At 38.4% G+C, this 144,179-nt stretch overlaps 1 protein-coding gene across 1 annotated transcript; it reads left to right on the top strand.

Annotated features, from left to right (window-relative positions):
* Window positions 1-28,946: 28,946 nt before the first annotated feature.
* On the top strand, window positions 28,947-114,760 carry BBOX1 (gamma-butyrobetaine hydroxylase 1). Its single transcript, XM_043971506.1, has 8 exons — window positions 28,947-29,365; window positions 44,542-44,796; window positions 46,489-46,603; window positions 76,060-76,258; window positions 91,949-92,054; window positions 102,230-102,426; window positions 112,082-112,248; window positions 114,148-114,760. Exons 2-8 carry the CDS (start codon window positions 44,575-44,577, stop codon window positions 114,306-114,308), a joined length of 1,167 nt encoding a protein of 388 aa, XP_043827441.1. The 5' UTR covers window positions 28,947-29,365; window positions 44,542-44,574; the 3' UTR covers window positions 114,309-114,760.
* The last annotated feature ends 29,419 nt before the right edge of the window (window positions 114,761-144,179 follow it).

Genomic DNA, 144,179 nt, shown 5'->3' with positions numbered 1-144,179 from the left:
GACAACATTGAATAGACATTATCTAGCTAAGGCATTCCACAAATTCTTTTCAAATGGAATCAAGCTGAATTCTTCAACATTTGACTCAGTAACAATGGTGAGAATAAACAGTTTTCTCACCATTCAGAAACTTGTGAATCCAAGGTCGCGTTCCCAAACCCAAGGGCAGCTAAGATTTCAGTAACTCTTTCTTTAAACGTCTTATGGACAAAGTGTGGATAACAACCGTGTTATTAGAAATCCTGGCAAGTAGCTACTAGTAGCACTGTATGTCAGAGAAGCAAATTGGGTTATCGAGGTGCACACATCACCAAGAGGGGATGCCATTGAAAACAAATATAAACTCGGGCATCTCCTGGAGAACCAGGGACTAAGAAGTCCCATCAGGATTTGGGCTTCATTAGCTAGTGATGGGTCTCATTGAAGCGACAGGCTTCTCCAGGCTACTCTCCTGATTGTCTGGACCTTTCTTTACCAAACCACAGGAACATTTCCACCCTGGGAGTCCTCTCCACCCTTAGGGCCACTTTCTCTGGTCCGGGCCAGGCACTGACTCCACTGATCTCACAGCTCTACTCCTGAGTCTCTAGACTTCTTTCTCCACCATGCACCCATGGTAAGTTCCCTCCTCTCCCTCCCTTTTTTCAGCTTCTATTTATGTGTTATCTTCCCCTATTAGAATATAAGTTCCTTGAGGTTCAGAACTATAATGTTTTTGCTTGTATTTCAAGCACTTTAAAGAATGCCTAGTATAGGCTGCTTTGTTGTCCAGTCATTTTTTCAGTGATATCAGATTCTTTGTGACCCCATTTGGGGTTTCCTTGGCAAAGATACAGGAGTGGTTTGCTGTTTCTTTCTCCAGCTCATTTTTTTTTTTTAGTGAGACAATTGGGGTTAAGTGACTTGCCCAGGGTCACACAGCCAGTAAGTGTTAAGTGTCTGAGGCCAGATTTGAACTCAGGTACTCCTGACTCCAGGTCCGGTGCTCTATCCACTGCGCCACCTAGCTGCTCTTCTCCAGCTCATTTTACAGATGGTGAAACAGAGGCAAACAGGATTAAATGACTTGCCCAGGGTCACGCAGCTAGTAAGTGTCTGAAGCCAGATTTGAGCTCACAAAGACGATTCTTCGTGACTCAAAGCCCAGCACTCTGTGCCACCTATCTGCCTTGCAAGTATTTAATAAATGCTTGTTGACTTGAAAACAAAGAATGTTATGGATTGCCTCACCCCTGCCCCTAAACCTGTACTCTCTTGTCCAAGACTAAGAAAATCTGTTTTCCAATAACATTGTACATCCTTTATCTTGACTTAAGGATGATAGGGTAACAGACGTGGAAATAAAAGGGACCTAACAAGGATAGCTAGGTGTCACAGGGAATAGAACACTGAACGTGGAGACAAGAAGATCTGAGTGCAAATCCTATCGTAGTCATTTGGTAACCGTGTGACCCTGGCCAAATCACATCACCACTTTTAGACTCCCCTCTAAAATGGGGCTAATAGCACCTAACTCCAAAGACCGTCATGAGTAACAAATGAGACAGCATATGTATTTTGCAAACCATAAAACACTTGAAAAATAATAATGATGATGGTAAATAACATTTATATAGAACTTAATGTGTACCAGAACCTGTGCTAAGCACTTTACAATGATTTTGTTTGATCTTCACAACAGCCCTTGGAAGTACATCCTATTTTATAGATGGGGGAACTGAGGCAGAGAGAGGTTAATTCATTTGTCTGGGTTCACTCTGCTAGTAATCATCTAAGACTGGATTTTAACTCAGGTCTTCCTACTCCAGGTCTGGCATTCTATAGACAATGTTAGCTATTATTATCTTGTTGGGGTTTTTTCGTTTGTTTTTTGTGGGGCAATGGGGGTTAAGTGACTTGCCCAGGGTCACACACCTAATAAGTGTCAAGTGTCTGAGGCTGGATTTGAACTCAGGTCCCCCTGAATCCAGGGCCGGTGCTTTATCCACTGCACCCCCTAGCTGCCCCTAGCTATTATTATCTCAAAAGCACCTCCAAAGTAGGATCTTCAGTTATCTTCCTGGCCATCTCTGGTCTACTTTGGGGCTTCTTAAACTTTTTCCACTCGTGATCTCTTTTCTCCAAAGAAATTTTTACATGACCCTAGGTACATAGGTATATAAAATAGATATGCATAAACTTTTACTGTTCCGATATTTTTCATGACCCCCACAATCAGTATAAGAAGCTTTGCTTTAGACAATTCAATATATTTGTTGCATTTGTGATTTCCAAGGCCCAAATGCTCACACTAAAAATTTAACAAATGACTCTCACAAGCTGGTCCAAGCTGGTTCCAGCACACCCCGATCTGCATTCCATCATCTCCACAATAGCCAATTTGGGGGAGGGGAAGTTGTCTCCAACACAACTGTATCTATCATTCACCTATTATCTGTGACTGCTGCCTTCCCCTCTTGTCTGCATAAGCTCCCAATATCCTCCCTTCTGCTCCTGGGACAGTGTCTCAAGGTACCACAACTTAGACCCCCAAGTGCCAGCTGCTCAGCTGTCACTGACAAAGTTCCTTTGTCCACAGCATGTCCACCCTTGTGGCAGAGAGCAGCCCATGTGCCCCAGGGGGCAGTGACAGTTGAGTAAAAGAGCTCTGCCCAATCCCTTTTGTTTTGGGTGGGACAGAATGAAAGGCATAGGATGGGCCCTAATCTAGATCACAGATCTCATTATACCTGTGACTTTCCTGCAAACCTCATCCCTCTTCTGAACTTCCCTCATTCTATATGCATTTACATATGGCAAATTTTGTTTTTCAGTAGTTTCAGTTGTGTCCAACTTTTCGCGATCTGTTCTGGCTTTTCTTGGCAAAGATAATAGAGTGGTTTGCTATTTCCTTCTTCAGCTCATTTTACAGGCAAGGAAACTGAAGCAAATAGGATTAAGTGACTTGACCAGGGCCACACAGCTAGTAATCTGTCTGAGGCCAGAATTTGAACTCAGGAGGATGAGTCTTCCTGAGTCCAGGCCCGGTGCTCTTATCCACTGTGCTACTTGACGGTCCTGCATATGGTAAATATTTACACAAAGATGACAGCAACTGAAAAGCAATCATGCTTATTCACTGTTTTAACCTAGTATTAGACATGTGTATATACTTCCATAAAAAGTACGAAGCTCAGTCTGCTGATCAAATTGACTGAAGTAATTAATAATTATGCTTTTTGTATCCTCCCTATCCCCCAGGACCAAAACAGGGATTTCTCTTCAAAAATAATGAAACATATTTAATCACAATGCTTCCAACTAACATATTACTAATGATATGTGAGAGGAAAAAATTCATCTTTTGTAACAGTAAGAAATGAGATTTTAAAACATTTGAATCTTATTTATCTCTTCCTTATACTTTTTAAAAATCCCATTTTTGTTTACATTTTATATTATATGTAATATATGTATTAAGGCTTTCTCCCACATACAGCGTGGGGGTACCATTGCGTGGCCTGAAGGCTGGTAGAACAAACATCTCTAGCCTCTTCTACCCCACCCTTCTCCAAGGGAGACTTTATTACCTGACAGGAAGGGGAGCAGAGATTGGGACTAGAAGTTAGCCACTCTGCTTTCCTAAGAGAGAGGGTGTAGCAGGCTAGAATGATATCTATCCAATCCCTTAAATATGATTAATCTAAGGGATATGGATTTTGGTTCAAGTTTAAACTTCTGATTGCTAGCAATTTATGGGGAAAAAAGAAGACCCTCAAGCTAGATTCTTTTCCCACCAAATACCAAGTCTACAAATGAACAAACAAAATAGCAAAGAAATTCATTTATCCAATTTGTAGCAAAACATAGAAAGTATATATAGGAGATTATATGCCTGGCAATACAGAGTGAAGAACCTCTCCAGTTGGGAGTGAGGTAACTCTGCTCTACCAAGAGAGAATCGCAGATCTGATCCAAAGAGAAATTCCCCCAAATCTCTAATTTAACACACTGGAGAAAGAGATATTTTGGAGGCTGCCAACTCCTTACATGTCAGCTTCTTCCCAGTCCTGATTTTCCCTGCAGCAATCTGTAGCGAGATGGGCATTGTCCATTTTCTCTCTGGAAGCTGGAAGCCAGAAGGGCCCAAAGTGACTGCCAAGCTTGAAGAGATTCCAGATCCAAAGAGACTTGAAGAAACTCAATTGGAGTTCTCTACTTTCCTGCTATCACCAGCTCTGCCCCACCCCTCACTCAGGAATAGGGCACTGATCTCCATCAATGAGGAGAGAGTCCCATACCAACATGCTTTGGGATTTAGTTACATTCAGTACATGCATGCAATTTATAAATGCATATGTGTATTATATTTGTACACATATATTTCTTTATGTAATACATCTACACATATGGGTGTGCTCAAAATTTTTTACTGCTACGTATGTATCAAAAAATTTGGAGACCACTGATCTAATCCAACTTCCTCATTTTGCATTTGAGAAACAGGCCAGCCACATTTGGCTGTTAAGCAGGATTCTATTCAGAATTCAGTTTGCTTACATGGAAACAATTCCTCTTAACCAGCTTATTATTATTAAGATACTTTCTTATTTACCATGTATTTTTGAGGAGAGAAACCAAAAAAAAATAAACCTCAAATTGCAAGGGCAAAAAATGTTGCCAAAAATGTCTATATATGCGTTGTGGCACAGTAGATAGTCTTGGAGTCAGGATCCTAATGAAGTGGTTTTAAGACCTGGGCAGATGAGAAAATGTCTCAGAGAGGGAAGGATGCTCAAGGTCACACATCTTAGAGACAGATGAGCTGGACCTAAAACAGAAGTCTTCTGACTCCTAGTCCAGAGAAGATGCTGACTTTTAAGAAGTCATCAGTTCCTGTACTTAATTCCCCCAGCCATGTATAGCACAAAGTGCCTTCTCCACCGAGTCAGAAGGCCTGCATTCAAGTCCTACCTTTGATTCTAAGTTTCTTCATTCATAAAATGGGTGGGGGGGACCTTGATGGATTTTGAGGTCCCTTTGAGCTCAAAATCAATGATCCTATGGTATTCTGAGTTTTACATTTTTCTGTCTTCATACATTTGTATGACTCTTCTCTCACTTTTTAATTAATAAATAAGCAACAAGCATTTAATAGGTGCCTATTATGTGCCAAGCATGGGTGGAGAAAAGAGGAGAGAAAGGGAAGAATAGAGGGAGAGAGGAAAAGACCCAAGCCGAAGGGCTTATTTTGAAGTGCAGAAAATCAAGAACATGGCTAGGGGCTATAAAAACAGCTATTAAAGGAAGGCAGCAATCATCCTCCCAGACTTTATTCTCAGGGAAGTATGCATGCCTCCTTCTTGCACTGTCTTCAACCCTCATGCTTTATTAATTTGCTACCTCCAATCTGCTGTATCTCTGGTAGAACTTGGATTTGGAGTCAAGAAGACCTGAGTTCAAATCCAATTTCAGACACTTACTAGCTGTGTCATCCTGGGTAAGTCATTTAACCTCTGTCTACCTCAATGTCCTCATCTGTAAAACGGGGATAATAATAGAACCTACCCGTGAACATTGTTATAAGACTGAAATGAGATATTTATAATGAGCTTTGAAAAGCTTAAAGCAGGAGCAGCTAGGTGGCACAGTGGAGAAAGCACTGGCGCTAGATTCAGGAAGACCTGAGTTCAAATCTAGCCTCAGACACTTGACACTTACTAGGTGTGTGACCCTGAGCAAGTCACTTAGCCCTCATTGACACACACACACACACACACAAACAAAGCTTAAAGCAAAATAGTGCTACGGTGATAATTATCATTATTTTTTTTTTAGAACTATGTATAACATAAAACTAAAAAGACTTCCTAGAGTAATTGGATGAATTTTAGTACAGATTCCACTTTGGCTGCTCAGAGGCCTATCCTTTCTTTTCTGATTTTTAGCCTTGTTCTGTATAGGTGGAGTTGCTGCATAAGTTACATCTGGATAAACGAGGCAATGCATTCATAAAATTTTAGAACTTTCTCTGAATCCTATCTCTCTTAAATACAGAAAAATTTTGGACTACCTTTTATTGCCCAGGAACTTAGGGAAAAAAAATGATGAAGTGGAAATTTAATCAGAAGGACATTTTCTTTCATAACAACTTCCATGGAAATAATGATGATAATTTGGAGTTATACTGCTCCTGTATAAAAGACAAGATTTTGCTAAAAATAAAAGTCTCAAAGTTTTTGTGAGTTTGGGTTAATTTTATTTCTTTTAGCTATCACCCATGTCAGTCACTTATTCCTCACCATATCAAGAGACTTGACATGTTTGTAAAAATCTGATTTGGAAATAAGGAAGTATAGGTGGACATTAGGGAGAAACAGCCTATTGGGTCTTTCTTAGAACATCAGGTCTCCCACTTATACCCTGGGCATCATATAGTTACCAAGAGTAGGAGAATTACAACTAGGCAATCTTTTTTTTTTTTTTTTTGGCAAACCTACGTGTCTGACTCATTTCCAAATCGCATTGAATGACCAGAAAAGTGAGATGGTTGATTTCTCCAACTGAAGTTATGGATTTCTTTTTCTTTCCTTCTTTTTTTTTTTTTTTTTTGGTGGGGCAATGAGGGTTAAGTAACTTGCCCAGGGTTACACAGCTAATGTCAAGTATCTGAGGTCAAATTTGAACTCAGGTCCTCTTGAATTCAGGGCTGTTGCTCTATCCTACTGCACCATGTAGCTGCCCCCTGAAGGTATGGATTTCTAGCCTAATATCTTCACAGCCAAGTAAAGGCAAGCTAAACACCTAATTTCAAGGTAAAAGAACCCAGGTACAAGATGGTAAATCTGTCTCTATCAACAAGTTGACATACATTGACATACATTTTCCAGCCCACCTGCAAATAGCCACTTTACTAAATCGCTACTCCGCATCAAAACATCTAAGTCAAATTATTAAACGTTTTCACCCCACAAGGTAAAGAACTCCTTAAGGACAGAAACCATGTTTTATTTAATTGTCTTATCTCACCCTGTGTTTCAAGTAGCATTCTGAAGCTTTTCACAAATATTTATTGAAGTTGAAATTTTCAATAATCTAAATCTTCAGGGTTAGGATTGTTTGTTTACTCTAATCTTCAAAGCATGCTCTTTGAAAGTCTCCCCTCTCCACCCATTCTCCCACACACATATATATATTTTTTTACAACTACCACCATGCAAAAAAATCAAAATAGGCTTTCTTGAAGAATAAGATTTCGAGGGGGAAAATAAAAAGGGTAGGAGTAACTAGCCAGGGACATACTCCATGCTTTGATGTCTCTGTCATCATGTCAATTTTATAATGAATTTTCTTTGGGATATACTGGGTTTCAGATGCCTGGAAGAGATGTACTTGAAAGTATCTAATAGTAGGCTGTTGGTGATGTAGGATCAAACTCAGAAGAGAGACTAGGAATGGATATATAGATCTAAGAGTTATCAGTTTAGAGATGATCATTAAACTCATGAGAACTGGGAAGATGACTGAAAGACACAGCCTTGGGGTATACCCCCATATAACTGATAGGAAATAGATGATCATCTAGCAAAGTGGAACCAAAAAGAGTGTCCAGATAACAAAGAATAGAGAAACAGCAGCTAGATGGGGTAGTGGATAGAGAGCATGGGCCTGGACTCATTTTTATGAGTTCAAATCTGGCCTCAGATACTTCCTAGCTGTATGACCCTAAGCAAGTCACTTCACCCCATTTGTCTCAGTTTCATCATCTGGAAAATGACCTGGAGAAGGAAATGGCAAACTTCTCTAGTATCTTTGCCAAGAAAACCCCCAATGGGGCCATGACGAATCAGACATGACTGAAAAACAGCTAAACGACAAAAAAATCAGAGCTATTCAAAAAGAGATTGGAATAATAGCAAGAACTAAAAGGCAAAAATCAGTGATGAAAAAGCAGGAAACAGAGTAATCAGAAGTAAAATGTAATCAACAAGGGGGCGGCTAGATGGTGCAGTGGATATAGCACTGGCCCTGGATTGAGGAGGACCTGAGTTCAAATGTGGCCTCAGACACTTGACACTTACTAGCTGTGTGACCCTGGGCAAGTCACTATAAAAAAAAAAACATTAACTATATCTAATCTTAAAAATTAATAACTGTGGGCTATATGAAAAATTATATCTATGTGAAAAAATATAAGTTTAGAAAAATTATAATTGGGCCCTAAGTCCTGCCACAGTTGCCATTCAAATGTAAAAAATATTTTATTAACTACTTGCCTAATTTGGGGGGACTAATTTGACAGGGGGGGGGGGGGGGGGGGGCTAATTTTATTGGAGGATTAATCTGGGGACTTTTGACTGGCTGGCTATCTGATTGCTATTAATATAATATGGACTGTTTAAAAATTTTCTCTACACTGCTCCCAAATTGATAAGCAAATAATTAAGAAGCCTCTTAATTAAATAATCAAGGCAGAATTTATTTTAAAAAATCAATGTAAAAGGGTAAAGAAATGCAAATTATACAACTTGTCTGCTTTTAATATAATAAGGGCTGCCTCTTGCCTTAGGGTATGCTCCAGCTTTCTCCAACTTTCACTTTTTCTCCTTCACTCCAATTCCCCTGCTTTGTTTTTACTGCTCTGCTCCTTTTTTCTAAGTCCAAGCCCTTTCACTTTGTCGACCCCCCTGAAAAGCCTCTTTCACTTTGTAACCCCCCCCCCCCGAAAAGCCCCTTAGTGTCCTCACCTCTGTTGCCAACCCCCTGGCATCTCTAGTGTCTCTGTATCATAGTGCTTTCTCCAACCATCGTACTGTCTCCTGTTCTCTTAATTTTCTGGCCTCTATGCAAACTCCTAGTCCTCTGGCATCCTCACCCCCACCTTTCTGTCTGTTCCTCCCTGTCGTCTTAATCTTCTGGCCTCTCCCAACCTCCTCTGCCTCCTTCACTGTCTCGCTAGCTCTGTATATCTGTCCTTCTCTCCCCTCAAACCTCGGGCTCTCTGCGCCCCAGCGCACACTAAACTAATCCGCCAGTTGCACTAGGCTGTGCCCCTTGCTGCGCACCTGGGACCTCCACACGGGCTATGCTAGGACCTGCTAGGACAAGACTGGGATCTCCCGGGGAGCTCCCCTCAGGGTATAGGGAGCTGGGGCTTTTTTTTTTTTTTTTTTTTGCCTCAGCTGAGGTGGAGGTGGAAGGACACCAGCCCCTCATACAGAAAAAAACCTGAGGACCTAAGGCTTTTTAATCTCAGTCCAAAGGCAGGGTCCCCAAATCAAAATAAATTCCCACATCATTTAACCCTTATTGCCCCGAGGAAGGAAGGAAGGAAGGAAGGAAGGAAGGAAGGAAGGAAGGAAGGAAGGAAGGAAGGAAGGAAGGAAGGAAGGAAGGAAGGAAGGAAGGAAGGAAGGAAGGAAGGAAGGAAGGAAGGAAGGAAGGAAGGAAGAGAAAGAAAGAGCAATAGTGTAAAGGGCATTTTAAAATATAAAATGGGAAAGACTCAAATTCAGGAAAGAAACTAGGATTGGATCCATAGATATGGGAATCCTCTGTACAGAAATGAAATTTTAACTTGTGAAAACTGGTGAATTCACCAAGTAAGAGAGAGAATAGGGAAAGAAGAGAAGAGGAAACAGGAACCCCCCCTTGGGGGGGATACCCACAGTTTATGGTCCTGAAGATACAGCAAAGGAGAGTCAAAGAGGTAGGAGAAAAACTGAGAGAACAGAAGGGAGTCAGTAATGTCAAATGCTGAAGAGGTTCAAAAGGATGAATTTTTTTTAATTTAATTTATTTTATTTTTTATGGAATAAAACAAGCATTTCCATAACATAGTATAATAAAGATGATTGCACATAAAACTGCAAGTCTCTTATGTCCAACTTGCTGTTATTTTCAAATATATAATAGTTATCATGTAAATATATATTTACCCTTACATATTGTGTTATATAATACTTAAATATATAATAAAGTTATCATATAAACATAGAGGCTTTAAAAGATAATGAGGAAAGAAAGGAACCCTCTGTATATTTACTAATAGCTGGCTTTCTCAAGAAGTTGAATTAAAAGGAGAGGACGTAGGACATTATTGCTATTATTCAGTCATTTTAGCCATGTCTAATTCTTCATGACCCTATTTGGAGTCTTCTTGGCAAAGGTACTAGAGTGGTTTGCCATTTCCTTCTCCAACTCATTTTACAGATGAGGAAACTGAGGCAAATGGGACCAAGTGTTTTGGGTAAGGTCATATGACTAGCAAGTGTCTGAGGCCAGATTTGAACTCAGGCAAATGGCATTCTATCTATCCAGGCCTGACACTCTACCAACTGCACCACCTAGCTGCCAAGGCAAGGTAGGTACTGGTGGCTTTGCTTTTTTAAGGATGGGGATACAGATATGTTTATAGACAACCTGGACAGAGCCAATAGACAGGGAGAGACTGATGATTAGAGAGTTGGTAAGATAAAGGGGGCAGTGTGCTCAAGGAAATGGGAGGAGGTAGGATACATGCAGAGAGGTTGGCTTTCCTGCTCAGGTCACCTCTTTATCAGAGGAAATGAGGAGGAAGTGATCGTGTCAAGGACTATGAAGAGGTAAAGAAGCAGAAAAAAGGGAGCTCAAGGTGAATGGCCTCTAGTTTTGCTGTAAATTATGAAGTGAGGTCTTCTGGTAAAAGGGAACTTGGAAGAGATAATAAAGGGAGGCTTGAGAAAAGAAAAGGGTTGGAATGGTTGAAATGAGGAGTACAAATAGAGTAAGTCAATTAGGGGAGATTAAAAGGATTCCTTTGCTGCAGGGAGGGCCCTGTTGAGATTAGACAATATAAATTTGTAATGGGCCCAGTCAGCACCATTGTGTGTTGATAAATGAATCCCTCCATGTTTGATCATAAAATATCTATCCTGGTTGTGGCCCTATTAACTCTGAAGTCCCTTTCAGCTTGAAATCTAATACTCCTTGTTAAGTCACTTGGCAGTTCAAGGGAAAATGTTACATGGTGAAAACACTAAGAAAACCTTTGTGGGGAGAGGTCTGAACCTGAAGTCAGGAAGATGTGGGTTCAAATCACGACTGGCAGTACTTTGAAAATGATTGCTTTGGCTGACCAAACATTATAGTTTCCCCCAGACAAAATCTCTGAAAGCGTTTTGCTTCTGGCCAATGGTTTCTTAACATCATGTGAGCAAGTTCATTTCACAAACCATCTTGTCCTCAGCCCTTCCTCCAGTACCATGAAGATTAATGACCTAGAGAAAGAACAAGGCAACTTGGGACAAACTGGGAAAGAAAAATGACATGAAGTCCCTAAATCAATCAGTCAAGTACTTAAAAGTATTAAGGCACTATGCTAGGCATTGGTGATCCCTGTACAAAGATTGAAACAGCTCCTTCTCTGTAGGAATTTATGTTAATATATGTCTATGAGAAGGAAGAAAGCACCAAACAAGAAGCACTTACTACTACTTCCCCAGGGTTCTAAGGATAACCCTGGGGATTGGTGGTTTATGAGTCACCACTTCTGTGCTCACCACTGAGTATCAATCAGATTTCATTTGCTTTTTCAAAAGCTAAGGTATACTAAGCAAGTATGTTAAAGATAGTTCTTACTAAATTAAAACACCCTCCTTAAACAGGAGGGGAGAGACTTTCTTTGCATACTCTCCCTTTGTCCTGAGGACAAAAGGTTTCAATTTCAGAGGGTAAATATGGGTAAGGAATAAGTTCACAGCTCCTAGTTATCAAAAGTCTTTTCTCCCTTTCCTAGAGCCTTTATGAAGTTCTCCTTAGGTGCAGTTCTATTTGGGGCTCCAGGAGTTCAAGAGTCAGAGTCATTATCGAATTTTGATGCCTTTCCTTGGTGTCACTCGCTTGTCCTGCCTATGACTCTCAGCTCTCAATGTAGACAATACCTGCAGCCACTGATGCCCTGAGGACACTGTTATCAATGCTGATTGGGACTCTAGATCTCCTGACTTCCCAAGGTCACAGGTAAGAAGAAGAAAAAGAAAGAAAACTGAACTCACTTTCCTCCCATCCCACCAAAAGTAATTCCTCCAGGAGTCTTTGGTCACTGGATTTGACAATCACTAGTGGCCTACCACTCAAATGTGAAAGTATATACCTAGTTTACTTTTGATTGATTAATTCAATTGAGATGTTTGGGCTGTCTGTGATTACAACAATTTGGGGTGGAGGTAGAAATCTCCCATCCTTCCAGAAGACAAGAATTTTTTTTAAAAAATAATAATAGGGGCAGCTAGATGGTACAGTGGTTAAAGCACTGGCCCTGGATTCAGGAGTACCTGAATTCAAATCCGGCCTCAGATACTTGTCACTTATTAGCTGTGTGACCCTGGGCAAGTCACTTAACCCCCATTGCCTGAAAAATAATAATAATAATAATAATAAACATTTTTATTTAAAGTTTGAATTCCAAATTCTATCCCTCCTTCCCTCCCTCCCCTCCTTAAGGTGGTAAGCAATCAGATATAGGTTATACATGTGCAATTATATAAACTATTACCACATTAGTAATTTTGTATAAGAAAACTTGAATAAAAGAAAAAATGAAAGAAAGAAAAATAGCATGCTTCAGTCTATTTTCAGTATCAGTTCTTTATTTGGAGATGCATAGTATGCTTCATCATAAATCCTTTGGGATTATCTTGATCATTGTATTGATGAGAATAGTCAAGTCATTCACAGTTCTTCAAACAATATTGCTGTCATTATGCACAACGTTTTCCTGGTTCTGTTCACTTTATTATACATGAGTTCATATAAGTCTTTCCAGATCTTTCTGAAATCATCCTGCTTGTCATTTCTTATAGCACAATAATATTCCATTAGACTCATATACCACAGCTTCTTTAGCCATTACCCAACTGATGGGCATCTCTTTGATTTCCAGTTCTTAGCCACCACAAAAGGAACTGCTTTAAATATTTTTGTACAAATAGGATTTTTCTCTATTTGGGGATGTCTTTGGGATATAAACCTAGCAGTGGTATTGCTGGATCAAAGGCTATGCACAGTTTTATAGCTCTTTAGGTATAATTCCAAATCGCTCTCTAGAATGGTTGGATCCATTCACAACTGCACCAACAGAAGATTGGCAATCCAGTTTTCCCACATCCTCTCCAAAATCCAATATTTTCCTTTTTTGTTATATTTGCCACTCTGATAAGTATGCAGTAATACCTCAGAGTTGTTTAAATTTACATTTCTCTGATCACTAGTGATTTAGAGCATTTTTTCATATTATTACAGATAGCTTTAATATCTTTAATATGAACCCATATTAAAGAGGAATGTTTTTCTTTTTCTTTTCTAAACTGGTTTATAATATGGAATTGAACTATATTTTTGCAATGTGTTATATTTACTGAATAGTTTTATATGCTGTATTCTTAATTTTTTAATTTTTGAAATGTCTATGCTACCCTCTGAAACATAAAGGAAAAAACTATTAAAATTAAGTTGCTTTATACTTCTAAATGACCCTTGATTTTTTTTTTCTGGATTAGTGGTGCTGGATGGAAAAGGGTCAATCCCATTAAGTATTTACTTGGAACCTTAAGAAAAATGTTTGTGATGCTTTTCAAGTGGCAATCACAATTCTCATTAGTGATCATCTTTTTTCTCCCAACTTCACTAAGTTCAGTTTGTAAACCTGTGAATGTTTGTTGAATTTAGCACTTCACACCCACAGTAAATAGAGAATTACTTTGCTGAAATCATATCAACAACAGGGTACCCAATAAAAGAGAACCATGTTTTCGTAGTATTGGTTGGTTAAGTATCAGCAAAAATATATTATCTCCTGACTAATTACAGGGGGATTCAGAGAAAATAACTTTCTGTTACAAGGACCTCTAAGTGAGGTTGTAAAAGTTACCATGTTATGTTAATGCACTATAAAAGAAATCAGTTCCAGATTTCTTGTCTGTAACTTGGCAGAGTTTTCATCCCCGAGTTCTATGTTTATCGAGATTTTTTTAAAAAGCATTAATGGGTCATACTAAAACCTTTCAAGTAATTTATTGGGAGAGGAACAAAACTTTTCCATTTGGATATTTTTATGTTTCCAACTTATCTAGCTAAAAGCTTCTCAAAATTAAAGATGCCTCATGCACTCAAAAATAAAGCCTATATGTCAACATGAAACTTTCTTGGAGTTGGTTGGAAACCCTCAAGTTTCTGCAGTGTTTTCTATGTTGCTTTTTAAAGTGATAATATATAAGGTAATTGAAATTTGATTTGATTACCCAAGGATTCAAACTTCTAAGATATTTGTCTATAGGAAAGAACACCTAATACACAGAGAGAGCACTGGATTTGTAACCAGACAAGCTAACGCATGTACTCTGCTTTTCTCCTACAATTTGTATGACCACAGGCAGTCATTTCTTAACTTCACTGAGTTTCAGTCTCTTCATGTCTAAAGTGAGAATAAAGGTGTTCACACAATGTGAGCCAAGTATAAGAGGGGACAAGGAAAGGTCAATGGTAAGGTGAGCCACCCAGCACGTTCCTATGATATGGGGATAGTTTCTGTACTACTTCCCTAACAGGTGGTTATGACCAAAGCATTTCAGGTCAACATGAACTATTGTGTTATGATTTGCATTAGGTGAATACTGGCTTCTTAGCTGTCTTCTTCCTTTGTTCAGAGTTTGTTTATGTATATATGTGTTTTAAGAAATTCACTATAACAAGATCATAAGTTCAATATCACAGAATCATAGATTTGGAAGGGACTTATGAAGCCATTTAGAAAAATCAGGCTTAAATAAGAGTACCTTCTACAACTTCTCAATGGTCAAGAGAACCTTCTGTAAGACCCAGAAAGCTATAAAACTGTGCATACTCTTTGACCCAGAGATACCACTACTAGTTCTGTATCCCAAAGAGATCATAAAAAAGGGGAAAGGACCCACATATATAAAAGTATTTATAGCAGCTCTTTTTGTGGTGGCAAAGAATTGGAAATTAAAGAGATGCCCATCAATTGGGGAATGGCTGAACAAGTTGTGGTATTTTAATCTAATGGAATGCTACTGTGGTATAAGAAATGATGAGCAGGCAGATTTCAGAAAAACCTGGAAAGACTTACATGAACTGATGCTGATTGAAGTGAGCAGAACCTGGATAATATTGTACACAGTGATGACAACATAAAATGTCCATTAAAGCTTTAAAATGTCCATTATAAAATATGAAACCCAGAATGCTACACAATATTGCAAACGTGCTCTGAAAAGGCAGACCACAGAAGGACTATGATCTACCTAATCTTAAACATTATTTCTCTTAATTACAGTATCAGCCTTTGGACACATATTAAGCTTGCAGGCCACCAAAACCTCCATATCATTTTCAGACAAACTACTATCTAGCCACACTTCTCCCCACTTCTACCTTTGATGTTTTTTAAAGTCCAAGTTCATGAATTTGCATTTTGTTCATTCTATTAAAATGTATCTTCTTAGATTCACTGTCGAGATTATATTAGATTATTTTATAAAATGTGTCATCTATCCCTTCAGTCCTGCAATTGTTTTGTCACATGAAAATTTATTAAACATTCTTCCCTCCAAGTCATTGACAAAAATGTTGACTAGCCCAAAGACAAAAATTAATCCTGAGTCATTACACCTAGAGACATCCCTCCAGGTCCATTATCACAATGCTTTAATTTGAGTCATTTTAAACCAACTCAATGTAATCCAATTTGTCCTCAGTAAGAATTTGTGAAGTACTGAGCACTAGGGATGCAAAGACAAAATGAAAACATTTGCCCTCTATGAGTTTATCTTCCAATGGCAGGAAAAAACAAGTAAACAAATAAGTAAAAAACATGACATGTCATAAATGTTATGTATGTGTATAATGTGTCCATATATTCACAGATATATAAACAAAATAATTTCAATGGAGATAACACCAACAACCAGGAAGATCAGGAAAGATCTCCTATAGAAACTACTGTTTGATATGGCATTTGAGTAAAGCAAGGCCTTTTAAGAGGAGAAAAAGAGAAGATATTGCAGAAATGGGGATAGTCTATGGAGGTGGGAGAAATAATGTGTTGAAATTACGAAGTAGTCCAGTTTGAAATATAGTATGCATTATAGGAAGCAGTGTACAATCAGTTTGCAAAGTCAGAATGGATCCATTTTGTTAAATGTCAAATGAAGGCATTTCTATTTTATCTTAGAGGTACTATGGGACCACTGAAGGTTCTAAGTGAGAGATATAACAAGGTATAAAATGCGTTTTGGGAATATTGGATTGGTAGCTGTGTTAAGAATACATTGGAGAAGGAAGAGACAAACTAAGAACAATTAAGAGGTCATTTTAGTAACATAGGAAAGGAGTGATAAAGGCCAAAATTAGGGTGATAGTCAAATGAGCCCTTGAAAGGAGTATTCAGAGCTCATTTGTGAGCTAGTAATAACCTGAAGGTTCTTTCAGTAGTTTTGTGAGTCAGACCCTCTGTCAAACTAAACAAACAGTTGCTCAGGCCAACTTTGTCTTTTTAACGTTTACTTTCCCCTTGGCAGGAAGTCCTCCAGGTCTGTTTAATAGTTGGGTTTGTAGTGAGTAAATCTCTTTCAACTGCCATCATGCTTTTGGTTTTTTTTTTTTTTTAGCTAGTATTAGAACCATGCAGATTACCCTGGAGATTTACCCAGCAATAAATACTGAGCAGACCACTTTAATTCTGCATTCCCAGCTGCTCTCCTTATGGAAGCTAATTAGGATAAACAATTTTTAGCTAAGGATCTCAGGTAAAACCAGGAAGCTTATATTTGTCTCTTGGTCACATGCCATGAGCCCAAGAACTTAATGATTGTTAGGGTCTTTTCCCTATAAAACTGTATTATCTTTTCTGAGAATAAGTATCACATTATAAAGAACACTTCCTTATAGCTCACCTAATCCCTTGAAGTCGTTATGTCATTATAAGCCAAAGGACTGGTTTAATTTCATGACTCATTCAAGCCTTTGCCTTGAGACAATGATGACACTAATTAATTCCAACATGGAAATATGGGAATAAGATACAACATCCACTTAAGGTACCACTTAACTATCATGAGAAGCCAATATTTAATGACTCTCAACTCCATGCCAAGGTATAATTGGCCCTCTCTCATCTCCAGTTTCTCAATATAGAATTTTCAACAAGCATAACTTTTGGTAAACACTTTATTCTTTAAAGTAAACAGCAAGACTTTAAGTGTTCCAAGGATGAGAGAAGAAGTGGAATAGAACAGCTGTCTATAATTAGTGCAAGCCTTAAGTGACTTGAGTCTGAGGACTCAAGATTCCCTTAAAATGCTGATGCCTTGTGTTCAGTTGCCTAAAGAAATAATGCTTTCTATAACCAGGAACAACTTGACACAAATCCTGTGACATGGAGGGGAGGTGAAGGAAGGAGAGAGGATTAAGAGGAAGTGAAAAGAGGGCATATCTCCAAGAAGGACATAGCTATGAAATATATGTATAGAATTAATTGTTATTTGAGTTTTATATGACCCCATCTTTTGGCTAGAACTAAAAAAACCCCTGTGCATGCACTGGCCTGGGGCTCAGGCCAGTGCCTCCACAAAGGGCACTGTGTTCCACCCACTGGTTGTAGCTGTTGCCATGGCACTGACACCTGGATTCATCACCACTTGCCGACAACTACATGGGCCTGGCAAAATTATAATGACTGGAAGCCCAGTGAGGGCAGGCACTTCATCACCACATGCCAGGCCCATGTATATATGTATATGTATGTGCATGTTTATATGTGTGTATATATACATACAAATATATAGAGAGAGCTATATATAAAAGCATAATGGAGATACTGAGGCAATATCTTTGCTTCACTTAGAAAATATGTTCAAAGAATCCAAGGAAGAAAATAGAAAATAAATCACAGAATTACAGATGTAGAGAAAGTACCTTAGAAGCCAACTGATCAATAAATATTTATTAAACACCCACTGTGTGCCAGACACTGTGTCAAGCACTGAGAAGAACAGAATTTAAAGAAGGAAAAGACAGTCACTTCCCTCAAGGAATTTACAATCTAATGAAATCTATCTAGTCCAATCTCCATGTGTTAAAGATGAAGATAAGAAGGTGAGAGAGGTTAAGTGCTTTGCTCTTGTTGATATATTGATCAACATCTTGAAAGGCAGCTTGCTATATTGAAAAACATACAAAATATTAAATTAGAAGACTATAGTGTTGAGTCTAAAATCCAGCATTAACTAAAATGCATCATTTTAACTTCTTCATTGTACAAATGGAGAAAATGAGGCCTGGAGTGCCAAGATGATGTGCCCAAAGTCACCAAGTAGTTGGCATAGCCAAGATTCAAACCCTAATTTTCTGAGGTAAAATCCAATAAACTTCCCACTAATAGTTATAACTCATCTGAAATAGCAATTTAAGAGCCACAAAGAGGGGTAGCTAAGTAACTCAGTGGATAAAGCACCATCCCTGGATTCAGGAGGACCTGAGTTCAAATCTGGCTTCAGACATTTGACACTTACTAGCTGTGTGACTCTGGGCAAGTCACTTAACCCTCATTGCCCCACAAAAAAACAGTCACAAAGTACTTTCCTTATAACTCTATGAGATAGTATAAATATTACCATATAGTCCATTTTACATCTGATGTAAATGACAGTGAGGCATTATGAATTTTCTCAACATATAGCTAACAAGAATCAGAACTAAATTTGAACTCAACTATTTGTAATTGTAAGTCAAGTATGCATTATATCATGACTATGGTGAGGGAATTTAAGAAACTAGGTATGTATCTTAGTAAAGTACTGACATCAACAATGGACTTGATTGAAGAGTTGAATAAGATTGGAGGAGGTTGAATGAGCATGGGGTAAGTCACTTAGGCTGTCTGATTCTCTGTCTTGTCTTCTAGGTATGAGGAGCTTCTTTGACATATTACTACTACCTGAAAATACCATAACATTTATACCACTTTGACGCTCCAGCACTTATCAGAGTCTGACACATAGTATGCTTCAAAGCTTGTTGACTTGATCTCTGTTGATTATGTAAAGTCTTTGCTTAGGTTCCTCAATCCTTGGTTAGTCACGAAGTATAAATATGTAAGACAGATACAGAAATAGTGAGATCATTTGTGTATTCACTCTCCACACAGAAAATGTTCTTCACTTAAAAGATGTCACCAACAAAGTATTGTCAAGAACAACCTATATAAAATGTGGCAGGCAGTGTAAGCTCTCTGTGGTTTTGCCTAGCCTTAAATATATTAGCATCACTTCTGAATAGAACTGAGTATAGCTTTCAAGTTAAAAGGAGAATCATAACTAGAGTTATATTAATAATTTGATGTACACAGATGATGACAATGAGTTATAGGGATTAAACAAAAGAAACATTAAGCAGGTGATTCATCTTGGGAAAGTTTCTCCAACAATACCAAAATGTCGTTTGGAAAAGATAAGTGTAATATTCTTAATGTGTGTCTAGGAAGAATCCAGACTGAAAGTTTTGATATTGAACCAATACCTTGGGGTTTTTTTAGGCAAAATATATTGGGCAAAAGGAAAAGGATGAAGCTGTGTATATTAAAGAGACTTAAAGGTGTCAAAGCCTAAGGGAAAGAAGACAAAGCAATTAACACCTACACAAAATCAGTCTTAATGTATACTTTGGCAAAGTAAAAGAAATGCACTGGACCTAGGTGTTCAAACCAAACCAAACAAACAAAAAAAACCTCATGATGTTGATTAAATAGAGGGCATATCGTTCCAAGGAAACTATAGAAAGATGTACACTTCCTTGTAAAAGAGAATGAAAAAGATCCAAATGTGTAAACTTTTTGAAATTATAGAAATGCTTTAAAATCAAACATACCTCACTTTACAACAGTAAACTACTGACAGCTAGTCAGTAATACACGATTCAGCAATCATGGATTTTTTCTAGAAGGGGTTGGGGGTTATGATAGTTATTCATAATCAGATCATTGCCACCAGAAATTACCTACAACTGTGGTTTAGGAACCCAAATTTACTGATAAATGCAGATTATGCAATGAAATGATAGAAACTGTGGCAATATAATATCATGTTTAAAAATTAGTATCTTCCTAATACTAAGGTGCCTTTCTGGTACCTAAAAAAGATATTATCTAAGTATCCACCAAACTAACAACACCAAATAATGATCTAAACAATTAAATCACATAAAAGGAAATAGGACTATCTGTAAAGAAATTACCAAAAGAAAAAGAAAATCTCCTGGTCCTTATGTATTTATAGGAGGATTCAATTAATTTTTTAATATTTAATGCCTATAACTACATACATTATTTACAAATCCTGGAAAGAAAACATCCTATTAAATTTCTCATATTAGATGAATATACTTCTATACCTAAACAATGGAAGGATGATGCAAAGAATTATAGAACAATATAAGAATGAATAAAAATTTAAACATTTTAAATAAGATCCTGTCAGATTATAGCAATTTTTCCCAAAAATACTAATTATGATCAAGTTGCAAGAGTAGTTCATAATTAGGAAAATAATCAAAATAATTCATCATATTGAAAACAAAAACATCAAAAACACATCTCAATAGATGCAGAAAAATCATTTGACAAAGTATCATATTCATTTATGCTAGAAAAAAATCTTCAAAGTATAGACATAATGGGATCTTTTTATATAAAAACTATATAAAACAAAAAAACATTATATGGGAATACACTAGAAATTCCCAAAATATGGGAGAATAAGATAACAATTCCAATTTTCCCTACTATTATTTCATATTATTCTAGAAGGGTCAGCAGTAAAACAAGAGAAATAAACTAAAGTTTTAAAGCTGGGAAAAGAAGAGCTAAGAACCATTCATATTGGTTGATAACATGATGGTTTGCTTAGAAAATCCTAGGGAACAAGTAAAGAAACTAATTGAAAAAAATATGAATTTAGCAATGTTTCAGGCTACAAATAAACCCACAAAACAAAATTTTAATATAATAATCACTAAATCCAAGAAGCAATAATAGAGAGTAAAATAACATCCAAAATAATTACAAATTTCCTAAAATAGTTGGGAAGTAGTCTAGTAAAATACATTCAATACTTTTATAGATTCAATTACATCATCTTCCTTAGAAAAATAAATAAAATATAGCTGGTAAAAAATTCAGTGTTCATGGCTAGGTTGTGCTAATAATAATATATTAGAACAATAATACCATAATAAAACTGGCAATACTATAAAAGTTAATTTGGAGATTTAATCCTACACTAATTAGAGAGATACTTTACAAAGCAAATTAAATAATTTTAAAATTTATGTAGAGAAACAAAGATCTAGAATATCAGGGATTAGTTTTATTGTAGGGATAAAGGGAGACTAATACTTCCAGATCAAAACCATATTATAACACAACCATCTGTGAAACCACTTGATACTGGTTAGAAATAGAAAAGTAGATCCATTGAATAGACTAGATTGGTGAGAATCAGAAATAAAGGAACTCAATAACTCAGTATTTGATCAATCCAAAAACATATATTACCTAGGAAAAAGTCAAAATATGATAAGAACTGCTAAAAAAATTTGCAAAGCAAACTAACAATAATTAGGTTATGTTCTACAATCAAATCAAAGTGGATGCATGACCTGAATATCAAAGATGACAACAGCTATGGGTAGAAAATGAATTCTTAATGAAGAAAGGGGATGAAAACAATTACAAAAGATTTAAAAAAGTTATTTTGCTTCCACAAAATTAAAGATTTTGGCATGCAAAAAACAAATGGGCATGGGATTAGCGAAGTGGGACTAGGGAAGTGATCAACTAGAGGAAAAAAATCTATAAAGTATCTCTGATATAGATTTGCTAAACAAAATATACAGATAGACAACAGAAAAAAAGTCTTACTTTAATAGAGAAGGTCAAAGGATAAGAACAAACCCTTTTCAGATGAAACATTGCCAATTATTCACAACCACGTGAAAGAATACTCAGAATCATTAACAGTAAGAGAAATGCTAATCAAAGCAACCCTAAGATTTCACCTCATACGAAGCACATTGGCAGAGATCTCAAAAATCAAAGTGTCAAGTGTTGGAGGGACTGCGAAAAGATACAATGATTAATAGTTGATGGAACTACAAATTAGTTCCATTTTGGAAAACAATGTAGAATTATGCAAATAAAATGGCACAAAATCCACATTCTCTAAGAGATTATTCTGTTATGTACTTATCACCAAGGAGTTCACTGACAAAAAGAAAGCCTTCAAATACACCTAAATATTTATAGCAGCATTTTTTTTTCTGGTAGCAAAGATCTAAAATAAAAGAGGTACCTATCAATTTGGTGAATTACTAAACAAATCATGGTATATTAATATAATAGAATAGTATAGAGCTGTGAGAAACAATGAATATAATCATGTGTGTTGAGATAATGAGATGTGTATCAAACACTTTGCAAACCTTTAAATGCTACATAAATACTTATTCTTATTCTACAGTAACTAGGGCTCCAAAATGGTAATAACCTCATTCCCTAAGACTCTTATTGCACTCCTGTCTAGCTCATGTAAAGTTTATAGAATATAGAGGTCCAGTGATAAATGTTTAACAAAAAGAGAAAAATATAAGCACTTAAAAATTTAATCTTCATTATTAACACTTTTAAAAGTTTAGGCAATTAACAAAACAATCAATCTCTGGTCTGTAAATTACAAATACTCATACTAAAAATTTAACAATTGATTAAGTTAGTTAGAGTTGGCTCCAACATACCCCTGCATCTAATGAATACAGAAAAGCATGGAAAGGCTTACATAAAATTATGTATACTGAAGTAGGCAGAGCCAGAAAAAATATATACAATGGATAAAACAATGAAAAGGACTACAAGCACAAAACAATAAAAACCAAATGTTGTAAAGTTACAAAGAACAAGCTTGACCCCGATTCCTTTGTAGGGGTGGGAAGCACCCAAGTGTGGAATATTTTATACATTAGATTTGTTATGTATTGATCACTTTTGCTAATTCTTTTCTATTCTTTTTGTAAGAAATTACTCTCTAAGGGGCCAAAGAAAAGCATTCAGGGAAAATCTAGTAAACATAAAAACCAAAGATATTGGCAAAACATACTAAAGTACAAAAGGAAAGTAAAGAAAGAAAATTCAATGAATAAAATGTACCAGAATTGAGACATCTTTAAGTATTCCCCACAACCATTCACCTATAACTCTAATCCTTAAAAATGTAAAAAAAAAATATTTAACAGATGTCACTATACCAAATACTCATCATTTCCGAACCTCAAGAAATTAAAAGCCTTCAAAATATAGAGACCTAGCAGAAGAAATTAAAAATAAGTGGGAGGAGGAGTTATATTATCATCCTGTTATTAAAGTAATACGAAGAATGCATTCAGTGAGTCCAGAGTAGATGAGCTTATATCATGATATTTATACTCAACTACAAAAAAATGGTTATTTTATTTACCTGTCCAAAGAACACTAAATATAAAAGACTAATGGTTAGGTGGTGACTTGTTCCAAAACCATTCCTATCTGAATTCCATTAAACAAATTGAAAAGAATAAGATAATATTAGTGACCTCATTATCATCCAGAAGATAATGACAATGTTGCTTTGGAGGAAGCACAAAATATGGAAATTTTTCACAACCACTTTGAAGATAGCAATTCCTCTTGACAGAAGCAGAATTCTTATTCCTGGGAATCATTACAAAAGCAGTGTTCAACCCTAAGTGCATATAAGACGTCACATGGAAAAGTTTCTGCTTGCTAGCTTGGATTCTTGGTCCCGGAATTCTTGGTTCACTTGCCCCATCCCCCAACTTGAGTTTTACCTAGATTGGCCACTGGGGGACTCCCAGGATCAACTGGTGATCATTTTCTTATTTCTCTGCTGCTCAGTTTGAAATCCTTAATCTTTTTTTTTTTTTTTTTTTTTTTTTTTTTTTTTTTTTTTTTGCTGAGAGTAGCATAAGGAATAAGCTAAATTTAAAGCATTTAAAAAAAATCCATTTTCTCTCATGTATTCCAATACACAGAATACTGGGGGGAGGGGGGGGGTGGGCGGAGAAACTGCCTGGAAAACAACTCTTCCTCCCTCAGGCTCAGATAACTGACAGTCAGCCAAGTGGAACTGGACCAAGCTCTCTAAAAGGAGTAAGCTGTGTGAGCTTGGTTCCCTTGGGAACCTCTTGAAAGAAAATAAGATGTCTATCGCACAGATTCTCCCACAGAGCAATGAAAGAAACAAGAGTTTGCTTTGGGATTAGGGGATTTTTCAGGAACACCTAAGACTGGTCTTTCTTTTCTTCAGCAAAGAAGATGAGCCAATCCTGAGTCCAGCTCTGAATCATCACAGCAACAGCCCTTCCATATGCTCCCATCACCAGCAAAACAATACACAATTCTTTCCTCCCATCCTCTCCCACTTGTTCCCAGAGGGACAGAGCAAAGTTCAGGTCCTCTCTAAGTGGAGATGTGATGCAAGAGAAAGAACCCAGGACCTGTGGTCAGAAGACCCAGGTTTGAGCTGACAAACTGTTGTAAGCATGGAATGAGATCACATAAGGAAGGCATTTGGGAATCTTTAGATACTTGATATAAGGGGATTTCTTTGATATAACCATATGCCAAGAACATCAGAGTGCCTAAGCACACAATAAGTGCTTAACAAATGAAAAGAATAATAAGAAAAGCAACTATAACTAGAGACCACACAATTCTCCCTCACCTGTTATTCATACCAACAACTTCCTATTGTTGTGGGTGGATGTATATACACACATTTATATATGGATATATATGTATGTATTACACATTCATGTACATATATGTGTATGTGGCCATATGCATACAGGTTTCTATTATTATACATGCTTACACATATTGTGCATAACATATGCATGTATATGCATGCACTTATATACACAGGTATGCATTGCATATGTGAAACTAGACACATATTCATATATATGTATGTGCACATATATAGCAGATAATAGAGAGATATTTATAGGGAAGGTGGTCCCGTAGTTGTAGATGCAGCCTGCTAGGGCTCATCCTACTGAGTGATGGGCCTCATGAACACCACGAACTTGACATATTTCAAGGAAGCATGCGTCCTGTCCATTTGCCACAGTCAGCATTTTTGCTCTTCCATTTTTTCCTCCATTCTACTTCATATGCCAGAGGTTAAAAATAACTTGGAAACCATTAGCTAATTTGATTTTTTTAAAAGACTGAATAAAATCAAATTGCCAGAATAAAGAATGAACAAGAACTATTCATTCATAAAAATAGCAAATATAGAGAAACATAAGAAACTATTATTCATATTTATATAGCAGTTGATTCAGGAAATGGATGAATGATTTAAAAATAAAATGTAACAAAAACAGACAAACTAACAAAAGAGGAAATAGAGATTTCAAACTCAAACTTGGGGTGGGGGGGTCACAAAAGTCATTAATGACTAACCAAAGCAAAAACTTCTGACATATGTATTTACAAATGAATTCTACCAAACATAAAAAGCAATTAATATCTATGCTACTGCATAAATTAGTCTCAATAATAGATAAAAAGCAAATTCTATCAAACTCCTTTCTTGAGAAACTTATGATCTTGATAAACCAAGAAGGAATAAAGTAAAGAAATAATTATCTATTTTTACTAATGAATATTGATAGTTTTAAAATAACATTTTATTAGAAATATTACAGCAGCATATCAAAAAAGTTATTAGCATGACCAAGTTAAATTTCTGCCAAGGATACAAAGATGGTTCTTGGGAAACAGCACAATAAAGTTGATGGTGTCCTGCAACTGGAGTCAGAAAATCTGAATTTAAATCTCACTTCTCACTTTAAGCATATGACAAATGGGAAATTCATAGAACTACTCAGAGCTTTGGTTTTACCATGTGTAAGAAGAAAAAAGAATCACTCTAGCATCAACCTTACAAGATGGTTCTATAATTTAAATCAGAACATATGTGTAAGGCATTTTGGAAGCCTTGAAGTATCACATAAAGTGAACTATTACTGCCTAAAATGAGAAAAACAATTAAGTGGTCACTCATTAAGCATAATGTAGCATGTAAATAGCAAAAAAAAAATCACAGGATAATAAAGTATGTATATATGTATATACACACACACACACACACACACACACATGCCTGCATGCATGCAGAGAACATCATCATTGGTTACAAAACCCAGCTTATATTCTCTTCCCTACCCATAGTCTTCCAGTATTTCAAAAAAAGGGAAGGAGTGTCATGCTAATACTTATTCTTTAGCGTCAACCTTGATGATCATCATCTCATAGAATTCAGTTTCTTTTATTTCTCAATTTTTTTCTCATTTACACTGTTGTAGTAACTGTACACATTGTTGTCCTGATTCTGATTACTTTGCATCAGTTTACATCCTTTGGTCCTTCTCTGTATTCATCATATTCATTTTTTCTTATGCTACACTATCCCAAGATATTCATGAAACAAAAATCATTTTTAGCCATTCCCCAAACAATGAATGTTAACTTTATCTTCAGTTCTTTGCCATTATAAAGATTTTGAAGGGAAGAAAGTCAGATGAGAGCAGGACAGGAGGGATGACCTGGGAAAGCAGGGATACAGGGAAGATAGGTAAACCAATGGATAGTGTTGGGCTTTAAGGCAGAAAGAGATGAGTTCAAATCCTACTTCAGATACTTGCTATGTGACCTGGGCAAGTTCTCTCACCCTCAGTTTCCTCATCTCTAATATGGGGTTAATAATAGTACCTCCCTCACAAGGTTTTTGTGGGGATCAAATAAGAGATATGTTATAAAACTCATTGTGGTAAGGGTGGAAAATGGGTTTTGAAAGGGGAAAACAGGATGAGATGGAGAGGAAGAATTTAGGGTCAGATGGGAAGGAAGGGGGAAGGAATGACTGAATAAAGGAAGGGAGTAAGGAAGGGAAGGAGGGAAGGAAGAGAGGAAAGGAAGGAAGGAAAGAGAGGAAGAGGGAAGAAATGAAGGGGAAGGAAAAAGAAAGGGAAGGGAGGGAGGGAGGGAGGGAGGGAGGAAGGAAGAAGGAAAGAAGGGAGGAAGGGAATGGAGAGAAAAGGAAAAGGAGAAGGGGAAGAGGAAAGGGAAAGAGTAAGGGAGGAGAGAGGAAGAAAGAAAGGAAAAGGGAAGGAAGGAAGGAAGAAGGAAGGAGGAAGGGAGAAGGAAGGGGGAGAAGGAATGGAGGGAGAGAAAGAAGAGAAAAGGGAGAAGGGAGGGAAGAGAGACAACCTGTCCATTCTGCATTCCAAAGGAGAGACAGCCCTATACTGGGTGCTTCTTTCTGAGGTCTGGGCAATGTACCAGTTTTGAGGTGCAGGGCTTCCTAGATGAGCCAGCAACCACCTACAGGACATGGAAGAGAGTTGCCCAATCAGTCCTGCTTATTCTCCTTGATTTTCTACTTGTCAGCAGCTGAGAAAACCAAGGAGACAAGAAACAACAAGCTGACTACTGAGGTGACTGTTGGTATTTTCCCCGAAAGGTGGAGGAGGGGAGGGTGTGAACTCTCTAGGCCAGTCCCCTTCAGTCAGTCTGTTCTTCTCCCCCTCTCCTATGTGGGAAGCCCTGCAGCCCCAGGCTGCCCATTGACTAACTAGGCTACTTCTTTCTCCCGGGTTTCTTTTCTTTTGCCCTCCCCCCCCTCTCTCTTCTTCTTGGTCCAATGCCTCCTTCTCTTTGCTTCTCCCAGAAATGCTGACTCTCTTATTCCTATCATGAAGTTCAACAGGATTGAACACACTCCATCATCTTCCTCCACCTTCTTACCCTTCCTCCCCTTATATTTCTCCCCACACCCGTTACTACTCTTTCTCCTCCAACTCTTACCTCCTCCTACTATTCCTTCCCTGCATCTGGAGTCAAGAAGTTCTAAGTTCAAATCTAGCCTCCAATACTTACTAGCTCTATGACCCTGTTTGCTTCAGTTTCTAAAACCACCAACCTCTCAGGTAGTAAGGATGAACTAATCTGTGTAAAGAGCTTTGTAAACCTTAATGTGCTAAGTAAATGTTAGCTACTGTTAATGTTATTCTATTCCTCACTTCCTCTGATCCTTTCCTCCTCCATCCTGCTCTTATTCCTCCTCCATGCTTTTGATCATCTTCCTCCCCCTGATCCTCCTTCCCCTTCTTCTTACTTACCCTGCCCCCTTCCTGGTTCCTTTCTTCTTCCTCCTTACTCTTCCCTCATCCCTTCACCTGGTCTTCTGCTCACCTTCTCCCTAGCCCTCTTCCATTTTCCTGATCCCCTTTCTCTACCCTTTTCTTCTTCCTCCTCATCTAACTTCCCCTTGCCCTTTCCCCTACTTTTTTCCCTTCCTCTTCCCTTCTCCCCCTTCCCTGTTTTCTAGTCTTTTCTTAATCTTTCTCCGCCCCCCCCCTTCACCATTCTGGTCTTCCTTTTCTCCTCTCTCCTCCTTCCTCTCATTTAAGGAGGCTTGGGACTGATCAACACATCAGGGGGCTCTGGGTGATAAGGAAGCCATGTGTCAGCCCAGGAACTGCCAATATTTTGGCTAGAGTGTGAAAGGAATAAGGCTGGCAGGCACCCAGCTTGGCTCTATATCAGTGTCCAGGAGAGCTGGCTACTGTTCAGTCCTGTGTCTTTGACCCTCTCTTTGACCCTCCCAAAGTCATTGTTCTGGGAACTAGAAACCAAGGGATCCAGGGAGACCAAAGGAATAACCAAGAGACTGCTTGTCTTTTGATTTGTTAAATAGGTATAGCTCCAAGCCCTAGTGTTTTAACAGGGAGAACCTGGTGCTAAGGACAGATTGGGGGGTGGGGGGAAGGAATGCAGCTGTCTGTAAGCTGCTGCCATCTCAGTACAGAGAAGAGACTCAGCTGCCCCAGGCAGGAGAGGCTAGAAATTCCTTCCAGCCTTGGATCTATGAGTCTCTCTGGCAGTGGTAATTTTTCCCCTGCTCAGCTTCTCCACTTTAAGGCTTGGAAGCCTTTAACATCTTTGTATTTATTTATTCATCCTCAGGATCCCTCCAGAGTTTTGCTGTACCTTCTGATTGGGCCATCCCCCTTCATTTGCAAGTGGCATTGTGTCATGTACCCGCTGGGGGCAGGGCAATAGGGCCACTGGCAGAAGCAGGAAACACCAGCTTCTTAGAAAGAGTACCACCAAAGGCAAGACAAGGTTGTGAGGAAGACTGGGGAAGGTCTGTAATGTGATTGGTCTCCACTCGTTTGCAAAGGGAGCCCTGGAGGAAATTCAGAATAGGAGGTAACTTTTTTATTATGATCATTTTCTTAGTTTAGCAAAAATTTTGCATAATTTAATACCTGAAGTGGCATTTGGATCTGAGGGATTGGGCATTATTTCCCCTTACTCAGAAGGGAAATTCAGGGCAATGAACTGTGAGGGAAGGCAAGGAAATGGGGATTTATTTTTGTGACTTTCAATCATTCAGTCCAGGTAATTATGGGAGGGAAGCAATGTGGATGAGCCAATGTTGACTTCGGATGATTGCTTTGCAACAAACCCCCAACTGGGTTTGGTTTAATAGTCAAATGACTGAATTTTCTGATCTGACACAGGCTTACCACAAAGGGGACACAGTCTAAGACTGCAAGGTGGTAAGGAAAATCTGTTTTGAAATTAGAAGGGTGCCCTGCTTAATATCCAGAATAGATCTGAACCTTGCTCTTGGTAATCCCAAAGGATTGAATATAGTTGCAGCCTAACGGAATCTATTATCAAAGTAATATTTTTGAATAATGGGGGAGATAGGAAAAATGTCCTGTATTTTATTAGTTATGTAAGGCTCTAATAATGAATGAGATTTCTAATTTATGAGTTTCATTTTTCTTTCTAAAATGTATCAGTAATAGAAAGTGCTTTGTTTTGGTTCTAACCTGTCATTTCACTGATGTAGGGAAAGTCCTGTGTGGAGACTCCTTTCATCCACACAAATAGTCTTTAAAAGTCTTCATAGGAAACTGGAAAATGAAATTTTTGCTCAAGGTCACAGTCTGTATGTATCAGAGGCAGAACCTGAAACTAGGTATTCTTGGCTCCAGGGACAGACCACAAACCACTTTGCTGAGTGGCTTCTCCTTATCTAAAATAAATAGAGAAAAACCTCATTGCCATAAGTTCTATAAATTCTGAAAAGGAACTCCCACTAAGGGTTGGAGCAAAGTTTAAACTTTTTGTAAAGCTACAGTTTTTGCCAAGCAAAGCAATACTGAAGACAAGCTAACAATGGAGAAAGATGTTTGACCTACTCAAACCAATGCCAAGGGACATTCCCTGGATTCTGAAAGAACTGACACCTCTACTATGGGACTTTTTTTTCTTTTAGCAATTGCTGATAGTTCTATACTTGAAAGTCATAAAATTACATTTAAAAAATTAAACATGGACTTTTCACTCAGTTGTATTATCTCTTATACCCTCAATTAATAAATTAACTTTTACTATATAATAGGACAAAAATCTAAACTAGAAATAAATAAATGTATACATACCCCTTTATACATATACATACATGCATATATACAATATTATAATGTTCAGGAAATGCTACAATTAGAGAAAAGGCTCAATCCAGACATTTAATGGTGATAGATGGTGTAGTGGTTTTAACACTGACCTAGGTTCTAGTCCCAGCTCAAAATTGACTCACTGTATGACTTTAAACAAGTCATGTCACTTCACTCAGACTCAGTTCCTTCAGATGTAAAGTGAGGGGATTGACAATCAAAAGTTCCTAACCATATTTATGTCCTAGACCCCCCTTTGACTATCTTTGGAAGTCTATGTCCCTCCCTGAGTAATTATTTTAAATGCATAAAAGAGATTACAAAGGAAATTATGTTTACTGAAATAAAGATTTCATTCTTCCCATACAAGTTCACCAACTCACTAAAAACCTATCCATGGAGGCCTTGGGAGTCAGTGAACCTCAGGGTAAGAACTCCTGACCTACAGGATCTCAGGATCTCTAAGGTTTCCCCTTAGCTCTAACAACCAAAAAGGTCTACGGGAACAGTGCTTTGTGCAATTCATCAATTTGAATTATGAATCTCAAATGTTTGTGACTGGTATAGAATGTTTTGTTTTTGTTTTTGTTTTTTGGTGAGGCAGTTGGGGTTAAGTGACTTGCCCAGGGTCATGCAGCTAGTGTTAAGTGTTTGAGGCAAAATTTGAACTCAGGTCCTCCTGAATCCAGGGCGGGTGCTCTATCCACTGCACCACCTAGATGCCCCTGGTGTAGAATGTTTTAAGGGAATGTGTGGTAGTCATTTGGAAATATTCAGTCTTGTTTAAATTGTATATTATATATCAACCTCTTAATTACTCAGAGTTGATCAAATTCAGGTCTCTATCATTCTAAAAATAGAAACTGCTCCTTGACCCTTTTACCACCAATACCATCATCCCCAGAATCATTTTCCTCTTACTCCTAAACTTATATCACTTATAGTCTACTTGCTCCCTGCACTTCCTGGCCCATTCATTCATCAACCTCTTTCAATCTACTTTCCTTCCCTAATACTCTATCGATCCTTTTCCCTTTAAGGTCACCAATGCACTTAACTGCAAAATTCCCTGACCTCTACTCAATCCTCATCTTCCTTGACGTTTTCTGCAGCACTGGGCACTGATGACCACCCACTCCCCTTGGATGTTCACTTCCGCAATGTTTTCCAACAACTATACCCTGACTGCTCTTCCCCTGGCTTCCAGGATCCTGAAATCTTCGGGGACTCTTGACTGACCATTCCTTCTTGGACTTTCTCAAGGAAATAATTATTTTTCTTTCTCCTCCTACCCGTATGTGTTCAGAGCAGGTAGGTGGCACAGTGTGTAGAGCATCGAGCCTAGAATAAGGAAGATATGAGTTCAAATTTGGCCTCAAACACTTATTACCTTGGCAAGTCACTTAATCCTGTTTGATTTAATTTCCTCACCTGTAAAATGAGCTCGAAAAGGAAATGGCAAACTCCTCTAGTACCTTTGCCAAGAAAACCCCAAATGGGGTTGTGAAGAGTTGAATACAACTGAAACAGTTGAATAAGACTCTTTAAGTGTGGATACCCACTAACTAAAGAGAACTAAATTTGGGTTCAGCAGATGAGACCTAGATGAGTTGAGATCTACATTATGGAAGGAAGGGAGCAGCTAAATTGATGAGATCACAGATCCAATGTATTATAAAGTTATTTGTTATTGTATATGCAGATTCTAATTTAAATTCTTGATTTTTTTCTCCCTGTTGCAATTTTATAATTTGAATATTACCAAGGAAGGCAGAGTACTATGATGGAAAAAACTAAACAGGAGTGTTCTCCCTTATGGAGAGATTATTAAATTTTTGCTGTGAGCATTTATACCTCACAGAAAAGCAAGCTACAAATCAGGGCTTCGTTGATGTTCTGATTCCCCAAACTTTAAAAACTTAATAATGCAGATTAAACTTGAAAGCGCATGCATCCATTCCCCCCCCCCCAGAAATCCTGGTTGTTAAATTTATACTAGACACCACTATATGGCTCTATAAACATTACTTGAGCTCAGCAGGAGTATAATAGAAGGATCAGGGAATGAAGTCATCACCCAACTGGAGGTATGGTGACTAGCCTAACAATAATAATGATGAGAGTGAAAATAATAATAGTAATAATAATAACTGGTGTTTATTTAGCTCTTTAAGGTATGCAAAATGCTTTACATCCATTACATATCATTTGAGTTCACTAGACCAAAGAAACTAAACTAAGAGACTGGAGACAGGACTTCTAGTCTCTTCTCTCATTTGTGACTGAGGAGATTGGTTGATTCTTTTTGGGTTTCAGTTTTCTCATCTTTAAAAGAAAGGGGATAGACTTGATGTCCACTAATGGACTAAGGTACCTTCCAGTTCTAATTAACCATAAACTATCTCCATGATCTTGAATAGAGTCAATGTCTCCAAGCCTCAGTTTGGAGGACAGGGAGTTTCCATATCTTTAAAATGAGGGGTCTTTCTAATAGTCATTGGTTTTTGTTTGGTTTTTTTGTTTGGTTTTTGGTCATTTCAGTTGTGTCTGACTCTTCATGATGCCATTTGGGATTTTCTTGGCAAAGATGATACTGGAGTGATTTGCTATTTCCTTCTCCAGATCATTTTGACAGATGAGGAACTGAGACAGACAGGATTAAGTGACTACTCAGGGTCACATAGCTAGTAAGTGTCCGAGGCCAGATTTGAACTCAGGAAAATCAATCTTCCTGACTTTAGGCCCAGTGCTCTATCCACTCTACCACCTAACTTCTCTCTAATAGTCATAGAATTCCCCTTTTGCATATTTCTATAATCAGTATTCAAAATTACTTTCTGAGATGCTCTTTGATTTTACAAATGAGGCTAAAGAAACCAACTCACTCAGAAACTATGCATCCAAATGAGAAAGGAATTCTGCTGCAATCTTGCCTTTCACCAAAATAGTAGTCATAAATTTAATGTTAGAAGCCCCTTAGAGATCCATCTAAGTAGTGAAATACTATTGTGCCAGTGTTTTGTACTGTACTGTCATGCTTTCCTTCTCTAAAATGAAGCAGACTGATGTAGAGAATTGCTCACACGTGTCCCACAGTGGCTGACCAAGCTCAAGAAGGAGGCCTAATGTGATGGGTGGGGTGGGGTGGGGTAAGGAGAGGCAAAGGAACAAAAATCAAATGAGTATAGAAATGCAGAGAAATAGGTCCCATCAGATAAAAGGCAAAACCCGAAACCCAAGTGCTCTGTTTTTAGGGAGCAGCAGAGAATCATTTCCATAGCAGCCAAACCTGATATTTCACAAACTCTTGTGTTGGGGAATCAGAAGTACTAGATGAACTTATCAGAAAGTAGCACTTTCCTGTAATAGGTGTTCCTTGAGAAAGGTCCAGAGGCCAAGTGAGTGGTAACCTGAAAAGCTGATATGCCCTCTGAATGGTGTATATTGTTGATCCTTCTGACCCCTCATTTCCCTACATGGAAATGTGACATTTTCTTGTGGTCTCTTTCTTCTTAGAGCATCAGTTTCTCATCTAAGTCAGCCTAGAGTTGTTTCGCTGAGACTAATTTCTCATAGGTCAGATTTTCGAGTCTCTCTAAGAGAGATCAGATGCCCAATAATTCCTTCCATTCAAGTCAATAAATTTTCAAAACAAAATAACTTTGAATATGGATTTTCATTTATGATTTTGACTCTTTCCCTGCTACCTTACTACAATAATAGACTTCCATGGAGCCAGTAAAAATTAGCATGGAAAATTTCTTGATTTTTACTTTCTTCTCTTCATGTTATCATACACAAGGGTTATATATAAACATACATACATAAAGCAAATGATAGAAATAACTTGTAAAATTCTTTCACAATTACCCAAATAAATTCAGCAGCCCAGATCCAGGAACCAAATCCTTCAAGGGAGAGCTGAAGGAATAGCAATATTCCAATTCTTCCACTTTGACCCATGTGCCTGAAAGTCCCCCAGCTGCCAAACTCCTTCCCTCTCCACCCTTCATTTAATATCTTCTTTGGCACTTTCTTTTGGCTAGGTGAGTTGGGGAAATATTCTCATTTTCCCCTAACATCTGGCTAACACTTTCCTTTCCCTATGATATCTAGTTCAAATATGTCAAAAAAAGAATAAGAAAAACAGAAAACTATGAAGCCAAAATCTCAAAATAGCACACCCAAGAGTGATGAATTTTTATCTGGACAACATTCATGTATAAAGTTGAGTGAACAGTAGGTGTGATGTGGGCTCCTTGCCATCTTTAAGTACAGACACTCCATTATGTCTTATTGAAAGTTTGTTTTGGTTTTGCTTAATGTATTGATTAATACCCCACTATGTTCCAGGTATTGTGCCAGGCAACTACAAAGATAAGTAAGATGCAATCAATACCCTTCAGAATATATAATCCAGTAGAGGAGCTGATATTATTTCTACCTGGGTAGATCAGAGAAGGCTTGGCAAAGAAGACTTAGCCTTGCAGAGTAGGTAGGACTCTTTAACAGGTGCAGATGAGGGAGGAGGGCACTCCAGCCAGAGGGCATAACAAAACAAAGTCAGGATAGACCTGTTCTAGGGAAAGCAAAGTCAGTTTCACTTCTTTGGAGATGCTCCATAAATAGTAATGCTATCTCATTAAAATCAATGACATGTTCATGAGATCAACAAAGGTTGAAAGCCATTAATGAATTCATTATTTGATATGCGTTAGAAACCATGTTTAAATTCTTTTTGAAAATTAAAATAAAAATAAAAGTGACTATTATGACATCATCTATCATTTCAATGCTGATGGTTCCCAAATCTATGTCCCTACTTCTTTGGCCTGTCCTGAACTCTGGCCCTGTTTTTTAAGTTGCCCTTGAGACATCCACAAAGGAAATCCCCATATGTCCCTCTTAAAATATTTTGGCTGGACCCAGAATCAGAAGACCTGAGTTCGAACCCCACCTCTGATGTTCCCTACTTATGTGACCTCAGGCACATCACTGTCACTTCGAAATTCATCTGGACAAACTCCAAACTCATTAGTTCCTAACTTTGAGATGCTGCATGAGGAGGTAAATAGGCTACCACCTGACTTGGAGTCAGGAAGATCTGGATTCAAATTCTACTTCAAACAGCTTTAACCTATGTGACTCTGAACAAGTCATTTAACCTTGTTGAGGCTGTCTCCTAATCTGTAAAATGAAGGAGTTGGAATTAATGGCCTCTGAGGACCCTTCTAGTTATAAAGCCATGATCCTATGATCTCATCATCCATCTACACCAACTCCCCCAAATAAAATGGCTCCTCTTCCCCACAATCCCATTCCTGTCAGTGGTTTCTCTACTAATAGTGATCAACCATTTCTGTCAGACCAGAAAACTTGGAGTCATATTTGAATCTTCTTTCATTGAAGGTAGCCAATTCCACTATATTCTGTGCTGGTCAAACCATTCCTAGAGAACTATATTAATTTCTAGATGCCACCCCCCACACACACACACACATGTATGTATATATAGAGAAAATATATATCATATATACACAAATATATTCCCATATATATTTCTATATATATACAGATAAATTCATGTAGGTATATAAATATATGCGCAAACATGTTTAAGTTTTGGGGGGTTTTTGTGGGGCAATGATGGTTAAGTGACTTGCCCAGGGTCACACAGCTAGTCTGAGTGTCTGAGGCTGGATTTGAACTCGGATCCTCCTGAATCCAGGCCAGTGCTTTATCCACTGCACCATCTTGCTGCCCCACATATTTAAGTTTTAATACATGCACTGAGACTTTTAGAATATGTTACATATGTAGGGAGCATTTGTTTGTGACCTTCACTTCTGAATCAATTCTCATACCCTTGATAACCCAGCAAGTCATCTCTTTTACCAAAAACTTTAAAAATAGAGAGAAAAACAGTACAGCAAAGCAACACATCAACCATATTTTATGTCTCTGTTTAGTGTTCAAAGCCCTTCATAATATGACCCCTGCCCCACTTTTTCAGTCTTCTTACATCTTAAAGCACCTCCCTCTTGTACCCTGCGACCCAGTGACAATGGTCTCCTTGATGTTTCTCACCCAAGAAACTCCATTTCCTGACCACAGACATTTTCACTGGCTGTCTTCCACACCTGAAATTCACCCTCTGCCAATCTCCCTATTGTGTTCTGTTGATTTTATACAGTTTACCCTGTGTATGGCTTGTTTATATATTGTAGTTTTCATGTTGTCTCTCCCATTAGATTGTAGGGTCCTTGAAAGCAGGAACTATCATTTGCCTTTCTCTGTATCCTCCTCAGCACAATGCTTGGCACATAGTAGCCATTTAATTAATTTATATATTTAGTAAATGTGAACTGATTGACTGATAATATTTCACACCTATAGTCTTCTGCAAAGAAGGATCATAGGGATCTGAGGAAGGATCTGAGGATCTAGAAATGGAAAACCCTACCCAGTCCAAGACACTAATTTTATAGACATGGAAACTAAGCCCTGGGGAGGTTAAATGATTGGTCCAAAATCACACAGTCAAAGGTGAGATCTGAACTCAAGTACTCTGACATCAAGGGAGGGAGATCCATTTTTTCCTCAACTCTCATTGGATTTAGGCATCACATTTTTAGAGGGACACTGACAGACTAGCATCCAAAGATGAACCAAAAATGGTGAGCAGTCTGGCAATGAAATATTTTCTCCCTAGTCCAACCCCTTCATTTTTAAATTATTTTATTTTTTAAAAAATTTATTTGCTTTAAACTTAAATATAAAAAGACCAAAAGAATTTGCATGTATACAGCACAACATGAGATTCAATATAAAATCATAAATTTCTATTTTGCACTGTTTACTTTTTTGGAAAAACTCATAAATGCTACACATCAATTTCAAAACTACCCTACTTTTCAATGGTTCCTTCTAATCTTTCTTTTGTTCTCTGCTGTGCACTTCTTATTTTTTTTCTTCCTCTCTCCCCGAAATCTTTTCATAGAAAGTCAAAAACCTGAGGAAATTTAGCCAATAGAAGGGAAAAAACTAAATATAACCAAACATAGCCCTCAAATATATGAGGGATTGTAAGGAAACAAACCACTTTTTGGTTATTCCAGAAGGCACAACTAGAGACAATGGCTCAAAATGACAAAGGCCCACTTGCAATCACAATACGGAGTTTCTTTCTAATTAATAGAACTGAACAATATGTACAACAGGCTGCCGTGGGAGGTAATAATAATAACATATTTGTATAGTGTTGTATGGTTTACACAGTTTTTTTCACACATGTTTTCATCTAACTCTTAACAATAGCCTTGGGAGGTAGACAGGTAGTTATTACCTGCATTTTACCAATCGGATGACCTATTTCAGTAGCAGGACTGGGACTGAAGCCAACCTTCAGTTTCCTAGCTCAGGATTCTCTCTTTCCTGCTACACACATTCCTTTTCCTCCAAGGGATTTAATCAGGGACTTAGATGACCATGTGTTTGGCGATCCAGCAGTCGGATTTTGTCACCACTTAGGATAGTGGATTATAGAACCTCTACTGTCACTTTTAATTTGAAAAGTCTATGATTTCCCTTTATCTCCACTGAGCTGACTTGATAAACCTCTTCTCTTCTTTCTTCCTCTCTCCCTTTTCATCTCAATACCTATAGCAGCAGTTTTAGACCAGGTCCTTGTTATCTTAAACCTGGATTTGTTCAGCAGCCTCTCAATCTGTGGTCACTGGATCTGAACTCTCCCGTTGCAGATACTTCTCTTTTCTCTTCATAAAGACATCATTTTTATCTCGTCCTCTTGCACAAGAATTTGAAAAGACTTTGGAGGGCCTACTACATCAAGTCATAACCCCTGGTATTCATACTTGTTCATGCCTATTTGTCCCACTGTTTTTTTTCCTTAGAACCTTCAGTGGTGGTGGTGGTGGTAGAAGAAGGAGGAGGAGGAAAAGGAGGAGGAGGAGGAGAAGGATAAAGAAAAAGAAGGAGGGAGGAGGAGAAGGAAGAAAAGGAGGAGGAGAAAGAAAGAGAAGGAGGGAGGAAAAGAATGAGAATAGCATTTACATCATTTTTAAGGTTTGCTAAATACTTTACAAATATTATTGTATTCTATCCTCACAACAACCTGATTGGTAGGTGCTATTATTATCTCTATTTTACAGATGGAAAAACTGAGGCATACAGTAGTTAACTGACTTGCCCAGGGTCACCCAGATAGTAATTGTCAGAGACTAGATTTAAGTTCTAGTCTTCTCAAACCCAGATCCAGTACACTAAACCCTGTGCTATATTAGTTAAATTAGTATTTTTACTGTTGCCACAGAGGTCAAGCTCACTCATACTTTATTACAGTCTAGTAGGATGTAAGTTATGACAGGTAGGTGGTATAGTGCTGGTCCTGGAGTCAGGAAAACCTGAATTCAAATCCAGCCTCAGACACTTAATAGCCATGTGACTCTGGGCAAGTCACTTAATCCTGTTTGTTTCAGTTTCCTCATCTGTAAAATGAGCTGGAGAAGGAAAGAGCAAACCACTCTAGTGTGTTTGACAAAGAAACCCCCCAAAAATGACTGAAAATGACTAAACAAGAAACAAAATTATATAAATTCCTTAAGGGCAGATGCTTTCTAATTTTTTGTGTTTCTATCCCCTTATACAGGGTGTGGTAAACAAAAGGTGCTAAATAAATGCTTTTTTGCTTGACTGCCTCAATGCCTTTATTTTCACTTCGCTTTAACTGGATTGTTTTCCTTTGTCCTCTCTACCTATCCAAATCCCATCCATTCTTTGAGGTTTCATACATTCCATCAGCTTCCCTGACCACCCAGGTCTATACTAACCTATTCTTTCACTGCATTACTTCAGAAAGTCACTTCTATTTGCCCCTTAATTATTTCAAATTTGTTAGTCTGGTATTACCTATAAGATTATATAGGATCTTTGTGGTCAGTGACCAGATTTATTCTTTTGTTTCCTTTAAGGTTCATAGCTAAGTATATAGAAGACACACATCTATTCATCACATACATGTTTGCCTATGATTTAATTGGTATGGATACACCCTGCAATAAACCAAACACAGTCTCTTACATATAAATATTTTTGAGGTAAATCAAATCACTCCTTGTCCAAGTAGATAATCTTCATGAGTTTCTGTGGTCAAAAATGATTTATTCATTCATTCATTCATTCATTTTTAATTTATTTGTTTATTTTTCCAACTGGGAATGACTTAGCTATTCTCAGCAATGCAATGATCCAAGACAATCCCAAAGGGCTCACAATGAAAAATACTACCCATATCCTAAGGAAAAAAACTGATGGTTACTGAACACAGATCAAAACATACTATCTTTCTTACTTTTGTTTTCTTCCACAAAGCAACTAATATGGAAATGTTTTATGTTATTGCTAATATATAACCTACACATTGATTACCATCTCACGCAGAGGGGAGAAGAGGGAGAGAAGGATAAAATTTGGAACTTGAAATTTTTTTAATGAATGTTTAATTTATTACTGCTGTGTGGACAGCATCATACTAGCTAGGAACTAAGACAAAAAACAAAGTTTCTTCTCCTCAAGGAATTTCCAGTCTATTCAATAGAAACTCAACAAGCTAGAAGGATTGACCAAATCAAATAAGATTATTTTTTAATGTTGCTGTACCTGTGATTTAATAGGCAAAGAGAGCTCTTGGTGAAGTACTTCTACCCATATGAACTGGAAGACTTCTCTGTGATTTAGTTTTTTAAAGTTATCATAAGCACTGAGATATGACTTGCCTAGTATCATACAATCAATCAGTGTCAGAGCCACATGGTAGCGTGGGGGAGTTGAGGGTCCCTGTAGACTATACAAGTGGAATGGGAACTGTAGCAACTTCTACCAGTCTTGGAAGATTTCAGATATGGGCCTGAAGACAAACTCTGTCCAAACCTCAACCTAGTTAGTTTCAGGAAAGCTCTTCACCAGACTATTGCCTTGTTGTTCAGTCAATCAGTTGCATCCAACTCTGTGACACTGTAGACCAAATGTCTATGGGGTTTTCTTGACAAAAATACTGGAGTGGTTTGCCATTTCCTTCTCCAGTTTTAATCAATGTGATTGACAACTATTGCCTAGCAGGTGACCAGTTATTTCTTGGCCACAAAAACTATTGAGGACCATCTACTAAGGCAAGAAGATATTTCATCTGCTTCAAAAGCAAATATTTGTGTGCACAGGTTTATGTGACTCCTCAAGGAAGCTTTCTATCCACTACACCTCTAGAGATAACGTTATCAGGACAAATGGAAAATTCTCCACTTGGATTTTAAAAATCAACTGTATAAATAATAATCCTAATAGCTATCATTTGCTTTGCATAAATTACAATAGAGGAGTTATGGTTTAAAAAGCAATCAGTAAGCATATATTAACTACTATGTATCAGGCACTATGAATATATGCCAGGTGCTGGTCAAAGAAAGAGCAATGAATTTGGAGCCAGAGAGTCTAAATTTAACTCCCAGCTCTGATAATTATTCCAAAGGCTTGACCTGCTCTAGACCCTGGTTTCTTTAAAAGGGAATCCCCTTGAACTGTGATATTCTTTTTTTTTTCTTTTTTTTTTTTTTAGTGAGGCAATTGGGGTTAAGTGATTTGCCTAGGGTCACACAGCTAGTAAGTGTTAAGTGTCTGAGGCCGGATTTGAACTCAGGTACTCCTGACTCCAGGGCCGGTGCTCTATCCACTGCGCCATCTAGCTGCCCCGAACTGTGATATTCTACTGATTTCTTGATCCTAGAATAAGAAACATGGATATGGAACAGTTTATGTACAGGGGGCTGTAAGGTCAATGTGAATCAACCTTGTAAAACTATGTTCGTATACAATAGATTACACTATAAATGGAAGGTAATCCCAGAAGGAAGGCACTATCATGAATGGCAAGAAGGAAGATCATAAAATGCCTGCTGCAAAAGGCAAGATTAGAGCTAAATCTTAAAGGAAGTCAAGGAAAACAATAGGTAAAGGTGGGGAGAGAGTATTCTAGGCATAGGGGATAGTCGGTAAAAAGTCACAGAGTTTGGAGATGTAGTGCCACATAAACAAAACAGAAGGAAGAACAATGTTGCTACATCATGAAATATACTGAAAGAAGCAAAGAAGAAGATTGCAAAGGTGGAAAGTGTCCAGGTTGTGAAGGGCTTTCAAAGCTAATTATTAGCTTTTCTTACCAGCTCCTTTATTAGATATTATTATTGTCCAACGAGGCACTACAGTAGATGGTGGCCTCTGAAGTTGTATACCGCCCTGAGATTCTGTGATTCTTTCAAGAGTTTAATTTCATTTATTAGAACTAACTTTCTGATTTAGGGAACAGAGAACCACTTTAACAAGCTTAACTATTTCTGTAATTATGTTAAATGCCTGGGGGATGGGCAAAGATGCTTTGATTTAGTTTGATTTGCTTCAATATGGTTAGGAACTGTTATTTCATCAATCAATAGGGAACTTCTAGTCAGATAAGCACCTCTACCAATGTAGATCCACAGTTTATAGTCTGGAGAGTTGGCTAGGACACTTGAGAGATTAAATTACTTTCTCATGCACAGCCCACTGGCTAGGTCAGTTGAATGCAAGCTATAGAAAGTCCTTTACAGTCCTAACAGTGTAGAAAGTCTTGTGGAAAACACTTTATTATATTATTCAAAAACATTATCATATTGCTCAAATATAACTTTATGTGACTAGAAACTGTTTGAACCCAGAAAGTTGCCCTGACCTCAGTAATTCTCCAGGAATACTGGATGACTATGAGGGATTTTGGGGTCCCCCCAGATTCTGGATCCACTCCAAACATTATGTTTTGGATCCATTCACCCAGGTCTTTGCTTAGGGTCCAACCAAGCTTATGTTTTTATTTCCCCTTGTGTTTTGGCTTTGCCCAAATTTTATTGAATATTTATATTTACTGATATCCATCTCAAACTACTTTGCTTTTGAGTTGTCCTGTTGGGAAATTTGCTTAACTGTGTTCTTGGGGTTCATGTGTGGGTACTCTTGTCTAACATCCTACATAATGTAAACCTTCCAGAGCCTGTAGGAAAGGGAGCCAGCCACCCTTTCTTTCCAACCTCAATGTGTGTGCTCTCTCGATTGATTGCTTGATCTCTCCCTCTCCATCCCTCCCTATCTACCTACCTAATATATTTATTTCTAAAACTATTTCAGGTTTTAGGGTTTCTTCTTATGAATGATAGAATGACAGTCTTCAGATATGGAGTCAAAGGCAAATTCTGCCTAAATCTTGACGTATTTAAATTCAGAGACTCATAAATCATTGCTTATATGTGGACCATTGTCATAACTTCTATTATGGAAATCTTGGTCTCCCTGCCTCAGTTCTCTCTCCACTGCAGATCATATCCTCTGTTCAACTCTAAAAGTGATCTTTCTAAAGCAAAGATCTAACCACATCAGTCTCCTTTTTACTTGAACTCAATAAACTCCAGTTGTTTCCCATTAACTCCAGAATCAAATATAAAATCATGTGTTTAGCATGTAAAGACCTTTACAACCTGGTCCCTTCCTACCTTTCCAGTCTTTATTCCCCTCCATCCATTCTAAAATTCAGTTATACTGGCCTCCAGCCTGTTCCTCACACAGAACACTCTCTCCCATTTTCTGTGCCTAGGATTCTCTCCCTCCTCTCCTTTGCCTCCTCTATTCTATGGCTTCCTTTGAGATTCAGTTCAAATCTTCTTTCTACTCAACCCTTCCTATCCCCCCTTGCTAAGTGCCTTCTCCTCAAGATTACCATATATATATATATATATATATATATATATATATATATATGTATGTATATACATATATGTTTTTGTATAACTGTTTACATGTTGGTTCTCCCATTAGAATGTGATCTCTCAGCCTCAGACACTTGACATTTACTAGCTATGTGACCCTGGGCAAGTCACTTAACCCCAATTGCCTCACCAAAAAAAACCCACAAAAAAAAAAAAAAGAATGTGATCTCTCTGAAGGAAAGAACTGTTTTAGCCTCTCTTTTGTATACCCCAACACTTGGCACATTGTCTGGCATTTGGTAGGTGCTTGATAAATATTTGATTAGCGTAGCCTAAATTCAGATGAATTTTTTGTGGATTCCAAATATAATGTTGACTTGCATTGAGCTTGTAATCTACTATACATACACACATATGCAATACATATACTGCCATCTAGCCATGCTTCTCCATCTTGTCATCAAAAAAAGCACAGACACTCAGGTTTGGAACAAATCCACTTATTATACAGATGAGCAAACTATGGCAAATAGAAGTTAAATGACTAGTCCAGGGTCACACATCTAGTATATTTCAGATTCTTGAACCTAGATTTTTCTGCAGGAGGCCATCTTCCTCTCCATTTCCTTTTAGGAAATTGAGCTGTTGAGTCACTCATCCAGGGCTACATAGTCAGTACATGTCAAAGGCAAGATCTGAACCTGGGTCTTCCTGCCTAAGGCCATCTCTCTCTCCATTTCTCATAGACAATAAAAAATAAAAAATAAGCTTTGTTTTTATTTTATTGAGAATTTGGCATCCTAAAAATCTGACAGAATATATATCATATAATTATAAAATTACATTTTTCAACAGGTCCAAACTCAGCAGATTTGATTATCTAAAATCACTGTGCAAGAACTGAAGGACTGGTTTTCCCCTGGTCCTTGACTCCAAATAATTATCTTGTTTATTTTCCATCAACTGCTTCCCTCAGCATGTAAAATAATCTAACAGGAACAAAGGTCTCCTAAAAAATGTGGATTGTGGTAAAGGGAAGAACAAACAGACCATGTACTTTGCTTAGAGGGCAAAAGAACAGCTATGTCCTTTTAACTCTGGTCTATCATAGGAGGTGGAATAATTCTTACTGAAGGCTGGAAGTATGAGTTCAGCTATCCTGAAGGTGGAGGCTCTAGATGCTGACCGTTTGGTCCGGATTCTTTGGGATGATGGAGAAGAGTCTCTCTACCCCGCTGTCTGGCTGAGAGACAACTGCCAGTGCTCTTGTTGCTACCTGGATTCTGCAAAAGCTCGGAAGCTCCTCATCGAAGCCCTAGATGTTAATACATGGGTCAAGCACTTGTCTTTGATGAACCAAAGAAAGGTATTTCTTTAAACCTTTAATGTTGCTTTTTTAGGGGGAAAAATAAAAGTAATGCTAATTCTGAAGTAGTTTGCATTAGTGGGCTCTTTTTTTAACCTTGCTAGCCAAATGTGTACTTGTATCCCTAGTACCAAGCACAGTGTCTAGCACAAAGTAGGTGCTTAATACTCGATTGACTGAAACCCATGCTTAATGCAGAGACCTCCTGGCAGAAGGTTGGGCTCTACTAAGAGGTCTTAGGCTTGCATTTTGGATTCAGAAAGTTATCTTAGAGAACAATTAGTAGAGGGGTTTTGAACCATTTCTTTGTGGCAATCTGATGAAGTCCATGGAGACTTTCTCAGAATCATGTTTTTAAATAAATGAAGAAAATGCCCAATTTTAGTTAGAGATTAATGGAAATGAGATAGAATTTTTTCTATCCAAGTTCACAGAGCCCCTAAAATCTATCCATGGGTCAATGAACCCCAGGCTAAGGACCCCTGAGCTAATCCAACTTTTTCATTTTTGTGTTTGAGGAAATGACTACTCAGAAAGGTTGTTCTGTTCCAGGTGTGGGTTAGGCTAGATGGCTTCTTAGATCCTTTTCAACTCCAAAATTCTGCATTTCTGGGTGACTGATCCAAGGCTATACTTGTAGTCGATATCATAGGTGGGACTAAAACCCAAGTATCCTGGACTCCTAAACTTACTTTTTATGTGATTTGACTACCAATATGGTTGCTGCAGTCTCACACACACACACACACACACACACACACACACACACACACACACACACACACACCATTTCTTTAACATGCCCCAGCTTTCTATTGTTGAAGTAGAGTCCTGGCAGGAAAAGAGAGTTATACCAATCTATTTTGTCTACCCTTCATGCTTCTCATTAACTCAAGGATTTCACTGCTAGCATTCATGAGCTCCCTAACACCACTCTCCTTACTCCCCTACCCCAATTCTGACCTTATAATGATGCCAAATACTTGGATAAATCAACAAGAGGTCTCACACAAAGGTTAAAACCCTGTGCTTTCATGGTTATGGACAATCAGAGAGGAGAGAGGAGGTCATGTCCTAATTGGGATGCATCCTTAACTCTATCTAGAATCCTAACATGCAGCGCTTAATACCCTGGACATGCTGATTTCTCATCTTTAATTAACTGTACCTATCCTCAGAAGCAGGGTAACATAGCAAAAAGGACAATGAACTAGAACTGAGGAGACCAAAGTTTTAGTTCTGACTCTTGACGCTAATGAATCATGGGACCTTAGGCAAGAGATAGCCCTTTTCTGGGCCTCAGTTTCCTTATTTGCAAAATGAAGGGCTGGGAATAGACAGACTCCAAACTCTAAAATTCTTGGCTAAAGAATAATTTGGTTTATTTTTCAAATCTGTAACTATTTGCTAAATTACCCAATTCTCCATCTTTTTTAAAGTCATTGTAGAGCAGAGTTGACAAACTCATTACTCCAGAAAGGCCTGAACCAGATTAAACTGTAATTGGGAAATGGTTAACAAAATAAATAAAAATACAATACAACAAAGATAATGATAATCTGTGGTTTTCTAGGTCAACAGGCAGGATCTAAGTCAACAGAGATCCATTTCTATTTGAGCTTAACACTTCTACTGAAGAATACTGGAGTGACTAATATCATATAAATAAATGTTTGTTTACTGTGTTAAAAGGTACATATCATGTGGCCTGATGAGCACGTTAGTGATTTTGAAGCAGACTGGCTAAAGAAAAGGTGTTTTTCCCAAAAATCCAGAGCAAAACTCCAAAAAGAATTGTTTTTACCAGGTAGGTATGTTTTTCAATCTATTATAATTATGTTAAAGCCCCCCCCCATCATTCCTCAATATGTGAGAAAAATGTGATTTTCTAAAGAGGGTTTACTAAAATCTTGTTAGCATTCGGTACTGGCATTTGGGAAAGTAATGGTTAGAATGGGCCAGAAATCCAGGCAGAGAAGAAAGGGCCCAAAACCTAATGGATCAGTCTCATCTATGGTTATCCCTTTAATTAGGAAAGTACAGTGAATAAGAGAAGCATAGAAATATAATAGCAAATATAGTTCCTCATGCCAAGGTGTTACTAATTGGAACATGAAACCACAGAGGTAATTTGGCTCCAACTGACCTTTCTAGCTTTATTACTATCTGCAGACTACCTTCCATTCCTCAGACATGCCCTTTTCTCTCTAGCCTTCTGTTTGCTCATAACTACTTCTTCTGCCTGGTTCACCCTTAACCCCCAGTTCCACCTCCCCAGCTCTTACCAATCATTCGGGGTCCAAGATGAATGCCATTCCAACCTAATATAATCATCTTGAAAATGCCTTCACTTTTCATCCCTCTCTTGCAGAACTATCTCTTGCCCTCTCTCTTCTCAGCTTTATGTCTGATGATAATCCACTTTTAATTTCCAATACAAACTTCTTCACATGCAGATAGCACCAGTAAAAACCAGGTTAGCAGTAGATGGGCTTGCATGGACAAGAATTAAGTTTTCATTGTCACTACAGACTGCTGGATGGTGCAGTGGATAGGGTACTAAATCCAGAATCAAGAAGATCTGAGTTCAAATTCAGCCTCAGACATTTATTATATGCGTGGCCCTGACAAGTCACTTAACTTCTGATTGCCTTAGTTTACTGAAGAAAGAAATGGCAAACCACTCCAGTATCTTTGCCTACAAAACCCCATGGAAAAAAAAAACATGGACAGTATTGGCATACTATGGTCCACAGAGTCACAGAATTGAACACAACTGAAAAACAATATTAAGAGTGCTTTAAATGCAAGGCTACGGGTTTGAATTTTATTTTAGTGGCAATTGGGAGGCACTCAAGTTTTTTCAGTAAGGAGACAAAGTCATATCTGTGTTCTAAGAACATAATTTTAACAGCTATGTGGTTGAAGGACTGGAGAAAAGAGAGTTTATATTGAGGGAATAGTCTCAGCCAGAGGTAATGAAGGCCTGAACTAAGGTGTACTATGTGGGTGGAGAGAAGGGGATGAATGGAAGAGATGTTCTGCAGGTAAGGCCAACAAGATTTAGCAGTTGACTGGATATGGGAGCCTTAGAGATCAGTTAATCCAATCTTCTTATTTCTAGAAGAGGAACAAACTTGTCTAGGAGGTAGAATCCAAGTGCTACTTTGAATTAAGGTAGAATTTGAAGCTAGGTCCTTCCTAATTTCAAGGCTAACAACATTATGGAAACATTCAAATATAAGACCACAAAAGTTTGGTGAATTCTCTGAGGTTATAAAAGACACAAGTAGTCAAGTGAGGACATCCTGACTCAGGTCACCAGTATTCTGTCCACTATAAAAAATTCTTTCCCCATTTTTTGGACTACCAATATTACTACCAATATGCTTCTTCCCTATATTTTTGCGGGGCAATGAGGGTCCAGCGACTTGCCCAGGGTCACACAGCCAGCAAGTGTCAAGTGTCTGAAGCCGGATTTGAACTCAGGTCCTCCTGAATCCAAGACTGATGCTTTATCCACTGTGCCACCCAGCTGCCCCACTTCTTCCCTATTTTGAGGTGAGATCAAATCTTGAAAAATCCTTCTTAGCAGTTTTCAGGCACTACTCTATTACAAGGATATGGACAAAATGTCCTAGATCCATTCTACCCTTTAACTAGTTTAGCCAAAATGAGACAAACTAATCTGAATGAGATGCTATCAGCAGATATTCTTCCCTCTCATGTAAAGGAAAATTAAATTATCGGCAAATTAGAAAGCGAATGGAACCCATTTTCTTTCCCAGTTTTTTCATGGAAAATCTGATTAAAAACTAGGTAAAGATGAATGTCAAGACAGCATGTAAAAGGAACATTGAATGGAAAACAGAAGACCCAAGTCCTTATCCAGGATCTACCACTAAGTAGCTCATGACTTTGAACAAACCCCTTTCACTCTCTGGAACTGTGCCCCATTTATAAAACCAAAAGGTTAAACTCAATGATCTCCAAGCACCTTCCCAACACTAACATTCTGTTTCTAAAGTCTACATCAAATATTAACTCATGCATTTTGACAAAAAGATGTCTGTGGTGGGATCATGAGCTGGTGTCAACATATTAATTTTTATTTTTGCTGCTACTGTCATTATTAAGCCCCACCATCTTAGGGCTGAATCATTCCTTTAAAGATTTTCCCCCTAATTTGACTTTAATTTAAAACAATAATGATTCTTTTGGTTGTATTTTTTAAAAATTTTCTGCTGTTAATTTAGACTATTTGAACAATAAGAAAGCTTTCTTTTTTATTATTGCAGCTTATAGCTTTCAAGCATTATAAAAATATCAGGCATGGCATACTAGTGTTTTTAATCATTATGATTTATTTCTTTGAGCTGACATTACTTATGTGATCAGAAAGAAGATGAACTGCTCACATAGTGAGAGCAAGAGGTAACTAACAGAAAGCTCAGCAGTTGTGAACCAATAATTACCAGGAGAGAAACCTAGTTTTTGAAGAGGCAGAGGAACTAGAGACCAAATTGCCAACATTACCTGGATTTTGGAAAAAGCAGGGGATTTCCAGAAAAAAAAATCTACTTCTACTTCTGCTTCAGTGACTACAGTAAGGCCTCTGACTGTGTGGATCACAGTGGCAAGTCCTCAAAGAAAGAGGAGTACCAGATCATCTTACTTGTCTCCTGAGACACCTGTATGTGGCCCAAGAAGTAACAGAACCAAATAAGAAACAACTGACTGGCTTAAGTTTGGGAAAGGAATACAGCAAGGCTGTATACTGTCACCTTATTTAACTTCTATGTAGAATACACCACGTGAAATGCCAGGGTAGAAAAATCAAAAGCTAGAGTTAAGGTTGCCAGAAGAAATATCAACAATCTCACATATGTAGATGATACCACTCTGATGCCATTCTAGAAGTAGTCTGTCTTGTTTTGGAACAATCTCCCTATCTGCATATGTGTGAGATGTTCTTTACTACTCCATCATATGACAAAGTTCAGATTTGCCATATGAAAAAAAGATCTTTTTTTTTTTCCTTTTGTATTTTGATAAACACCAAAGAAGCTGGAGCTGTTAAATTTTATCTCAGGAAAAACTCAACTAGTTTCTTTGGTGTTGTGAAAACTCTTACTGCTTTCAATACACAATTAGTAATCAACTGTTTTGTATACTTGTTTTCAGTTTTCATTTTGACAAACACTGTAATTAAAGCTATTAGAATAAAATCTTTGAACTATTTTTAAATGATGGCATGAAGTGAAGAATTAAGAAGCCTATTGATGAGGGTGACAGAAGAAAGTGTAAAAGCTGGCTTGATGCTTAACATCATTTAAAAAAAAAAAACTAAGATCTTGGCAACTGGTCCCATCACTTCCTGGCAAATAGAGAGAGAAAAAAAAAATGGAAGCAGTGTCAGATTTTATATTCTTAGGCTCAAAGCTCTTTGCAAATAGCAACTGCAGCCATGAAATTTAAATTGCTTGCTCCTCAGAAAGAAAGCTATGGCAAATCTGGACTGCATGCTAAAAAGCAGAGACATCATCTTGCCCACAGAAGTCCATCCGGTCAAAGCTATGTTTTTTTCTAGTGGCAATGATAGCTGAGTAGATTCTAATGGGTCCTACCAAGCAGGAAAAGCTTAGAATAATGGCCTAGCAATCCACCATGTGTCTGTGGACTGAGAATGGAATGGATCCCTGCTCCCTCCCTCCACCCCAAGGCACTTACCTTGTAATAGAAGTATAGAACACATACACAGAAACAGAGATCCAATTAGTTGATGGAAGGAGAAAGAACAAGTGCCAATAGCTATATAGATCAAGGAAAGCTCGACAGAGGAAGTGGATAATAATAAAATTAATAAAATTCCTGGAAGGCAGAGATTAGGGGTGGTTGCATTGAAGGCATAAGGAAGACCTGTTTGGAATAGATGGAGGTCAGAGACAGAATGTTTCAGAAAACCACTTTTGATCCACTTTGACTGTAGTGTATAGCATGTGATGGGGAGAAATATGGAATAAGGCTAGGAATGTCAGTTCAGGTTCAGCTAAGGAAGCCTTTAAAGGTTGGACTGAGGAGGTTTATTTTGTCCTAGTAGCAATTGGAAGCCATGAAAGTTTTTTTGAGTGGAGTAATGATATGGTCAGACTTGCGGGTTGAAAAGATTTTCATGGTGGTCTCATGGAATATAGATTGAAGAAGGGAAAGGTTGGTAGTCCAGTTAGTAAACTATTGTGATCATCTGGGCAAGAAGTGATAAAAACCTCATCTAGAGTACAATGGAAAAAAGATAGGTAAGAGTTTTGTTTTGAAATAAATACAGGCTGATATAATTAACAAAACTTGGCAACTTAGGTATGAGGGAAGGGTAGGGAGTGAAGAGTGAAAGGTGGTTCTCTGCTTATGAACCCAAGGGATTGAGAGGACAGTTATACCCTTGACAAAAATATGAATGTTCTGGAGGAGAGGCAGACTTAAAGTGGGTGATAGAGGCAGTTGGGTATTGCACAGTGGATAGACACAGAAACAGGAAGATCTGAATTCAAATCCAGCCTCAAACATTTACTAGCTGTGTGACCCTGGAAAAGTCATTTAAGCTCACACAGTCTCCATTTCCTCAATTGTAGAAGGAACAAGGGGCAATGGGATAACCTCTAAGGTCATTTTCAGCTCAAAAATGATCCTCTGAACCTGCAATATCTACAGGTCTCATCCAGAAGGACATTTCCAATGAGCAGGTGATAAGGTCAGATCCTGAGAAATAAATTTTTCAGCCATATCAATGCACATAGACTATCTACTAATTGGCAAATTGCTTGGGATTGTCATTTCTGGAGGGAGTACTTACACTGATAAAATTATAAATGATGAAGTAAGTACTATCGTATCATAAGTGCTTATTTTTCCTTACTCTCTTTCCTTTCTTCTCCTGGTTTAAATAATGGGTTCACAAAAAGCAATGTGGCAAGGGGCTCCTTCAGCTTTCTATCTTGAAGCTCCTACATTTTGGTTACTGGTTCTTGGACAAGAAAGTACTCATGTTGAAGCCAATAATTCTCATGGCATGAAGTCATTTTTGCCAGTGACAAGGAAAGTGCCATGGTTTGCAAAAAAAAAAAAAAAATCTTTCTGTGGAAGAAAATCAGTCTTTGTGCCAAGGGCATGCTGATTCTTGACCTAATATAGGAAGTTCATTTTGATTAAATTTAAAGACTACCTTTATCTAAATTCAGTACTTCAGTCAATAAAAGATTCTTTCTTCAGCAATAATGATCTCAACCCATCCCTCAAATAAACTCCAGGTAGATGGTCTATCCAATGTGCTGAAGGCCTTCTTATAGTCTTAGCCAAGATTCTTAGATTCTTAGCCAAGGACCCACTCAGTGGGTCAAGAGAATGGGGAGAGGGGCATGGATTATGGTGGGAAAAAATTACATCTTTATTTTTACTAACTGTTACAAAACTTCAGCTTTTCTTCCAAGTATGGATACAAGCAACAAACATTCTGAAAAAAAAAAAAACATTATTCTGAGGAGTCTATAAACTTCACTAGAGAGCCAAAGGGGTCCTTGACAGAAAAAAAAACAGTTAAGAACCCCTGCTCTCATCTCTTGGTATCACAGGATACCAATGTAACCCACCAGAGGTCAAAAAGTTATCCCCTTTTCTTCTTAGAAATTATCAGCCTAACAACATAATAGCTTACAATATAGAGTTATAACTACATGATATAAGATTCCTGGCCAAAAACTAAAAATGCCATTCAAAGATTTGGAAACGGGGCAGCTAGATGGCACAGGGGCAGCTAGATGGCACAGTGGATAGAGCACTGGCCCTGGAGTCAGGAGTACCTGAGTTCAAATCCGCTCTCAGACACTTAACACTTACTAGCTGTGTGACCCTGGGCAAGTCACTTCACCCCAATTGCCTCACTTAAAAAAAAAAAGATTTGGAAACAAAGATTCTAGCTGAATTTTGCCATTGTCATATGAATGGCTGGGAGAGCCAGAGTTTCATTTCTATTTAGAAAATCAAAATTTCCATCATACAGTCAAAATGATCAGTGCTTAATGCATTTCACAGAACAAGGGGGGGAAATTTTGTATGCTGTGTGATCTTCCATATGTGACCCTAAATCCATATGCTTGACTCTCTTTTTCCTAATTGCCAGAAAGCTAACATGTTTTTCCTATTTCTTTGAAACGGCACTGAAATATTTCAAGTTAAACCCTAACTTTGAGTAGTGCATTTTATTATAAATTGAGATTTGCAAGGCAGTTCCAATTTCTTTCCAAAAGACTATCTGTAAATAAGCGTGGTTTGTATAATGGGAAGAACACTGGGCATGGAGTCAAAATATTCCAGAGACTTGAGTTTGAATCCCCAATTTGCCCCTCAAACTCTGTGCATCCTTAGGCAATGGTATATTATAAAGGGGATCCTTGTGCACATATAGGCTAGACTAAAATGGTGGCCTTTGAGGTCCCTTTGTATTATTTGAAAATCACTTCTGTGCCTTCATTCCTTTTCAAATAATCAGAAAAGACCTCAAATATTGAATGTTTCTTAAAGACCTAGGGTGGGGGGTAGGGAGAGAGGCCTGCTTCAATGTCCTCCAGCAATCTTCTTTCATTAAGGGAACATCATTATGCAGACTGACCTTTCCTTTCCATTAACACTGTTATAGAACTAATTTCACCCATGACATTTTGAGATAGGTCTAGTTGTTAGTATTCCTTATATGAGCCAGCCTTTTTGTAAATTCTATCACTCCTGCTTTTTCCCTCTGGAGATAAGAAAAATAAGTCTGATTTGTTTGTTATTAGGTCAGGAAGTTTTGTCAAAAATAATGAGACTAAAATACATATTATTCATTCCTTTCTCTTTTAATTTTTTCCAATCTGATGGCTACCTTAAAATTACAACAAATATATTTTTGTTCAACCTTCTTGAACCCCAACCTTCAGCTCAGAGAACAGGGATTTTGAATTCTGTAGGAAACCCAACCCTGTAATCCAGCTTTCTAACAAAGAAAAGAAATTTCTGGAGTAGCAAAAGCTTTGAAATTTACCTTATGGCAAAGACCAAGTTTATTATTGTTCAGTCATTTCTGAGTCTTCACAACCCCATTTGGGGTTTTCTTGGCAAAGATACTGGAATAGTTTGCCATTTCCTTCTCCAGCTCACTTTACCAATGAAACTGAGGCAAACAGGCTTAAGTGACTTGCCCAGGATTACACAGCTAGGAAGTGTCTGAGGACAGATTTGAACTCACAAAGAGAAGTCTTCCTGTCTCTGGGCCCAGCACTCCATGCACTATACCATCTAGCTGCCACAGCAAATATAGAGGGTGAGCCAAAAGTCACAAATATTTAATAACTGTGTTTTGAATTTTTAATTTACAGTACCATAGCATCATATACAGTATATATAGGAAATGAATTTATATTACGTGTGAAAAATAAATAGCAAAAAAATAAAGAAAACCGTTTTTTAAAAAGTTATTAGAATATCAGACCTTTTCATGGTTTTGGGCCCACTCTCTATTAACTTTTATAAAATTGGAAAAGCAAAACAGGGGCACTTCCCTACTCTCCTGTTTTCTCCGACAAATGCCTTGTGTAAAGTGGGCATTTAATAAACATTTGCTGAATCGAATTGAATGATAGTTTCACAAGAATGAGTTATTATATCTCCAAGTAGGAGAAAAATTAAAAGGATTTTCTTCCATAGGTGACCAGCATTCAAAATTCTCCTGAGCAAGGCTGCCTCCTCTGGTCCGTGCCCCATTTTCTTTTCCATTTTATAGTCAGGAAATGTTTTTATAACATTGGCACATGAACAACAAACATCCAATTTTAAAAAGTTATATGGTATGACACTTTTGTGAAGTGGAGTTGGATGGCCTTATATATTGGCTTCATCTTTATCAGATGTTGTACACCCAAGGGACGGCTTTTGGCTTGCTGCTTCTACCAGTGTACACACTGGGAAAACCACATTCCAAAAAAGAAGCAGAGAGTCAAAATTCATTACTCATGGACTCTGATTCTTCCTCAGTCCTTCAAGCAGGCAATCCATGTTGTAGGCTTACACTTAGTAACTCAGGATAGCATTCCAAGATGGAACCCAGAGATATACATAAATTATTCTTAATTTCTCATCAAGTATGTCAGATTTACATCCTCCAATACTCCCATAGATGCAACTGGCATGAATGACACGTAGACCATCATATTTTTTAAATTGTCCATTGGTTTAGTGATGAGATCATTCATTCTGTTGGTTTAAACCAAAATCCAAGTGAAATAATTAGGAAGATAGTGTTTAAGCTTTCTTGGTCTACGAGGACCTTCTTTTTTCTTGTCCTGTTGTAAATAGTAAGTACAACCGTTTGTAAACCACATGCCATATTCTTCCAAAATGTTTTTGGTGATGATAGAAAGAAGATTGATATTCTCTTCTTCTTACCAAAGAAGGTGTATTTGTTGGAGTAAGAAGACAGAGGCCCACTGAGGTCCAAAACTTGTCCTTAGGTACACACGGTTTTGGGACTTTCCTAGTCTTTAGCTATCCATGCATTCAACCACTTATTAATCATTTGCTTAAGAAGAGAAGCGATGTGGGGCAAGGGTAAGAGAGCTGGCCTTGGCATCAGGTCCTTGGACTCAGGTGCCCTCCTTACATATACTGCTGATGTGACCCTGGGCAAATCCAACTCTGTCAGATTAACCTTTTTATTGCCAATACTTCTTGGGTATCATACTTTGTTTTTTATTTTTTTTAACAAGAGCTAGCATTTATATAATATTTTAAGGTTTGCAAAATGCTTTACTAATATTATATCATTTTATCCTCACAACAATCCTGCAATATGGATGCTATTATTATCCCCTTTTATAGATGAAAAAACTGAGGCAGACAGAAGTGACTTGTCCAGGGTCACACAGCTAGGAAATAGTAAATTAGTAAATAGTCAAACTGGAGTCAAATTTGAACTCAGGTCTTCTTGACTCCAGGCCCAGCATTTTATCTGCTGCTTTACCTAAGTTAATAACAGAGAAACAATGCTATAGTTAATTGAAAAATAAAGCTTTAAACAGAAGGGGGAAAGACAGGAAAACAGTTTAATTGTGGTCTTTCCACTGCACCATCTAATTACCTATTTTTCCCCTAAATTCTTCCACTGTAAATGCCCTGAGAACACGCCCTGCCTTGTATTTATCTTTGTGTTCCCATAGTACCTTGTATATGGTAGGCACTTAACAAATGTGTTTAATTTTGCTTAATAAATATCTAGTTAATTTAATTGGTTTAGACACTTTCTGTATCCCCAGTGCTTAGCACAGTGTCTGGTATATACAAGGTACTTAGTAAACGTTATTGACTAGTTACAGTACAAGGAAAAATGTGAAACTACAATATTGGAGAGCTATAGAGTCCTATGTTGGAAGGCTGAAGAATTGGTTCTTCTGGGAAGGATCCAGAGCACCTAAATACATAGGATAGCATTCAAACTGGTTTTTGTAGGATGGGTAGGAATAGGTTAGTTGGGACCAGGGGAGGAGGACATACCAAACAGGCAAAACAACCTAAATGAAGACACACACAGAAACAGGAAACCACTGGCCACATTTGGATACCAGCAAGGGATCCAAATTTTCTAGGGCATAGGCTGTGTCAAGGGAAGAAGCAGGAAATAAGACTGGAAAAATAGATTAAGACTAGATTTGGAAATTCTTGAATGCCAGATGAAGGAATTTGGAATGTACCACCTCAATTATGCATTGAATTATTTTCTTGCTTGATTAACCTGTAAAATAGCATTAGTCTCCAAATTTCTGTTGAGTGGCTGAACTTTTAGGTTACCTCTGTATTTGCCTTTGTATCACAGAACCCAGGATTTAGTAGGCATTTCATGGGGGCAACTACGTGATGCAGTAGATAGAGCACTGGGCTTGGAATCAGGAAGACTCATCTTCATGAGTTCAAATCCAGCCTCAGACACCAGCTATGTTACCTTGGGCAAGTCACTTAACCCTGTTTGTCTCCATTTATTCATCTGTAAAATAATCTGAAGAAGGAAATGTCAAACCATGCCAGCATCTCTGCCAAGAAAACCCCAAAGAGGGTCACAAAGAATCAGACATCATTGAAACAACTAAACAACAAATACTTTTTGACTGTTTGATTTATAAACATAGTATCTTAAAAGTATAGTAGATGAGCATTCACCATTGAGTCCAGACATTCTTAACCTGGGATCCATGAACTTTTTTAAAAATATTTTGAAAATTATATTTCTACATAATGTTTCCTTTGTAATCTCATGTATTTTCTTTTATGCTTTTAAAAAGATTATTCTGAGATGTCCCTAGGTTTTACCAGACTAACTCACAAAAAAAGTTAAGAAGCCCTAGACTAGTCATTTTATGGGTTAGGAAACTGATACTCTGACAGCCAAAATCCAAAGTCATAATAATAAATGGCAACCTTTTCACTGTTCCCCCAATGCATCATTTTAATTCCATCATCTTTTACACACACACACACACACACACACACACACACACACACACACACACACCCTAAAACAGGTAGAATCATGTCCATTACAAAGAAAATTTTGATATCCTTTTTTCTCCCCTTAAAATATAAAATTAAGCTATAGACCAGGACTTTCATCAGAAGAAGAGTAACTGAGAAATTGTCAAAGGTTTAGGTAAGGGTGACGAGTCCATTCTTAACTAGAAAAACATGCTAGAGCCTTGTGCCCTAAATGAGGGTTCTTTTACTCTGCAGGGATTTTTGGTTCATTCTTATTTTGCATTTTTATTGTTTCCTGGGCATTCCTATTTGATTTTTTTTTTCTTTTTTTGGTTCCTGGGCATGGCCAGAGAAGTTATTTACAGGAAATGATACAGAACAATTGGCTCTTCTTCAGCACATTAGATGAGCTGGTCTCAGAGCCAAAGGAACAGTTCACAGCAGGTGGGCAGAAGTTCCTAAGCTTCTGAAATAATACATTTCATCCCAGTAGTGTTTCTCTAAGGATTTTGTTGTCCTTCCCCTTTTGAAATGAAATTTAAGATCCAGCAATGTGACGTGAACCCCCGGACATGATCCCAACAAATGGCTCCTTGAAAGGCAGCACACAGCATGTGAATAAATTTTATTATGTGTGAAACATATGTCCAAGGAAGTATTTATTAGTAAGGCCACAAGTTAAATTAGAAAGAATGGGTCATACCTTAAACATTCTGTAATTAGCTACACTGTTTATATTCCCATGCTCAAGTGTGAAACTTCAATTTGTTTTGAATGCATTCTCCTGACATGTGGTTTATTATACACAAATACATTTTAATTTAAGTCCCTGGGTATTTGTTTTCCATTTGGGAGGGGGTAAAAAGGAAAATTGTATTTTAAATATTTTTTTCAGTTTCTAAATTTTTGGAAAAAGTAATATAGAGTAACTACTGTCAGCATAATTTTTTTTTTGTAAGGACAGTTTAACAAAATGCAGTTTGATTTCTTCCCAATCACTGTTGTTTTTTTTCATTCTTTGACAATCTTAATGAATTTGGTAACTGGTTTGTCCCAGAACTCTTTCTTTGAAATAGGGTAGGAAAAAAGATGCATGAATGGCTTCCATTAGGATACATGTGCTTGGATCCTTACTTCTTTAGAGTTTATTTATGCCAGAAAGCTCTAATAGGGCAGTGATGGTTGGGAATGTGCCACCTTGGCAAAATTCCAAGATCATTGTAACCATTCTCTCTTAAGTCTGGTATGGCGCCATGCTGTTCTTGATGAGCAGAACAGTGGAGTTCTGTGGCACTGTTATTCACCACTACGTTTCTCTAGCCCAAGACATTGGCTCCCTATTGATGTTAAGATCAATTATTTTATCTTTGTTCTTATCCTTTCGATAAGTTCTACAATATGCATAATTGACATAGTACTTCTGGGTAGATATATGTATATATACATACATATTTAGATACATAAATCTACATATTTATGCATATTCAATTTTAGCTGAAGGAGTATGTAGTCAAAAAAGTTTGAGCATCACTCATCTAAAAAGGGGTATTAGGGGGCAGCTAGGTGGCACAGTGGATAAAGCACCTGCCCTGGATTCAGGAGGACCAGAGTGCAAATCTGGCCTCAGACACTTGACACTTACTAGCTGTATGACCCTGAGAAAGTCACTTAACGCTCACTGCCCCACAAAATAAATAATAATAATAATAATAATAATAATAATAATAATAATAATAAGGAACATTAAAAGAGGTAGCATTGTCTACTAAAGTGTTGGACTTGGACTCTCAAAGACCTAGGTGTGAATCTTATCTCAGACACTTGCATGTCTGTGTGACCCAAGATAACTGAATTTCTCTGAAGTTATTCCCTCTTCTACAAAATGGGGATACTTTCTGAAATTCAAATAAAATAACACATGCAAAACACTTTGCAGATTTAACATATCATATAAATGTGTGCTATGGTGGTTCCTGTTAAGTCCAATCTCTTCATTTTACCCATTAAAAAAAACAATGAGTCCTAGAGAAATTAAATCACACAAAACAGTGAATGGCAGATCTGGGGTTCAAATCCAGTGTTCTTTCCTCCATCCCTTACTTGGAAAATTTGATTTAGTCTATATTTATAAAGAAAAGTTCTTTCTCTTGTGTGGTCTTAAAAGGAAAAGTGAAAAAATATAAATAGCAATTGTACCCAATCATGCATAGTTTGTGCCCTGTACGTATCTTCTTTTAGATTGTCAAAGAATTTTGACTAGTGTTAGGCATCTTAAAATATTTGCATTCCTTTGAATGTGTTTCTTTTTTAATCTGACTTTAAAGTTGCATAAGACTCAAGTCAATGAAACTTCTTGTAAAATAAAAGAAGTCTTAAGCAAAACCAAATGGTGCAAATGAATGGCCTATCCAAAATACAGGCACATGTTAACAAAAGAAAACTCTGGTTGATTGTTAAGTCTGCTGAAGCATTATTCATTTTAGAAATGACAAGCCCCAGTGTTGTGTATCATCTTGTGCAGTGAAACCTGCTTATGATGTGGTTTTGTCCTACACTGAAAGCCCTGGCCCTGGATGGTGTTTATCATTAAGTGCCCAGATTCAAGCATGATGAAATAAAACCTCTCTTGATTCCATCAAATTCAACAAATATTTGTCAAATGCTTAGTCTGTGCAAAACACTGTACTAAACTCAGGGAATCCAAAGACAAGCACGAAATAGATTCTCTGTATGATTTAGCCTAGTTATTTCACCTCTGCAAAACAAAGTTTCCTCGACTCTAAAGTGAATTGGATGAACTAAAATAATCTCTAAAGTTCCTTCTAGCTCGGGTACCATAAGCCTGTGAAAGATCCTCTCATCTAACTTTTACTACATCATAGTCTAAACAATTAAAAATGTGAGAGAAATGGTATCTTGTTAATTTAATCATTTCATTAATATGGCCAGTGGGTTATTAATAAAATCAGGTCTATGGTCATCTCTCTCAGACCAAAGACCCCTAATGGTGATGGGGGTCTCAGCTTATATACCCTTCTAACTGTAGGAGGTCCATCACGCAGCAATCAAATCTAACTGCTTAGCATCATTTAGAGATGGGTTACATTAAAATGAAGTTTGGGGGATACATGACTCAAGTAAAGATCACATCAGGGAGAAATGCAGAGACCCCCAGTCAAGCTGACACAATGGTTTCCACCTAGAACTTTTTCATGCAGGCAAAATCTAATCAGTCAAGTCCTCTACCTTATCTAGACAAAAGAATCTGTCTCCACCTAAAGCTCCTTTTGTTAGTTTTGCTTTGGGTTTAGATTAACCTAGATGAGATTTGAAGAAATCTCTCAAAGCGATTTTGTCTTTGGGTAGAGGGAAGAGAGGACTAAAAAGGGGAGATCTGGGTGGAAGGGGGCAGCTAGGTGGTACAGTGGATAGAGCACCAGCTCTGGATTCAGGAGGACCCGAGTTCAAATATGGCTTCAGATACTTGACACTTACTCACTGTGTGACTCTGGGCAAGTCACTTAACCCTCATTGTCCCTCAAAAAAGGTGGGGGGAGATCTCTAGGTCTCCCAAGATAGTTATTATTAATTATTATTTCCCACAGGAGATAGAGCACTGTACAAGGAGTCTGGAAGACCTAGGTTCAAATCCATGTTGAGATGCTTGACTGTGCCTCAGTTTCCTCACTGTTACATTAAAATGCTGGACTTGATAGGCTGTAATATCCCTTGCAGCTCTAAACTTAGGAACCCATAAACAAAATAAGTATGAGAGAGTAAAGAAAAGTTGTTCAAAATAAGACTGGAAAGATATATTAAAAATAAATTGCAGTGAGCCTGAAAATGGTACCCTGAAGCAATTTGTGCTTAATCGTGGGGGGGGCCAGAGACCAATTAAGAGATACAACAGTTTGGGCAAGACCATGGGAATAAAGAGAAAGGAGGGATATTAGAGTAATGTGGAGATATCAAAGATAAATGAGATTATAAACCTAGATAACAAGTTGGGGTAGAGATGGGTGGACCTCAACAGAGACCAGGACAGACTGAAGGGACAGACTGACATTTTTAATGTGCTGAATTTGAGGTGCACAGAGGACACACATCTGGCTAATAAAGCAGGACAAAAACTGAAGAAAAATTAGAGCTGCATACATAGACAGAGGAGTCATATGCCAAGAGATGCTGCTGCCACCAATGGGAGTAGATGAGATAAGCAAGACAAAAAGAGACTTGAGCTTCAGTCATGTTTAGGGTACCAAAGATATCTCATGACCTAGTTAAGGAGATTAAGATGCTGGGATTGAACAGGGGAAAGAGTGATGGAAACCAAAAGAGTGATCAATTCTTGGTCAGAGGTTCCCAAAAGTCCCCCCCCCCTAGTTTCTACTTTATCAAATCTCAAGTTGGATAAATTCAACTAAACAAAAGAAATGGAGATGAGATTCTTTTGTTTAGATCAGTTCAGGACTGAGGGGTTAAATGACACCTAGATAAGGGATTCAACTTCAATGAGGGTCTTTTGCATTCTTTTCCTAGATGTCATCTCTAGAGTTCATTTTAATATAGTTTGCCTCCAAATCATGTCAACCAATGGAATTTAATGATGCTAACCAATTAGCTTTGATCAATGTATAATGACCCACCTCTATTAAAAGAGGATAAAAACCTTTGTAAGATGCCATTATAGAGTCTTTTGGGTTTTAGAGGCTCTCTTGCTCTCTTTTAGGACAGCTTGGTCTTCACAGGGTCTTCTAGGGATTCGGGGATGTTTCTCCTGCTTGAGAGCATACAGAAGCTCTCTCCCTGCTTTCTCTATCATGTGGCCTTGAGACCATGAGAAATTAGGTAGACACATGGCCAATCCTGTACTCATATAATATTAATAAAATAATTTGCCTATCCAAAATGCTAACATTTTGAGGGACAAATTTCAGTATCTTTTGTCTCCCAGGGCCTTCTTACAAAGAACCACCAGAGTTCTAGGAATTCAAAGAGAGAATCAAAGAAATTAAGCAACCAAAATAGGTCAAGGTCCTAGCATTCACATTCAGCAAACAAGTCCTGATTTTCTATACTATACAGATACATGGCACATTGACTAGAATGCTAGACTTAAAGTCACCAAGATCAGAGTTCAAATCCTTCCTTAGACGACTTTAGCTGTGTGACCTTTGACAAGTCTCAGGTTCCTCATCTGTAAAATAGGGGTAATAATAACACCTACCTCTCAGAGTTGTAGCATGGATAAAATGAGATATTAAAGGCAAAGAGCTTTTCAAATCTCAAAGTACTCTATTAATGCTAGCTATTATTATACTGAACATTCAACTATAATAATGAAAGTCAAAATTCACACATATATATAATACTTAAATGTGTACAAGGTCTCATATATACATTATCTATGATCCTCCAACAGTCCTGCATAGCAGGTTTTATTTTAAAGACTCACTTTACAGTTGAGGAAAACTGAGGCTGAAAAGGTCACTCAGCTAATGTCTGAAGCAGACCCTTATCTTTTTTTTTTTTTTTTTGGTGAGGCAATTGGGGTTAAGTGACTTGTCCAGGGTCACACAGCTAGTAAGTGTTAAGTGTCTGAGGCCAAATTTGAACTCAGGTCCTCCTGACTCCAGGGCCAGTGCTCTATCCATTGTGCTACCTAGCCGCCCCAACCCTTATCTTTTTTACACAAAATCCAATACTATCCATTATGCCATGCTGGATATTAGGTTTCATTTATTTGTTATTCTTTGGTAACCATGGCAAAGATAATAATAGCCAGGTGATAATGATAGCTAGTATCTATGTAATGCTTTAAAGTTTACAAGTTCTTGACCTATTTTAATTCATTTGATCCTCAAAACAACTCAAAGAGACAGGGACTATTTCTATCCCCATTTAACTGGTGAGAAAACTGAAGCCAATAGAAGTGACTTGAGCAGGTTCATACAGCTAGGGAGTCTGGGGCAGAAATCCACCTCAGGTCTTCCTGACTCCAAGTCCTGTTGTCTCTCTACTGAGCCATTTAGATGCCCAATATAAAATATTGTCTTGCTTTAGTAAGACCACATGCATTCATAGAACACCAATAGCACACCAATGGGTATGCCCAGATACTGGGAATCCAGCTATGCTCTCTCAGTATTCCTTATGATTGCATTTGTAAGATACATTTATAAAGAGAAACATTTACAAGATGGCTATTTTATGCTACTAAGAGAACAGAGTAACACTACTCAACCTGTATGGATAAAATGATAATAATAATTATATGTTTATAATTAGGCAGCTACATCGTGTAGTAGACAGAACCCTGGGCTTGAAGTCAAGAAGACCTGAGTTAAAATCCTACCTTAGAAATTTCCAAGCTGTGTGACTATGCAAACTACTTAACTTCTCTAAACCTCAGTTTTCTCATTTGTAAAATGAAGGGATTGGACTTCGTGGCTTCGATGGTCTCTTCCAGTTCTAAATCTTGTGATTCTATGATGCTTTACTAGGTTATATAAACAAAGTAAATAACAGGAATTATCACTAATTATGACTAATCACTCCATAGATCCCCATGACATCAGTAATAATAAGTATTACTATCTCCTTTTTGCAGATAAGCAAACAAAGGTTTACAAAAATTAGGTAATCTGCTCAAGGTCATAGAATGTTGGAGTCAGGATACCCAAATCTTCACGTACAAAGTTCATTTCATTGTCTTTTCCACATCACCACCTCTTGTCCTTGCCTTCACTGGCATTGTTTGCTAACCAGGCAAAAAGAAATCAATTGGTTTGTTGACTACAAAGAATGTTGAAAGTCCTTAGGAACCCAACAGACTAAAATAAATGACAAAATGCTCATTTGATCTCTAAGCCTCATGCCAGCTCTGAAATTCTATGAATCTATTATTAAGTTTCAGACTTGATAAAATTGAAGTCATTATCTGTATTCAGTCCAAGTTGACAGTTACATTTCATTTATTTATAACATTAGATAAAAGAAATTTATGGTTTCTTTTTTTTATGCCTATATACTGAAATTCTCTTCCAACTTAAAGGCAGACAATTTTATTGCATAGAGATCAGTCAGTATCCAAAGTATTTACCACCATCTGGGTCTTTTCTATCAATAACAGATTCTATAGCCTGATAAGTGATTTAAAATGTATTGAGCAATCTCAGGAGTGGCTAGGGAAAATGTTGGCATCATATGAACTTCCCCACCAAGTGGAGCTATTTTTTTCTGGAGAACACTTTATGGTTATGAATCGCATTTGGAATAGAAGCAGCAATTGAGACACTGAAGGCCACCCAAAAGAAGAACTGGTGGCATATCTTGAGGAATACAGACGCATAAACAACTAAATCCTGATTTCCCACAGTCTAAAGTGTGCCAGACATTGGACTCTGTCATCTTGGGAAAAAAAGATGATTAGGGTTGGCCAAAGTCACCATGGGCTAAGTGTGCCTTTTCAGCCTACTGAGAAAAGTCAGTAAGGGTAGGGTATTTGTTGTGGTTTTGTGTCTTTAAATAATGTTTTGTAATTGAAGGTCTGAAGGCTTTAAAACATTCTCAATCCTCCCTTGTCCTTGAAAGACAAGTCTGCACAGCTTCTGTCTACAACAAGCCTTATTAAACCCACAGGATTGGATAGACTTACAAAACTGGAATGTTTACTCTTCATCAGTTCGTTCAAATACTGTCAAAACTGCTGATAGTTCTACTCAGATAGTTTGGGACAAAAAATTTCTGAATGGAATCCACAATAATTTTTTGCCTATGGTACAAGGAGTACGTGTTACATCACAACCCTGGCTCCTGATAAGGGAGGGCATTTTTTCACCCTTCTACATTTCTCTTATCCCCATCTCTAGGGAAGGAGGGGGAAAACCTTTGCAAAAATTATCTTAATGGATTCTGATTCAATTCTGATAACTAAGAGCAAGTACATTGAAATGAAAATTTTACTTAAAGAAGCCATTTTTTCTTCCATCTTTTATCAATCAACAGATTCCACCAATTCATTATCCACTAGACCAGATCCCCTACACTTACATATGTCAGAGAAGTAGAAGCCCATGTGTTGTAGTAGAAAGAAAGGAATACATACACATACATACACACAGAAACACACAGAGGGTTGGGGGGGGGGGGCAGAGGGAGAGAACCTACTATGTGCCAGGCACTCTGCTAAGCACTTTATCTTGTTTGATCATCTCCCATTTGATCCTCACAATAACCCTGGAAGGTAAATGCTATAATTACATTCATTTTATATTTGAAGAAACTGAGACCAATAGAGGTTAAGTGACTTGCACAGGATCACACAACTAGTGAGAGGCTGAGGCTGGAAAGAACACTGGATTTGGAGTCATATGACTTGAATGCAAATCTTTTGCTTGGTTGCTTACTAACTGAATGACCTTAGGTAAGTTACTTCACATTGGGCCTCAGTTCTTCAACTGTAAAGTGAGAGATCTAGACTAAATGCAAGATCTCTTTTAACTTAAAATTCTATGATCAATAAACTAATCAAAAAGTAGCTTTTGAAAATCTACTATGTGTAAGATGCTCCAGAAAATAGCAAGAAGTTTTTTTAATTTGCTATTTTAAAAATTTTAACAGTCCTTCTTATTTTGAATTCCTAATTCTCTCCTCCCATTTCCTCCCCAACCCACTGAGAAGACAATATCAATTACACATGTGAAATCATGCAAAACATATTTCAACTTCAATTATATTTCCAAAAAAATCAAGAAAAATTTAAAAGTGAGAAAATTATACTTCAATTTGCCCTCAAAGTTAGTCAGTTCTCTCTCTGGATGTCAATAGCATTTTTCATCATGAGTCCTTTGAAATTGTCTTGAAGCATTGTATCGATCAGGGTAGTAAAGTCTTTCACAGTTAATCATCATTTTTTTTTTAAATGCCGTTACTGGGCACCATAATCTCCTAGTTCTCACTTCACTTTGCATCAGTTCATACAGGTCTTGCCTTTTTTTCCTGAAATGACCTCTCCTTGTTACTTCTTATAGAGTAAGAGTATTCCATCATAATCATGTCTTGCAACTTGTTCAGCTACTCCCCAATTGATGTTTCCCCTCAATTTACATTTCTTTGCCACCACAAAAAAAAAAACACTATAAATATTTTTGTACATATAGGTGTTTTTCCTTTTCCTTTCACCCCTTTGGAGTACAGTAGTGGTATTGCTGGATCAAAGATTAAGCACAGTTTTATAGTCCTCTGGGCATAGTTCCAAATGTTCTCCAGAATGGTTAACCAGTTCACTACTCCACCAACATTACATTAGTGTACCTATTTTCCCTTATCTCCAACATTTGCCATTTCTGATAGCTGTGAGGTAGTAACTCAAAGTTGTTTTAATTTGCCTTTCTCAAGTCAATAGTGATTTAGATAATTTTTTCATATGATTATAGATAGCTTTGATTTCTTCTTCTGAAAATTGCCTGCTCATATCCTTTTACTTTTTATCAATAGATGAATGGCTCTTATTTTCATAAGTTTGACACAGTTCTATACTCAATACACATTTGAAAAATGAGACCTTTATCAGAAAAACTTCCTGTAAAATTTTGATATTACTTTATTGTCTATGGTACATTTTATCAGAATGTAGTTTCCATGATTATCTATTTTTATTAAGTCTATTTTTGCTTTTGCTTTGTCTGGGATCATGATTGCTACCACTGCCTTTTTTCACTTCAACTAAAGCATATTAGATTCTGTTCTAGCCCTTTATTTTAAATCTGTATGTCTGTTTCAACTATGTTTCTTGTAAACAAAATGGTGGATTCTGGTTTCTAATCCATTCTGTTATCTGCTTCCATTTTATGGGTGAGCTCATGCCATTCATATTCACAGTTCTCTTTATCCTGTCCTTCCTCAAAAGATTATTTTTATAACCACTGCCTCCCTTAATTCATCCTCCCTTTTATCATTCTCCCCTTTCTCTTATCCTCTTTTCCACCTATTTCCCTACTGAGTAAGACAGATTTCTATACATAGTTGAATATGAATATATAATCTTCTCTCTTTGAACCAATTCCAATAAGAGTGAGGTTCAAGAATCACTCATTTTTCCTCTCCTCATTTTCACCTCCCTGTAAAAGCTCTTCCTTGCATGCCTTTTATGTGAAATAATTTTCCCAATTCTACCTCTCCCTTCCCCCTTCTCTTGGTGGATCCCTCTTTCTCACCCCACATATTCTACTTACATCCATGTCTTCTGTCTATGTAAATTTATTTTAACTTGCTTAATGATGACAAAGGTTTTAGGAGTTACATGTATTATCTTCCCACGTAGGAAGGTAAACAGTTTAACTCCACTGAGTTCCTTTTGGTTATTACTCTTTCACGTTTACCTTTTTATGCTCTAGTCTTATGTTTGGATGTCAAATTTTCTGTTTGACTCTGATCTTTTCATCAATAATGCTTAGGGGCAACTAGATGGAGTGGGGCAGCTAGATGGCATAGTGGATAGAGCACTGGCCCTGGATTCAGGAGGACCTGAGTTCAAATCCGGATTTAGACACTTAACACTTACTAGCTGTGAGACCCTGGGCAAGTCACTTAACCCCAATTGCCTCACCAAAAAAAAAAAAATTTTTTTAAAGAATGCTTAAAAGTCCTCTATTTTATTAAATGTCCATTTCCCCCTAAAGGATTAAGCTTAATTTTGCTGGGAAGGTTATTCTTGGTTGTGATCCTAGTGCTTTACCTTCCAACATATGCTATTCTAAGCTCTCCAATCCTTTAATTTAGAAGCCACTAAATTTTTTGTTATGCTGACTGTGAATCCATGATATTATAACTGGTTTTTTTTTTTTTTTGGCTGCTTATGTTTTCTTCTTGACCGAGGAACTCTTGAATTTGGCTAAAATATTCCTGAGAATTTTCATTTGGAGATCCCTTTTAGAAGGTGATAAGTAAATTCTTTCGATTCTGATTTTACCCTCTGTATATAATACATCACAGCAGTTTTGCTTGATAATTTCTTGGAAATATGGTGTCAAGATTCTTTCTTTGATCTGGGCTTTCAGGTAACCCAACAATTCTTTTCTTTTCTTTTTTTTTTTTGGTGAGGCAATTGGAGTTAAGTGACTTGCCCAGGGTCACACAGCTACTAAGTGTTAAGTGTCTGAGGCCAGATTTGAACTCACTCAGGTCCTCCTGAATCCAGGGCCAGTGCTCTATCCACTGCACCATCTAGCTGCCCCAATCCAATAATTCTTTAATTCTCTCTCCTCCACCTATTTTCCAGGTCAATTATTTTTCCAATGAAATATTTCACATTTTCTTTTATTTTTTCATTCTTTTGACTTTGTTTTATTGTTTTTCAATATCTTATGAAGTCATTTGCTTCCACTTGCCCAATTGTAATTTTTACACATTTTCTTTAGTGAACTTTTATACCACTTTTTCCATTTGGTCTATTCTGCTTTTTAAGTAGTTTTTTTTTCCTTCAATAAATTTTATGCCTCTTTTACCAAGCTGTTAAATCTCTTTTCATGATTTTTTTAGTATCACTCACATTTCTTTTCCCAATTTTTCCTCTATAACGTATCTCTTTAACTTTCCAGGAATACATTTGGACTTGTGTCCAATTAGCATTTTTAAGGCATTGCTTGGATCTGTTTTCACATTATTATCTTCTTTTGAGTTTCTGTCTTGGTCTTCCCTAACACTGTAGAAGCTTATCTTGGTCAAGATTTTTTTGTTTGGTTTTTCCTTATTTTTTCCAGCTATTTCATGACTTTGAAATTTAGGTTAAATTTGGGCTCTTCTCACCTGGGAGTGACGAGGCACTGTTCCAAGCTTCAGACTTTTTTGTGCTGCTGCTTTCACAACTGCTTCTGGGTTCAGCCAGTTTCCAATGTGTTATGATCTGGGGAGACATGTTGGAGAGGTGTTCCCTTGGTCTGCACTCTAGTCTATACCCTGGAAGGACCCCCCTGGTCCCCTGAAGCTGCAAGCACTAGAGATCCTATTGACCCTGGAACTATGATCAAGTCACTCACTCTCTTGCAGCTGTAAGCAATAGGGCTCCTCTTTTCCTTAGAACTGAAACCAGAGGGGGCAGCTAGGTGGCGCAGTGGATAGAGTGCTGGCCCTGGAGTCAGGAGTACCTGAGTTCAAACCCGGCCTCAGACACTTTACACTAGCTGTGTGACCCTGGGCAAGTCACTTAACCCCAATTGCCTCACTAAAAAAAAAAAAACAAAAAAAAACCCTGAAACCAGAGCCACTACTCCCTTGTGATTGACCACCAGTGTTTCTCTCCATCCTAAAACTATAACTCAGAACTGCATAAGGGCAACAGAGTTGCCAATCAGCACCAGCTTCACGTAATGCCAGCAGAGGGGCCCTGGTAATCTTTTCTTAGCACTTGTCTGATTCCCTTACCATCTCTGGGTTGAGAGCTCCCAAGAAGGTTGCTGCTACTATGTTTATGCACTTTTAACAGGCCTCCACCCAGGTGTCACAGATTTGTCCTGTAACCTCCTAAGTTTTCTTAGGCTGGAAAAATATCTTAGCCTAAAATGGTATTTGAGGCATCATTTTAAAGTTGTTTGGAAGGGAATGTTGAGAGTTCAGCAAGGTTGCTGCCTCTAATCCATCATAGTGGCTCCACCTCAAAACTTCAAAATACTAAGAAGTTTAAGTCAAACTGTAGGGCTCCAGGGGCAGCTAGGTGGTGCACTGGATAGAGCACCGGCCCTGGACTCAGGAGTACCTGAGTTCAAATCCAGCCTCAGATACTTAACACTTACTAGCTGTGTGACCCTGGGCAAGTCACTTAACCCCAATTGCCTCACTAAAAACAAAGACAAAAACAAAATGTAGGGCTCCTCTCTGCTTCCAGCTTCTGATTTAGCTAGTACCTATTCCTATAGTGCTATCTCTTCCTAATGAGAAGAGTAGGTTCTGACGCACTTATTTTAAAAGACCCAAAGCTTTCTATAGCTTTTTCAGAACAGCAGTAAATTCTGTCAGCCTTAGTACTTGCCTCCTGGGGAAGAACCCTTTTGGTTGTGTTCTGGCTCATATTCTGATAGTCTTACAACAAAGATATTTGAACAAGTTATCTAGTCCATCCCTCACAATTTAGAGATAAGAAAACAGGAATCTATTGCTTTCAGAATCTTGGTTTTTCAGCTTCAGCAAGAGATTCCCTGTGCCAGGTGTTTAGCTATTTAGAATACTTGTTCAGTGATTTTTCAGTCATGTCTGATGCTTCGTCACTCCATTTGGGGTTTACTTTGCAAAGATACTGGAGTGGTTTGCCATTTCCTTCTCCAACTCATTTTATAGATGAGGAAACTGAGGCAAACAAGGTTAAGTGGCATAACCATGATCACACAGCTAGTAAGAAGTATCTGAGGCTGAATTTGAACTCAGGAAGATGAGTCTTCTCGACTCCAGGCCTGGCACTCTAACCACTGCGCCACCTAGCCACCCACATTGCAGGGCTCTTTAAAGTCCAGAGGCCCAGGGCAGCTAGGTGGCACAGTGGATAGAGCACCGGCCCTGGATTCAGGAGGACCTGAGTTCAAATCCAAACTCAGACACTTAACACTTGCTACCTGTGTGACCCTGGGCAAGTCACTTAACCCCAATTGCCTCACCAAAAAAAAAAAAAAAGTCCAGAGGCCCCAATTCCTCAGTTCTAAATTCTAAAACTTTACTATTCCCTCATATAGATGAGAGCTAGAATAGGGGAAACAGAGAAGGCACAAAGACAAAACTCATCCCAAGTGGCAAAGTCATAATCTTCTCCAGGTCTAACTACATTCTTTTCCTCATCATATTCATGAGACCAACAAAGTCTAAAGCCATTTCAAGTTCAGTTCCCTTGCATCAATTATGAGTTAGTCTAGATGGCCACCAAGACCCCTCCCCCTCCCAACTCTTAAATTCTGTGATTCTGTTTTAGATGTTCTAAGTTGGAGGTTATCTTTCTTTCTGATTGCAATTATATTCCCAGAACTTATCACAGTGGCTGGCCAATGATAAGTGCTTAATGAATGCTAATTGACTTGACTTGATGATGGGGAGAACAAATAGAAATGTTCTATAAACCCTTGGGAGGCAGAATTCGAGAAAAGTCAGTACGGAGAGTGCACATTTGGAATTTGGCTCCTGACAAGTGTTAGTTGAAGTTGTAAGAGTAGATTGGGTCACCTAGAGATTTGACTGTCATTTCCTGCTCAAGAAGCTTCAATGGTTTCCTGTTGCTCCTCAGATAAATCTTCCATCTGGCATTTAAAGCCCCTTGCAATCTTTGCAAGTTATTCTACATTACTCCTCACACACTACACATTATAAGTTAGTCTATTTTTACTCTCCAAATTCAATATTCTATCTTCCAGTTTCATCCCTTTGCGCAGGCTGACCCCTTCCACCCCTAAGTGTGGGATGTTTTACTTCTTTACTTCTGCCCTCTTAGAATTACTTGTCTCATCTCTAATACAAGACTTTTCATAGTCTGCTTCACCCCCATCATTTGTGCCCCTCCATCCTTCTCCCCTACAAATCACTTCCTTTTTTCCTATATTCTTTTTAACTCTGGAGCTATGATCTTAACATTCCCACCACAGAGTTCTCCATATTTCCTCATAGATGTTCCATAGAGGGAGAAGACAAATAAATTTTCTAGACACATTTCTCTTATTTTTAAATAAAGCTGAGCAAAACCTGTACACCAATGATTTGCCCTATGGAAGAATAGGCGACTGGAGTCGGGGGGAAAGGGGGAGGAAGGAGGACTCTATAAAAATGACCACAAGGAAGGAGATGAAGAAAAACTGACCATAGTGAGGTGGGTTCTTTTTTCCATTGCTGGTTACTCCATCAGTTACTTAAAAGATACCATTAGAAATAATTCAGTAGGAAAAAGAAAAGAGTTGGAATCACTGGAACTGAATTCAAATGCTCATTTTGAACAATCCTATTAACTTCTCTTGGCCTCAGTTATTTTTTCAACCTGTAAAAGGAGGGAGTTGGATTGCATGAATTTTAAGTTTCTTTGCAGCTCTAAATCCTGTGCTCCAAAGAGAATCAGATTCTTCTTACAGAACAGGAGTTCTTTGATGGTCTGGTGAAGCGTACCATGGATGCCTTTTCATAATATTGTTTTTGTTTTGGTTTGGTTTGGTTTTGGGGTTTTTTGCGGGGCAATGGGGGTTAAGTGACTTGCTCAGGGTCACACAGCTAGTAAGTGTCAAGTGTCTGAGGCTGGATTTGAACTCAGGTCCTCCTGAATCCAGGGCCGGTGCTTTATCCACTGCGCCACCTAGCTGCCCCCCATAATATTGTTTTTAAATGCACAAAATTAAATAGAAAGAGTTGCAAAGGAATCAACTGGTATTGAAATATAATTATCAATTAAAAAAACAAGTTTCAATCTTAGGTTAAGAACTCCCAAGATAGTGTAAGCTGCCAACTCTTTCCTCAAATGTAAAACAAGAGGATTGGATTTGATGGTCTGATTCTATTCATTTATTCTATTAGCAAATCTTTGTTTCTTCCACTATAAAATAGGGTGTCTTATCGACTCTGCAAGGTTCCTTCAACTCTGATATTCTATGACCTATTGTTCATTGAATTCCTACTTTCCCTTGGGAAGCTGCATTGTCATTCAATATGCTAAGGTTGAATAAGAGAATATCAGAAAGACAAGGGACCTTGGCAGTCATTTAGTCCAGCCCTGATTCAGATCATGAATGCCATCTACATCATCCCTGACAGGTAATCATTTACCTTTCATGGGGATTAAAGAGGGAGAGAAGAGGGTGAAGGACAGCTCTGAGGTTATAGACCTGAGTGCAAATGAGGATGGTAATGGCATCACCAGAGAGATAAAAGGGAAATTGAACAAGAAACAGGCTTAGGGGAAGAAACAATGGGTCCCATTTGGGGTATTATTGAGGCTGATTTGTCAACAAGATGCCTCAGTTGACATGGTCACTCAGGAATTGTGATATGTGCTTGATTTTCAGAAGTGACATTCAGAGTGGATGTATATATGTGTATGTATAAATATGAGTTATCTACATAGAGATGATAATTGATCCCATGGCATCTCATGACATGGCAAGAAAGTACATAGTGAGAATGGGGGCAAAGCACAGACCTTTGCTTTATGGGTTAGGAGCTGGGTGATGATCCAAGAAAGGAAACTGAGGATAAGTAGATAGGAGAACCCAGAACTTAGCAGAGTCACAAAAACCAAAGGAGGAGAAAGAAACCAAGAGGACAGAGTGATCATACTCCAACTTACTACTAGTGCCTTCCAAAAACTTGTCCCATAGAATTGAATCCAATAATACAAATGTGTGTGATCTGACTAGCTCAACTATCATTCAATAAAGGAAATCACAGTAGTCTGGGTTAATGTAGCTCCTAAAGCAAACTAATCCATCAGTCAGCAAGCACTTATCAAATGCTTATTGCATCCTAGGCACTGTGTCATATGCTAGGGACACACACAAAAATGGAAGAGTCCTGCCCTCAAGAAGCTTTCATTCTTTTAGGGGATACAGAGAGGACAGAGCTATCTACAACCAGTATATAGTTTAGATTCTGGGAAAACTTAGAATGCAGTATAAGCTATTATACCTAATAACCTAAAAACTAGGACATTTTACATATATGAAGACTATTCCCCCTTTCACTGCTGACATGAGCACATTCACATACACAGTACAGATACATACACTTCTATAAGCAGGGGTATGCTGTTGAATATATAACAACCAGCTTTCATGGTGTGGGGAGGGGATATACATATGCAATACACTTTTAAATTTTATCTGCATTTTGAACATTCTGTCCAATCAACAAAATCAAGTTCTAGTTTGTAGTCTTTGCTGATTTCCAAGGGTGAAAATGCTCACACTGAAAATTTAACAATCAGCTCTCCAACTGGTTCAGCTCAAACTGGCTCCAGCACCCCCACTCTGTAGGTGTCCTTATACAGCATGACAATAGAAAAAAAAAAACTCCTATGACCAGTGGCCTTTGAGCTTTCTCTGGAGTAACCAGGCTTCTTTATTTTTTTTTAAGTGAGGCAATTGGGGTTAAGTGACTTGCCCAGGGTCACACAGCTAGTAAGTGTTAAGTGTCTGAGGTCAGATTTGAACTCAGGTACTCCTGAATCCAGGGCCGGTGCTCTATCCACTGTGCCACCTATCTGCCCCAACCAGGCTTCTTTAAAAGAGGGAATAGTTATTTCCCCTCACTGGCAAAGCTGAGAAAACGGAAGATCTCTGATCCATTATTCATTCCTGAATTGTGAATCTTTTTCCTTGATAAAACATAGATTCCAAGTTTTAAAAAAAAGTGTCTATGACACTGACTGATTCCGAGATCTTGAACACTTAGCCTCCCACTTAAAGTAGGTTTTAACTTTATAACAAGATGTGAATGAGAACTAGAAACCAAAGTGAATAATGTAGAATGATATCCTCCTTGAATTGGGTTGTTAATATCTGAATTGTTTCCTTTGGCAAAGTTTGATTTCCTTGCTGTTCTGTCTTCTCTTAAAGACACTAGTTTGCAATTCAGAGAGTCTAAAAAAAGCACTGGTCTTATTTTCATCTTTCCATAGTGAATAATTCTACTGAATAATTTGTACACTCAGCATTGTTCAATTAGAAGGAGCAGCTCAGCATCCGTGCCTCCCATTTATTTTTCCTTTTCTCTTCTTTGATGCTGCCAGCAAGAGCCCACTTCATTGGTTTAAAGCTGAAAATGCAATCTGAATGTCCCAGGAACAAGTTTCTCATTCTGTCCTCACTCTGAGAAGCTTCCATTGAGCTCCAAGGAAGGCCTTTCTCAGAAGAGGGAGGTTGGAGAAAGATCTGTCCCTCTTCTGATGAGAAGCATGTGTTCTTCCTTTTCCTTCCTCATTACCATTTTTCAAGTGGTGCCCTCATTGATTTTATCATGCCCTTTGCAATAAAACAGCCAGAGAGTAAAGTAGAAACATTCAGAACATTTCTGAACAGATGCCAGGCAGATGAGGGGCACAGAGGCTGAGGGTGTGTCCCATTGACATACTAGCCAATTGTAAATGACTCTCTCATAACAGACATCACCCGTAAGGTTTTTTTTTTGTTTTTGGGGGGGTTTTGCAGGGCAATGGGGGTTAAGTGACTTGCCCAGGGTCACACAGCTAGTAAGTGTCAAGTGTCTGAGGCTGGATTTGAACTCAGGTCCTCCTGAATCCAGGGCTGGTGCTTTATCCATTGCGCCACCTAGCTGCCCCACCCATAAGTTTTATTTAGTTTTGGGTACCCTGAGAAAGTCCAAGATCACAGACCTAAGTTCTTTGTCAAAGTACCCTAATAGTCTGTTTTTTATCTCAAATTACAATTTTGGACTCTATCTTGTAGCTACTGGGGCACATCTTACATCCCATACTTAGCAGGAAAAACAGAAGACTTGGAGCCCAAAGATTTGAGTTTGACTTCCCCACTCTGACCTTACTAGTCAAGAGTCTTAGGGAAAGTTACACTGTTAATCTAGGCCTTGGCTTCCCCATTGGTAAAACAGGAATAAAAATGATTATGCTACCCACTTCACAGGGTTGCTAAGCTGTTGGTTTGGTAAGGATGACCTGTCCATTAATAGGATGAACAAATGTCAGTGTCAAACTCATGATATTTTACACTACCTTTTCTTGATCCTCAGAATGTCAGTATTGGGGCTCAAATCTCCAACTTCCTACTCTGGATTTTGAAGATGTTTTAACGAGTGACGAACATACCTATAACTGGCTGTCCGCTCTTAAGAAAATCGGCATAGTGCGGCTAACTGGAGCAGCTGCGCAAAGAGGAGAAGTTGCTAAACTTGGCAAGAAGATTGGCTTCTTGTATCTCACATTTTATGGGTGAGTGACCCAATGTTTCAGCTCAGCCAACATACATAACATTTGCTACTCTTTGCATTAGAGGTGAATCCTTTCTCTGGAATTGTTTCAACTGTCAATACTAAGGCAGAAATTTCCATAACCAACCAGAAGCCAGATAAGGAAAAGGTCACTAAAAGAGGAGGCCTTGCAACATCTGGAGAAATTTGAAAAAATAGCTTGAAAGCCACAAGATGTCAGGAGCAATCAGTGGCTTAGTCTTGAGTGTGGAAGATCACGTCTTCTCAGTCCTGTTTCAAAATGCTCGGTCTCCACCATCATCAATATTCTATCTCCACAGAGATGTAATATAATGAAGCTTAGTTTGGGAGAAGTAAAACCAATGACTACATATGTTTGGAAAAGAAACAAATGCAAATATCTAATATTTGTATAGTACTTTGAGGTTCAAAAAGCACACTGGGTACTTGATTTCAACAATTCCAAGAGGCAGGTGCTATTATGATGTTCATTTTACAGATAAGGAAACTGAAGATCAGTGAGATTAAGTGACTTACCAGGGTAACTCCCTCTCTCTGAGCCTCAGTTTTCTAATCTGTAAAATGAGAGGGTCAGCCTTGATGGCTTCTAGGATCCCTTTTGGCTCTAAATCTATGATGCAAAGTACCAGTAGGATTTGAACTCAGATTTTTCTGAGTTAAAAGATCCCATATCTAGAGAGAGAAGAGACCCCAGAAACCATTTTGTCCAATCTCCTCATTTGACAAATGAGGAACTAAATCCCAAGAGGTGAAATGACTTGTCTATGGCTATACAGGTAATATCAAGGTAAGGATCGCAACTCAGGCACCCTGATTCCAAATTCAGTGCCCTTTCCAAAATCTAACATTCCCTCCTTTTGACTGTACTAACACTTCCTTCCTCTCCTAAAATAAGAACAGAAATAAATGAGTTTTAAGTGAACAGAAACCATGTGTTTGTGTCCAGTAGCAAACAGCTAGAAATAAAATGCACTTGCATTTTGAATCAAAAGGTTGCTTAGAAGGAGGGCCTATGAGGTTCTTCAATAAAGAAGGATGACATCTCCAGAGAAATACAATTAATGCAGTTTGAATGCAGATTAATACATTCTTTTTTTTTAAATTCTATTTTTCTTGAGGGTTTTTTTTTTGGTTTGTGTTTTCTTTTGCAACATGACTAATATGCTAAGAGGTTCTGCATGACTGCACATGTATAACCTATATCAAATGACTTGCCATCTCAACTGGAAGAGAGAGGAGGCAATTTGGAACTCAAATTTTTTTTTTAAGTTTATTTTTTTTTGGCAGGGCAGTAAGGATTAAGTGACTTGCCCAGGGTCACACAGGTAGTAAGCGTCAAGTGTCTGAGGCCAGATTTGAACTTAGGTCCTCCTAAATTCAGGGTTGGTGCTTTATCCCCCACACCACCTAGCTGCCCCATAAATATTATACTGAAGTAGCAGTAGTTCAAAGAACAAAACACATGTCATTTTTAACAGCTACATTTTCTCCAATGTAATCAAAAAGTCAACCCAGTATTAGGAGAACCAGATAAGATGGTCATTAAGTCCCCATTCTAAGAAGGATGAATGTTTGACCAGTAAGGGAGGAATAAGAACAAAGAAAAGCCCCTGCTTTCATATCAATCAATATTTATTAATTGTTTAATATGTGGGAGACACTGTGCTAAACACTTCATGTCTGTGCATAAATCATAGTGTCATGGATTGAGAGTTAGAATCTAGCACAACCCCCTGATTTTAAAAAGGAGGAAACTGAAGCCCAGAGAAATTAAAATATAGATCACCAGAGAGGTGGCACTTTTTTCTTCTTTGAAAGCAGTGTGGTTCAGTGGGAAGAGTATCACAAATCCTGGGTTCAGATCTCAATTCTACCATAAACAACCTGTATGAGTTTGGGTTAGTCACTTAGTTTCTCTTTTCCTCAGTTTCCCCATTTGTAAAAACAGAAAGTTGGCCTAATTGACCTCAGAGCTTCCTTCTATCTATAAAGCTACAATTAATTCAATGTCTCCAGGGAATGTAATCAATAAAAAGCAAATAAATAAATACCCAGGTAATAGCCTAGTAATAATAATTATGGCATTGATAATGGTGATAATAACAACAGATCTCTGGAATTATTTAAACTTGGCATGGAAGGAGGGGCAGGAGGGTGAGAAGGGAAAGGAGAAATCATTTGTTATCCTTTGTGGAATTCGATTAAAACAAGACCTGAGATTTCAGAAAGTCTTAAAAGGAGACATGACTTAACCCGAAGTGGAATGTTCCTAGGGCATGATGCTTCTTTAGACTCAACCATCTTCGATGAATACTTCAAAATTTTGAATGATGTGTCCCAGAACAAATTCCAAAGGAACCATATCCTCTAATAGCTAGTAGGAAAATGCCCTACCCTATAATCAGTCATCTAGTGGAAAAAAAAATCACTGGACCAGAAATTAAAAGGACTCCCGAGGTCCAATCCTGAAGTTTGGTCCGTCCCTTTGTTGCCAGGCTGTTCGAAATCTATCACTTCACCTGTGGGTCTCATTTTTCTCATCTGTAAAAACAAGAGAGCTGGACTTGGTGGTTTCCAAGGTCCCTTTCTTCCAGCTCTTAAATTCTTACGTCTCAATCTTTTCCCAGATCTCTTCCTCACAAAACAAAACTGTCCTCCATGGATGTTATACTTGATTTTTAAGCGAATTTTTGATGCATTTTGTTTTGCCATCACATTTCCCAATGTCCAAACCACTTTTCAAAGTACATTCTCCAAGAAAATGTTTGATTTTTTTATTATTAACAGAAAAGATAGCTATGCCCTTGAACTTTGGCAATATAATAATGATGACCATGTAACTGATCATAATTTGTTACCTCTCCATGTTGACTTTTAATTAATATTGTTTCACTCACTGTGTATGCTGTTCTCTTGGCTCTTTACTCTATATCACTTCATTGAAGTCTTCCCATATTTCTCTAAATTCTTGATATTTGTTATCCCTTATGGTCCAATAATATTCATCACATTCACATCATAATTTGTTCAGCCATTCCCAATTGTTGAACATCAATTTTACTCTGCCAGCAATGCAAAAGTATGTCTTCCTTCAGCCAATCTGATAATGACTTTTCCCATCTGGTCTGAAAGGTATGAGGTAATACTTCCAGGTTATTTTAATGAACCCATCTCTGGTTATGAGATATTTGAAATATTTTATAGTGGTTAATGATAGTTTATATTTAGGGTCATATTTATTTAGGATCATAATAAGAATAAGACCATAATAATACAAGTTGGAAGACTGGTCTGATCTCATTTTTGCAGATAAGGAAACTGAGGCAGTTAAGTAACTTCAAAATTTCAAAAGTGTCTGACATCATGCTCTTAGGAAGGGCATGATGATTTTTAACATTTAAAATTTGTATATCAAATATTTCTGACCAATTACAAACCCAATGTAATAATAGGAGCTGAGATGCCTTATTAGTACCATGGAAGAAACAACATAGCAGACAAATCTCAGGTTAAAAATATGCAGAAAGTCTTATACGAATTGAGTATGGCAAGAAACAAATCAGAAACAATAATCTCATTAAGAAGAACACTGGAGACAGCCAAGAAATGTATGGAATTCAAACCCCATCAACAGTTGTTACAAACAAAGAGCAAACATTGGTTATTTCATAACAGGCCTATTCATCTTCTGACAAATAAAATATGCCATCACTTAAAGGGGAAGTTCCCTTAACTTGTATACGCCCACAGATCCCAAAGAAATGGATAGAAAGTTTTCTTCTACCAAGCATGCTATATGCCATAATATGGCATAATGCAAGTTGATACATACCTCTTTTTATTTATTGGGGGGGGGGCAATGAGGGTTAAGTGTCTTGCCCAAGGTCACACAGCTAGTAAGTGTCAAGTGTCTGAGGATGGATTTGAACTCTGGTCCTCCTGAATCCAGGGCCAGTGCTCTATCCACTGTGCCACTTAGCAGCCGCCACATGCCTCTTTTTAGATGTTTCCCTCTCAAGGACATAGCATGATGGATGATGGATTACCTTGTTACAAGAGGGGATGGCTATTTCTTAGCTTCATTGTAGGTAGTAGAGAGGGTATGGTGTTGAGTCTAAGGTCAGGAAAGCCTGAAGTCAAATCCACTAGACATCCCACTAGATTATAAATTCACGATATGACTGAGCAAATCATTTAACCTGTTTTTCTATCTTCTCAATTGTAAAATGAGGCTGATAATAACAGAACCTATCTCCCAGAGTCATTGTGAGACTCAAATGAAATATTTGCACAAAGTACTTAGCCCAGTGCTTGGCACATATTAGGTACTACATAAACAGTAGCTGTTATAATTATTCATGGCTCCTCACTAATAATAATAATAATATTATTCACTTTCACAACCCCTTTTGAATAATTTTAATTCAGGTACCATTGTACCCAAGAGTTAAGATGAAGAAGACTAGTGGTGGTGAACTAATATCACTTGAGTGTGTTCAAAAGGTCATACGTTCAGAGTTGGAAGGCCCCATAGATATTATCTAATCAATTCCCTCAAGTTATAGATGAGGAAATTGATCAAAAACAGAGAAACCCAATTCATCCACCTCTCAGAATTTTCCCAAATCATCACCCCTGCACTAGCTACATCTGTCCTTACCTATCTTGACCCCATCCGTGGACTAGTTCAACTCTACTTTCCTCTTCTCAAGTCCCTTGCCTCCTTATCCTACTGAAAATCTTGCCCTGCCAAGCCTCAGCCTTGTATTACTCCATTCATCCACTACCTTAAGTCCTATTCACAAGCTGGAAAGAATCATTAAACCATGTTGACTGGATCCACTAAAAGTTTATGTTACATCATCTTAACTGAGCCCTCACTGTGGCAAGGCAACCCATTTTCATCCCTCTAATCAATTCCCTATCCCATTCACAATAGCAGATTTTCCAAACCTTTTCATCCCTCTTTAAACTTCCTAGGTTCTCCCTGTCCTGACCCTCTCTATGGAAAATCTTATGTTTCACTGAAAAAAAAAATGAGGCCATTTGCCAAGGATTCCTTCTTCTCCCCTTGTACTCATCTCCCAATATTCAGATGCTTTCTGCCATCATCTCTCCTCCATCACCAATCTCCTATGAGTGACTAGTCTCCAGTGAGAAGATGGGGGACCCACAAGCAACAACAGATAGAATGAGTGATGAGAAATACAGCCTCTGACATTCAAAGTATTTACATAAGCCATGTTTATCATTATTTGGCTCATTCCTCACCTCTACCTCTTAAAATCCCTAGTTTCATTCCAAGCTCATTTCAAGCTCCACCTCCCTACATAAGATTTTTTCCTAATTACCCCCAGTTGGTAGTATACACACACACACACACACACACACACACACACACACACACACACACACACACCTTATATTATGTGTATGTGTGTGTATGAACATATGACCATGCTGTTTTCCCAAATGAAATATAAGGTTCTTGAAGACAGAGACTCTTCAATTTTGGCTTCTCTCCTTAACGCCTAGCACAGTGCCTGGCACATAGTAGCCACTTAATAAATGCTTATTAATTAATTAATTGATTGACAGAGTATGTTACCACCTATCCACTCTAACTAATTCTGGTGTTGATCTTCATCTCTCAAAACCAGAAACAACATTGAGACCAAGTTGACATCAGGCAGTCGTGGCATATGATCCTCAATGTCCTTTGTCCAGCGGAAAGTTTCTTACTTTATCAACACATCTCATAGCTAGATCAGTTGAGCATGGGGTTCCCAGACTAAGCCATCAATACCTTTCTGACAGAGACAGCAGAGATTCTATCTCTGTATCCCTTCTTCAATCTCAGGACCTTTGCTTAAAAATCAAGTCTTTGGCGGCAACTCACAGAAACTCTCCCATCATCTGAGAAGTTTTGAACCAAAAATAGGGAGAAAATACCTTAACTTTAGCTAGTGAGTTGCCTTCTTTCAGATGAGGGTGCAGAGATTAAGACATATTTCTCTCCTAAAATATTTACTAGGTAGCTGAATACATGCTACCTTGGCAAATGAGGAATTAGTTAGATTAGCAAGCACGTTATGTAGATTATAACAAAAATGTGTTGTCATGAAATATTGATTTGTACTACAAGAGAGAAGAGAGGATGAAGGAAGAATTTGTACTGCCTTAAGTCATGAAATTTGGTCCCAGTTCAATACAATACAATTTAGCGTGGCTCCTGTTTACCTTTCCAGAGTTGTTTCAAAAGTGCAATCAAATCCAAGTGGGCCACTAGCTTGTTCGCAGTACATAAAGTTCTACCTCTTATGTACATGCCATTCCCTTCCCCACACCCAGACCTGGAGTGCATTTCTTCCTCACCTCTACCTGTTAGCATCATTAACCAGTTGAAAGCACAGCTCAGGTGCTATCTCCCCATCCAAAGTCTTTCCTGATATAGCCCTGCTCCAGTTATTAGTGTTAGCTCTCCCTGGAAATTCATTCGCATAACTATGTATTTATCTATGTATAGATGATATCTATCATATATGTTGCAAGCTTCTAGATGAAGAGGGCTTTTTGGCTCTCATATGCCAGCTCCTAGCACTATAACTTGGATATACTAAGTACTAAATAAATGTTTGGAGAATTGAAAAGGAAAAATATTTATTCATAACCTACTACTTGCATGACACTGTGCTATACACAAGGATATAATGACAGAAAATGAAAGACAGTCAATTTATTGTGTCTATGGCATGTGAGACTGTGTAAGGTGCCAGTCCTATGAGGTTAAAAAAAAATCTAAGAAAAAAACTATGAATGATCAGGGGTAGCTAGGGGGGTGAAATGTATAGAGCACCAATCCTGGAATCAGGAGGACCTGAGTTCAAATCCAGTCTCAGACATTTAACACTAGCTGTGTTACCCTAGGCGAGTCACCAAGTCGCCTAAAATAATCCTGTGATAGTGGAAGAATAATTAAATCTTTATGGAGTCTTTACAACTCCAGTAGAGAGCCCTTCATATAGTAGGCACTTAACACACTGAGCACCACTGTCTTATGAATTGAGAAATGATAATTGCTCATATTTACTAGATATGTAACCGTGGTCATGTCATTTGACCACCTCGGTTTCCTTAACTATAAAGTAGAAATAATATCAGTTACCTCAGAGGGTTGTTTGTGAAGATCAAATGAGATATTTGTAAAAGCACTTTGAGTAGTGCCTGGCATAGAGTAACTGGTATATAAATGCTTGTTTCCTTCCTTCTCCCTTATTTAGTGCCTTAAGATTGGCAAAGCACTTTCTACATTATTTCCTTTGATCTTCTCAATAATACCTAGAGATAGGTGATATTATTAATTCCCATTGTACATATGAGGAAACTGTTCAGGGTTACAAAACTAGTGAGTTTTCAACAGGATCTGAATCCAGGTTTTCTGGATTCCAAGTCCAGCACCCTATGAACCACAGGAAGAGAAGTAACAATCAGGGACATTAAAGTATATGTGGTACATCAAATAGAAAAAAACATAAATGGAAAATAAAAGGAAGGAAAATGGATATGAGCAAGGTCCAACCACTAGGTCATTGCCAGGAAGCCATTGGTCTCACCTTGCCATGTAATTTTCCCTATCCCTATGATCCATAAAGTGCTCAGCTAGCACTTAAGGTATGGGAGTTCATTACTATCTTTGCCAAACACTCTTAGATCCTTGTATGTAAGCTATTGGAAAATTCTAAGATGCTACTGCCCTAGCCCTGTCATCAACATGAATGACTTTTCCATAAGCCCCATCCACTGATAAAGTGAAAGCAAAGCGTGCCCTTAAAATAATCCTGGTGGGATCTTTGTCAAAGAAAACATGCCAGACCAGTTAAGAATTAACTGTATCTGAAATAGCCTCTCTGGGCAAGGGGTTGGGGAAGGTAGATCTATATAGTCTTTCCAACACTCACCAAATCCCTGCAAGTATTTCTGAGAGTCTCCTGAAAGCCAGCCCAGTGGCACTTCACACATTTGGTAATGTTATGGATCCGGATTGTGTGTCTGAGCAAATATGATTATTTCTTGGCATCTGGCCCACTGGAAGCACACAAGTGACTCTGAGTATTACCACTGATGTGCAGGTTTTAGCCAAATAGAACAAAGAATTGCTACTGGTTTGTAACATATAACACTCCCTCTTGGTTAAATAGAAAATGCTACTGACTTTGAAAGAGCCACCAACTTGGAAATCCAGAGAACAGAATGGACTACAGGGATTAAATAATAAGAGCCACCAACTTGGAGATCCAGACAACAGAAAGGACTACAGGGATTAAATAATAAGATCTGGTGGTCATGTATCACTTAAAACTTGCATTGTTTCCTTTGATCCTACTAACAACCTTGTGAAGTAGTTGCTATTATTATCCCCATGTTACAGATAAAGAAATTGAGATAGAGGGAGACTACATGATCTGCATGGGCTCATAGTGTGTCAACAGGATTTGAACTCACATCTTCCTGACTCCATATCTATCATTCTATCCATCATGCCACTTATCTGCTTAGGGAATAGAGAAAGAAGAAGATAAATTTACTCAATCCATTGCCCCTGAACTTTGGCTTGTAACAAAAACCGAAAAAAAGAAAAAACCCATCCAGCCTGCCCTCAATAATAGTGACTTCTCTCCTACAAATAAGTTTGACTTGCAAGGAAAACAGAAAAGACTTCTTCAAATTTTGAAGCTTGTTGGAAAAGCCCATTTTCTTATCTGTGTTGGGGTATTTAAAATCCTTTTTTATATAGTAAATTGAGGGGAAATATCTTGAAAAATGTGTACCCCAAGGAATGTCAGTCCACCCCTCCCCAGTCAAAGCAAGCTAAATTCTTTAAGGCTGTTGTGAGTCCCAGGTCAGGTTATCAGCCAATAGCTCATCCCTTGGGGTCCCTTTGCAGCATTAGGTTACTCTGTAATTAACATGGATGCCAACAAAACCATTCGAGTATGAGGTCACCTCGTGAATGAAAGGAAAAATAATTTGTGAGTCTCATGCTCTTTCAGAAATCATTTGTGGAAATTCATGAGAGACCCTGGTAAAAATTAAAAAAATAATAAACCAGTACTTCTGTTGGAATACATTGCCTTTCCGTCTTGGATTCAGTTCATTGGCTTCTACCCCCACTCCATTGCAGTCAGATGTAAATTTCAGGCCCTTGTTTTTGACATGGCTTCCCCTTTACTCCCTGATAATGGATTCATCATCAGATTCATCTTCTTCAGGGTGACTGAATCTTGGATTCAAGGAAATGAACTATATGTTGCCATTCTAGGAAATGGTCATATGTTCTCCAAACACTCAAAGGAAGTATATAATATGAATGTAGTGGGTATGGACTTTTTATAGAAATAAAAATCATTTGACACACACACACACAAAAAAAAAAACATTTTTAGGCGCCTCTGTTTTCAATCTTTAAAAAAAAAAAAACCTGGTAGCTATTCTTTATTCCTATCCAGCTAAAATATGCCAATTAGACTACAAGACTCATTCAACATATGTCACTAGAAACAATCTCTTCCTCGACTGACTTGATAGCACTTATGACTCCTTCCATGTCTTTTATGCATTTATTTATGCCAATTTAAAAATACATACTAGAACTCCCACTAGATTATAAATTCTATGAGTGTGAAAACTAAGTCCCATTTACCCTTTTAATCACTCAAGTGCCTAGCAAGATGAAATGTCGGTGACTTAATTATCATTTGATAAATAAATCCATGCCGTCTTCTCACCAATGGCTTCACTTTTTTAACAACTGACCTCATTAGTTATATATATATATATATATATATATATATATATATATTAGTGAGGCAGTTGGGGTTAAGTGACTTGCCCAGGGTCACACAGCTAGTAAGTGTTAAGTGTCTGAGGCCGGATTTGAACTTAGGTCCTCCTGACTCCAGGGCTGGTGCTCTATCCACTGCACCACCGAGCTGCCCCCTCATGAGTTATATTGATAATAACTAGTTTGTTGAGGCCATTATTGTTTGAATGAAAACTCCTTGAATACAAAGGCTAAAGTATTTTGGTTTTGCCTAGTAGATGTTTAAAAAATGCTTTGCTAAATTTGTGAGCTCTGACATCACAGCATGGTAGAAATAGAGCTCCAAGGAATCTCAGAGACCATCTAGCCCACCCCCATTTTACAGATAAGGAACCTGAGTCTGAGGGAGTTTAAGTAACTTGTGTTTGGTCACAGTGATAGTAGGAATCAGAAGGAGGATCTGAACGCAGGTTCTCCAAAGACACCAAAGCCATTGTACCAATTGAACTGAATTGTTAGTCTTAAAATGGTTCTTGGGTTTGGGGAAGTTTGGTCTGGATCTGTGGTTTCCCTGGTAAAGGTACCTCTCAGTGGGCAAACTTCCTCCACTAATGGGGGTCTTCACATCAGCACCTTCTCTATGATCTCTCATATCTGAGAAATGTCTGGGGCAATCACAAGTTAAGGGATTTGCTCAGAACCCCATGTTTATTTTGAGTATTTTCTTACATTGAGAATACCATCATACTTTTTTTTTATTTAAGAAAGGGATGTCAGACAAAAAATGGAAGGGTATTCTTTGTTTTTTTCATAATTTGCTTTAGGTCCTAAGATGCACCCAAAAAAAGAATTGTTGAAATGCATTTTCATCTACATAATATAGCTTTCATAGACCCTCATTTCGTAAGAGTGGAGCCAGAAAGCTGATTTTTTTTCAAAAATAGAACTGCTGAAGTCACTCTATAAATGATTATTAACATCAAGTCAATTTGGAAAATATTTAATGCCTTGAAAGCAGATTGTTATGTCATTTTTCAGTTGTGTCCAATTTACCATGACCCCATTTGGATTTTCTCGGCAGAGATACCGGAGCAGTTTGCCATTTCCTTCTCCATCTGAGAGCTGGCATGCACTGGTAAATGTTTAACAACCAGCTCTCCCCCACCCAAAAAAAAAAAAATGTGCACTTGTAAGTTTAATCTTCATTATTAGCATTTTCCCCCACTAACAAAGTAATAAATCAGGCCCTAATTTGTGCCTTTCCCTTTTCTTGATGTTAATGAACAACTCTTATGAGTAGTTTTGAGCCATTGACAGCATATGCTTTCTTGATAGGCAACTAACTGTGGAAAGGGCTCTGGATTTTGAATCAAAAGACAGAGATCAGGAACTAGATCTCTCTTGTATTAGTTGTGAGACCATGGGCAAGATGAATACTCTGCAGACCTTACTTTTCTCATGTTTTAATAAGGAAATCGAATGCTTTCCTTAGAATGAGTTCAACACAGCTTAATTAAAGAAGTATTTTAAGTGCCACTATGTGCCAGACAGTGAGGTTCCAAAGGCAAAAATAAACCATCCCTTCTCTCAAATAACTTACATTCTACTCGCATGATGGTGATGCAGGGAACCAGGAAATAAGTAAGTAAATATAAAATGTATAGAAGAGAAATACAAAGTAACTTGGTTTTAGTGGTAGGGAGCTTTAACAATTGTGGGGATTAGAGGTGGCAGTCAAGATCACCCTTGGAATGAACTAAAGGGTCTCAAACAACAGAGCACCCAGTCCTGAGAATCAGCCTATACAAAGACACAGAGGGTTGGAATGTTGCGTACTGGGAAATAGCAAGTGGGCCTATACTTCAGTGATCCCCTAATTTTACTCTCCTTTCCCAGTTTTTCCTGAAATATGTGCATATATGTATGTATCTATGTATGTATGTATGTGTATATCTATATGTACGTGTAGGTGTGTATATATGTATATACATGTATATGTCTGTGTGGTGTATCTGTCGGTGTGTACATGTGGGTATATATGTGTATATATACATGCATGTGTCTATGAGGACCAAGGAACTGAGGGGTAAAGCAATATGGGTGCATGTGTTGTATAAAAGTCAAGGTTGAATCGTACACAAATTAATTTCATTTATTCCTGCTGTTTTCTTGAAGATTTACTATTTACAAAGGAAGAATAATGAGTATAGAAAACAAATAGCCATCTCCAGGGAATGGTTCACTTCTACCTAGGAGAAAGATGACATCACAAGACCATTTCCAGACGTATTCTGTGTAGAAATATTTTTAATTGACTAGCCTAATTTGGGGGGTTAATCTGACTGGAGGATTAAACTGGGGACTTTTGACTATTTGGCTATCTGCGTTTAATTTAATATGGGCTGTTTATAAAGTTCCACCACACTGCTCCATTCCCAAATTGATAAGCACAGGATTAAGAAGCCTCTTAACTAAATAATCAAAGCAGAGTTTATTTATGAGATACTATTTAAAATTAAGAATACAGGGAAATAAAATGTACAACCTGACTGCTTTCCTGTGGTCTCTTTCCACTGTCTCTTTCCCACCTGCTGCGCTTTGAACTTCTTGAATACAATAAGGGCCTTGGCCGCCTCCGGCCTCAGGGCACGTTACACTTTCCCTGGTTTGTATTAAGGCCTGTAACCTTGTCAGACCCGTCTCTCCTTTTCCGAACTGAACTCTCCTCCGTCCTTGTCCGTGCTCCCCTCTAGTCAGCCCCTCCTTCTTCTTGTCTCTCTATCTAGTCCGTCCTCCAGTCTGTCCCCCTCCTGTCTCAGTCCCAGGTCTATATATACCTTTTCTTGTCTCCACTCAAATCTTGGGGCTTCCTTCGCCCCCACAGACCAAGCTAATCTGCCAGCCAGAGCTGCAGCTGGTGGGGGGGGAGGGGTTCTTGAGCCTCCTGCCTCAGCACAGGCCATCCGGGATCCTTCAGATAGCTCCGCTCAGGTCGGAGGGAGCTGGGGGCTTTTTTTCCCCCCAGCTGTCTGACCTGGGGTCTTGTATAGCCCATGGGGCTTTTTCACTCAGCTGAAGCTGAGGGGGAGGGGGAGAGACCCTGAGGGCCTAAGGCTTTCTAATCTCAGCCTAAAGGTAGGGTCCCCAAATCAAAATAAATTTCCACATCTGTAATTACCAACATACCAAAATATGTTGTGACCAGAACTCATTAGTCACATATTCAGTTCAATATTGGTTCAGTTTTTCAGTCTGGTTCACCCTCTACCATGCCTAAAATAGGAGTGTGAGAAATATTTACTCATCACCTTCCAGTTAGCCAGAAAGAATACTGACAAAGCCTAGGTCACATCACAGGTTTGATCCTCATGAGAGCCAGCTAACTTCAAAAAGAGAAAAAACATTGCTTTTTGGAAACAGATGGCACCCTAAATTCTAGCCAGCTGTCTCCCAAATGATTCCCCTTGATCAGGAAGGGGACCAGGTGAAAATGTGGACAGAAGAGGATCAAGGCAAAACCATCACTACTTGGGGTGGGGGGGAATCAATTCAAAACATATGTCCCATTGGCAAGTCAGTAGTGTTGTCTTCATGTAAGGACAGCAACACATTCCACGTCGTGGTAAAATTAGCCTCTGTTTTTCCTTTTATTTGCTCCTTTTAAGATGTTCTAAATCTTGATTATGCATGGATTACCTATGCTGACAATAGCATAGATCTGAATTCTGCATTGGCAATGGAATACATCCAATTCTATGAACACCATAAAGAACATAGTTTTTTTTTTTTTTTTGGCTTCAGTTGCTATGGGATAATGGATTGTTTGATTCAGACTTGAAATGTGTTGCAATAAGTTATAAATATCTCTGCTCCTTTCACTCAGTCAGCTTTTCAATTCATGACCCTACACTGCCTGTTACAGCTCAGAAAGCTTTGCTAGCTGGTTCCATCTTAAATTTAGATGAGAAAAATAGAAAAATAAAGAAATACATTCTTAGTTCCCAGGACAGGAAAGAAACTATATTCTTATTCAAAAAGAAAGGTACTCTCAGGTAATGGGAGAGGTTATAACTTTGCTATTTTTTAAAAAAGTGTTATAATTTACACTCCTCTCATAAGATCATTTTTAAAAACCATTTAACATAGTTTTATTTCTGCTCAATTATAGATTCTTCCCCTACCCCACAAAAATGTAAAGAAGAAAGCAATATTTATTGACTATAACATAGTAGGTGCTTAACAAGAAAGTACTTCAGAAATCCCTGTTGGCTGATGGGTATATTTATTTTTTAAAAATAATAACTATTATTATGAGCAAAACAGTGATTTAATCAGAAAGTGTTGTTGAAGTTCGGGTGTAGCAGATAACATTCTAAGTTGAAATGCTTAAAGAAGTCCCTTTTAAGGGCAGATGGTGGCACAATGGATAGAGCCCTGGGCCTAGAGTAAGTAGGATCTGAGTCCAAATCCAGCCTCTGACACTTACTAGCTGTGTGACTCTGGGCAAGCCACTGTCCTCTCTTTGCCTCAGTTTTCTCATCTGTAAAATGAACTGAATAAGAAAATAGCAAAACTAGTATCTTTGTCAAGAAAACCCCAAAAGGTCTCATAAAGTGTCAGACAACTGAAAAATGACTGAACAACAAGATGTGATTAGGGACTTTGCAGAATAAGTAAATGTTTAAATAGGCAGAAGAGGGGAAAGGGAATTCTAAGCATTGGAAATCTTGCTTTAGGCCCAATCCACTAAGAGGGAATTTAACAGTGTTAAATGTAGACATTTACACTTGAATCAAAATCAGTACCTAGATATAAGGCAGAGTAGACATGGTTGAACAATAATTTATTTAATGAGGATCTGGCGTTATTAGTGGACTGCAAGCTCAGTACGTATCATCTATGTAATATATGTAGTAGCCCAAGAAAAAATGAAGGAAAGCTATGTCAAGGAAGATGATCACCCTCCTGTAATCGGCTATGTTAGACACCATAGAGACTTACACTGAGGTACCACATTTTAGGAAGGATGTTGATTGTCTAGAGAGAACCCAGAACAGGATTGCATGGATGGCAAAGAACCTGGAGATCATGCCTTATGAAGAGCAGATGAAGGGAATGGGAATGCTTAGCCCAGAAAAGATTAGCCTAAGCAAGAACATGACAGCGATCTTTAACTATGGGAAAAGCAGCCAGATAGAAAAGAGAGTCTCCTCATTGTGCTTGCCTTCCTTGCCTATGCCCCCCCAGTGATTTGCACAAAGAATACATGCTTACTAGAGAGATTCGAGACTGGTTAAAAAACTAGCGAGATTTCAGGTATGGAGCTAGAAACACGAGGGCCAGAGGTCAGGTTCCATGAGCATATCCATACATATGTGCATAAAATCAAGAAGTAACACCAAAATATTCTTAGAACAGCTGGGATTCATTATGGGATAAGAATGTTTGTGAGCATCAAAATGTCATGAAGAAATACATCTTATGTCAGGCAAGCTAAAGGCTGAACAGCAATCCCAACAAGAAAAGAGACTTCCTCTGGGATACTGTGGATGTAGGCACATCCCAGCAGGCCACATTCCCAGTCCTGGATAAAGCTTGTTGGATAAAAAGCATTTGTTCAATGCCCCTTTGCAGGAGGTGGGAGGAATGAGAGAAGCCCCTGTGCCAGTGGCTGATTGGAACAAGACTGGACTACAGGGACTCCCTGTTCCAGTCATCAGCATCATCCATCACTCCATATTCTGTTCTGAAAAGGCCCAGCAGTCTCTGGGTATCAAGTTCATACTTTCACATTTTGTCTGTCTGGTTTGGCAGCAGCCTGTGCAAACATGTGTTTCTCTTATTTTACAGGCATACTTGGCAAGTACAAGACAAAATCGATGCGAATAACGTGGCTTACACAACTGGAAAGCTAAGTTTTCACACAGATTATCCGGCACTACATCATCCACCTGGGGTAAGGTGAGCCTGATCACTTTTTCCACAAGGCAGGCCAGGGAACTGGATTTTTTTCAATCATTTTGAAGCCAACAGATTATGGGCTCCTTGCACGTGGATGTGTGTGAGAGATATAATATGTGCATGTGGACACACAGACATCTAAATTATATACAAGGTACACAATAGCGAAATGTACATGTGTATGCATTTGGATGTATATACATATATGTATATCAGTGAGCTTATCACTTGTCAAGGAATGCTATTGAGGTTGCTATAGAAACGGGTTGGTCTAGATAACCTCCAAGATCCCTTTCAATTCTGAAATTTTAAATCAATGACATGAATGTCTGTGAATTATGTGAACATGTATATGCGTGTATGTAATATACACAATACAGAAATGGGCAAGTGTATGTGTTTGTATATTTATGTTTGTATGAGTTCCCCTTGAAGATATTCAATTACATGCTGAAATATCACTTGGCCAGGAATCTTAGGGATATAGCTATTGGTATAGGGTGAACTGCATGATATCTTCAGGGTTGCCACCCAATACTGAGATGCTAATTGTTTATCTGTGTTTATATATGGATGTTACATATAGGTCAGGGATTCTTAACCTGGGGGATGTGAACCTTTTCATATGTATTTTAATAGTTGTATTTCAATATAATTGGTTTCCTCTTCAATTATTACATTTGACTTTATGTATTTAAAATATTATTCTGAGGGGTCCAAAGGTTTTGCCATAGTGACAGATGGGTCCATGACCCAAAAAAGGTTAAGAAGTTCTTTCTTACGGATAAACAGGATGTGTTGATGACCAATATGGAAATGTTTTGTATAACAATACATGTATAACCTATATTGAAATGCTTGCCTTCTCAGTGGGGAGAAGAAGGGAGGAAAAGGAAAGAATCTGGAATTCAAGGTTTTAAAAACTGTTAAAAATTATTTTTACATGTAACTGGGGAAAAGTAAATGATTAAAATATATTACAAATGAATACATTGAATTTATTCTATTACTATATATATTTCAAATATATAATATACATACACAGAATATATATGAGATGTGTAGTTTCATATGCAGTCTTCTGTTCTTCATGTATAGAAATGTTTATATCTGTTGGTATTTAAAATATGAGGGTCAAAGCATTTAGTCTCTCTGGGTCTCAGAAGGAGAGACATGGCTAGACAGCTGTAAAATTGTGTGGCAGGGTTCGACTCATGGAACTCCTAAGGACCATTACAGCTAAAAATTTATGTCCTGTGATTCCACATACTCTTGAGTTCCAGATAAACTTTTCTCTTAATAATAATAATAATGATGATGATAACTAGCATTTATATAGTACATTAAGGCTTACAAAGTGCTATACATATATTACCATCTCAAGCTGTGTGACCCTGGGCAAGTTACTTGATCCTATTTACTTCAATTTCCTTAGTTGTAAAATGAACTGGAGAAAGAAATGGCAAACCACTCCAGTATCTTTACCACAAATACCATGAATGGGATCAAAAAGAGTTGGTCATGAATAAAAACAACAACAAAACAAATATATCTGTGTATACATATGCACATACACACACACATACATAGACAACATGTATATACATACATATATACAGATATGTGTATATATACATGTGTGTATATACGTGTATGTGTGTATATATACATATATGTGTGTATATACATATATGTGTGTGTATATATATTTATATACACACACAAGTTTATCCAGTGGAACACTGTTTCTGTGAATATTTTTTGCAATAACATGGGCAAGGAACATTCTATAGTGAAGAAAAGTACTGGGTTTTTTGGTCAGAATACCCGAGTTAAAATTTCAGCTTTACTACCTACCTGGGTGACCTTGGTCAAAGTGCTTAGTATCTCTGGGCCTCAGTTTACTCATCTGAAAATGGGGGGGAGGGGCAGCAAATGACTGAATAACCTCCAAGGATGCCTTCTAGCTCTAAATATATGATCCTATGATTATCACTAATATATTCTAACCAAACCCGCCAGCAATATTAGGGAAATTATCCCAGTAATATCACCTTATCTGATCACAGATTTTTAACATTGTTTATATGGAATTGATCAGCCCCCTGTAACATAGTTTCACCTATATTCATGTTTTCATAGAACCAGTAAATGGCTTTATGTGAGATATACCTATAGTTAGGTGTGTAAGTCTTTGTCAACAGTCAATAATGAAGTTCAGCTCATGACATTACATTTCGACATTTGTTAGGCACATGAATATATAAGAAAGTGTGCATGGTATTAGAATACAAAGATAGATATGAGACAGATCCAGCTCATATGAAGCTTACAACTTAATGGAGTAAAGAATAAATCCACAAACAGTTGGGACAAAGAACAGTGAAATAATTACAGAAATCCATGCAAAACTGAGGGAGAAAACTCTTCCCCTTGTATGATTGAGGAGATGACAACTTAGTTGAACATTGAAAGAAAATCACCAGATGGAAGTTGATGACAATTCCATTCCAGGTATGAGGACTTGCTAGGCAAAGGAACAAAAACAGAAGCTGGAAGGTCAAGTAAAGAACAAACTACTAGGGGCCACAGGGTGTCCTGCTGGATAAGAGAGCTAGAATAGGAGTCAGGAAAACTTATGTCTGAATCCAGCCTCAGATACTTAGAAACTGCATGGCCCTGGACAAGTCATTTAACCTCTCCCAATCTCATTTTCTTCATCTGGAAAATGGGAATAATAATAGTACTTACTTCCCAGGGTTGTTGTGAGGATCAAATGAGATGGTAATATATGTATAGCACTTTGTAAGCCTTAATGTACTATATAAATGTTAGTTATTATCATTATTATTATTATTAAGAGAAAAGTTTATCTGGAACTCAAGAGTATGTGGAATCACAGGACATAAATTTTTAGCTGAAATGGTCCTTAGGAGTTCCATAAGTCAAACCCCGCCACACAATTTTACAGCTGTCTAGCCATGTGAGCTCAGGGTCATAAAACTCTTAAGTTCTTGAAGTAGAATTTGAATGAAACTATTCCCGATTTCCAGTCCAGGATTCTGTCCATTATAACACAATTAATGGAAGCAGTATAAGATCAGACTGGATAGGTAGGTTGGAACTAGTCTGGAATGCATTCAATTTCTAGATCATAAGTCTATTCAAAAGGCAAATAGAACACCATGGAAAACTTTTGAATACAGGAATGATATGCTCCTAGAAATGCACTAAGATTACTCAGACATTTGTGTGGAAGATCAGATATTTAGAACTAAAAGGAGACCTTAGAGACTTTTTAGTCACACTTCCCATTTTACAGATGAGAAAACTAGGGCCCAGAGAAGTTGAGTGACTTGTCCAAGGTCACAGAGGAAGTAATCATTAGGGTAGGATTTTAATCCAGGTCCCCTACTATACCAGAGATCACTGTTCTTTACAATGTAGAGGGTGAAGAACCTAATCTTTTCAGACTTATATGATTCACATTAGTTCTCTGGCTCTCAATATTTACTGAATTCCTGATATGTATGAGAGTTAGCATAGGGATAGAGAATTGGGTTGAGAACCCATTTCATGTCCCACTTCCAACACCAACTTCCTGTGTGACCCTGGGCAATTCACAAAGCCTTTCAATTCCCCAGACACATGTCTAAGAGTATGTGATGCAGAAGACATGCCCACATGCATTAGGAAAGTAGCTCACTCCAAGGATCTAGGTACCCCAAAAATAAAAATAGAAAACCTCCTCTGTATAAACTGCCCAAGAAATGATTTCTACACTTCATGTAGTTCATGCCTATATAAGAGATAACTATCAACACAACAAGGAAAAAGAACAGCATGGTCAATATGTGCTAACAGATTTCAGACATAAGAATATATTTGTGGTATGGACTGGTGAGGAGAGATTTTAAAGAAGATAGGACTAGAATTAGGTCTTTGCAGGATTTAGACAAGCAGAATTGAAATATAGCCACTCTCTCCTTTTAGTATTTAACATATCTTAATACCTCCATAACTTAGCGAATAGTCTCATGAATTATTGTGGCCAAAAATATGTTATCGCTATAGATCCTGACATATACATGTATATGTCACATGGAGCTCAATCCCTAGGCTTAGGTAGATTTGTCTTCAGATGAGAGCCACATGCATGTCATTGCCAGACCCAGAGTCGAGTCAATTCTACCTTGGCGGGGCCTGTGGATGCCCATACCCCATTGGCATGGTATCCGAAAATCTCAGGGTCACCACCATGACACACTGGAGAAGGATTTTCATGGAAGGCATGCTATCATTATTACAAATAATACTGGCAATCTAATATTTGACTTCACATGTTTTAAATTACTGTGTTGATTCAAAACTACCACATGTGTTCTTTGAACTAAATGATGACAGAGAATTGACCCTCCAGAGGCACCTTTGGGGGGGGCGGGGAGGGAAGAGAAACACAATGTGATTTGTTCTAAATATGGTCTAAGTTTGGAATCTACTAATCTCTCAAAGTCCAGGGGTTAAATGCCAGACTGATCAGCTCATCCCTTTCTCTGCCAAAGGCCAGTTGGGAAAGAGGGGAAACTGGGAGTTTTGGAGGATGACACCCTCAGACCAAAGGCATTGCTTGATTTTTATAACATTATACAGCCTTTTTTCAAGGTTACATATTGTTTCTGAGACATAATCTAAACTTACATAAAATTGATTCAATGACTCCATACATTTCCCTGATGTATAATGATGCCTTACATGTGAACAGCAATTTATAGACTATATAAAAAAATATTTTCACGTGCCTCTTATTGGAGCCTCCCAAAAACTCGTTGAGTGAGACAACTACAAATTTTTAGAATGAGAAGAGACCTTAAGGACTATCAATTGTTTGAATTTCCTCATGTGCATTTTAAGTAAATTTATTTAAAAGTAAATTTAAATTGTACTTATGTGTATTTGTGGGCCATTTCCACCCAATAGAATGGAAGCTATTTGTTTCCATAATCCCTAAGACATTTGCCAACACACAGTAGGTGGTTCGTGAATTCTTATTTTCAGTTGAAATGCACAAATCGCCTGTGTTCAGAGCATCATAGTAGGCTTTGCAGGAGACAAAGTTTGGATAAGATGTAGTCCCTGACCTCATAAAGTTTATACTTCGTAGTTTAAATAACTCATTTTACCCTGAGAAAATTGAAATCTAGCAAAGTTACTGAGCTAATAGTTAATAATGCACTATTAGTTGTGCAACAAATCACTGCACTGAGCTAGGCTGGACCACAACTCTTTCTACCCAGTCTTCCAAATTTGGAGTCATAGTTATATTTACACAATATAATTTTTTTGTAGAATCATTTAGGTTCCTTGATCTCAGGTACTGTGATTCAGACATATTTTTTTCCCAACACTTCACATTTACACATCCTTTAACATGGTGTCTTGTACCATGTAGGTACTCAACAAATTTTTGCATGAAAAAGTTGGGCAATTTCCCAAGTTTTCCTCTTTACTTGGATGATACAGTATAGGAAAGTGGTGAAAAACAATGAACAGGATTACCTCTCTCACAGATTCCAGACAAACATGATAGATGAAAAATCTAAAATTACATGAGACAGGATAGACACTCAAAGAGATTTGGGGTATAACTTGATTCTTGAAATCTTTAGCTCCAATGGAAGAGTGGTTAACATGGGCATAATTCAAGTTTCTACTTTTTTGTTTTGTTTTGTTTTGTTTTTTTCAGGGCAATGAGGGTTAAGTGACTTGCCCAGGGTCACACAGCTACTAAGTGTCAAGTGTCTGAGGCTGAATTTGAACTCAGGTTCTCCTGAATCCAGGGCCAGTGCTTTATCCACTGCACCACCTAGCTTCCCCTTCTACTTTTTTAAAAAGAGTATGCTTGTGAATTACATAAATTTATTTTAATCCAAAAGGTTGAAATTTTAATGTAACAAACAGGTCAAACAGTTACAGTTAGGATTTTTTTCCTCCTGAAAGGGTACCAAGTGGACCAGGTAACAAGTTAGTTACCTGTTGAGAATTCATTTTGATCAATCACTAACATGGGACAAGAAGAGTAGGTTCACTCCATTAATTCAAACCACATGTAGCTTAGCTCATTGTCTTTATCTGCGCCAAAAATCACATGCTGCTACAAAGTAACATAAAAAGGCTTTTCAACTCAGAATCGCTTGCATGGAATAAAATTTGGTTTTATGTATGTCAGACACATATTAACCATTTGGATTAGCACAAGTGTTAAGTTGTCTGGCTCCTACATTTAAATTCTTTCACAAAATTATATTAAAAATGGAGATGGCAAAGATGTTCATGGTTCTTACCATATGTAAAATAAATCAGCTGGATTTTTAACAGTTTTAGTCCTGAAACAGGCAGTTCTCTTATGTTAAAATCCAATATATGATTTTAAGAACATTTTTCTATTTCCCTGAAGAATACTTTTATACCATATTATCTTCAGAGAATTTGGTTGGTTTGACCTTAACTTTTCTGTTAATTATTTTCTAATCATATCACTTAATTGTCCATAATTCTGAAGAAACTAGTTTGTTTGGGGGAGTTTTTAATTTTTTATTCTGAAATTAAATACCAAACAAAATTATCATTTCCATGCACAAAGCAGATCAGAAAGATTATATATGAAACTGCAGATCTCTATCATGTAGACTTTGCTTTTCTTTCAGCATATGTAATAAATTCAAAATGCAACTTTCAAAGTTATCCTGCTTGTCCATGATTCCTTCTGTCCTTCTTTATGTTCTCATCTGATTTTTGGAGCAGGGATGAGGGAGTGTCGTATCCCTAGCCTCCCTCTCCTTCACACCTACACCCAACTATAAAAAAAAAAAAGAAAACCCTTGTAAGTAACATGCACTATCAATTAAAACAAATATCCACATCTGGCCAGAGGTGAGCAGCATGATTTATTATAGATTCTCATTAGGATATGGATTTCTTAAAGGTAGAAAACATTTTGCCCCAACAGCACCTGGCATATGTGCTTAATAAATGCTTGTTGAGTGACCAACTGACTGGAATCAGGATTGGTCATTGAATTGGTCAAAGTTCTTAAGTCATTCAAAATTGTCTGACATTGTCATAAAAAAATGTTTTCCTGGTTCTGCTCACTTCAACTCTGCATTAGTCCATGCAAGTCTCTCCAGGTTTCTCTGAAACCATCCTTTCTCATCCCCTCCAAGAACAATAATATTCCATTTCATTCAAATGCCATAATTTATTCTGTGGTTACTCAATTGATAAATACCGCCTTACTTCTAATCCTTTGACACTACAAAAAACAATATAAATATTTTTGTAGAGCTAGGCCCTTCTCTTTCTCTCTTTAGGTCCTAATGTTTAGGGTATAAGCCTAATGATATCACTGATCAAAGGGTATGCTCAGCTTTGATATTTTGGGGTACAACTCCAAATTGTTTTCCAGAATGGCTAGACCAATTCACACCTCTACCAAAAGTGTATCAACGTATCTGTTCAGGCACATCCCTTGCTACATTTGCTATTTTCTGTTTTTGTCAGCTTTGCCAACCTGATGTGGATATCAGGTGAACAACAGACTTTGGAGGGATTTGGGGGGAGGGGTTTGCATCCATGAAGATCTTGGGAACTTATGACTACTTTTTTCTTTGTCTCTTTAGACCCCAAAGTTTAGGGTATAGGCCAAGTGGTGGTATCATTGCATCAGTTGGCATGCACAATTAAGTGACTTTTGGGGACATAGTTCCATATTTCTTTCCAGAATGACTAAACCAATTCATTACTCTACTCATGTCATCTTTGTCAATTTGACATGGTACAAGGTGGACAATTTTTGTTTGTTTCCATGGAGATCATGACAATACATGACTTATCTTCCAAGTTTTTTTTTAATCCACTTGATCCTCTGGATATTATTTTAATACATTTTGAAAAACAATGACAGTTTCTAGTATATAATATTTACATATTTCTGAAGTTCTCTTATGCCCAAATAGAATCTAGGTTCTCTGAGAGTAGGGCTGCTTCATCTCTGTCTTTATATCTCCAGATCCTAACACATGCTAGACACTTAATAAATGTTTAGTGATAGAACAGTTGATTGATTTCTATTACAAAGCAGCAAACAATGAATCCCCCTGAAGTGGTAGCAATATTCAAATTCACATTTTGTGTTTCCACTAGACTGAAACCAGCTACTATATTTTACATAATTATAACTCTTAATGGTGCAAAACTGAATACATACTTCGAATTACATACATTTTCTCTCTCGAGCCTTTTGAGGTTAATCATGTGAGGTTAAGTACTATAATTACCAACCCCATTTTAAAAATGAGGAAAGTGAGGCTCTGAGAAATGAAATGAATTATCCAATGTCACATAATTAGTCATTATTGTGGGGGAGAGTAAAGTGCATTATGCAATTCTTCCTATTTTGATCCAGCTCACTCTCCAGTTACTCCAAGTCAGAGGGGAGCCCTTCATGAGTTAATACTGTTCCTTCCTCCCAAGCTTTGTACACTCTATAAGGCTTTTCCCCCCTCATCTTCAGGTCAGGGTGGGAGTCAAGGGATTGTTATATTTGGCCTGTTGATGGAGGGAGGCAGGGAAACCAAGCAAACTCATTTTGAAATTCCTTTTTACTGGACTTACTACCCTCTAATATCTGAATTTGGTCATGTTTGGCTCTCCCATTCAAGTACTCTGCAACCAGACATTGGCTTTTATTTTGATTTTATTTTGGCATGTACAGTTTTCACAGCTGAATGATGTTAAATGGCTCCTTCCTGCCGAAAATAATTCTCTATATTTAGTTTTACAAAAACATCACAGTGATAATAAAAATAAGTCACATATCCAACTAAATCAAAAGGACTCTTCCCAGAAGAATATGGAAAAATTCGTAGATTTCAGTTTTCCTAAGAAGTCAGCCTAAAACTCTCAGCCCTAATATACTGTAGAATAAAATGAATAAATACTTTATCTCTCTTCCTTTTCTTTGTCCAATATCCTAATTGACTGAAGTCATGATCACCATTTCAACAGTACCACCATAAAAGACTTTTCAGTGGTATTCCTTTCTTACATCTTTCCCTGCTCCAATCCATCAGAGTGTAATGATCTCCCTAGAGATCATACACTCATCATAGCACTCCCCTTCAGAAGGAGAACATTCTGTAGCTCCTTACTGCCTATAAAATAAGACTCCAAATTCCTTGGCTTTGCATTTGAGACCTTCTACAATTTGGCTTCAACTCACCTCTTTAATTTAGTCTTTGACTCCATCTCTGCCATAGCCAATATGGTTTGCCCACCAACCCTAAAACTCACCTTGAATTTTTTTTCTTTTCCTTTTTGCTTTGAAATGAATGAATGAAAGAGCATTCAAGTTTTTACCATGTGTCAAGCACTAGGAATACAAATTCAAAAGTAATAGCAGATTATGCCCTCAGGGAGATTACATTCTAATGAAGAGTCAATATATAGAGAGGTGTGATGGCTAGGGGACTTGGGTTAGAGAAAGTACCAGGATAGTGAGTGGATCCACAGGAAAGTAGGTTGGAACACATTATTTGCAGGAAGAATGGCAGTATTGATATGACTTTGGTCCCCAAACTTCTGCTCATATTGTTTTCCACCCAACAACCCTTACTCCCTGCCAATGCTTTTCCATTATCTAAGACTACCCACCCTTCAACGCCAAATTTTTCCATACAACTATCCCTGTTAACCCTAAGTTGGAATGATTTCCCTCCCCTGCCTAAGAATACATTGGCTGCATGATGCATTATTCAATTAGTTCTATACCACTCACCCTTTAATATTTCTTCAGTGTTATCTTGAATTATTATTAAAATATCATACTGTTATTTAACCTACCAGTCAGTCAACAGACCTATATTAAGCATTTATTAGGTCCCAAGCATCATGTTAATTGTTGAGAATACCCTATGTCTAGAGTATAACCTCTTAGAAGGTAGGAATAGACTGAATCTCACCCTCCTATGTATCCCCTGTGATATCTTGAATACAGATTTTTATACAGATCCAGAAATTGCCCTAGTTGGGGGCCATAATAATAATAATAATTCTTTATAAAGGGACATATTTAATTGAGCATCTTCTAAAAACTATTTCTCCATTTGATTACAGGTTCAATTTCTTCATTGCATAAAACAAACAGCCACTGGTGGGGAAAGTGAAATCGTAGATGGATTTAACGTGTGCCGACAGCTCAAGGAACAAAATCCTAAGGCATTCCAGATCCTCTCATCAACCTTTGTGGATTTTACAGATATTGGAGTTGACTTTTGTGACTTCTCAGTACAATCCAAGCATAAAATTATAGAGTGAGTAGTGTCTTTTAAAATCATGTGTTATTAAATGGATGGTGTGAGAAATTATAAGCAGGAATATGGGACTATAGGTTGGGTTCACTGAGAACAAGTCACTGCCAATCTAACTTCATTTCCTGTTGTGATTGTTGTATCAAACTAGGAAGTCTTGTAGGTATAGGGTACCAGATTTTATTAGAGCATCTTTACAAGTTTCTCATACATTTGGAGCTAGAAGGGATCTACTTCAAGATCCCCAGTGTCCTTATGGATAAGAATAAAATATGGACCAGATAATAGTAGACAGATGGATTTCTAGTCACACTTAAAGCCTCTGCCTCAGTTTTCCCATCTGTAAAATGGAGAAAAAGATGGCATCTACCTTCTAAGGGATGTTGTGAGATAGATATTGCATACAAAGCATTTTTCAAACCTTAAAGTATTATATAAGTACTAGATACTATTATTAGATAATTAAGTACAGAATGGGAATGAACCTGAACTGAATCTCTAGTGCTCTATCCTCAAGTGGGTTCTCCTCAACATCTTTAGCAATGATCTGACAACGTAAAAAGGTGTGTTGATCAGATTTGTGGATGACACGAAGCTGAAAGGGATGCCAAATATACAGGATGAGAAAAACCAACCATTCATAGAGATTTCAACAGGCTAGAACAAATATAATGCTATTTTTAATTCACACAACATGAATAAATGTAAAGTTCTGCATTTGGATAAAAAGAAATTGCTTCAATCAAGAATGGGGAAAGGACATGACTTGATAGCTCTTTGTGTGTCAAAGAGCCATGAGATTTCTATATACCACAAGCTTCATATGAATCAGCAAAGTGACAAAGCTTCTGATAAATCTAATGCAATCAGTCCCAGGCTCCACCAATAGAAATATAGCATCCAGATGATGGGCAGCAATTGTTCCGGTATGCTCTTGGCTGGTCAGACCACATATTGCAGCATTATGTTAAATTCTGGGGACCACTTTGACCAACAAACACATATCCAAGGGAAGGAAATCAGGATGCAGAAGGAACTAAGAAAGAAGAAACATTGGATGAGCTTGAGGGCTGTCTCTTCAATGGAATAGTACATCCCTTGACTTCTTGTTTAAGCCTCTGGTCCTGCATATAATAAAACTGTCCCCAAACTTCTTTTTTTTTGCGGGGCAATGGGGGTTAAGTGACTTGCCCAGGGTCACACAGCTAGTAAGTGTCAAGTGTCTGAGGCCAGATTTGAACTCAGGTACTCCTGAATCCAGGGCCGGTGCTTTATCCACTGTGCCACCTAGCCGCCCCTCCCAAACTTCTTAAAGAAGGGAAACAGAACAAATAACATTCTGAAATGATTCGCCCCACTTAAAACTAGTCAGAATAATTTAAAAGTCTTGAAAAGAGGATAAGCAAGGAGCAGCTAGGTGGCACAGTGGATAGAGCACCGGCCCTGGAGTCAAGAGGACCTAAGTTCAAATCCAGCCTCAGACACTTGACACTAGCTGTGTGACCCTGGGCAAGTTACTTAACCCCAATTGCCTCACACACAAAAAAAAGAGGATAAGCATGGCATTATCTCTATCCCCATCACATTTATCTTTAACCCTCTACTCTCTTCCCTGTGAGTCCAACCCAGATAGGCATGCAAAATCGAAATGAATACTGCCCCTCCTCTCAAAGAACTTATATTGCACTAAGACAGCATATGATATACATAGTTAATCAGATACACAGTTATTTGAGAGACATCTAATTTTCTGGGGAGCAGGAAAAGCTACCCATATTAAAGGACATATTTTCTAAAACTTGAAGGCAGGGATTATGAGAAGCAAAGGTGCCCACCAAGAACATTCCAGACATAAGAGATAGCTTATACAGAAGCAGGGAGGCAAGGGAGCTATGTCAAAATTGAGGAACAGCAAGAAGGCCACCAATGGTCAAGTAATACAGCTTACCAGAGAAAAGAATAGAAATGTGAATTTAGTTTCCTTATATTTTTTATCCACAATGCTTAGCATACTTTGTGGCACTTAGTATGCACATAATAAATGTTTATGGACTGAATGAATAGAGGTGAAACATGAGCAGACCTGAACTTTTGGAAGGTCATTTTGACAGCTCCGTGGAATATGGGTCACAATGGGGAGAGATTTATAGCAGGGAGACCAGCAATAGTCTAGGCATGAGATGATGGGGGCCAGCACCAGGGATGTGGCAGTGTCAGAGGATAGAAGGGAGCTCATAGGAGAGATGGGACAAAGTAACATTTGCAGAACAAAAGCTGATCTAAGTTGGTAGAAGGAATTTCCCCACTGGGAGTTCTCTGTTCCAATGAAATCACAGATCTAGACCTCCCAAAATAAAAATGATAATTATAATAATATTTAATATTATCTAGTACCTCAAGGTTTGCAACCAAAAAATTTATAAATGTTATCTCAGATGAGATGGACTGGGTAAACTCTTAGATTTTGTACAACTGTAAAATCCCATGACTCCAATGGAAAGAAGCTTCAAGCAGTGAACAAGCCTTTATTGTGGGCATGGTGATGTGCACTGGGATACAGGTGCAAAAGTGAAACAGTCCTTTCCCACAAGGGTTCCAGTTGCTCCTGGACTCAGAGACTCATCCTTCATGAGTTCAAATCCAGCCTCAGACACTTATTAGTTGTATAACCCTGAGCAAGTCTCTTAAGCCTGCCTGTTTGCTTCAGTTCCCTCATCTGCAAAATGAGCTGGTAAAGGAAATGGCAAATCACTCCAGTATCTTGGCCAAGAAAATCCCAAGTGGGGTCACCAAGAGTTGGACACGACTGAAAAATACTCAACAATGACAAAATAACATGTTGATATGCATTGGGGATAAGTGCCCACAAGGAACTTAAATTGTATCAGAGGGATACAAATTCACAGATACGTCAATACAGAATACAGCCAAAATAACTACAGGGTGATTTGTAGGAGGTCACAATAGGACAGGCAGGTGGAGATCTCTATCAGAGAGCTAGAGATCTGAATCTGTAGCTCGGGTGAGGAGTGAAAACTGGCTATAAGCTCATCATCTACATAGATGTGATAGTTGAATTATGAAGGTTATGGAGATGGCCAAGAGGGAGTGAGAAAGAAGGTAAAAAAGAGAAGGCCTAGGACAAAACATTCGATTAAAAATCAGGGCACCCATGATCTCATTCTGGAGCTAACCCTAACTAGCTCCATGGCTTTGACATAGTGTCTTAGGTAACACACTGAACTTGGAGTCAGGAAGTTGTTGTAGCTGTTCCGTCATTTTTCAATCCTTTCCAACTCTTCATGATCCCATCTGGGGTTTTCTTGGCAAAAATACTGGAGTGGTTTGCCATTTCCTTCAGATTTGACAGGTGAGGAAACAGGCAAAGAGGGTTAAGTGACTCGCCCTTGGTCACAAAGCTACTAAGTGTCTGAGACCAGGTTTGAACTAAAGAACATGAGTCTTCCCAACTTCAGGACAGACATTTTATCCACTGGGCCACCCAGCTGGAGTCAGGAAGGCCTGGGTTCAAATCCTGCCTAACAACACAGGATTAGTCATTTACCTCTCTGGACTTCACTTTCCTAATCTATAAAATGGGGGGGAGGGGTATAGCCTCCATACCCTCTAAGGTCCTTTCTAGCAATAGATTTGTGACCCTGTGATGACACTATGATTTCATCTCTCGATCTCAATACTTTTTGCTGAGTTTGTTTTCTTGGAATTATCTATTACTGCTAAAAATCAAGTCTAATTTTTAAATCCAGTTAATATATGATTTTAGTTACTTGACTGCAAGTTAATTGAGGGTTTACAGTGCAGATTTGTTCATCCATAAAATTATGGAGCTGGATTAAGTGATCTTTAAGGTCCCCTCTGGCTCCCATATTCTGTGCTTCTACAATGCCCCGAGAGCCAGGCACCCACACAGAGAAGCTCAAACCAGTTTTTAATTACTTCATGATGATGTAATTTTTGTAATACAACAAAATGACATTTTCCTTTCCAATAAGTGTAATTAAGAAAACTAGTCTTAGAAAACATCAACATGGAGGAATTTCACTCAAATGAAAAGTCTATGTTACATTAAGTACAGGAAAAATAACTTTCACTGGATTAGCAATGCCAGCATTCAAATTGGAACTTGTGGTGGCCAACTGCAAAGGATCAAGGTATTTAAGAATTTTGTGAATCCTGGCTGTTGATACGAAAGGCCCTTTGGGGCCCTGGGTGTTTGAGAACTTTCACAGTGTTTTGCACTATTTTCTCCAGTATCCAGTAGAAGGAAAGAGGAATGTTTAATCTGGAGAAGTCAAGTCTATGGCATAGGCAAGACTGCTGCCTTCGAATTTCTGAAAAGCTATTGTGTGTAGGAAAGCGATTGAGGACAAAATGGCGTATTGGAATTGATGCCTGGTGTTGGCAGATCAATGATTCCAAGACATGAGTTCCAATAGACCTTAACTATAGTTCATTATTTAGCTTGGCAAATTCCTTTGCTCAAAAAATTGGGATCTTGGCTCTTAGAACAATCAGCCTTAGTAGGGGTGGAGGAGGGAGAGAAATGTATCAATCTCTTCCTCGTGGCTTCCAGTTTTATAGGCCATCTTCTATTCCCTCTCTTCATCTTCTTTTTCCTCTTTCTTATTCCTAGTCCAGAAAGTTTGAAGCAATTTGTTTCTTCTGTTCCAAAAGAATTAGATTCTGTTCTTGAGGTTTTGGAACAGACTATGAAATACTGGTAGTAACTGAGCTTGAATCTATCATTTGGAGCCAGTGTCTACCCAGTAAGGAAGCCCTGTAAACACCATCCAGACAATGAAAAATGAAGGCACCCAGCACAGACACAGAGAGAGGGAGGAGAAAGAAAGGGAGAATTAAAGGGAAGGCAGCCATGGTACAGTGGAAAAAAAAAATTGGCTTTAGAAGCATAGGCCTTGAATTAAAATATTTCTGATGCATAGTAGCCATATGATCTTAGACAAGTCATTTACTTTCCCTGTGCCTCAGTTTCCTCATCTGTAAATTGGGAAGGGATGGTTAAGCAACTACTTTCTGAGTTGCCTTCCAGCTCTACTTCTTTGACCCTATAGAAGCCAAGTAGCTCTTTTCTGTCAGAGTGTAATGACTCAACTTGTTCTTCCTTGTTGCAGGGGTTCTGCAGTGTGTGTGTGTGTGTGTGTGTGTGTGTGTGTGTGTGTGAGTGTGTGTGAGTGTGTGTGAGTGTGTGTGAGTGAGAGAGACAGAGACACAGAGACACAGAGACACAGAGACACAGAGAGACACAGACCCCTTTGTTAGAGGTGAAAACTCTGGACCACTCAGAATAACACTTTAACACTTTTAAGTGGAAAAAATACAAAGGAAACCAATAATATTTTAAAAATTAATTATTTTTAAAATGTTAAATTTATAGACCCCAGGATAAAATCCCCTTGTCTAGAGGGCAGACAAGCAACAAAGACCAGAAGTTAAAGGGGACATATTTTTTCTTTTTTTTTTTCTTTTTTTTTTTGGTGAGGCAATTGGGGTTAAGTGACTTGCCCAGGGTCACACAGCTAGTAAGTGTTAAGTGTCTGAGGCCGGATTTGAACTCAGGTAATCCTGACTCCAGGGCCGGTGCTCTATCCACTGTGCCACCTAGCTGCCCCCCAATTTTTTTTTTGTGAGGCAATGAGGGTTAAGTGACTTGCCCAGGGTCACATAGCTAGTAAGTGTCAAGTGTCTGAGGCCAGATTTGAACTCAGGTCCTCCTGAATCCAGGGCCAGTGCTTTATCCACTGCACCACCTAGCTGCCCCAAAGGGGACAGATTTAACAATGAAGGGTATCCCAAAATATTGAACAGGCTGCCTTGGTTGCTGAAACTTTTTGGACAGAGGCTTGCTGTCCTCTCCTGAGGAGAGTCTTCATCCTCTCACCGAAAAAAAGGGAAAAGGTTAAGATCTGTAAACTCTAACCAGTGAGCTTGACTTTGATGCCTGGTATGATTCTAAAACACATGATTAAGGAGATGATTTCTGAGCACATCAGAGGAGAAACAAGAATCACTAAAATCCAACATGGTTTCCTCAAGAATAAATCAGGTCAGGGGCAGCTAGGAGGTGCAGTGGATAAAGCACAGACTTTGGATTCAGGAGGACCTGAGTTCAAATTCGGCCTCAGACACTTTACACTTACTGGCTGTGTGACCCTGCGCAAGTCACTTAACCCTCATTGCCCCACCAAAAAAAAACAAGAAACAAAAAACAAACCAACAAAACACGCCAAAAGAATAAATCAGGTCAGACTGACCTAATTTCCTTTTCTGACAGGGTAACTCAACTGAATGATCAGGAGCATGCTTTAGACATACTTTATATTTTAGCAGAACATTTCACAAAGACTCTCATGCTGTGGTTGAGGAGAAGATGGAAAGAGATAAGCTTGATTAGGATACAGCGAAGTCAATTTTGGAACTGAATGACCGGTGCCAAAGAGCAATCATTAAAAGTTCAATGTTAATTAAGAAGAGTGGCTGGGGCAGCCAGGTGGCGCAGTGGATAAAGCACGGGCCCTGGATTCAGGAGGACCAGAGTTCAAATTCGGCCTCAGACACTTAACACTTACTGTCTGTGTGACCCTGGGCAAGTCACTTAACCCCCATTGCCCCACCAAAAAAAAAAAAAGAAGAAGAAGAGTGGCCACCAATGGAGTGCCCCATAGGTCTGTCCTTAGCTCTATGCAGTTAAACATTCTGATCACTGACATAGATGGAGGCAGAGATGTTATGCTTCACAGGTGATGGTAAGCTTGGAAAGGGACAGTTATCATACAAGATGGACAAAATCCTGATCCAGAAAAATCCTGAGAAGTTAGAAGGTCAGACCAAATCAACCAACATGAAACTGAATAGGGGAAATGTTCTACACTTGGGTCCTTAAAAAACAAAACAAAACAAAAAACTTCACACAAAGAGTAGAAAGCATGTGGCTAGACAATAGCAGGTTTGAAAAAAAAAAATCTGAGGGTCTTAGTGTACTGCCTGAGATTCTTTACAGTCAGTCATGTTATGTGACAGCCAAAAATAAAACTCATTCAATACCAGGCTACATTAATAAAGTCAAAGCATTCTTCCCTGGTTAGGCCCCAGTTGAGTATTATTTAATACCTTTAAGAAAAGTCATAGATAAGCTTGAATGTGTCCAGAAGAGAGTAGCCAGGATATTTAAGGCTGGAAAATATGCCACATGAAGATAAGCTAAATAAACTAGGAATGTTTAGCCTAGTTTTAATAGCTTAAATCTATGTTAGGACTTTTAAGATGCCCTGTATTTATTTTTTTTATTGGGGACAAAGGGAATGAAGATAGACTTGCTCTGCTTGAACCTGGAGAGCAGAACTAGGGATGATGGGTTAAAGTTTCAGAGAAGTAGACAAAATGAAATAATATTCATAAAGCATTTTATATAACTTTAAAGACTGTGGGTTTCTTGAGGGCAAGAACTGCCTTTTGTCATTCTTTGTCTCCCCAGTGATTAATATTGTACCTGGCAGACACTAATCCACTGTTGATGGAATTCTGAACTGTTCCAACCATTCTGGAGAGCAGTTTGGAACCATGCCCAAAGGGCTATAGAACTGTGCATACCCTTTGATTCAGCAACATCACTGCTAGGTTTTTATCCCAAAGACATCCAAAAAAGGGGGAAAGGACCAATTTGTACAAAAATATTTATAGCAGCTCTTTTTGTGGTGGCTAAAAATTGGAAATCAAAGAAATGTCCCTCAATCGGGGAATGGCTAAACAAGCTGTGGTATATGATTTTAACAGCATATTATTGTGCTATAATAAATGACAAGTAGGATAATTTCAGAAAAACCTGGAAAGACTTATATGAACTGATGTATAGTCAAGAGAACAGAACCAGGAGAATGTTGTACATAGTAACAGCAATATTATTTGATGAAGAACTGTCAATGAATTAGCTATTCTCAGCCATACAAGTATTCAAGACAATCCCAAAGGATTAATGATAAAGCATACTATCCATCTCCAGAGAAAGAACTGATGTTGATTGAATACAGACTGAAGCATGCTATTTTTCACCTTTTTTTCCTTTTATTTGAGTCTTCTTATACAAAATTACTAATATGGAAATGTTCTACATAACTGCATATGTATAAATTATATCTGACTGCTTACCACCTCAGGGAGGATGTAGGGAAGGGAGGTAAGGAGAGAGAGAATTTGGAATTCAAAACTTTAAATATTTTTTAAAAAATATTGTGCCTGGAAGAGCTAGTGCTTAATAAATCCTTATTGGCTGACTATATAAATGATAGTTACTATTATTATTATTATTACTATTATTGTTTACTATTTCAGTTTGATATAAGGAAAACCTTGCTGACAATGAGCTGACCTAAAATAGAAAGGGTTTCCTTGGAAGTTAGTGGGATTCCTCCTCACTGGATGTCTTCACCAAGTGGCTAGAGGAATGTTTTGTTTTGTTTTTATTTTATTTTCCAAATTACATGTAAGAGCAAATTTTGACATCAATTAAAAAAAAAAAAACTTTGTGTTCCAGGGATAGCCAGGTGGTACAGTGGATAAAGCACCAGTCCTGGATTCAGGAGGACCCGAGTTCAAATTCAGCCTCAGACACTTGACACTTACTAGCTGTGTGACCCTGGGCAAGTCACTTAACCCTCATTGCCCTGCAAAAACAAACAACAACCACCACCAAAAAAAAAAAAAAACACAAAAAAACTTGGTGTTCCAACTTCTCTTCCTCCCTCCCTTCCCACCCCCTGCCCGAAGAACTCAAGCAATTCAATATAAATTATATATAAGTAGTCATGGAAAACATCTCTACATTAATGGGGTTATGAGAGAAAACAGATAAAAACAAAACTTTAGATTAAGAAATTGTCAAAAAAAAAAGTGTTTCAGTCTGTTTTCAGATACTATCAGTTCTTTCTTTGTAGATGGATTACAATTTTCATACGTTCTTCAAAGTTATAGTGGATCACTACCTTGCTGAAAATAACCATGTGCTTCCCAGCAGATCATCTTACACTAAATGCTGTTATTTTGTATACAGTACATTTCTCTGTGCTTCAGTTCATGTGGGTCTTTCCAGGTTTTTCTGATAGCATGCTGTTCATCATAACTTTTATATAGTACCTTAAACTTGACAAAAAATTTTCTTCACAATAGCCCAGCAGAGTAGGTGCCATACATTTTGCCATTGTAGTCGATCATCAAAGCTATCCCTCCATCCTGTTCCCTTCCAATGATATTTACTCTATTTTCTATCTTATTTTGCCACCGACTGCCCCCTTCCCCAGTCTACCTTCCCTTCATTCGCCCTTTCTAGAGGAATGTTTTTTAAAGGATGTTGGGAAAAGATGTCTTAGTCCGGCAGGGTTTGCACTAGGTGGTTTCTGTAGTTCCTTCTTGTGTTCAGATTCCCCGATTTTATGACTGCATGTTTGTAATGTGGTAGAAACGATTCACGTTCTAGCTACCAGTTGAACTAGATGACCTTCCTGAGGCCCTCTGAGGGTCCTGGGATATTATGGTTCTAAAAATAAGAAAACTAGTTCTTAGAAAAGTATATAGCCATGGCCTGAGTTATTTAAAATTATAACACTTTTAAAATACATTTTCACAGAGTAGACAATAAAGGTCAAGTGAATCGCATCAATTTCAATAACTCAACCAGAGATACCATATTTGACATCCCTGTTGAAAAAGTACAGCCATTCTATGCTGCCTTGAAAGAGTTTGTGGACCTGATGAACCACAAAGAAAACAAGTTTATCTTCAAGATGCATCCAGGTCAGTATATGAGCTTTTAAAAATACAATAAATTAAAGGGTTTTTGAATTTATTAATTAGCCAAAGTATGATGTAGAGCAGGAGTTCTCAAGCTAAGAGTCCACAAACTTTTAAAATATATATTTTGACAAATATACTTCAACATATTTGGGTTTTGGTTTGGGAGGGGGGGGCTTGGGAGCTTTATGTTTTTGTTTGAGGGTGGGGGGGTTGTTAATCACATTCATATTATTTGATACCTTTAATACCATTTTGAGAAGGGATCTATAAATTTCACCAGCCTGCCAAAAGGGTCCAGGATATAAGTTAGGGATCCATGATTCCAGAGTTTAAACTTGTTATAACCAAGCTATCAGAGAATTCTATTCCTGTGTGATAGTATTATATGCCTGACAGTAATTTAACAAAAAAGGGGGCTTATCATTCATTCCTCATATCCTTTGATCATTTCTCAACTGGAGAATGACTTGTATTCTTAAAAATTTGATTCAGTTCTCTATATGTTTTAGAAATTAAGCCTTTGTCAGAAACACTGGCTATGAAAGTTGTTTCCCAGCTTGTTGCTTGCCTTCTCATCTTGGTTGCATTGGTTTTGTCTTTGCAAAAGCTTTTTTAATTTAATGTAATCAAAATTATCCATTATTGCATTTCATAATGCTCTCTATCTCATCTTTGGTCATAAATTCTTCCCCTCTCCATAGATCTAACAAGCAAACTATTCCTTTTCTAATTTCCCTACATCATTCATCCTTAAGCTTTTAAAAACTAGAGAGATTTGCCATTCATCTCATTTAAAACTACATTTAGTGAGGAAACACTATTTTTATACCAGCTATCCTTCACATCCTAGAACTTCTGATTCTCTGGACTTGGCCACCTTCTCCCACCTCCAATACTCAGAATGTAAGAAACTTGAAGACAGGGATTGTCTTTCTATTTGCATATATTTGTACCTACAGTTCTTAGCACAGTGCCTGGCACATAGTAAGAACTTAAGAAATATTTTTTGACTGACCGATGAATTACATTCTAAATTTACAAAATGAGAAGCTATTTTAAAGAAATGAAGATAAAAAAACATTCTTATTTCTTCTAAGGTATCTCTGTATAAATAAACCCTGTAACTATCCCTAGCTTTACGGTATGTTAAGTAGAAAGAACTCTAGAAAAAGGTCAGAAAACCTGGGTTCAAATTCAAGGTCTGCCACTTCTTGTTGTATATTGATAGATGGACATTTTATATCTCTTGACCTGGCATAGTAGACTGATTTAGAATGAAGAGATCTGGATTTGTACCAATAAATCCATAAACATTTATTAAGAGTCAACTATATGCCAGACATTATAACAAGTACCAAAGATACAAAGACAAAAACAAAACAAGCCTTGCCTTCAAGAAACTTGTATTCTGTCATCCCGGCTCTATATATTACAAAAGTGGCCTTTGGGCAAATCTTTTTTCCATTAAAGGCCCTCAATTTCCTCATCTGTAATATGACAATGGTGGACTAGTTGAAGTCAAAGATCCCTTCCAACTCTGATTCTATGAATCTTGCTGGTAAGATGGGCAAATTGTTTTCTAGGTTCTATATTTCCTTCCTGTCTAAAGTGAAGGAGTTGTTCGCCTCCTTTGTCTTAGTAATATGGAAGGCTCCCCTAATTTGTGTTTCACTACATGAAAAATAGCTTTTTTCCCATACTATGGCAATACCAGAACCTTTAAGCAGGCTATCATTTTTAGCTTCAGTATCTTAAGTCCTAAAGTAACTTATGGCTGGTTTGACTCAAATGAAGAAAGATGTGGCAAATGATGATACCAATTCTTTAGGTATTTGCATTTTCCAAGGATGCCATATATTAAACATAGGATTTGTTATGTTTCAAAATGCTTGGTTCTAGGTGACGTAATTACATTTGATAACTGGCGCTTACTTCACGGCAGACGGAGTTATGAAGCAGGAACAGAAATATCTCGCCATCTTGAAGGTGGTTATGCAGACTGGGACGTGGTTATGTCAAGGCTTCGTATATTAAAGAAAGTTGTCAAAAATGGAAATTGAATATCTTAGCAGTACTTTTGGCATTAGAAGAACTAAGGATAGGTTTTGGTAAGATACAAAGTACTCAATCTCCACTTTCCACAATCAGTAGTGTTATATAGATGGCCATGTCATGTAGACATTATCTTTTATATTAACAATGCAGCCAGATTCACAAGATTACATTTTCCTTTATTTTTGTAAATGTTATGGCAACAATATTGGATCCAGAAAAGAGATGAGGAAATACATCTCTCTCCTTTCCTTGAAAATGTGGGGACTTGTAGGTAGAGAATGTTATATATGCCATCAGGCAGGGTTGCAGTGTCAATTGGTTTTGCTCTTCTATTTTTCTTTTGCATAAAGGGAAGCTCAATAAGTTGGAAGCAGGAGGGGGGTATATCCAGAAATGACTGTGATATAAAAACTAAAGTTACTAATAAAAAGTTTTTAAGTATTATAGCAGCACCTGAGATTTTGTGGCTTTCTTTTTAATTCTATTCTTTGTAGGTAATTTCTTCCTTTATAGTTAGTTTGATAAGTTATTAGTGTGCCCATAGAATGAACTTATTAATGTCTACATTCCAACTGCCTAATGGGGTACCTTTTGGATACCAACAGAAACAAACAAAAAGCTCCCAGCAGGAGGTCCTGGTTATAGAAATAGCATTCCCTAAAAACAGGGAAGGATATCTCTGTATACCAGTGATTTTTATTCAAGGAGGACAACATGTTCCTTTTTTAAATCTTATATAAGCTATAAGATTGTTTTCATGTGTAAAAAAATACCTAAACAAATAAAGAGATACAGTGTTCATGAGTAGGCTATGTCAGTAAAATAAAATTCATTAAATAACCCCAATTAATCAATCAATAAAGCATTTAAGAGTTTTAGAGTCAAGCCCTGTGATACAAAAATGAACAGTACATGCTCTCAGGAAGCATAGATTCTATAAGGAAAACATGTTCACATATAAGTACAGATACAAAATATAGACTGTAACAACGTACATGATTTCTCCCTCCACCCCTCAGCTCAACTGCTATAGTCACTGAATGTTAGTTAACATATCGTCATCCAGTCAACAAAGTATTACACCCTGTGATCCCTTTTATGAGGTAGATACTCTGAGTTGAGAAGGGAACAGAAAATTAGATCAGTTGAACAAATAAATTAGCCATGTCTTTGGGGGTTTGATCTAATTTCTAATCAACTATTTTTAGTTGAATTTCAGAAATTTGGAAGTTAAAGAATTCAAAACCAGTACCATGAAGTATAGAAAGAAACAGGCCCCTGAGAGAGAATCACTTTCTGGGAAAGGGAGAGAACTCTGCTCTCCTCCCTCTACCCAACCCTCACCCGTGGCCATGTTGCTTTGAGGTGGCACTTCGTGATTTCTAGGAGACACTGCATCCAACAGGTAGCAGACACACACTCTCTAAATAGAGAAGGATACAGAGATGTATCACTTAAAGGAGGAACAGGACTTCGAGGAACAGGATGCTTAACAGCAGAGAAGAGAGCCAGCTACGGAGAGGAGCAGAAACTGGGAACCGACCCAGGAAGCAAATTGTTCCCAAGGTAGGCAGTTAGGGTAAGGAATATGATCCAGAATAGAAGAAAGAAGTGGCATCAGACAGGTAGGAGGAAAACTAAGAGAACAGTGGACTCCATGCCCCCACAGTGGGGAAGAATTTTACTCCCCCAAATGCTGGCATCCTAAGACAAAGACCCAGTCACCCCAGACTAGCTAGAGACAAGCCTGGAATAGCATCCTTGTAGATATGACCCATAACATAAATAAACTAGCTTTTGTGCCTCACTTGCAGATTTAGTCCTTTTGTTCAAAGATCCAGGAGATGGTTTTGGTGTAATAGACATGGCACCAAACTGATTCCCAGAACTGCCACTTACTACCTGTATGACCTTAAGCAAGTCACTTGTCCAATTTCCCATAAGACCACTCTCTGGTCCTTAGTTTCCTCATCAGTAAAGTGAAGTGTTCATACTGTTAAGGTCTCTTCCAGCTCTCTATCTGTATCTGACTATGAAATGGTTTGTTTTTTAAACCCATCAAGTGTATAATAAGCCTTTCATTAGGTTGCTCTAATGACTTCATCTTCTTCTATTCTACCTTGACACATTTTATTCATCATGCCCTTGGTCCATCAGGCTGTGTCTTAAGGAGATAATGTTCTCTGTCACTAACCTTCCTTTTTATTGCAATTTTTTAAAAAATCTGCAATGGAAATGGAAACCGTAGGATTGAATATAACAGCTACAATTTTTAAAGTGTTAGAGATGACATGACACATTATGGGCTACAGGAATTGTTATAGTCTGAGGGTGATTAGGTTTTCTGGATGCAATACTCTACAGATTTGACTTTCGACCAAACTCATAATAGATTTGATGTTACTTGGATTAGAACCCAGTCCTGGATTGTCAAAATGAGGCTGGCTGCCTGCTCTAGTTGTCCGATTTGTTTTTGGAAGATGTTTTTTATGTTGTTATTGTTCTGTTGTATTGAATACCATCTTTAGTTCATCTGAATAACTCTAAAAGTCACCAAAGATCAAGTGGCAAATGGTGACTCCCCTAATTGATAGGGGGAAAAATGGGCAGTGGGAATCTGTGCAAATCAGATCTCTGGAGAGAAGCTCAAGAATACCAAAAGCTGTTCTTTTCTGGAGGAGCAACAACATAAGAGGATTTTCCAATTGAATTGTAATCTTCTCACTGGGCTCTCTCTTTAGTCATCTTTAGGTCTAGGGCCATAGTTTAGACATCTGTGAACTGTGAGATTTAAAATTGGATACTAGAGCATTAACCTCCCCTTTTTAACTGTTTCCCTTATTTATCTCCCAGACTAGTAGATGGAAGAAGCCTCTGGTCTCTAGTTAGAGCTTTTATTGTTTGGAAATTACAAGGTGATGTTGATTAGAGGGATAGGAAAGTAGAAATACAAAACAAATAGTCTTAAGTCTAAGCTTAGTCTATATTCCGTATAAAACTCATCAAAAACCCAAGGCCACCTTTGGCGGGGAGAGCCGCATCAAGCACGTGCTGTTATGGCAAGCTGGGCCGAGTTGAACTCCAGTCAGCGTCTGTCTGTGCTGACAGCCAGCGAACAAGGAGAGCCGAAAAGAGTGATCCCACTTCCATTCTCTCCTTGCTTTTTAAGCTCGCACCCCGGAAGTGGAGTGCTTAGCAGCCGGACTAGAGTGCGTAGCCCACGCATGGCCGTCGGTCTCCTCCCCGAAAGGGTGGTCCTTCAAAAACTGGCGTCTTTCCGTATTCACTAACCGACTGTTAAAAACTTTTTACCACAGTACCCTAAGAAAAATTTTGAAAATTATACCAACTCTGTGCTACTGTCCACTGGGGGCAGTGCATACAATATGACATTGTGAAATAAACATCTACCTGTGCACCACAGACAACATAATTTCCTGACATTAAAAAAACTCACATGGGGGCAGTTAGGTGGCCCAGTGGATAAAGTACCAGCCCTGGATTCAGGAGGACCCGAGTTCAAATCTGGCCTCAAACACTTGATACTTACTAGCTGTGTGACCCTGGTCAAGTCACTTAACCGTCATTGCCCCACAAAAAAAAAAAATCAGAAATTTTTTTAAACGTTATATTCACAATTGTTCTATGTTTTGGACCTGAGCTAACTTCCTACCTATTATTAGTTTGTTTGTTTGTCTGAGGTCACATTTGAACTCAGGTCCTCCTGAATCCAGGGCCGGTACTTTATCCACTTTGCCACCTAGCTGCCGCCCCCTCACTGACTTTTGCTAAGCCATATTTTCCTCTCCTCTAAAACAGGCTGTTGAGAGTAAAATACTTTATAAATTTTAAAGCACCATATACTGTCCTTCTGAGTTATGTTTCTGACTATTTATGTGAAGTCAGGTGCCATTAGTAATTCTATTTCTTGTATTTCCTCCAAGATAACAGTGGTGGGGGTGGCGGTGCTTATGTAATACTTTAAGGTGTGCAAAGGCCTTTAGCTATGTTATCTTATTTAAAATAAAAACTGTAACACAATATGACACTGATAATTACTATGACCTTTTACAGAAGGACTTTGACTTAATAAAATTTTTACAAAAGCTTCTTTTACCAGCTACATGGAATCCCACCCCTCCCCCAAAGACCCAAAGAATGCATAATGGCTATACTATGAACTAGCTCCCAACTTTATTTCAGCAGGAAATTAATTATTTTTCTTACTACAGCTAAATATTCACAATGTGAGAGGAATGTCGATGGGGTTAGCAGATGTTATTAAAGCAAATACTTTCTGCCTTAAGACTATGTAAGCACTTAATCATATATTTGGGCAGCATAAAGATAATTTCACAATAGATTTGTTTATGGGATTTGGGGCCCCCAGTCAGCCTGGGTTGATCCCTACAGTAATGTGCTTTAATGAAACATTGCAGTGGTTTTTGAAGGAGTGAAATGTTTTGCCTCCAGAGTCACTTCCTGTGCTTCTGGGTCATTTTGTTAGCTCAGAGACAGGAATAAGTTTTAGTGGACACTGTCTAATGTAATGTCATTCAATTCAATCTAGCAGTAAGTGACCAGCCTGGGTACTGCACTGGTATTAGACCTAAAAAAATAGAAATAGAAGTTTCCAGGACCTTAGGTAGACTCCCTAGGCAAAGATATGGAATCACAAAGGACCCAATCAAAAGAACAACAGAGGCAGACCTAGGTTCAAACCCTATCTTGAAGTTTATTCCCGGTGTGACTTTGGGAAAGTCATTTAACCCCACTGGGCCTCAATTTAATCATTTGTAAAATGAGGTGATTGGACCAGATGGATTCTGAGAGCTTTAGAGCTCTAGCTCTATTTTCCCATGATGCTTAGAGGTGTAAAAAGCTTGTGACCCACACCAGATCAACAGCAGGGTCATCCTTGCTCTTTCATTAACCTCCCCACATTGCCCTGCCTTTCCCCACCCTCAATAATGAAATTAAGTTCCAGGTCTTGATGATCTGACCTTTACATCATCTTTCCCTTCTTCCTCCCCTTCTTTCTGCTCACATAACTACCCTCCTATTTTGTCACCTAAGCTCATCATCCCCCCCCACACCATCTAGACTATTGCAAAGGTCTCCTTCCTAACAATACACAGTATCCAGTCTTCCCCCTATCCAACTGATCCTTGAGCACTGGCCCTGAAGTTAGGAGGACCCGAGTTCAAATCTCACCTCAGACACTTACTAGCTTTGTGACCCTGGGGAAGTCACTTAACCCCAATTGCTTCAAACATCCTGGACAACCTCCAGTCATCCTGATATATATCTTGCCACTGGACCCAGATGGTTCTGGAGGAGAGAGTGAGGTTGGTGACATTGCATAGGCCTCCCTCACTGAAATCCAATTCACTGCAAGTTATAACATCACCCTGATGTCACAGTCCTCTTCGAGAACAAAGGACAAACAACAACACCCAACTTATCCTTCCCATAGTTGACAACATTAACTTGGGACCATAAGACCAGAGATTTAGAGCTGAAAATGTCACCTAGTCCAACTGCCTCACAAACGAAACCCAGAGAGGTAAAAAATAACTTACTGAATGGCATAGTAAGTGGCAGTCAGGATTTAAACTCGGAAACTCTGATTATAAATTCATCATTCTTTCTCTTGTACCATAAGCTCTGAATAAGGAGAGTAGGCAGTTGGTGTTATGAATGACCTGCAAACTCCAACCTAATTATTGTTATACTTTAGCTCTCCATTCAAAGTCCCTTCCCCATGGTCTGTTCCCTTTCAGTGGGCTCACATATGCTGGTGCCCGAGGTTGAGAGGAAGCACCCTAATCTTTTCCAAGAGAAAGTGAGTTGGAGACTGAATTATGCAGGATCTAAATAATTATAAACCAAAGTCCAGGCAGGGAACCTCGTGTTCTGTGTTGTGTATCTAGTCATTTCTCCCTCCATATTTCTCAAATAAGATTCCTCTCTATTTACAGAGGTACTACCTTAATTCAGGCCCTCATCACTTCTTACCTAGATTATTTGTATCTGCTTCCAGTTCAGAAGGTGTGTGCCCACACGTACACACTCAAGCACATGAGCACACCCCGCCATAACAAACTATCTCATCTAAAAGGTCTGGCAGATACCAGACTCATGAAAGTTAATTCTGTTAAAACAGAAGTATTAATTATCTGCTCCTGATGTTTTTCCACATGACATTTCAGAATATTGAAATACCGCATGTAGTCACAACTGTGTTTCAGTATTTCAAATCAAAGATGCTTCCCTTCTCATTTGGCTCAGGCCACAGTGTTAACTCAAACACAGGCACTGGTTTGAGTCGTTACTGACTAGACATTTTTATATTTTTTCTTATTTCTTTTGTCTAGACATATTCAATTCAATTAAGCTAACATTGATTGGAATATAAAAAGCTCAAAACTAAAGTAACACAAGAGGTCATAAAATTTAACTCATACCTAAAAATCAATCTTCTCTGTACCACACTTGACACACAGCCACCTGGCCTTCACTAGACAGCCTCGAATCAACAGAAAGCTTCAACTGTTTATATATTCTTCTGGACATTAAACTTAAATCTACATGTCTTCCACCCGATGTTCCTAGTTCCACCTTCTGGGATCAAGAGGGAAGGAAGGAAGGGAGGAAGGGAGAAAGGGAGGGAGGGAGGGAAGGAGGGAGGGAGGGAGGGAGGGAGGAAGAGAGGAAGAGAGGGAGGGAAGAAGAGAGGGAGGGAAGAAGAGAGGAAGGGAAGAAGAGAGGGAGGGAAGAAGAGAGGGAGGGAAGAAGAGAGGGAGGGAAGAAGAGAGAAAGAGAGGGATGGATGGGAAGGAGGGAGAGAGGGAGGGAGGAAGGAAGGAAGGAAAAAAGAGAAAGACAAAGAAAAGAAAGAAAGAATCTCATGTGACAGAGAAGCAAGCTAATTATTACAGATGCAAATGCATGCACTTGTGCACACAATCTTTCAAAATTACAAGGAACCTAAGTAGCAATTAATCCAACCCATACCTTAAAAAGGAGTCCCCCTATAACATAGACAACAAGTGCCCATTCAACCTTTGCTAGACCTCCAATGAAGGGGAAGCCACCACCTCCTGAGGCAGCCTGTTCCACTTTGGGACATATCTAATGGTCAGGAAATTTTTCTTTATGTTGTCCTGAAATCTGCCTTTCTAGACCCCTCTATTACTCCTAATTCTGCCCTTGGCCAAGCAAAATAATTCTAATCCATTTTCCACCAGACAATTTTTCAAATACTTGACAACAGCTCTCACATATCCCTAACCCTTCTCTTCTCCAGTCAAAATATATTCAGTTCCTTATACCTATCCTCAAATGGGATGGTCTCAAGGCCCTTCACTGTCTTGGTTGTCATTCTTGGGTCACTCTAGCTCAATTTTTTTTTACTGTACCTAATATGTCATTCTTGTAAGATACAGCTTATAAGGAACTTCATCTACCAAAGCATACTGACATCTTCTCTGTGACATATAGTCTTAGTGAATTGTCAGAGGTAATAAAAGTTTAAAGCTCTTAGAGCCAATAAATGTCAGACCTTGAACTCAGATCTCCCACACACTGAGGTCAGATCTTGAATGGCTGCTTCTCTTATCAATGACCCTCCTAAAACATGAAACCCACAACTGAAGGCAGAATTTTTTCTGTGGTCTGAGCAGAGGGGAATACAATAGAGCTATCAATCATGACATCCAAGGTCCTAAACTACAACCAAGAGGACATGAACTCTGGATTTGGTATTTTCAAAGGGTTGGAGTAATGAGCAAGTGTTTTTTTCCCCTTTCCGTACAAGGTGGCATTTCTGATAGTCCTTTGCCCTACTGAATATGGGAGGATGGACTAATACATTTGTGTTCTCAATGGGCTAAATTTAATTTCATGGAAAAATATTTTTCCTGAATAGAAAATTTTACTTCAGGGCTATTTATGTACAGAACAGGCTTTAATACCTGACTCCCATTTTCAATCTCAGGAACCCAAATATCACCATGGTCTCTGTCCAAGAAATATCTGGAAGGTGTCCTGAGAGCCTTGTGATCATTCATTCTTAGACATATAAATCTGAGGGTTGCCTTTTAGTGCCCATGTACAATATTAGTTAACAGCATTACCCCTTAAGAAGCACCAAGAGACAGTATGAACTAGTGGATAGAGAACTGACCTCAGAGCAGGTTCAAGTCCTTCCTGCCTTTGACATATACTGGTTGTATGATCCTGGACAAGTCTCAACCTATCATTGTGCACATTCCACCTCACCGCTCCCACTCCCCCAGCCAATCCCACAATTCTCTAAGCTTATAAATCACAGACAAATTAACAAAGACAGGAAATCAGCAAAGTCAAGGAAATGGGAAAGCATATGATGTTCGGAAGGCAGCAAGGTGCCAACACACGGTCTACATCCAGGGGATGGATTTTCCACTAATGAAATTCATGTCCTTACTTCTTTTTAACCCCTTCCCCCCATAAATATTACTTGACTCTCCTAGGTTAAATAATATGTAGGATGACCCATGTGCTATTCAAGCTGCTAGTCAAGTATTTTGAGACAAAAGCATAAACAGAGCAATACACAAGAGTGATTCTTTTCTTTCCTGAGATCCTAGGACCCCAGGTCTAGAGATAGAAGGGACCTTGGTCATGTAGTCCAACCCCCTCATTTTATAGATGAGGGAACTGAGACTCAGAGATGTCATAGACCATACACTCAAATCTGAGCAGTAAGTGTCAGAGATGGCAACATTCCTAAGAAGGTGAGATTTGAGCTGAATCTTGCAAGAAGTCAGGGAAGTGGGACAGCTAGGTGTCATAGTGGATAAAGCACTGGCCCTGGATTCAGGAGGACCTGAGTTCAAATCTGACCTCAGACACTTGACACTTACTAGCTGGGTGACCCTGGGCAAGTCACTTAACCTTCATTGCCCCACCCCACGCCCCCAAAAAGAGTCAGGAAAGTTCCAAGTCAGAGATGAAGAGGGAGATCATTGCTGGCACTGATACTTGAACCAAGGTCCTCTGACTTCAAAGCCAATCTTCTTTCCACTCTACCATGATAAGGGCAAGGATTTTTTTTTCCTTTTTTATTTCTTCTGCCTCAATTGCTTTAGCTTATCTAAGAGTGTGAATCTTGTTAGTCTGTGACTGTTGTGGAGCCAAGGAGCACTGGGCTTGGAATGAGAGGACCCAAGTTCAAATCCTGTCTCTGGGGTTAGAACTAAGCTAAGGAGGAGTTCACCTGAGTTAAAGAGGTAATTTATTCAACCAGCATTTAATAAATGCTTTATAAACTAGGATGTTCTAGAGCCAACTAGATTGTTGAATTTTTGTAGGGAGGTGGGAGTTTTTCACTTTTGAGAGAAATTATTGTTTCTCCTTTATATTAATAATTAATTATTGAATTAGGACCAGCACTTTTTCAGAAGCTTGTAGGTCGTTCAGTCTCTGAAGGACATTGATGATGGATGAGATTGTTCAAGTACCCAGGCTACATACCTTTCAATCCTGGTTGGGAGACTTCACTCAAATAGAGAATCTTACAAAGAATTTAATCTAATTTGGGTGAAATCCTGCCCATTTTGTTCTAGTCAGATAGGTCTGAGTGATCAAAGTCAGGCTCCCAGGTGCTCATTAGAATAGGTCCACCTCTCATAATGTTCATTCACTCTCATTACTTTTTGGGGGGAGCGGAGGTGGGGCAATGAGGGTTAAGTGACTTTCCCAGGGTCACACAGCTAATGTCAAGTGTCTGAGGTAGGATTTGAACTCGGGTCTTCCTGAATCCTGGGCTGGTGCTTTATCCACTGTGCCACCTAGTTAACCAATCAGAGTTGATTGCCAGCCTCAGGAACACCCACTTTTCCAAGGGCATATGTGTCGAGTGGGTTCCATGAGGGATCTTTGGCATTTGAGAATGTCAATAACCACTTTTATTAATTATTTTCTAACAATGATAAATGTTAATTACCCAGAAACTATGTCTCTTGAATGTTTTATACATCACACTTTACATCAGCATGGTGAGATTGGATCATTTTCTTAAGACAAGTATGTGCCTGCAACGAACAAGATGTCTGCAGTATCCTCAACTGGTTTTTATGCTTTTTCTGAAACACACATATTAGAAGTCAATATACTCTCTGATACATTTAATCAAAGACTGACATAATTAACTTTGATCTTTGAGCAATGGGATCTTTGCTTAGATGAGTGTCACCAGGGTTCGATTGGGCTGTACAAAGCATTTTTTCAATATAAAAAAGGCTCATAAAAATATATCCACATGTTCTGCACATCTGTCTGCCTTTGGCTTTGGTTTTAAGAGTAAGAAAGAAATTGTAATGTTTTATTGTTTTAAAATACCAAAAAGATTTTACTTTTTTTTCCAGTTTTTATTTTCTTCCCTGAAGAACCCCCCCCCAAAAAAAAGGCTAGATTTAAATCAAGCCCTTGAACAGAAATATATATATATTATCAAGAGATCACAAACTAAATTACATTTGCCTATTTCTTGTGTATCTTCTATGTCCTGGTTATTTACCAAACCATCACCTAACCTCTCACCTAGTTCCTGTTTCAGGTATTCCTGTGCAAAGAAGGATGTGAAAGATAGCATTTTTTTTTAAATATTGCCTTTATATGACTATGTCTTCTGCCATGATCTCACTTGAGTGTGTTAGCCCCAAAATGGCCATTTTTATTTTGTTAAATGTCTAGCCCATATGGACAAGACTTCACCCTGAGATTTGGGGAAAACTTTTCTATTTCCATGTCAGTCAAAGAGGACAAACTGCCAGACTGGCACAGCTCTGCATATACGGTCTATCCACTCCAAACCCTTTTGTTGCCTACTAAAATTCCAACTTCTTAACCTTTGGAGGGCCATCGAGATCCTCAAAAACCTAACACCTACCTACTTTTTGATCCTTGTCACACACTACTCTACTCAAGGTAATCTACACTCAAGTTATACATGCAAACCGTCTCCTATATATCCCTTTGTTTAACCTGTTGCTGCCCTCTCCAAATAAATCAGACTGCTGTGCTTGCAATTGGGAGAACTAAATTTAATCCTGGTTCTGACACTAAATGCAATCTTAGGTAAATCATTTAAGTTCTCAGAGACTCAGTTTGCTCATTTGTAAAACAGGGTCCCTACTACACAGGGTTGATGTGAGAAAAAAGACTTTGTTAGCATTTAAATTGCTGTTAAAAAAAAAACTATGAATTCATAAAACCATATGCTTAGAACTGGAAAAGACCTTCCAGGTTGTCTAATCAAACCCTTTCATTTAACAATTAAGGAAAGTGAGAACCAAAAAAAAAAAAATGCAACTTGCCCTAGGTCCCAGAGGTAGTGACAGAGCCAGGATTCAAACCCAGGTCCCCTGACTCCAGAGGCAGAGCTCTCTCCATTGCTTGTGACATCCTCTCCAATATTCTCGTTAAGGAGAGAAGCTAGGTGGCACAGTGGATAAAGTACTGGCCCTGGATTCCGGAGAACCCGAGTTCAAATCTGGCCTCAGACACTTGACACTTACTAGTCGTGTAACCCTGGGCAAGTCACTTAATCCTCATTGGCCCACAAAAAACAAAAAACAAAAAGAGACTTGCTTTTCTAATCCCTCTTCCTCCTTTCTTCCTCCCCCCCCCAACTCATGGGCCAAGAGACAGACAGAAAGTCCCCAAGTTGATTCCTTTATTTCAATTCTGCAGTTAGGAGTTAGGGGCACATACTGAGCCCCGGACATGTTTCATGTCTTCCAAGTCTGGGTTTTCAGTTTCTGTGGGTGGCACCTTTCACCTGGGCTCTTTTCATAGATTTACATTACATTACATAATCCTCCTGTTAGATCATAAGATCCATGATGGTAGGGACCATATTTTAACCATCTTGGTCTCTGCCCCACCCCAGTGGCTTATTACAGTGCTTTGTATACAGTAGGTATTTAATAAATGTTTGCTTAAATGACTATGGCTAAAAAAATAAATACATTTTTAAAGCGACTGCCATAACTGAAAACCTTCCCCACTGTTGCATCAGAGTAAATGGGACCAGCATGAATAGGGCTTTGTGTAGTTAGTAAAACTATTAGTTTGAAAATAAATAGAGCAGGCATGTCATCCAATAGAAGCGGAATGGAAAAGGTTTTATTATGATTTTATGTGATCTTAAATGCCACTTTGACTGTCTGGACATAAAATGGGAGAGAAAGATTAAACTAGAGGGTTCCAAATTTAATAAAAATCTAATCTCCCCCACAGAAACCCTGGCAGACCGGCAGAGAATGACTTAGTCACTTCTTAAGCCTTGGGGCTCAACGTGCATCCACGTCTTCTGAGTCTGGGTTTACAGTTTCTGTGGGTGGCACCTCCTGTTGCCAGTGGCGTCCCAAATATTTCACCAGGTGTAGAAATGGGCAGATGCCCAAAAGGCAAGGTACTCTCTCCGGTCAGCCGAGCACCGCACCCTCTCCTCTGCCTCCCCAGTGGCCAAGCACCAGCCACTTCAGCCAGATGTCACAATGAGGACTTGAAAAGGGCAGACCTCCGGAAGCGAGTGGAGGCTGCTGCCCTCAATTAAACCTGGGCTCCTTCCCATAGCTTGTAAAACTCAGATCAGCTTCGAAGGGTAGCAGCTCTGGCAGCGGGTGGCTAAGAGGAGAAGGAGACTCCTAACATGCGAATGTCTTTAGACGATTCAGTGGAAACACTCTGCCATCTACCGTACCTACAGGGGGACGTGCTACTTAGCTCAGAGCTCCCTCAGACACTCCCACTCGGTGAGCTAAAAAGAGATGAACACATTCTCTCTCCAAGCCACCCGATGATTGACACTGCCTCCCTGCGTCCTAGGAACAGAAACAACTGTTTCAGACCTTCCATTCTGTGGACACAGGAACGTCAATTTAGACCTTAGGGTTCCTCTAATGAATTCATCAACAATTTAACATGCATCTATTTCTTTATTAATAAATCTTTCTTCATTTATTTATTTGATTAATGTTTGTTAATAAATATTTATTAAGTTATTAATGACTTCTGTATTCCCAGCACTCTGCAAGGAACCAGAGAGATACTAAGATGAAAATCAAAAACCCTGTTGTGAAGGATCTTATATTCTATTGGAGAATATAGCACAGGAATAGAAAATTAAATACAGAATATATGCAAAGTAATCCCCAGGTGGGGGGGGGGGAAAAGAGTAGTTTAATATGAACACTGGTTTGAAGGTTCCAGAGAATCTTCACAATGGAGCAAGAGGGCCAACCTCAACCTGGATGGGTATGAGAGCACAAATGAAAGACTGGATCTAGACAGCCTATGACTCTGAATCAGAGGGATTACAAGGGAGCCCAGGGACGGACTCAGATTGTCACTTCCAAGAAAGTGGCCATAGGGGTCCAATCCCTCATTTTACAGGTGAGGGAACTGAGGCCCAGAGACGTTAGTTAACTTATGCAAGGTCACAGAGGTGTTAAATATTACAACCAGGATTGGAATCCAGGATTCCTTTCACTCTACCATACACACAACTACAGCCAGCCATCTGCCCAGGGGGAAGGGCCTCAGAAGCTAGTTTTTCATCTCTGAGCCTCAGTTTCCTCATCTGTAAAAGGAGGACCAACTGACCTTTATGGTCCCTTCCAGATAATGACACTACATGTTCTTAGATCATTCATGTACTCAACAAAAGTTATTAAATACGTACTGCGGGCCAGGAACTATACTGCACATGAGAGATACAAAGACAAAAACAAAACAACAACAACAAAAAGCTAGCCCTAACTTCAAGGAGCTTACATTCTATCAAAAGAAAATAAATGCAGGGGAGGGAATATAAACTCCATCTATACACTAAATATGAAGTAATTTCTGATGGGAATTCAAATAGGCCTTGTGCAAAAGAAGATAGAGGCAGCTAGGGTTCTCAGTGGATAAAGAGCTTAGCCTGGAATAAGGAAGCCCTGAGTTCAAATGGCCTCAGATACTTATTAGTTGTATGATCCTAGACAAGTCACTTAACCCCTCTTTGCCTTAATCTGCTGGAGAAGGAAATGGCAAACCATTCTAATATCTTTGCTAAGAAAACCTCAATGACTATTGAACTGAACACTGAAGGAAACTAGGGCACCTAAGAGACAAGAAGCTAAGACCCAAGGAAGGAGGGAATTCCAGGCATGAGAGAAAGGAGAAATAAAACCTCATCTACTAGGACCAAGAGATAGCCATTTGGGGGGTTTTTTTGGTTTATTTTGGGGTTTTTTGTTTATAATTTTTTTTTGCAGGGCAATGAGGGTTAAGTGATTTGCCCAGGGTCACACAACTAGTAAGTGTCAAGTGTCTGAAGCCGGATTTGAACTCAGGTCCTCCTGAATCCAGGGCCAGTGCTTTATCCACTGCACCACCTAGCTGTCCCCTGAAATAAGCCATTTTGTCTAGAATGCAGAGTTTGTGAAAGAGACAGTTTGTTAACACAGCACCAAAGGTTAGGAGAGAGTCTGACATTTTATACTCTGCGGTCCCTTCTAGCTCTTATATATCCTGTGACCTAATTATGCTTAGTCGAAATGAGTTAACAGCTAACATTTACTTAATGATTGGCAAAACATGAAACATACATTATCTCAAGCTTCTCAATAACCCTATGAGGCCAATGACACAAATATTATTTTCCCCAATTTACAAACAAGGAAACTGAGGCCAAGTTAAATGACTTTTCAAAAGTCATACAAGAAGTATCAAAGACATATCACAAACCCACCAGCGTCCCTTCTTTTCAAACTGACTACCACCCCCATCTAAATCTGCCATTCAGTTGGGAGCCAGTAGCAACCCATGACTCAGGGAGCCACTTTCTTTGGGCTAGTCTTTAGACCCAGGAATTTCTGGGTCACCAGAGAGAAAGGAACTATAGGGGACCTGTTGCCAGAAACTAGAGACATTTAGAAACTACAGCCTGTTAGTGAGTTTTGAATTCCTCTGTTAAGATTGCACAAAGTCAACAACTCACCCAACTTCCCTTTTCCACATGACATTGTTCAGCTTGCCATGTTATACAGTTACTCAGGTATCTTGACTTTGAGCCCATTTTCATTTGTTTAAACTAGAAATTAGGAGAATGAGTTGATTTACTGGGAGTAACTAAAACACTGATCAGAAGGACCCACACTGGATGAAAAATAGTCAGGACCAGTGGAAGAAAGACTGTATGGAGACAGTATTGGAACCCTGTCAAAGAGGGGGCATCCAGGAGAGTGAGTCTTGGGAGGCTACCCATGTGAAAGAACAATGTTGCTGTCACTCCACGGCAACAGACTTTTTATAGAGTTTCTCTTCAAAATAAGCCTTCAAACCTGAGGCAAGCATTTTCCTCAGCAGAGGAAAAACTCTGTCCTTTGAGGGTGGACTTGACATCTAGACAGGACAAGAGTCATCTAATTGTCAAGCCTGGTGAGTAAAGTAGCCTAGGAAGTGCCACCTGAAGTTACAAAGACCACAAAACTAAAAAAAAAAAAAATCCTGAGCCTCATCCCTAGAGAGTCATGAATAATTTCTGATCCCTGACAGTGTTTCCCCAGCATGCTTTCCCACCTGACTCTCCAAACAACAGAAGGGTGGTTTCCCTTCTGTGGCCTGTTAGCCAGATGTGAAAGCTACTCTCAAATAGTATCTTCCTTCTTGCTCTAAAGAATGGAAGCCTCAATAAAGAACATCTTTGAAATCTATTCCCTTCTCTTGACTCATAAAATCTCTACCCTAAGGAAGGACCTGATAATGTTTTACTTGGACCACAGCTGATTGAAAAGTGGAGTTGATGGAAATAAGAACTGAATTTTAATGTCTCCACAGACAATCACTACTTGTGTGACTCTGGGTAAATCACTTAATCTTTGTCAATGTCAGTTTTCTGAGCCTAAAATAAGGACAAGAGTTCCCACCTCAGAGTATTATTGTGAGTATCAAATAAGATTACACACACACACACACACACACACGTACATATATGTGTATATCTATATATACATATATAAAGCTTTGCAATTGATTAATCATTAAATCACCATAGAAATCTTAGGTATTAATAGCCTTTTAATTGATATCCCTTCTTGCAGCCTCTCTTCCCATTTGATCCATCATCCGCAGAGCTCACCAATTGATATTCCTTAAAACACAGATGAAATCATGTCACTCCCCCTATTCACAAAGCTTCAATGGCTCCCAGTTACCTCTAGGATTAAAATGCAAGACCCTCAGTTTTGCATTTAAAACCTTCTACAATCTGGATCCCTCATTCTTTTCCAAGTTTATTCCCCCTGAACATGATACCAAATATTGAACATTATCTGTGTCATTGATTTGGCTCTTCTCTCCGACAACAAAGATCACAAGCCAACCATGTTTGCCCTCCCCCTCCCACAAGTTCTCCACAAGTGGAACAATCACAGCAGAGACCTTCACTTACCCTTACCAGTGGGGTAATCAGGTTCTCTATCCATCATTCTCCCTCCTCACCACATAACCAACCACTATTGTCTTCTTCTGATTGCTTTTATAGCCAAAAACGTCAAGATTAGTATAATTCTTCCAGCAATATTTATTTTTACTGATCACCCAACAACGATCTCACATGGAGAATACCAATGGCCACATTAAAATTTACCGAGTCTAATAATTATTCTTAATTCTTAATTATTATTCTTGGCATCCTCTGCCCTTTTACCAGCACTCTGACAATGCCACTCCAGAAGGAGAGGGGACTCCACAGGACTCAGGGCCATTGTGAATTATTCTTTGTTTCAGGGGTTTCCATGACCAAAGAACTCATCAGCAGAACCCAATAACATACTGAGTTATGCTGTCTCTCCCATTAGATTGGGAGCTCCTTGAAATCACAGACTTTTTTCCTCTTTTTGTATCCCCAGTACTTAGCACACTATCTGGCACAGGGTAGGTACTTAATAAATATTTAATTGATTGTCAAGTCAATAAGTATTGATTCAATGCTCATTACATGCCAGAGATGTCACTATCTGTACTTAGAGGCAACTAGGTGAAGCAATGAATAAAGTACTGGATTGAGTCAGGAAGACCAAAATTGTCATCTTCCCTCACCACTTGTTAGCTATGTGACCCTATAAAAATCACTTAACCTCTTTCATCTTCAGTTTTCCCATCTGTAAAATGGTAATAATGATGACACCTACTTCCCAAGGTTGTAGTAAGGATCCAATGAGATCATCTATTTAAAGCATTTCTTAAACCTTAAAGTACCATACAAATGCTAGCTATACTAATAATACTGTTGTTTTTACAACTTGGCTAGGCTGGTCCTTGGAAAGCAGATTTAGTCATTGCCAGACCCCCTACTCAATGCTTTTCCATTTTGGCAGAATCCAGCATCACCCTCAAAACTCGAGGGTCATCTCCACACAACAATGAGTCATTGGAGTAAGATTTTGTGGAGACTTTGATGAATAGTCAGAGTTTAACAAATGTTTGTTGGATTGGAGTATGGAACCTCTCAAGGAAATTAAATTAAAGGGGATTAAATTCATTTCGTTAAATATAATTACAGTAAAGGATGTCTCATGTGGATATTTTAAGTTCTGCCTTGTTTGGTGAAATAGATTAAATCTCTTAAACATACCAGATACTTAGTAGACGTGAAGGTCCATTTGATCCAATAACATACTGAGACTAAATCTTTCTGAGACTCAAAACTCACATCCAGCTTTTCATTTAATGAAGCTGATTCTCTAACAGTTATGGAGATCTTTGGTTTTTGCAAGTGTGGGGCCCTCTTCCCAATTTCTATCCCATACATAAACCAGTGCAGATTTTACCACCTCTATAACCAAAGTAGACCATTTTCAAAAATGGTGAACACTTTAAATTTTAAAAATTTTATTAAAAAAAAAATCAATCTCCTGGCAGTAATCCTTTGTTAAGTCTCTCTACATTTAGCTAGATTAAAAAATAAAGCATCTGAAAAGCTCAAAATTAATATTGCCTCATTTCTACTGCATTGATTTTGACTGCATTGATTCTACAATATAATTGATTTTATACTGTATTAATTTTACAATTGGATCTGCATCTGCCTAAAGTCACCTTGCCATGTCCTTGAGTTGAGTTCAGGAGTTTCGCTTTCATTCTGAGTTAGTTTAAAAGTATGATTAAAAGAAAATTTGTCATCTCTCATACCAGTAGCCCTTGGGATACTTCCAAGTCCCAGAAGTTACCATCCCCAAAAGGTATCTCATATGTCCTTGCCAGTGCTTGTGAAATTAGGGGAGTTTTGTCTCTTTAAGGAGACAGCAAGTCTGATCATTTTGATCTCCCTAGCAAAAATTACAAGATACAGGTGGATCTACAGCTAGGTGGCAGAGTGGATAAAGCTCCAGCCCTGGATTCAGGAGGACCTGAGTTCAAATCTGAACTCAGACATTTGACATTTACTAGCTGTGTGACCCTGGACAAGTGACTTAACCCTCATTGCCCTGCAAAAAAAAAAAAAGATACAGGTGGATCCCATAAAACAATTGACATTTCTTAATTGTCAGAGGGGCAGAATTAGCTTCACCTGAATGCCAGCCCACTTAGTATATGTGCTTCACAACAACCCTGGGAGACAGGCACCCCACTGCTCCTTGAACTCTACTACCACCACCAATGAATTGATCCATTTGGTGAGTTCCCAGTGGAAAATTCATTCCACCAAACACCAATGAGCAATTCCTTTGTAATTTATTATCTCGAGATTAGATAAAGCATTTATTAAATGCTTACTGTATGCCAAGTACTCTTAAAAAAGTTGCTTAAACCACTGAAAAGTTAAGGACCAAATGAAATAATACTTGTAAAGTGTTTAGAAAGGTGCCTTGTACTTAGTAGGTGCTTAATAAATGCTTCTTCCCTTTCCCCTTACATGCCTGGAATAAGAACTTGAATCTAGGTTTTTCCTGACTCTATTTCTCCATCTACTACACCAATCTGCCTTGAAGATAGGTATTATGGGTATTATTATCCCCATTTCATAGATGAGACTCAGAAATATGAAGTCACTTGCCATGGTCAAAGTTAGTAAATATGAGGCATGATTCAAACCCAGATCTATGAGTTCTTTGCCATCTCCCCAGCAGTTTTCTTCCTTGAGAGCAGGAACTTTCATCTTGGTAGCCCCATCATCTAGCACAGTCCCTGATATATAGTATGTTCTTAATCATGCCTGTTGATTGATTGATTTGTATCCCCAGTGGCTATCACAGTGCTTGGCACGTACTGGATGGTTAATAAATACTTGTTTCACTTCTACCTCCTAAGTCCAGCACTCTATCCACCGTCACTCTTAAGCCAACTCTGTGGGCCTTCTAAGACTATGTTTGTTCTTCTGTAAGTCTCCATGATGAAGCATTAAAAGAAAAAAATCAACATTAAGTCAGAAAGTCATGTTGAATATTTATAGCTCACTAAATCAGTCTATATTCTGTTTAAATTGATGCTGTTTTATATGCAGCATAAATACTCAGTTACTCCTGGTGTTACTTGCAAGGAAAATAAAGTCTGGTCCCCAAAGGCTAAGTTTTTGCTATGGAATAACTGATAGCAGTCAAAAAAGCCAACTCCAATGCCAAAAATATCAGTTGCTTATCCCCAGAGCCAGCTGAGTCTCCTGTATTAAAAAGCCCCAGTATTCCATGTGGAGGCCTGCAGGTAACAAGAGTCCCTACATTTCCCAGATTTCCCTTCAAAGGACAAAGAACTCTTCTTAGGAATAAACAGTGCACAGAGCTCATGAAATGTCTCGTAAAAGCAGCAAGGTGTGCGCTAAAATGCCAAGAAGGGAAAAGCCCTCATCCATGGCCCACTCCCGACGTGAACACTAGGGCAGTGGTCTCAAAAGTGGGACATTTTTCCCTATCATGGGCCCTTGCATTAATCCAAAGGGTAACCAAGAGAGATCAAATCTACATTCCTCTAAATCTACAGCTAATCAAAGGACTTGTCTCTATATAACTATACCACCCCTTTTCCCATTAACAACCAATCCTGCCCCACTATTCTTCCTTCCCATAGCTGGCCTGCTGTGGTTGGGAATACCCATGCCTCTCCCCTTCTGTCCTGAGGAACTGGCCCCTCAAGGCAGTTAGCTATGACAGGGCACCCATAATTGCAACTGCACAGGCAAACCTCCCCCTCCCCCATTCATACACTGGTCCTTGTCCATCACACATAATTACTGTTTCAGGGCCACATACTTAGTTTCTGGTTGGTCTTGAGTAAGAGCCACACAGTCCAACCTTTGTTTTCCTTCAGATCAAGATGTACAGAATGAGCAGATGTGGATGGGTCACAATCTATATTGCAGATTTCATTATATTATTTTTCCCGCCCTTCTTCCAAACTTTTCCTATTTCTACCAGGGACCACCCCCCTCCACCCCCATCCTTCCAAGCTCCCAGTTTCTCAAGCAACAATCTGTCCTTGATCTTTTCTTTCACTCAACTGAAACCTTTCTCTTCAGTTGTCAAATCTGATGGTCTTTCCTCAAATTTCATTCTTCTTGCCCTCCCTATTTGATACTGATCACCCCCCTCTTGTTTCTGGGTTGCTGAAAAACCATATATGTCACCTCTTAGAAAAAAAATCTTTCCTTTATGTATGCACACTTTACAAATTTGGAAGCAGGATTTTCTAACCCATTTCTAACCCATTCTAACCCATTTAGAAAATTTGAAAATTTTCTAAACCAAGACGTTTATTGTATTTTTTGGGGGGGTGAGGCAATTAAGATTAAGTGACTTGGGGCAGCTAGGTGGCGCAGTGGATAGAGCACTGGCCCTGGATTTAGGAGTACCTGAGTTCAAATCCGACCTCAGACACTTAACACTTACTAGCTGTGTGACCCTGGGCAAGTCACTTAACCCCAATTGCCTCACTAAAAAAAATAAAAAATAAAAAGATTAAGTGACTTGCCTAAGGTCACACAGCTAGTAAGTGTTAAGTATCTGATGCTGGATTTGAACTCAGATCCTCCTGACTCCAGGGCAGGTGCTCTATCCACTGTGCCACCTAGCTGCCCCCTTCATTGGATTTTAAACCCATTTGTTTCAAAAACAAAAGGTAAAACAACATCTTACAATAGATTCCAAGAACCTCAGGAAAGATAGAAATTTACAAACCAAATTTAATTTTTTCTAAATAATAAACATTTTTATTTATGGTTTTGAGTTCCAAATTTTATCCCTCCTTCCCTCCTCTATCCCCAAGTCGGTAAGCAATCAGATATGGGGTATACATGTACGATTATGTAAAACATTACCATATTAGTCATTTTGTACAAAAAAAACACCAAGCCAAATTTCTATTTTAAAAAAGCTTTGTATAATTGATACGTGAGTATTGGCATTTAGCTAGCCTAGCCAACAAAGCACTTCTTCCCTTTGGATCAATGCCTCTTTGTGGAGTATCTTTTTTTCAGCTATGAGAGCAATTAAACCCATCTCGAAATAAACTAAGCTTAAATCCATACCTTTGAATTGTTGTATCACAAAGTACTAGAACATTTATTTTAAAATAGCATTCCAAAATAATGATAATAGTAATAATAAAAGTATTACTATTAATTATGATGCTAATATAATGAATCATCTTACTATTAATAATTTGGCAAGTGCACAAAGGTTGGTACATTACTAAAAAATTTTATCTTGATCTCTTGAATTTTTATTCATGCATTGCTGTATAATAAATATGAGTATACTACAAGCTTATTATATGTAAATAAGTAATATGAAAAGAATTGGGTATATGCTCAAAACATTTTTACTGATGGTGTCAGCAGACTTGCTCTGAGACACAGAAACAGTCAAGGGAGAGGAAAACTGAGTTTGTGTTGTCCAACTCAGTTATAAAGCCAATAAGATTCTCCTAGGCTTTCCCTACTCCCCTCCACACCCTACTTCCCACAGTAGAAACGCCCAGCAAAGTCTGAGCTCTTTCCCTCCCAAGCAAGCAAGTTCTGAAGGCAGCACTTCCATCTAGTGGTTTCTATTGGAAATAAACACATGAGCTTTGTTTGAGAAAAGCAAGCCAACTCCTTCCTGGTACCATGTGATGCCCCTAAAGATTCCCTATTTGGATGGCGCCAGCACCTACACATGGCCCAAACCAAATTTTCCCCATAATCCCTGTTTTCCTTCCAACTTCACCATTCTTGTCTGGTACCATTCTTTACCCAGCTTCTTCCTATATGCAAAGCCTAGGTATTCTATTTGACTCTTCTGTTTCATGTAGTCACCAGGACCCATCAATTCTACCTCCCAAACATTTTTTGAATCTCTTCCTTTCTGTATTCCCACTGCCACCACCCCAGTCTGGGCCCCTTATTCCCCCCCCACACACACACACACACACCTATTTGATTAGAATCATCTTTTAGGATTTCTGGCTGCCACCCTCTTCATTCTACAGCCTAAACAACCTTTATGTGAAGAGTCAGTTGTGTCACTCCTCCATTCAAAATCTTGGTACTCTATTGCCTACCTAATAATACTGAAGCTTCTTTGCCTGGCATTTCAGGATCTAAATAACCTATTAGTCAAATTGGACTGCTCTCTGTACTCCCCCACCTTAAGTACACTTTATTCTCATTTGGTCATACATAAGCCTGGAATTCCCTACCTTCCTTTCTCTGCCTGTTTAAGTATGACTCTTTTTTTAAGACCCATCTCAATGCTATTTCCTCCATGAAGCCTTCTCTAATCAGCAATAACTTCCCTCTCAGACTTTATAAAAGACTTTGTCAGGTAACACACAGACACATCAAATAAAGTTTATTATACTGCCTGTGTAACTGGCATCCTGTTATCAAACTCAGAAAGGACAGAGACTTTGTCTTATCTAAACTTTGCATCTCCCTCACAGAATTTAGCATTGCACTCTGAATACAATAGGCACTTAATAATTGGATTAACCTTGAGACTGAAGGTTTCTTCTCATTTGAAAGATCTGACTATATTTCTCTGATCACTGAGTTGTGAACGTCAGTGTCTAACACTGCCCTCATCAGTGTAATCGATAGTTCCCCTCACATACCTTTAGGCTCACAAAGTTCATACAAGAAGAGTTTTATTAACAAGTTAATGAAAACATAGAGGACTCATATCCAAGACCATAAAAAGTAGCCATAGGACACACAGTCTCACTCACTGTCACTCAACCTCTTGAAATCTATACATTCTCCAGGGCAGCTAGATGATGCAGTAGATAGAGCATTGGCCCTGAAGTCAAGAGGACCCGAGTTCAAATCCCATCTCAGATACTAACTACCTGTGTGACCCTGGGAAAGTCACAACCCCAATTGCCTCAAACATCTGGGGCCACCTCCAATCATCCTGATATATATCTTGCCACTGGACCCAAATGACTCTGGAGAGAGCGAGGTTGATGACCTTACATCCAATTCACTGCAAGTCATGACATCACCCTCATGTCATGGTTGAAGAACAGCCAACCAATCATACATTCTCCATGACTTACAGGATTGTTTTATCTAGAACTCTGGTTGTCAACACATAAGGGCTCCCCACCTCCAACAGTCCTTCTGTCCCCACTACATAAGTTGCATCTGCTTTAATTTCCTTCCAGTCTCAGTAGATCTCACTGGTTACAGCTCTCCATTGCTAATGCTCTAGTATATAGTCTTGCACAGCTCCACTGCAAATATACTCAGCTCCCAGAAGATCATCCTTTCTTCTCCCAGTCTGATTAAATATCCTCCACAGATCTACCCTTCCTTCTCAGGCCCTGGCAGATGATTCTCATAATTTTCCTCAAGGGACAAATTCTCCTAACAACTGGTTCATATAAAAAACTAAGATAAGAATCTACAGGCATTTTTATAGCCATTAATTTTTAAGGTGCCTTTTGTTGATGGTCCCTATAGTACCAGCCCTCACACAAGTCGTATGCTGTGCCTTAGAGGAAGACTCTCTCCATATACCCTATAATCAAAATTTATCCCCAATACCATGTGGCCTCATTGGCAACCCACTACCATTTTCCATCTGTCTCTTCCAATGTCTAAGCAGCGTATCTCCCATTCACTTCAGCAAATCCCACTTGATATAGGGTTTCAAGAGGAGTATCTCAATTGATTCCCTACCATCCCTTGAGAACAATTCTTATAGTTTATTCAAATGGACTAGGATTGCTTTCCAGGACATTTAGAAAAGTGCCAGCTCTCACAAGTGTGGATATCCATGCCCTAGGGAAAGATTGGTTTGTTCTCACCACCACAAATGTTTGTAATGTTGTCATTATTAATACAGTGTAAAGCCCACGAAAAAGCTGGAGACCTAGATGTAAGTCCAAGGCCCTGTCAATACCTGTGTCATCTCAAGTTAAGTCATCCTTAAAAGACATACTTAAAGACAGCCAATTTCTTCATCTGCAAAATGATGAGGTTTGAATGAGATGATCTCTAAGTTGTTTAGCTAGGTAGCACAGTAGATAGAGTACGGGGCCTAGTGTCACAAGATCTGAGTTCAAACCCAGGCTCAGACACTATCTGTGTGACCCCAGTCAAGTTGCTTAACCCCTATTTGCCTCAGTTCTTCTTTTGTAAAATGGGGACACACTGAAGAAGGAAATAAAAAACCACTCTGGTATCTTTGCCAAAAAACAAACAAAAAACATACATAGTCCACGAGGTCAGAAAGCCTTGGACACGACTCAACAACAACAAAGTTGCTGCTAGCCCTAACATTTTCTGGTATTCTAAGAACCTCTACACTAAAAAACGAATTGTACCATAGGTACTTATTACAAGTACTTAAGCCATAATCATCTCTTCCTTTATTATAAAAAATAGCAGCTAACTGACCCTTTGATTCTTACAGTAACAGCTATAGTAATAAAGGTAGAAAAACATACTTCATTATACCCAGAAGAAAATGGTACCACTGTATCGCTAAAACGACAATGGTAAAATACCCCCGATAAAATGCGTTAAAAACAGTCCTCAAAGAGGGGAATGAAAAAGGATAAAGATGAAAACATAAAATAAATGATGAAAGATGCTGGTATAAACTGTCTTATCCTGGCTTGTAAAAAAATCTCCTTCAGGGGGCAGCTAGGTGGCACGGTGGATAGAGCACCAGCCCTGGAGTCAGGAGGACCTGAGTTCAAATCTGGCCTCAGACACTTAACACTTACTAGCTGTGTGACCCTGGGCAAGTCACTTAACCCCAAATGCCTCACCCCCAAAAAAATCTCCTTCAGTATAATAAGGTTTTCTTTCTAATCTTACTTTCCTATTAGTCCTTATATTCCATCCAGACTATACTACTAGCTGCTCCCAAACTCAACCTTCCATTTTTGGTACCCATGGGCTCCATCTTCATATCCACTTCTCAGGATCCTTATCTACCTTCAAGGCTCAATTCAAGCGGCACCTTCTCCACGAAGCTTTCTCTGATCCTGTCCACCATTGACGAGTTCTTCACTTCCTCACTCAAAGTACCTTGAGTTTCACCAGGTAGGGGTTTCCAATGGAAAGGTAGGAAAGGGGATTCAAGCAGTCCAGATAAAGCAGGAGGCTGGTGACAGCAGAAATCAAATCATTTGTTGATGCTACAACAGGAGAGACAGAATAGACAGAGGTCTCAGAAGTAAACGGTCAACCTGGACAGCATTTTCTAAGGCAAACAGTAGCCCTGGCTCTGTTACTCAATCATTTTATGATATTGTGTAGGACATTTAATTTCTCTGGGCTCAGTTTCTTCATCATTAAAGAGGGAATTGAGCTTAGAATAATAGTTCTCAAAGTTTGGTCAGAGTACCCCGGGGGTCCCCAAGACCCTTTCAGGGGATCTGGGAACTATTTTCATAATAATAGTAAAGTTATTTTCTGTCCAAATATTCCTTCATTTTCTAACTACATACCTCTGTGAACCTAAGTTTTCTCGTATACTTCAACCAAAACAACAGATCACAACAGATATATATGATAGTAGATATGAGAACCCAACTATCTTCTATTAAGTCAAACATTAAAAAGAATTTGCAAAAACTGTAAAATAGAGGGGCAGCTAGGTGTCGCAGTGGATAGAGCACTGGCCCTGGAGTCAGGAGGACCTGAGTTCAAATCCGGCCTCAGACACTTGACACTCGCTAGCTGTGTGACCCTAAGCAAGTCACTTAAGCCCAATTGCCTCACAAAAAAAAAAAAGTAAAATAATGCCACTCTTCTCACTAATTGCTTTTTGTTTTGGAAAAAAGTTATTTTTTTATAAAAATGTGTTGTGTTAACATGTAATGAGTTTATTTTGAATATCTTAATATTTTAAATGTATCGGTTTTAATTTCTAATATAAGTACTGATAAAGAAATATGAGGGCAGCTAGGTGGCGCAGTGGATAGAGCACCAGCCCTGGAGTCAGGAGTACCTGAGTTCAAATTCAGCCTCAGACACTTAACACTTACTAGCTGTGTGACCCTGGGCAAGTCACTTAACCCCAATTGCCTCACTAAAGAGAGAGAGAGAGAGAGAGAGAGAGAGAGAGAGAGAGAGAGAGAGAAATATAACCCACATAAACAAAAACTTTTTGGAGAGTCCTCAATCTTTAAGAGGGTAAAGAGGTCCCAAGACCAAAAAAAATTCGAGAACTTCTAAATGAGATGAACTCTGTTTACAGCTCTAAGTTCCAAGATTTGTATATATGTCAATATGCCCTTGATAGACTGTACATAAGCTCCTTGAGGGCAGGTCTTGCCATTTTTTTTTAATCACTGTATTCCCAGCACCCAAAAGAATGCTTTGAATATATCAGACACTTAGTAAGTTTTTACTGACTGAATGGAAAAAATAAAGAGAAGTGTAGAATAAATGTAAATATAAGAAAAATAAACTGGAAACTGTCATTGATCCTATCTCCAATCAAAGAAACCTATATTCTCACTTAAATTCCATCACAGCCTAACTGCAAGACTATGTGCAAATTATTTAACATCTCTAAGCTTCAATTTGCTCATATGTAAGATGACTGTGTTGGACTAATCTATATGATCACCCCCAGATTACCATTCTACAAAATATACCCAAAATGGGCATACCAGTAGAAAGCAGAGCTAAAACACCTGTGTCCCCTCAGCTAAAATTATTAAATGCTTGGGGGGGGGAGAAAAAGACAACTATAGGATCATGTGCTATGAGAAATGACAAAAGAGATGGATTCAGAGAAACCTCAGAAGACTTGTATGAACTGATGAAAAGTGAAGTGACCAGACACGTAAGAACAATTTATACCAATGACTATAATAATGTAAAGGAAAATGACTTTTGAATGACATAAGAACCTCAATTAACCTCAATTAGAATAGTGATCAATTATGACTCTAGATGATAAAAACATGCCTCCCAGTTCTTGACAGAGAGCTAATGGACTGGAAACACAGAATGGAACGTTTTCAGATGTGGTCCATATGTGAATTTGTTTCCCTCAATTCTACTTACACTCTTTGTAATATTTACAAAGAGAAACATGAATATGTCTTATAGGATGAGAAGTTGTGAATAGGTTTGCACTATAGAATTGAAGAGAGGGATCTTATAGGTACAATTCTGGGCAAAATAGAAACCAATAATATCTGTTCAGGCTAGAATAATACTTTGGTTATATAAGCATTGATCAAAAGATAGCTGTGGCCTCACAGTCTATTTAAACTTCCTCATTTTATAGATAAGGCAAGTAGGTGACACAGTGAAGGGAATATTGGTCCTGGAGTCAAGAAAACCTGAAGTCAAATAAAGCCTCAAGCACTTCCTAACCTTGGGCAAGTCATTTAATGTCTGTTTGCCTCTGTTTCCTCCTAGTGTTACCATAAGGATCAAATGAGATAATAATTATAAAGCGCTTAGAACAGTGCCTGGCCCATAGTAGATGCTATATATAAATGTTACTATGGTCATTATTAGTAAACTGAGGTTCAAAGAGTTTACATGATTTCCTCAGGGTCACACAATTAGTATTATCTGAAGCAGAGTTTGAATTGGGATTCTCCCGATACCAAATCTAGCGTTCTATCCCCTATGTCATCTGGTAAGACAAAATTTAATAGCAATATTAAATTAGGGATGGACAAATGATCTCATTGATATAGACAAGATTTCTACTAGGGCATCAATATCTTTCCACAAACCCTCCAGAGAGGATTGGAAGCCTTTGATATTTTGCAAATATTCAAATATCATACAACACACAGATCATCTATCAGTTAGTTATCCATTCATTTCACCACATGATAGCCAAGACCTTTTCAGTTCACCCATGTCCTTGATAATATTTTTTAAGCCAGGGTCAACCAAAGGCTCTATGGACAGAATGAGGCAGGTGATAGTCCTTCTGTCTTGTTGGCTGGTTATACCGCCCTTAAAACTGCCTTCCATATTCCAGGAGGGGCATTGGCAAGCCCTGAGTAAGATACACAGAATGGTGAAATGATTGGATCCTTATGAGGATCACCTGAAAAACCTGTAGATTTTTAGGCTAAAGAAAACAAGGCTTGGGGTGATGTGACTGTTGTTGTTGGGTGATTTTCCAGTCATATCTGATTCTTCGTTAACCCATTAAGGTAAAGATACTGGAGGGCATTTGCCATTTTCCTTCTCCATTTCATTTTACAGATAAGGAAACTGAGGCAAACAGGGTTAAGTGACTTTCCCAGGGTCACACAGCTAGTGTCTGAAGCTGCATTTAAACCCAGTCTTCCCAATTTCAGGTCCAGTGCTCTATCCAGTGTATCACCTAGTAATAGGTTCTCCATTACTATGGGCCTTCTAGTAGAGAATTGGATGACCAGGTATCAAGGATATTGTACAGGCCATTTTTTATTCACTTTTTTTTGTGGGGGGGGGGGGCAGTGGGGGTTAAGTGACTTGCCCAGGGTCACACAGCTAGTAAGTGTCAAGTGTCTGAGGCCAGATTTGAACTCAGGTCCTCCTGAATCCAGGGCCGGTGCTCTATCCACTGTGCCACCTAGCTGCCCCCACCAATTACCTTTTAATGTGGTTCACTGTGGCCATGGCTACATGTTTGACACTTCTGAAACAAAGGACTTCTTAAATCCCTTCCAACTCAGATTCTAAATGTTATCAGTCTGTCCACAATCATTTATCAGGCACCTACTTTTCCCCAGCACTTTGATGCGTGCTTGGGATAAAAAGGAAGACAAAAACACTGTTCCTGCCTTCAAGAAGCTCACAATATAATAGGGCAAACAGCACATAAATAACTCTAAATATAAGATATAGGCAGAATAAGTGGAGGTAAATCTCATAAGGAAGGCTCTTGGGGAGTGGGGAGGGAGATGTAGAAATCAGCCAAAAAGTGTAAAGTACCTAGAAACACAAAAGTCCCTACCTTCAAGAAGGTTGCTTTTTTTTTAGAGGAAAAAATATATCCACACATAGTCAGATACAAAATATATACACTGTAAAGATAAGGGGATTTGGAGGAAGGCAGTCTAACACTCAGCAGGCAAGTCTAGACTCACAGAGTCAGCCTCCTCTCTACCAATAAGGGTCTGAAAATTCTGCAGCCTTCAAGAGCCCCAAAGGTCATTTTCTCAGCAAGGACTGAACAAGAGCTTTCTCCGTTTTAAACAGGGAAGTTTAGTGAGGAGGGAAGGATTGAAGAAAAGAAGGAAGGAAAGGAAGGTTTGGGCACCAAAATCTTCTGTAGATAGAAACAACTTTATCATTTTCATCACCACTGGGAAACATACATTCTCCTTGCACCCTCTTTTGGTTCACAGTGGATAGAGTACAGGGCCTAGAGTCAGGAAGA

Source organism: Dromiciops gliroides, chromosome 6 (assembly GCF_019393635.1).
Source record: "Dromiciops gliroides isolate mDroGli1 chromosome 6, mDroGli1.pri, whole genome shotgun sequence".
NCBI classification, from domain to species: domain Eukaryota; kingdom Metazoa; phylum Chordata; class Mammalia; order Microbiotheria; family Microbiotheriidae; genus Dromiciops; species Dromiciops gliroides.
This window is presented reverse-complemented; position numbering and strand designations above follow the sequence as displayed.

Bases quoted from the DNA above. Each gene is read 5' to 3' on its own strand.
- BBOX1 (XM_043971506.1), top strand. From the start codon at position 44,575: ATGAGTTCAGCTATCCTGAAGGTGGAGGCTCTAGATGCTGACCGTTTG. The intron at 46,604-76,059 runs GTAGGTATGTTT...CTTGATCCTCAG, and splicing joins AAAAGAATTGTTTTTACCAG to AATGTCAGTATTGGGGCTCA. The intron at 92,055-102,229 runs GTAAGGTGAGCC...ATTTGATTACAG, and splicing joins CACTACATCATCCACCTGGG to GTTCAATTTCTTCATTGCAT.